This window comes from Erythrolamprus reginae, chromosome 2 (genome assembly GCF_031021105.1).
Source record: "Erythrolamprus reginae isolate rEryReg1 chromosome 2, rEryReg1.hap1, whole genome shotgun sequence".
In the NCBI taxonomy this organism is placed as follows: Eukaryota; Metazoa; Chordata; class Lepidosauria; order Squamata; family Dipsadidae; genus Erythrolamprus; species Erythrolamprus reginae.
This window is the reverse complement of record NC_091951.1, coordinates 253,420,003-253,564,181: the sequence shown is the minus strand read 5'-3', so window position 1 is coordinate 253,564,181 and position 144,179 is coordinate 253,420,003. Positions and strand designations below refer to the sequence as shown.

Here is a 144,179-nt window from a genome sequence, read left to right as displayed (position 1 = left end):
TTCATCAGGAAGGCAGGAACCGGGAGAGTCCCGGCAGACACGGTGAGCTATTTCATCCTCGCACTGGAGCGGACCCCGACCTCCGCAAACCGGTCACAAATAGCAGGCAGGCCAGTCACAGACAGCGGGTGAGCCGGATGCAGCCCACGGGCCACCCCTTGCCCAGGTCTGTCCTATCTTTGGGAAAGTTTCAATGCAAGGACTTCCACTGAAATTGAAGCCACGCTGGATTCAACCCGGCAAAGCAGAAACAAAGGAGAGCTTTTTTGTAAAATGTTTGTCTCCACACTCATTATTTTTAGAAAGAAACAAGTAACTAGGCCAGCACTGGAGATGATATAAAGCAAATGTTTGGCTGGAGGCTGCTTGGGAGCTTTTGATGCAGTTTATCCATAGTCCCTCTGCTCCATCCCTGGCTTAAAAAGAATTGCCCTTGGCAGTTTCTTGAGGAATCAGTAGATGTTCCTACTTATGCTGGATTTCCTTCCCCCGAAATTGCCACACGGGTGAGGGAGGGGGACTCTGAAAAATGCAATGGTCTCTGACACACCGTCTTGGGAACTATTTATTTTTCCTGGGAATAAATCACTGTTGCAAACCTCTATGTAAACAAACAGAGGAGGCTCCTTAAAACGGCAATCCCATATCACCTGTTAGGTAAGTCGTCTTCTCAGGGGCTATTGTGAAATAATGTGCACAAAATAGTGCTTATATGCATGCATGGGGCAGCACAATTCTCCGGGTGTGTTGTCAGAGTTGAGTATATATAGAAGCAGACACACCTCCAACTCAGACATACTGTAAATATATCTCTAAATCTATTAGCAACACAACATTATGTTTCTTTCCTTGGAAATAAGTTGCATTGTGTCCAGCAGGGCTGACGTGAAAGGAAGGATTGTCCCACATTGCACTCTATTATGCAATAAATCCCACTGAAATCAGAGAAATGCATTCCTGAATAAACCTGTCTATGACTATCCTGTAAATCGTTCGTTTTGTTTATTCAGTTGGGTTGGTTTTAGGGCAGAGAGAGGGTGGGAGAGGGAGGGGGAGAGAGAGAGATGGATGGCAAGGATGAGGCAGAACAGAAAGGGATGAAAATGACATATTTTCATACTCCTGCAATGAATTTGGGCTCATTTTGGCTTCTTCCTAGCCAGAGGTGTGTTCTACCTACCTTCACTACCAGTTTGCATCATGTCAGAAATGTCCATTGTTGAATACTCATTAACTTGATGTAAATAGTTGAGTCAGCAATGTTTGAATTTGATTGGTTCAGAAATGACCAGGAAAAATTAAGTGAGCATCAATTACGTTTGAGTAGGAAGAAACAAAGTATAAAAAGCTGTAAACCGACACTGTTGTTCATTCGCGTTTGGAGTAGAGTTCGTATAGCAACCTTGTACCTCATCTTACGAACGCCTCTTCTAGCAAACTTTTCAAGATACGAACCCGGTGTTTAAGATTTTTTTGCCTCTTCTTCCAAACTATTTTCACCTTACGAACCCAAGCAGCTGCTGCTGGGATGAAGGGGTTTCTTTTTTTCCCCTTTTTTGAAGAAAGAAAAGGGAGGGGCTGCTTGAAGTAGGAAAGATTTTGCAGAGAACAACGTGCTTGCAAAGGCACTGAAAGGGTGTCTTTTTAAGAAAGAAAAGGGAGGGGCAGCTTGGAGTAGGAAAGATTTTGCAGAGAACAACGTGCTTGCAAAGGCACTGAAACGGTGTCTTTTGAAGAAAGAAAAGGGAGGGGCTGCTTGGAGTAGGAAAGATTTTGCAGAGAACAACGTGCTTGCAAAGCCACTGAAACGGTGTCTTTTGAAGAAAGAAAAGGGAGGGGCGCCCCCCTTGCCTTTCTTCCTTCCCACTCACCCTTTAGCCTAGCCTTGCTTCTTCCACCCGCCCCCTTTAGCTGCTCCTCCCTGCCCTCTGTTCGCCTCCCTTCTAAAGTTTGGGATTTTCCTGAAGGATTTGCACGCATTATTTGCTTTTACATTGATTCCTATGGGAAACATTGTTTCATCTTACGAACTTTTCACCTTACGAACCTCCTCCTGGAACCAATTAAGTTCGTATGATGAGGTACCACTGTATATTGTGTCATGGAGGAATAAAGCCTTCAATGTTACCAAAGCCTCCGTTTATTTCGGATAAATGACCCAGAGGGTTCATTGCAACTTGCTTTCATGGAGCAGCAAATGGAGGACCAGTTCAGGGGTGTGGTCAGCCGGTCATCACTGCCAGTTCAGCAATCAGGGGCAAATTTCCACCACTGGTATGGACGAACAGGTCCGAATCGGCAGCAACCCACCACTGTGAATCCTAGCACACCGATAGGGTTATCCCCCATTTTGTAAATATTTCTGCCCCTGTATCTTAGGAAAGCTACTTATGTTTACTGTACAATGCTGCAAATATAAAGACAATAGAAAACAGATATTAAAACATAAAATCGGGGGAGCGAGGTCTCTCTCTCTCTCTCTCTCTCACACACACACACACACACACACACACACACATAAAACACAAACCATAATGAAAAATTTATAATAACAACAACAGAGTTCGAAGGAACCTTGGAGGTCTTTTAGTCCAACCCCCTGCTAGGAAACCCTACACTATTTCAGAGAAATGGTTATCCAACATCTTTAAAACTTCTAGTGTTGGAGTATTCTCAACTTCTGGAGGCAAGCTGTTCCACTGGTTAATTGTTCTAACCGTCAGGAATTTTTTTCTTTGTTTTGGTGATATATCCTTCATTCCATTTCCATTTTTATTTTCAACCAATAACTGCAACCTAGATATTCAGACTTTGCATCAAATATTGCATCAAATATTAACCATTATTGTTGGTTTCTATTTGAGTCCTGGTCTCTAACCTTGGCAACGTTAAGATTTGCTGGCTGAGGAGTTCTGGGAAGTGAAGTCCATAAGTCTTAAAGTTGCCAAGATTGGAGTACCCTGCTCTAAATCACTTAAATTATAGTAATTTGTATATAGATTTTTCTGTAGTATTTCCCATTATAATTGGAATTAACTCTTAGATTTTGCCTTCCTCTACTGGCATTCTGGATGATCCAGGAACCAGATGTTTGCCTTTCATTTCTTTCAGTGGGAGCTATAGGAATCTGTATTTTTGTGGGACAGTTGTGTTTAACTAGGACTTGCTGGTGAATCTTTAAACTTTAGATCAGTTGTGGACTTTTAACTCTCAGAATTCCCCAGCCAGTGTAGCCAACTGTGGAATTCTGGGAGTTGAAGTCTACAGATATCAAAGTTGCCACAGTTGGACACCCTTGCCTTAGATCTTGCGATGCTAACCATCCATGACTCTACTTAAGTGCTGCAGTCTTGCTTCCTGCTTCCTAGGCAGGAAGCATCTCAGAGGAGCCCCGCTCTGTAAGAATTAATAAGCCATGTCTAAGGCAGGTCTGGAAAAACCTGTTGCTTCCATAACCTCTTGTCCTACATTGGCATGAGTCCTACAGAGTTGGCCTTCTCCAATGCCAGTTGGCAGGGCCTAGGGGAAGAGCGTTCTCTGTGGGGGGCCCAGCCCTCTGGAATAAGCTCCTCCCAGAGATCCGTACTGCCCCCACCCCCCTCACCTTCCACAAGAGTCTCAAGACTCACTTATGTCGCCAAGCCTGGCACCATTAGATTCTTGTCCCCTGGCTGATGAATGGACTGAAAGAAACTGATTGAATGGGAATGACTGGTTTTTTAGGGTTTTTAGTTTTAGATTTTATATTTAATTAATTGGACCCAAAATGTTATGTATTGTTTTATTATATGTTGTGAGCTGCCCCAAGTCCTCGGAGAGGGGCGGCATAAAAGACCAATTAATAAATAAATAAAAATTGCATCGGCTTCTCTTCTATGGATCACACCATGGCTTCAATCACAATAGTGCCCTGATTATTGCCTGTCCGAAACAGAAAAACAGTACATGATCAGAACCAGTGGTGGTCTCCCATGTATCTCGCTGCCCGGACAGTCCTCGGCAGCCAGTGCAAGCGTGCACGCTCCCAAAACATGTGTGTGCATGCCCCACATGAGATTTGGCTTCTGCGCAGCGTCTGTGCGGCTATTTTTGCTGATAATTGTGCAGAAGCAAACAATGGCAAAAAATTGAGGAGTGCAAGCAAGATTTCAGCTATTTTCGGAGGTATTTTTGCTTCCGCACATGCTCAGAATGAAAAAAAACTGGTGATTTTCACCGGAAATCTGTTGGAAATCTGTGCCATTCCCTGGTCTAAATCTGTCAGTCATTATTATTATTATTATTATTATTATTATTAGTAGTAGTAGTAGTAGTAGTAGTAGTAGTAGTAGTAGTGTTGTGGTTAGTCTCTGGCCCAGCTCCTGCCCCAAGGACTGTGGATGTAGGGGAGACATCCACATGCTGCAGGCCTGTTTTGCTCCCGGTGGAATCTGCTGATGAAGGCTCCTCTGACCAAGAAGACATGAGTGACAGGGAGGAGGAGAGTGTGGCAGACAGCTCAGAAGGAGATCAATTATCTAGCTCCTCTTTGGATTCAGAACAAGAGTTAATGGTACAGCCACGCATGAGGAGAGCAATGCATAGGCAACAACAACTGAGAGATTATTATCAAAGAAAATGAGGCTACCTGTGGTTGGGTGGGGCTGTGGTAATTAGTGAGGCTGCTATAAATAGCAGCCTGTGGGTTTGGCCATTGTGGAGGATTATCTGATCGTTGCGTTTCGTGCCTACTTTGCTGACTTTGATCTTTTGTGTGCTGATTTTTCCCCCGCTTTGAAACTAAGCCAGAGCAAAGTATGTTTCACTTTGTGAAAGAAGGACTGTGAATTGTCTCACAGCTGCAAGCTAAGTATCTCAGAACTGATAAGGGACTTGTACAAATTACCAGTTTGTTTGGAGACGAGTGCTCTTTGCTATACAAAAAGAGGGCTTAGTTAAGTGAATTTTCATTATAAAGAACATTGTTTTGAATTTTCAAACGTGTGTGTGTCTGAAATTTGTACCTGTGAATTTTCGGGAGGATTCTACCAGAGAGCCTGACCGAACAATTAGTATTATTAGTATTACTACTACTAGTAGTAGTAGTAGTAGTAGTAGTAGTTATTATTATTATTATTATTATTATTATTATTATTATTATTATTATTATTATTATTATTTATTAGATTTGTATGCCGCCCCTCTCCGAAGACCCATTCCCTGGCCATTTCCACTACCCGGACGGCATCCCCCCTCGTGGGGGGAGGAGTCCATGACTGATGAGAATCTACTGGACAGTATCCAGATTATAAAGTAGATTGGGAACTAAAGAAGATTTAAGGAAGTCTTCTTTTTTTCTTGACCTTCTTGCTTTTTGGCAATGCTGTCTTGCATCAAAACGGAGCCTTTAAAAAAAAAGAGTTCCCACTGCTTCAAAACCTTTCATTGTGTGATGGATTCTCAGGGCTAACAGGCAACAAATCGACAAACTTCAGGCTACAAGTGCCTAGCCACCCACTCTTTTCCCTTTGGAGTGTAATCTGAGAGCCTGGCTTTTCTTCTGACAGTTTAGTGGGGAGATCTTTCTTTGCATCCACCAGGGCCGTGGGCATCACACAGAGACTAACATTTGAACAAACTGGCTTAAAATAGCTTTTGATGCCTGTTCTCAGCACCCGTCTCCTGCACCAGAGTAAATGATAGTGGCGTGACGCACCATGCTGAGCTTTTTACTCCCCATTTGAGGTTTATCTGCATGATGTTAGAAACACAGCAACTGGAGGGGGAACACGGATCATGTGTCAGCCTTTCTCTCCACCACCACCCTCTCTCTCTCTCTGAAAAAGAAGTAACACTGCTGTCAATACCCTTCAAATATGACTTGACTGCACAATCTAAATTGGCATCGCTTCATTCTGATTGATTGATTTGACCGTGTATTTTAACTTTTACATGGTTGTTTGTTTTAGTTTTAGTTTAATACTGCTCGCCGCCCAGAGTTACTTTTTGAGATTGACAGCATTACTAATTAATTAATTTTTAAAAAATAATTTTATTGATTATAAAGAAGAAAACAAACAAACATAGCACATAAGACATAACAGAACATTAAATGAGCATTTCCAAAATGTAAACTGTAGGTGGTACACATCACAAAAGTAAAAACTTAATTAATTAATTAATTGTCTCCCCAACACTGCCATTCTTCAAGTGAAGACTTGGGGGTTTTCTTCCCGAGGCATCCAGAATAAGAAGATGCTTTTTTTAGTTCCCTTGTGTTATCAAAAACCCCTATACATTTCAGAGGTGGGATTAAAAAAATTACTACCAGTTCTGTGGGCGTGGCTTGGTGGGCATGGCAGGGGGAGGATACTGTAAAATCTCCATTCCTTCCCAACTCCAGGGGAAGGTTACTGCAAAATCCCCATTTCCTCAGCTGGGACTCAGGAGGCAGAGAATAGATTGGGACGGAGCTAGTCAGAGGTAGTATTTACCAGTTCTCTGAACTGCTCAAAATTTCTGCTACCAGTTCTTCAGAACTGGTTAGAACCTGCTGAAACCAACCTCTGGTATGTGTGTAAATATGTGTGTGTGTGTGTGTGTGTGTGTGTGTGTGTGTGTATGCATGTATACGTATGTGTGTGTGTAATATATTTTTGCTAATAATGAAAAGGAAAGGAGATTACTATATATCTATTTTGGACTTATTTGCCTTCATCAGGTAGCCATACCCTTACTGGGATTTGAACCTGGGGCTCTGCCTTGTAAGGCAGTGGCCTTAGCCTCTAGGCTACAGGCTCATTTCCTGCATCAGCTTGTACTAGTGTATGTATGTATGTATGTATGTATGTATGTATGTGTGTATGTGTGTATGTATGTATGTATGTATGTATGTACTTACGTACGTACGTACCAGAGTTGTGTGTGTATATATATATATATGTGCTTGTGTGTAATATTTTTATCATATTGTGCCGTCTAATGGGTTTTTTTTAATGGGTTGTTTTTATTACAATATGCCCAGATTCATTTGAATTGGGCCTGAAGTTTCTCTTTCAGTAATTCATTGGAACAAATTGTTACTGAAATCTCCACAAAATGTGTGTAGAACAGTGCCCAAATAAAAACTACTTTGTTTGTTGCTAACAACCCCTTCCTATTTATTCCCAAGAAAATTTACATAACTAGCTATGGGTGAGCGTGCAGGTGCACACACACTGACTCGGGGAAAGAGGAAAGGGCCACCTGTATTTTCACCCTTGTTTGATAAATTTCATTGTTGAAAGACTCTATGTAATAACCTTGGGTGGGTTTTTTTTCATGTGTTATTTTTATTAGGAAGATCCATTTTTCCCTTCATAAAAATGTGTGTTTCCCATCTTGGCAATCAAAATTGGAATGGACTGATGTACCAATAGCGCCATCTAGGGACCAAAGAAGATATGGAGTCCCGGCATCTTTTCTTTTGCCTGAATTCAGAGTTTAATTTTGACAGACCCCCTCCTGAGTGGGTTTTTGACAAGATTTTGTTTTGCTTAGTTAAGCGAGTCATCTGCACAGCCAAGGTGCTTCCTTCAACACCTGCACGAGCCAGCAGTCAGCCCCAGGACTGCCATCTTTTGCCTGGGAACTAATCCTTCTGCCACTTGTTAGCATACGATTGTGCAATTAAACGGAGTATATTTAACATCGCATACTGCCTGACTTCAACACGCTTCTAAAAATAAGCCAAAGGATGCAGCCTAAAACAGAAATCAAATGGTTGCCATGGTTTAAAATCAGCCTTGCGCCGTATGATAGGCACGATATGAATTATGCGGCAATTAAGTCTTTTATAAACACTTTGATTTGAGGAGGAAATAATTCGGGAAAATAACGCTAACCTATTCATTGTTTCCAATTCTTCTTATTAAGGTAATATGGAGAGCAGGCCAAGCAATCAAGGCCTGTTGTTCAACTGAAGCAGCAGTAGCGGCAAATCTTTATTTGTAGAGCCCTCGTACACGTTACAAAAATAAAATCCAATTATATAAATAAACAGTTCTAAATAAAGACAAGACAGGGTTGCAAGCATATTCCTGCTTATCGAATTTAAGGTTCTCAATCAGGGATTCAAGAAAGCACTTCAGTAAGGATAAGAGTTGTTAAGGAGTGAGCAGAGTAACCCTTGAGCACCAAGGAAATGTGGAGGTGGCAGATATCCAGCTGATAGCCCATAGATACAAGTAGTAATTCAGATAACCAGCTACATCAAGTGTATAAACATTATTTGCGATTGGCAAATAACTTAGTCAGGAACAATCCTAGTCATACACAATTGAAGGCAAACAGCCCTCCCCCAGTGGGCCGACCTCTAGGGAGGCACAGGGTGCCATAATTGCCACATCAAAATGAAGCAACGGAGAAAATTTTCTCAATGAGACGACCTCTATTGTATTGAGATCGTTCCTTTTATTGTATTTTACTTTTCCTGACATGTGGTACAGAATAACCAATCCGCGAACGCCACATACATTAAGCCATCCCCCAACTACCATTCAATCATGCGCTGTATAAGGCAACCTCCTCGTGACTTCCCTATAGATAATTAACGGAAGCTCCATTCATTGCCTTTTCCTGGATTGTGTGTTTACTGGTGATTAGCAAAGGAATGAGAGTAAGGCATATATTTCCTTATATGGAAGTTAGCTATACGTTATCTTCATGCTGTATATCAAGTTAATTATTTTCCACGTGGTCATGGATTCTGCAGCTTGCGTACTCAGCCTGGACTTTGCTTCCTTTCAATAGAGGAAGAAATAAGGTTTATACAGCACCCATTAGGCTAAAACATCACCCTTCAGCAATATTCCATTCCAATGTTCAGTGCCTAAAAACCTATGATTACAACATCCAATTACATCAGTCAATACTCTCAATACATATACAGTAATACCTCATGATACGAACTTAATTGGTGCAAGGAGGAGGTTCGTAAGACAAAAGGTTCGTAAGACGAAACATTGTTTCCCATAGGAAACAATGTAAAGTCAATTAATCCGTGCAACAACAACAAAAACCGCAAAAAAAACGCTGCCGCCCGGCTGTCACCTTTTAAAACAGCCTGGGGGCTTCGGCGTTGGGAGGCTGCTGAGAAGCCCCCCGGCTGTTTTAAAAGGTGACAGCCGGGCGGCAGGGCTTCTCAGCGAAAGTTCAGGTTTGGGAGGCTGCTTTGAGGAGGCGGGGAAGCCTCTTGCAGCAGCTGCCACAGCCGCCGGCTTCCCCGCCGCTCGCCCGCCGAGGATGCTGACCTGCTGCCTCACGGGGAAGCCGGGCAAAAGCGATCTTCTGCCGGCCATGGGCGAGCGGTGGGGAGTCGCCCATGGCCGGCAGAAGATCGCTCTTGCCTGGCTTCCCCGCGAGGCTTCCCCCATCCTCGCCCGCCGCCCGCCCGTCCAGAATGCTGACCTGATGCCTCACGGGGAAGCCGGGCAACAGCGATCTTCTGCCGGCCATGGGCGAGCGGTGGGGAGTCGCCAATGGCCGGCAGAAGATCGCTCTTGCCCGGCTTCCCCACAAGGCAGCAGGTCAGCAAGAGCGATCTTCTGCCGGCCATGGGCGACTCCCCGCCGCTCGCCCATGGCCGGCAGAAGATCGCTCTTGCCCGGCTTCCCCACGAGGCTTCCCCCATCCTCGCCTGCCGCCTGCCCGTCCAGAATGCTGAGCTGATGCCTCGCGGGGAAGCCGGGCAAGAGCGATCTTCTGCCGGCCATGGGCGAGCGGTGGGGAGTCGCCCATGGCCGGCAGAAGATCGCTCTTGCCCGGCTTCCCCGCGAGGCAGCAGGTCAGCAAGAGCGATCTTCTGCCGGCCATGGGCGACTCCCCGCTGCTCGCCCATGGCCGGCAGAAGATCGCTCTTGCCCGGCTTCCCCGCGAGGCTTCCCCCATCCTCGCCCGCCGCCCGCCCCGTCCAGAATGCTGGCTTGATGCCTGGTGGTGAAGCCGGGCAAGAGCGATCTTCTGCCGGCCATGGGCGAGCGGCGGGGAGTCGCCCATGGCCGGCAGAAGATCGCTCTTGCCCGGTTTCACCGCGAGGCATCAGGTTAGCAAGAGCGATCTTCTGCCTGCCATGGGTGACTCCCCGCTGCTCGCATTGGGGTGGGGGGGCTGTCAGGACACCCTCCCACCCCAGCACTTTGCATCCCACCGGCTAAGAGCAATCGGGCAGCAGCTTCTGCCGGACACGGGTAATGAGCGGGACAGAGAAGCGGGGAGAATCAGGAGGCTCCTTTGGCGGCTGGAGGCGGTTTCAGCTTTCCATCCATCCACGTCACTTCACCGCTAAATCGTGTGGCAGCAAACATGCTTTGGGGGTTTGGCTGGGGGGGAGGGAGTTAGGAAGGTCCTACTTCTTCTCCCCCCCAGCCAAATCCCCAAAGCATATTTGCTGCCACACGATTTAGCGGCGAAGGGACGTGAAGGGATGGAAAGCTGAAACAGCCCGGTTTCAGCTTTCCATCCATCCACGTCACTTCGCCACTAAATCGTGTGGCAGCAAACATGCTTTGGGAGTTTGGCTGGGGGGGAGGGAGTTAGGAAGGTCCTAATTCTCCCCCCCAGCCAAAACTCCAAAGCATGTTTGCTGCCACACGATTTAGCGGCGAAGTGACGTGAAGGGATGGAAAGCTGAAACCGCCCGGTTTCAGCTCCCCATTCCTCCACGTCACTTCACTCCTGTCCTGGCTAAATCGTGTGGCAGCAAACAGGCTTTGGGGTTTCGGCTGGGGGGGAGAAGTAGGACTTTCCAGCAGCCTCCGAACGCCGAACGCGGAAGTTTGGGTTTGTTCGGCTTCGGGAGGCTGCTGGAAAGCCGCCCGGCTGTTTTAAAAGGTGACCACCGGGCTGGGGGGCTTCCCAGCAACCTCCCGAACCCCGAACCCGGGTTCGGGGGGGTGCTGGGAAGCCCCCCAGGCCGGCTGCGACCTTTTAAAACAGCCGTGCCGCTTCCCAGCTGTCTCCTGAAGCCGAACGCCAAAGCCGAACTTCCGCGTTCGGCTTCAGGAGACAGCTAGGAAGCCACGCGGCTGTTTTAAAAGGTCGCAGCCGGCCTGGGGGGCTTCCCAGCACCCCCCCGAACCCCGAACTTGTGCCGAACTTCCGGGTTCGGGGGGTGCTGGGAAGCCCCGCCGCCCGGCTGTCACCTTTTAAAACAGCCGCACGGCTTCCCAGCAGTCTCCGAACACCGGTTCGTAACTCGAAAAAAGTTCGTAAGAAGAGGCAAAAATTTTCTGAACCCCGGGTTCGTATCACGAGTTGTTCGTAAGACGAGGGGTTTGTATCTTGAGGTATCACTGTACAATATTGTAAGCCTCTCTTAATACATATACAATATTATAAGCCTTACTTACAAAATACATTAAATCATCATTTAGCACAAAGCAGTTCTGCAGCATACCCACACAGACAAACCAGCAATAGCAGAGAGTAATCAGATGGGGGGGCTTCTGTCTCCCTCTTATGGCTAACTGCAACACTAACTTTTAAAGTTATAATGTTATAATTCATTTAAACATAGATTGGCAGTTTGTTTATATATTGCCAAACCAAACCAGTTATGTACATAGTACTAACAAAAGCTTGTAAATCAGAGATTTGTGTCAAGTTCATTTTAAAAAGAATTTTATTTCAAATATTCCATTCAATTTCAATTCAATTTATCAGGTTTATTAGATTAAATATATACATTTAAAAGGACGTTTTCTCAATCATTGCATCTTTGCATTTTACATTCATCATCAAAACAGGCAAAAAAAGGTAAGCGAAAGAGAAAACCATAAAGGTAAGTGAAAGACAAAAACAGACTATACATAACCCACTCCACCCCTGCTGTCTCATTGACAGCTTAATTTAAACTCATTGGTTTATCATATGGTGAATACTACCAGCGGATATTATTGGGACATAAGCATAACCAGATTTCAAGTAACTTGTATTCTTCAATCCTTTTTTCCTATCTACTCTCACATATAGTCAGTTATTACAAAATTCTTAAATAAATCTAATATTTTTAAACTCTTTTAAATTTATCCACAAGTCTTTTATACAGCTTCCTTTTTCCCCTTTTTTCAAGCCATTCATAGAATTATTTCCATATTTTAGATACTTCGTATCTTCTTGGTCCTTGATTGGATTTGTGTCCAGTTCAAAGAAGAGAGTCCTTCTGTTAGATACAGAGTGAGTATTTTGCATAGCCACCACTGATATTCTAATCTAGTGGTGGGGAAATTAAAAGCCCCTAAAAGCAGCTTCCCTGCCATCTCCTGCCAGCAGTACTAACTACAGCCTAAGCTTAATAAAGATGAACTGTTCCTGTGCCTCATCTTCATTTACGTGCGAATCTAACACCTTCATTTTCTTTTTTTGAACAGAGTTACTATATAAATTAGGACTACATTGCTTTACCTCTGTGCAATCGAAAGAAGATACACATGGCAAATAAATGAAGAGCTGGAACAGTATAATCAACTGAAGTGGTGCAATCTAGACAAAATTGCCCCCAAAAATTGTTTCTCCCCAAATTTGGAATGAAAAAAGCACATTAGCAAAATGATGAGGGAAATGCTCCTATCACTTTGCCTATTTGGCTAGGAAATACATGCATCTATGTGAACAGTTAAACTTCAGAGCAGCCAAAGTTATTGTGCATCATGTTCCTAATTTGGGAGAGAAATGGTCCATTTGATTTCATTTTGGATCCTGTGAAGATAAATGATGAAAAGCCTCTCTGAAACAAATTTTGTCCCAGAAGGTCCTGAAATGTTATAGTGCTTGAGATCCACAAAAGCATATGGAATTCTAATAGAAGAGCTAATATTGCATGGATTGCTCAATGATAGGTAGCAGAGAAGCATGTTTCCTGATCAAAGAAACAGTGGTTGACTTTTTTCCATCTGTTTCCAAGCAATTTTTTTTCAAGTCCTTTAAGACAGTGGTCCCCAACGTTTTTTCCACCAGGGACCAGTTTCAGCAAGACAATTTTTCTATGGCCCAGTGGGGGCGGAAAGGGGCGTGGTTGGGGGTGGGATTAAGCATGGGGGTGCTGGTCCTCCCAGCCCCTCTTTCCCGCCATCGTCCTGTGGCTGGCAGAACCTGCCTCCCAAGCCCTCTTGCCCAGCGGGAGCTAAGCGCTGGAGAGAGGGGGTCAAGCTGGCCCTCCTGCCTCCCCCCAGCCAAAAACGCAAAAGCGCCCCGTGGCAGAAGCCAAAAGAGGCTTGAGCCTCTCGGTCCTTCCCGCCCCTCTGTTCCATCCATCGTCCTGTGGCCGGCAGAACCTGTCTCCCGAGGCCTCTTGCCCGGCAGGAGGCGAAGCGCTGGAGGGAGGGGGTGGCGGCATGAGGGCCGGCAGCTGCTGACTCCATGGACCGGTGCAACATGCCCCGGTGCCCGGTACTGGTTCGCGGCCCGGTGGTTGGGGACCCCTGCTTTAAGAGGTATAGGTAATCCCCAACTCACAAACCATTGTTAAATAAGCTTTGCCCCGTTTTATAACTTTTCCTGCTATAATTGTTAAGTGAGTCACTGCAGTTGTTAAACTGGTAACATGATTGCTAAATGAATTTGACAATTGCTAGAAGATCACAAAAGCTGATCATATGATCCCAGAACACTGCAACAGGAGTGGGTTCTAACTTAACTCACTGCTGGTTCGCTTCATCCCACGCCATGTGGTCGCACCTTGTGGCCATTAATGAGCAGTGCCATAAATCCCCCCCAAACTTTCTTTAAAGCTGAAAACAAGATGGTGATACATGCACAATGCCATTCTTAGGCTCCATTCTTCTAAGCACTTACTTAATGTTTTTGATGTTTGAGCCATGGAGGCACAGTCATTAGAGTGCAGTACTGCAGGCTACTTCTGCTGACTGACTGCTGACTGCAGTTTGGCAGTTTGAATCTCACCAGGCTCAAGGTTGATTCAGCCTTCCATCCTTCTGAGGTTGGTAAAATGCAGAGCCAGATTGTTGGAGGCGATATGCTGATTCTCTGTAAACTGCTTAGAGAAGGCTGGAAAGCACTGTGAAGAGTTATATAAGTCTAAATACTATTGCTATTGCTACAACTACAAGTGCTGTTCCTGTTGCTATTGCTACAACAGCTACAAGGGAGGTTTCATATTATTGGGTAAGCCTCGGTATTAACGGACATCAAGAAGTTTTCTTTTCTTTTTCTTCTTCTGCTTATAATCTTTAGTCCACCCCTTTTAGTCCCTTCTGCCTCAAAATGACATTATAGAGTAGGGGTAGGCAAAGTTGGCCTTTCTATGACTTGTGGACTTCAACTATTATAGCCAGGGAGTGCCTTTGCCTACGTGGACTCATTGCTCCAGAGATTGCGGGTTGTGAGTCTCTCTTGATGAAGTTGGACTTAGGGGTTCAGGTGGGCTTGTTTCTCACGTACCTGCCTCCCAGCTGCGTGTCAAAAGCCCTGCCTGTGCTGCTCGAGGAGGTAGCCGGGTTGGCGGTGGAGTTCCCCAGACTTATTGTCTTGGGGGACTTCAATCTGCCGTCACTCGGCGAAACCTCTGGACTGGCACAGGAGTTCATGGCCACCATGGCAACCATGGACCTGACTCAAGTAATACAGGGTCCGACTCACGAGGGAGGACATGCACCCGACATGGTATTCCTCTCTGAGCAATTGAGTAATGGTCTGAGACTAAGGGGCTTAGAAGTGTTGCCTTTGTCATGGTCAGACCATTTTCTACTACGGCTTGACTTCCTGGCTCCAATCCTTCCCCGCAGGGAGGCGGAACCAATCAAGATGTTCCGCCACAGACGCCTGATGGACCCAGAGGGCTTTCAGATGGCGCTTGGGGTTATTCCAGATGCACTCATCCACAGTTCGGCGGAGTCTCTCGCGGAAGCCTGGAACAAGGCTGCAGCGGAGGCTCTTGATCGGATTGTGCCTTTGCGACCTCTCCATGGCGCTAGACCCCGTAGAGCTCCATGGTTCAACGAGGAGCTCCGGGAGTTGAAACGCCAGAAGAGACGTCTAGAGAAGCGATGGAGGAAGAGTAAGTCTGAATCTGATCGAACACTTGTAAGAGCGTTTATTAAGACTTACAAAGTGGCACTCAAGGCGGCAAGATGCGCGTACCATGCCGCCTTGATTGCATCAGCGGAATCCCGCCCGGCCGCTCTGTTTAGAGTGACCCGCTCCCTTCTTAGTCAGGGGGGAGTTGGGGAGCCCTTGCAGAGTAGTGCCGAGGATTTTAACACGTTTTTCGCTGATAAAATCGCTCAGATCCGGGCGGACCTCGACTCCAATTGGAAAACAAAGTCGGCTGACAACGAGTCAGTTGAGGTGACTGGGGCCCGTACTTGTCCACCTGTCTGGGAAGAGTTTGATCTGGTGACACCTGATGAAGTGGACAAGGCCATTGGAGCTGTGAGTTCTGCCACCTGTCTACTGGATCCGTGTCCCTCCTGGCTGGTTTCGGCCAGCAGAGAGGTGACACGGAGCTGGGTCCAGGAGATTATCAACGCTTCCTTGGGGAGGGGATCCTTTCCATCATCCTATAAAGAGGCGCTCGTGCGCCCCCTCCTCAAGAAGCCTTCCCTGGACCCAGCCTTACTTAATAACTACCGGCCAGTCTCCAACCTTCCCTTTATGGGGAAGGTTGTCGAGAAGGTGGTGGCACTCCAGCTCCAGCAATCCTTGGAAGAAGCCGATTATCTAGGTTCCCAGCAGTCGGGTTTCAGGCCCGGTTACAGCACGGAAACTGCTTTGGTCGCGTTGATGGATGATCTCTGGCGGGCCCGGGACAGGGGTTTATCCTCTGTCCTGGTGCTTCTTGACCTCTCAGCGGCTTTCGATACCATCGACCATGGTATCCTTCTGCACTGGCTGGAGGGGTTGGGGGTGGGAGGCACTGTTCTTCAGTGGTTCTCCTCCTACCTCTCCGGTCGGTCGCAGTCGGTGTTAGTGGGGGGTCAGAGGTCAACTCCGAGGTCTCTCCCTTGTGGGGTGCCTCAGGGGTCGGTCCTCTCCCCCCTGCTATTCAATATCTACATGAAACCGCTGGGTGAGATCATCCAAGGGCATGGGGTGAGGTATCATCAGTACGCTGATGATACCCAGCTTTACATCTCCACCCCATGTCCAGTCAACGAAGCAGTGGAAGTGATGTGCCGGTGCCTGGAGGCTGTTGGGGCCTGGATGGGTGCCAACAGACTCAAACTCAACCTGGATAAGACGGAGTGGCTGTGGGTTTTGCCTCCCAAGGACAATTCCATCTGTCCTTCCATTACCCTGGGGGGGGAATTATTGACCCCCTCGGAGAGGGTCCGCAACTTGGGCGTCCTCCTCGATCCACAGCTCACATTAGAGAACCATCTTTCAGCTGTGGCGAGGGGGGCGTTTGCCCAGGTTCACCTGGTGCACCAGTTGTGACCCTATCTGGACCGGGACTCACTGCTCACAGTCACTCATGCCCTCATCACCTCGAGGTTCGACTACTGTAATGCTCTCTACATGGGGCTACCTTTGAAAAGTGTTCGGAAACTTCAGATCGTGCAGAATGCAGCTGCGAGAGCAGTCATGGGCCTACCTAGGTATGCCCATGTTTCACCAACACTCCGCAGTCTGCATTGGTTGCCAATCAACTTCCGGTCACAATTCAAAGTGTTGGTTATGACCTTTAAAGCCCTTCATGGTACTGGACCAGAATATCTCCGAGACCGCCTGCTGCCGCACGAATCCCAGCGACCGATTAGGTCCCACAGAGTGGGCCTTCTCCGGGTCCCGTCAACTAAACAATGTCGGTTGGCGGGCCCCAGGGGAAGAGCCTTCTCTGTGGCGGCCCCGACCCTCTGGAACCAACTCCCCCCGGAGATTAGAACTGCCCCTACTCTCCTTGCCTTTCGTAAGCTTCTTAAGACCCACCTGTGTCGTCAGGCATGGGGGAACTGAGACATCTCCCCCAGGCATATACAATTTATGAATGGTATGTGTGTATGTATGTGTGTTTAGAAAATGGGGTTTTTAAAATGTTTTTAGTAGAAATTTAGATTTGTCATAAATTGTTTTTCACTTTGTTGTGAGCCGCCCCGAGTCTGCGGAGAGGGGCGGCATACAAATCTAAATAAATAAATAAATAAAAACTCCCAGAATTCTTGAGCAAATCATGCTAGCTGATGAATTCTGGGAGTTGAAGTCCACATGTCATAGAAAAGCCAACTTTGCCTACCCCTGTTATAGAGCATTGCATGTCAGAACAACTAGACACAAAGATAGTTTTTCCCCACATGCCATCACTCTGCTAAACAATTAATTCCCACAACACTGCCAAACTATGTATAAAGGCAGTATTACCATCATTATCCTTATCTTCTCTATTACCTATCTCCTTATCTTCTTGTGACTATAACTTGTTGCTTGTATCTTACAATTTATATTATTTAATTAGTACCCTAGTATGATTTATGTTGATACTTATTTAGTATCCATGACTATCCAACCATGTTGTATCTAATGTTTTATGATGGATATATTTTATACAATGACTATGATAATAATCTATCACTATTGCTGAATGTACGTTGAGAGCTTATGCACCAGAGACAAATTCCTTGTGTTTCTAATGACACTTGGCCAATAAAGAGTTCTAATGTTATAATATTCAAGTGTCGAGTTTCTAAAGTCATTATTTTTGTTATCACCTACAGTACCCAAGGTAGCCAAAATAAGTCTGTTTCTATGGTGAAATGTAATCCAGAGTCACAGGAGAGAATGGGTCTTTTACAGAGAGCAAACAGACAATGTAGCCTGGAATCTTTGATTACACAGGAAGAGGTCAAAGGTGGATCAGCAGATCCCAAGCAATTCATAAGGATATGTCTAATAGTTATGCAGATACTGTAGTTGCTTAAATATGACAAGATTTCTCTTATTAGGTCAACATAAATAAAGTAGCCATTCTGAACTAATTCCTAGTGCAGTGATGGCTAACCTTTTTGGTGCCAAGTGCCAATAGAGTTTATGCGCGAAGGCGTTGCATTCACACACACACACATAATATAATGCAACCTCCTGTGTGCACCCTGACCCCATGCATGCACGAATGCTGCATAGGGCCCCTGTGCATACATGTATGATCTCCCATATGTTCCCTGCGCATGCACATACAATTCCATGCCTGCTCCCCACCTGTCCCATGCATGCATGGCATAGACTCAAAAACCAGCTGGCCAGAGGGAGGCATGCATGCATGCATGCATGGCAGAGATGAGGTAGGGCAACAGTTCATGTACCCCCAGAGAGGGCTCTGCATGCCACCTGTGCCATAGGTTTGCCATCTCGGTCCTAGTGTTTGAGTTTGATCCCTTGCATCTGGCACTTTCCCAGTTAAAGTTAATTCTGAAACCTTACAGAAAAAAGTCACTGTTCCAAATTTATCTGCACCCTTAATCTATTTATAACATTTGCCGATCCAAATCTTGTTTACCTTTTTGTTGTTTGCTTCAAATTCTCTAAGTTCTGTAATTAATCTTTCTTTGGAGATAAATTCATCCCATGAAGACTTTTCAATTTGTCCTTCCAAAAACCTCTAATAGCTCTAAGACAAATAGGCAATTTTGGAAATAGACAATTTCTAAAACTGATTAGAAAGTGAGGTTTGTGAACTTATGTGTGCTTTAAAAGTCTCTACTTGTGACTATGATCAAAATTACTCATCCCATCACCTCCCGGAGTTCCAACCTATAGAAAATCACTGCCCCATGGTCTCCTCATGACAAGCATGCGGGTTTTAACTGGGGTTATTATTTTAATTTGTACTTGACTTCTTTTTATTTTTAACTGTACTTTTTAATATTATTGTAAGCCACCCTGAGTTCTTCAGGATTGGGCGGCATAGAAGTCAAATAAATGAATGAATGAATGAATGAATGAATGAATGAATAAATAAATAAATAAATAAATAAATAAATAAATAAATAAATAAAAGGTATATGAGGCCATTTTCCATCTTACTGAACATTATTAATATTTCATTTCTTTTTATTGCATGGCAAGAAGATTCTTTTATTTATTTATTTATTTATTCATTTATTCATTCATTCATTCATTTATTTATTTGATTTTTATGTTGCCCTTCTCCTTAGACTCAGGGCGGCTTACATGTTAGCAATAGCACCCACCTCGGAAGAATGGAAGGCTGAGTCAACCTTGAGCCGGTGATGAGATTTGAACCGCTGACCTTCAGATCTACAGTCAGCTTCAGTGGCCTGCAGTACAGCACTCTACCTGCTGCGCCACCCCGACTCTTTTAAAACTTTTGGTATTATTTTATAATATTTATTTCTTGCTTGAGTAGAGCAGAGTAAGGTAGGATAAGGTAGGGTAGGGTAGAGTAGGGTACGGTAGAAAAGAATAGGAATTGGAATGGAATAGGAATAGGAAATAGGATGGGATAGAATAGAATAGAATAGAATAGAATAGAATAGTGATGGAGAACCTATGGCACGGGTGCCACAGGTGGCACACGGAGCCATATCTGCTGCCATGTGAGCCGTTGCCCTAGCTCAGCTCCAACGTGCATGTGTGTGCCGGCCAGAGAGCCTCCGGGGGGCTGGGGGAGGACGTTTTTACTCTACCCCAGCTCCAGGGAAGCCTTTGGAGCCTGGGGAGGGCGAAACACAAGCCTACTGGGTCCACCAGAAGTTGGGAAACAGGACATTTCAAACCTCCAGAGGACCTCCAGGGGGCAGGGAAACCTGTTTTCACCCTTCCCAAGGCATTGAATTATGGGTGTGGGCACCCGCTCATACACAATAGCGTACATGCACGCTCTTTCGACACCAGAGGAAAAACGGTTCACCATCACTAGAATAGAATATTCTTTATTGTCCAAGTGTGATTGGACATACAAAGAATTTGTCTCCGGTGCATCAGCTCTCCACATAAATAAAAACAACAAAATAATTCAAGTAATTCTGGGGTTTTTGTGAGTTTCATTGCATGTTCCATTTTCTACCTCTGCAGCAACAAAATTGCTTTTCACCCATTCTATAGTTGGAAGCAGATAGTTTAAATAGGACCGTTTATTATTGTTCTAGTCTTCTCTGTACATTGTTGTGTGATTGCTGTAGAAAACAAATTGTGCCTGTTACACTGTTGATAATCTTAGAAATTCCCCACTCTTTTCTAATTATGTCTTTCAAAAATGTAATTATTATACAAAATTAAGATTATCTAGGATTCCCAGATCGAGGTTACTAAAGGACCAATGTCAACAAAGAGTTGCAGAGAACTACAGGTAGTCCTCAATTTATAACCATTCATTTAGTGACCATTCAAAGTTATGACGGCACTGAAAAGTGACATGAGACTGTTTTTCACACTCACAATGATTACAACGTTTCTATGGTCATTTGATCAAAATTCAGATGCCTGGCAACCAATTCATATTTATAACATTCAAAGGGCCATGTGATTACCTTTTGCAAACTTCTGATAAACAAAATCAATGGGGAAGTCAGATACATTTCACTGGGTTACTAACTTAACAACTACAGTGATTCAATTAAAAACTGTGGCAATAAAGTTCAGGAAATGGGGTAAAAGTCATTTAACAGCCGTCTTTTAACCCTGCTAAGATTTTTCAAGATTAAACAAAGTCAGCTAGTTGCTCTCATTTATTCTGGAATAATGCAATTGATGGAGTAATAAATATGAAGAAGAATGTTGCTTTTATTTTTGTTAATTAAAAAACTTACCTGGATTTATAAAAACTTAATCAGGACAGTATTTGAGTTGTACATTAGTACGTATCCTTAGGTGTGTGGTTTTTTCACTGTACTTTCAGTACTTCACCATTAGATGGCAAACAATGTTTAAACATTTTGATCATCAGATAGCTATTTCATGTACAATCATATAGCTGTCTCTACCTTTTATTATTTGTTAAAACTTTTGTTTTAATTTATTTATTAATTCAATCATTTTCACCCTCCTCGGGCATTGAATTATGGGTGTAGGCACTCGTACATGTGCAATAGTGTGCCCACAGACTATTTTGGCACCCGAGGAAAAAAAGGATCGCCATCACTGATCTATACCACGACGGTGAACCTATGGCATGCGTGCCACAAGTGGCATCCGTGAGACAGCTAGTTGATTTTCAGCCTCCGGCAGGGATGGTAAAGGGACTACTTCAGCTTCAACCACAACAACACAAGAGCACAAAACAGATTCAAGCTTAATATTAACCGCTCCAAACTTGACGGTAAAAAATAAGACTTTAGTAATTGGGTTGTCGAAGCATGAAACTCATTACCGGACTCTGTAGTATCATCCCCTAACCCCCAACATTTTACCCTTAGACTATCCAGATTCCTAAGAGGTCAGTAAGGGGCGTACATAAGCGCACTAGAGTGCCTTCCGTCCCCTGTCCTATAGTCTCTCCTATATCTCGTATTTCTTCTCTACTATATCCTCTATAACCTTCATTGTATATTATTGTGTATTGGAATAAATAAGTAAGTAAATAAGTAAATGAATGAACAAACAAACAAACAAATAAATAAATAAATAAATAAATAAATAAATATAAATGGCTATCACTTGAAACAGGCAAGATAAGATATCAGCACCAGGAACATCAATTTTCCTTAAAAAAATTGGATTCTTACAAAGATGGGTGGAGGAGAGCATTACAACTCAGCATTGGAAAAGGCTGTATTATTTCTGCAATAAAGAGTAATTCCTAATGAGTCAGTTGAAGTGCTTTTATTGCTTCCTACAGACGCTATGTCTCAATGGTTTAATGACCCTGGAAATGGTTTCTGCTCCAGTGGTTTGAGTCCTAGCACTATGTGTTGGGCTCACTTCCCCACCACTCACCTCAGCTTCTGTACACCTTCCAGTTTGGCTAGCATGTTCTACAGCATTCGCTGGCTGGGGAATTCTGGGAGTTGAAGTCCAAATATCTTCAAGTTGCCAAGGTTGGGAAACACTGTTCTACAGTATTAGATAACCACTTTGGGGGGTGGGGGGGAGAGAAGCTGGTTCTCCATGCAGGCAATCAAATTCCTGTCCTCTGAACCTTCCTGATTGTGGCACCTGTTTGCAAGACAGCCCCAGAGAGGGAGGGGCCTTGGATGATGATGAAGAAAGAGCCACTTGTCTTTCTTTCTGGTGTAAGGCCAGTTTCACTCTCTTGTGGTACACCATGAAAAGTGTGTATTTCCTACAACAAAGCTGGTACTTTGGCAGCCTAACTATTATTCTGAAATTGCATTGTAGTCTCCTGGCTAGCATTAACAATGCCAAATAATAATAATAATCATAATAATAATAGTAATAGTAGTAGTAGTAGTAGTAATAGTAGTAGTAGTAGTAAGAGTAAGAGCAAAAGTACAAGTAAGAGTAATAATGAGTGGAAGAGGAAGAGGAAGAGGAAGAGGAAGAAGAAGAAGAAGAAGAAGAAGAAGAAGAAGAAGAAGAAGAAGAAGAAGAAGAAGAAGAATTGCTTACTGAAGTTACAAATTCCAGAAATATAACCAGTAATGGGCCCCACCCGGTACGAATGGGATCGGCGATCCTTTAGAACTTTTTAGTGGGCTCCGGAGTTCGGCGCAGGTGGTCATGCACCTGACATCTGTGTGTGTGCCCCCGCGTGAGAATTTGATTCTGCGCATGTGCCCAAAGTGAAATCTCACACGTGGACGTTTGCGCAGGTGAGATTTTGGCAATTTTTGCTCTTTTGGGGGGCGGGGGGGTTTCTGCACACAAAAAAGTGAAAATTGCTGAAATCCTGCTTGCGCAAGCATCCGAACACGAAATTTTGCTTCGGACACATGTGCAGAAGCAAAGTCTCGTGCAGGGACACACGCACACACACACTCGCCTCGGGATACTGATACCGATAGGAAAAGATAAGTGGAGCCCTTCACTGAATGTAACCAATATGAACCATTGTGGCTGGTTAGTGGATTAGGCATGGAGCAGAGACTCAGGAATTCCTGGTTTTATATGTATAATGGATGATATATGTAAACATGCAAATGCCATCACTCCTGTCCTCACTCAGATATTGGGATGCAAGCAGACAGTGACTTTCTTTCTCTTTCTTTCTTTCTTTCTTTCTTTCTTTCTTTCTTTCTTTCTTTCTTTCTTTCTTGATTTAGATTTTTATACTTTCTCCTTAGACTCAGGGCAGCCTACAACATGTTAGCAATAGCACTTTTTAAAAGATCTATCATGTTGCCCCACAATCCAGGTCCTCATTTTACCCACCTCGGAAGGATGGATATTTGTTGACAACATGTCCACACATCATAATGGTTTGCTCAGTAAACCAGGAAGATTTCCCCCTTTGGTTATTCATCTCCTGGATAATTTGGATCAGTGACACTCTCTTCCCCTGACCTATAAAACACAGCTTGCTTGGGGCATCAAATAAGAGTTCTTTTAAATCTGCCTTGACCCTTAGAAGGGGGAAAAAAGGATGCATGAATGAAAGATGAAGGAAACTTAACCTTTCTGGTATTGTGCATCCTTTCTCTTTTAAAATGGTTATTGATTAGGTTGACACATCACTTGAATAGGCTACTGAAGAAAATCCCAAGAACAAAGTAAAACTACCCCCAGGCCGAAAAGTAACCTTTGAAATAGAGTTAAACTGCCCGTGTTTCTTAAATAACTTTTGAATGCAGTTGAACAAACTCCTATTATGCCATTAGATTTGTTCACAGAATACAGAATACAGAATTTATTATTCATTATTCATTCTTTCATTCATTCATTCATTAGATTTCTATGCCGCCCTTCTCATAGTGTCTCAGGGCGTTTGGTGCTATGATGCTCAGAATTGTTGGTGCTGTGTTTGCCCCTTAGACACTTCATTACCCAACTACTTATCCAATTAATTATCTAGTTGGATAATGAAACACCTGCAAACAAACAACCAAGCTCTGGGAACACTAGAACAACCACACAATTTGGTCGTGAGTCACAGATCTTCTCTTCTATCGTCTGGAGATGTTTGAGGATTCACCGGGATTCAGGATTCACCATCAGTCCTGCTGATCTATTGTGCCAAGCCTAAATTTTAACATCTTGCCTATCAGCTTTTCTGGAAATCACAGAGGTTCAAATGAAATCAAATTCATTACAAAGGCCAGAGAGCAGAACAAATTTTTAAAAACCCTCAACAACTATCCAGTTTAAAATCCTCAAATAAAATAATAAAATAATAACGGAGAAATAATCAAGAACAGATAAAATAAAATAACTGTTACATTTTCAGACTGAAGCACATGGGCTTCAGTCAGGTCCTCCATTCTGGAGGTAAAATACTGACTGCTGATTGGCTAGACCAGGGGTAGGCAAAGTTGGCTCTTCTATGATATATGGACTTCAACTCCCAGAATTCCTGAGCTAGCATGATTGGCTTAGGAATTCTGGGTGTTGAAGTCCACAAGTCATAGAAGAGCCAACTTTACCTACCCTGGGGCTAGACTGTCTGGCAGCCCCCTATAGGAGGACTGGCTGTCAGACAGAGACTTTGCTGGATTGTAAATAGTTTTAGAATTAGAATTTATTTGTTTGTTAAACTTGTACAAGATAGCAGGTATTGGTATAAACATAAATATTAGCAAAGTCAATACAGGCAAATTTGGACAACAGGACAGGAATGTTTTTATGCTGTTTTTATGTATTTATTAATGGTTTTTATATATTGCTCTTATTATTGGAAACTGCCTGGAATCCTTTGGGAGTTAGGTGCCATACAAGTATAACGAATGAATGAATGAATGAATGAATGTGAATGAATGAATGAATGTTAGGCACAATGGTGCTCTTATGCATGCCCTTATAGACCTCTTAGGAATGGGGTGAACTTGACTGTGGACAGTCCAAGGACAAGGTTAAAGTTTTTGGGGTTTGGAGAAGAAACCACAGTCAGATAGTACATTCCAGGCATTGATCACTCTGTTGCTGAAGTCGTATTTTCTGCAGTCGAGTTTGGATCAGTTTACATTGAGTTTGAATCGATTGTATGCTTGTGTATTGTTGCGGTTGAAGCAAAAACTAAATAAAGAATATTTAAATAAAGAGCTGTTGTTCAAAGACACTTCTGTCCACTTCTTCCATTCACTGATATCTAACAATAACAGTTAAAACATGGAGTTGGTTTTTGTTGAATGTAGTTATTATTTTATTATTGTTGGAAGGGACCTTGTAGGTCATCTGATCCAACTCCCTGCTAATTTTCAGACAAATGGCAATCCAATCTTCAAAGTGTTGGTTATGACCTATAAAGCCCTACATGGCATCGAACCAGATTACTTGTGGGACAGCCTCCTGTCGCATGAATCCCAGCGTCCGGTTAGGTCTCATAGAGTCAGCCTTCTCCAGGTCCCATCAACTAGACAATGTCACATATTTATTTTATTTATTTATTTCGTCCAATACACAATACACATTGAAGAGAATAAACATGTAGTAATATATATATATCAAGGAAAGGATAGAAGAAAAGATATAAGAATAAAATACATCAATGACGAATAAAAGAAAAGATATATGAATGGAAGAAAAGATATATGAGTTATAGGAGAGACAATTGGACAAGGGATGGAAGGCACACTAGTGCACTTATGCACGCCCCTTATGCACTTGGCAGGGTCTAGGGGAAGAGCCTTCTCTGTGGGGGGCCCCAGCCATCTGGAATCAGCTCCCCCCAGAGTTTCATATTGCCCCCACCCTCCTTGCCTTCTGCAAGAATCTGAAAACCTATTTATGCCACCAGGTTTGGGGTCACTAGACTCTAGCCCAGTGATGGTGAACCTATGGCACAGGTGCCACAGGTAGCATGCGGAGCCATCTCCACTGGCACACAAGCCGTTGCCCTAGCTCAGCTCCAAAGTGCTTTTGTGTACTGGCAGGCTGATTTTTTGGCTCACACAGAGGCTCTGGAAGGGCATTTTCAGCTTCTAGAGAGCCTGGGGGGTGGCATTTGTAACCTCCCTGGTTCTAGGGAAGCCTTTGGAATCTGTGGAGGGCGAAACATGATCCTACTGGGCCCACCAACCAGAAGTTGGGAAACAGGCCATTTCTGGCCTCCAGGGGAGCTGTTTTTGCCCTCCCCAGGCATTGAATTATGGGTGTGGGCACTCGGGTATGCGCGATAGGGCACCTAAGGAAAAAAAGGTTCACCATCACTGCCTTAACCTGTGGCCAACGAGCGTGTGGCTATGTTTGTGGTGTGAATCTGAATGAATGATTTTTTAAAATGTTTTTGCCTTTTTGGAATGATTTTAGATGAATTATCCTCTATAACCTTCATTATGTATTTTACTATGTGTATACCCACTAAACCCCTCATTGTGTATTGGACAAAATAGATAGATGATAGATAGATGATAGATAGATGGGTGGGTGGGTAGGTAGGTAGGTAGATAGATAGATAGATAGATAGATAGATAGATAGATAGATAGATAGATAGATAGATAGATAGATAGATAGATAGATAGATAAAAATTTACATTCATTGGATTTCCGATGTGTTATTGTATATTGTTTTTTTTTTAATGTTGTGAGCCTCCCGGAGTCCACGGAGAAGGGCGGCATACAAATCCAATTAATAAATAAATAACAAATCATAAATCTCCCCTTGAAAGTCTCGGTTCACAGATTTGCACCTCAGCGCCCCAGCCACCCCGAATTTAGCTTCGGAACAAGTTCGCGATTCTGACGGTTTGAAGATAAAACGTTTTGGGAAGGCCGCCAGTGAAAATCCCCGGAGCAAGACTGAAGGAAAGGGCCGCAGCAATCAAGTCGGTTTCGCCGATTCAGACGTGCAAAGCTGCAAGACTCGTATCGGGAAGGCGGGTGGAGAAGCCAAGCGGGAGTTTTCCCTTCGGCCGGCGAGGGGAGGGAGGCAAAAAGGGGGAGGGTTTTTCTTTTTCCCCGAAAGGGAGGCGGAGCAGCTGCTTTTCTTCTGTCCGCCCCCTTGACCCGGGTGGGAGGAGCCTCCAGGAAGGCGGCAGCGGTGGCTAGCCCGGGGGTCGTTTTTTTGCCCGATCTCTCCCGGCGCCGCTGCTTCTCCAGCTGGGTAAGTCTCCGCGGCTTCTGGCGTCGGCGAGGACGCGCGTGCGCCGAGGGGAGCGCTTTCTTTGGGGGGTCCCGGTGGCTTCAAAGCTCCCGCTTGAATCTTCGGAACGGCCTTCTCCTTTGCTCCGATTGCTTTCCTCCCTTTGTTCTTGCTCGCGAGTAAATCCCGCTGGCGTTTAAAAGCGACAGGCGCCCGGATCGAGCTTATCAATCAGCCTCTGGCGGTGAAGGCCCGGTGGGGAGATTCGGCGGGCCACCCCTTGGCGGTTCCCCTCGGGGATCGTGGGAAGAGCGCATAGCTGACATTCGATCGGGGTTTTTAATGGATCGAAGAGAATTGGAAGGGACCCTTATGGGTCATCTAGTCCAACCCCAACCCCGCAAGCAGGAAGGGAGCGGGATTGAACTAGATCAGAGGTCTTCAATCCTGGCAACTTTAAGACTTCAACTGGAAAAGTCCACCATTCTTAAAGTTGCCAAGTTTGGAGACCACTGGACTAGATGACCTAAATTAATTTTTATTTTATTTTATTTGTCAAACATGTAGAGGGTAGTAAAAGGATAGTATTAGTTTGTATAAACATAAGTAAAAGGTAATGATAAAAGAGGACAGTAGGTCAGGGATGGTAGGCACAATGGTGTGCTTATGTACGCCCCTTAGAGAACTCTCGGAAATGGGGAAAGGGCTTGGTTAAAGTTTTTGGGGTTTGGGGAAGAAATCGCACAGTCAGGTAGTGCATTCCAGGCATTGCTGAAGTTGTATTTTCTGCATTTGAGTTTGGAGCAGTTTAGATTGAGTTTGAATCTATTACGTGCGTGAAATAGTCCATTTTAAATGGCCTTTTCTTTGGTTTTTCTTTGAAGACCTTTCACTTCTCAACCAAGAAGCTTCTTCAGCTTCTTCAGCTCTGGGACCTCTTGGATGAGAAGCAAAACACTTGCAAAAGAAAACCAGAAGGTCCAGTTGTCTCTTGGGGTGGTTGGTGGCAGTGGAAGCACTTTTGGGGGCCTTAAGATGTGAGTTGACAGAACCACCTTCAGATAATGTCAGGTGACAACTCATTGACCTAAAGGCAGATCAGAATTGCTGGCTTGTTCTACTGTTCTTACATGTTCTTAATCAGCTTTCCACACCCACACTAAATGATCCCAAGGAGCCTCTTGGATGAAAATTTCCAATTTGTGCTGGTCATCGGTTATGCTTCCTGGGAATTACGGAGGTATAGACAAATAGAATTGAAGAACCCGAGATCAAAACGAGACATTCCAAATTCATAGAAACATAGAAGACTGACGGCAGAAAAAGACCCCATGGTCCATCTAGTCTGCCCTTTTACTATTTCCTGTATTTTATCTTACAATGGATATATGTTTATCCCAGGCATGTTTAAATTCGGTTACTGTGGATTTACCAACCACGTCTGCTGGAAGTTTGTTCCAAGGATCTACTACTCTTTCAGTAAAATAATACTTTCTCATGTTGCCTTTGATCTTTCCCCCAACTAACTTCAGATTGTGTCCCCTTGTTCTTGTGTTCACTTTCCTGTTAAAAACACTTCCCTCCTGAACCCTATTTAACCCTTTAACATATTTAAATGTTTCGATCATGTCCCCCCTTTTCCTTCTGTCTTCCAGACTATACAGATTGAGTTCATTAAGTCTTTCCTGATACGTTTTATACTTCAGACCTTCCACCATTCTTGTAGCCCGTCTTTGGACCCGTTCAATTTTGTCAATATCTTTTTGTAGGTGAGGTCTCCAGAACTGAACACAGTACTCCAAATGTGGTCTCACCAGCGCTCTGTATAAGGGGATCACAATCTCCCTCTTCCTGCTTGTTATACCTCTAGCTATGCAGCCAAGCATCCTACTTGCCTTTCCTACTGCCCGACCACACTGCTCACCCATTTTGAGACTGTCAGAAATCACTACCCCTAAATCCTTCTCTTCTGAAGTTTTTGCTAACACAGAACTGCCAATGCAATACTCAGATTTAGGATTCCTTTTCCCCAAGTGCATTATTTTACATTTGGAAACATTAAACTGCAGTTTCCATTGCTTTGACCATTTATCTAGTAACGCTAAATCATTTACCATATTACAGACCCCTCCAGGAATATCAACCCTATTGCACACTTTAGAGTCATCGGCAAATAGGCAAACCTTCCCTACCAAACCTTCCCCTATGTCACTCACAAACATATTAAAAAGAATAGGACCCAGAACAGACCCTATTTAATTCTATTTCCTTTTATACTTTATTTATTTAATTAAGAGGGACTGCTGTTTTTGCCCTTTGCAATAGATTTATTAAACTTAGGCCAAAAAAGGGGGACATTATGGACCCCCTCCCATGTCTATTTATTTATCTTTGATTATATCATGTTTTCCTGAGGGGATTGCTTCTAACTGAACTCAGTTGCCGAAAAGAACCTCTGAAGATGAATTCTTACTTGGGTTCAGAACGTTTCTCAACAGTTCCTCCTATAATCTTGGATCACCAGAAAATATTGCAGAAAGTCTGATGTTTGGTTTGCTGTAAAGAAAACTTTTATACTTCTCTTGGGTTACTATTGACTCAGCAGTGTGAGGCTTTGCTTTCTTCTCATTTTCAGATTTCCTCCTTTTCTTTTCTTTATTTTTTCCCCTCCCTTACTTATTCTGTATGTCAGCAGGAGCAAAGTTCAGGGTCAGTTTCACAACACTTTTTTTTCCCTTTTATCCTAAGGCTGAGAAAAACTCCACCTAGAAATCTGTTTTGGGTGGCCTTTCTTCTTTCTGTCAAAGCAGATTAAGAGTGATACAGGCTTTGTCTGTTGCTAATACACTTTTGAAAGGCATCTCAAAAGGACAAGTATTAAAACTGAGCCCAGAAGTATCGGCAGAATTAACCTGCTAGACTTTAGGAGCTTTTCTTCTAAGAAATCTTTTTTTTCCTTCTGCTGATAAATTGTGAATATGAATGTTGAATTGTAAAATCATTGTCAAGATGACAATGTCTCATTCCTCTGTGCCTTAAACGGTTAAAATTATATGGAGTTACATTGTATAATATTTAAAGGAATTAAGGTATTAAATGGAATTTCCTTTTAAAAATGTGTTTTATATACACTGCTCAAAAAAATAAAGGGAACACTTTAACAACATAATATAACTCCAAGTAAATCAAACTTCTGTGAAATGAAACTGCCCACTTAGGAAGCAACACTGGTTGACAATCAATTTCAGATGCTGTTGTGCACATTCAACTTTGTACAGTACAGAACAAAGTATTCAATGAGAATATTTCATTCATTCAGATCTAGGATGTGTTCTTTGAGTGTTCCCTTTATTTTTTTGAGCAGTATATAGTCCTTCATGGTGCTCAGGCTACTCACACTTTGCCACACAGTCTTAAATTGTGGTCTCCACAGAGATACTCTTAAATTCTGCATGGAGCTTTACTAGGTTTGAGGTTACTCTTAACTCATCTTGATTGACTTTGGAAAAGTTAAGGAGACAGAAACTTGGAGAATGCCCTGCTAGCCCCTGAAATCCCAGGACTGCAAGATAGACAGCCTGAAGCAAGAACAAGTTCACAAGCAAGCAACAAAATTGATGTTTTTGTCAGGCAAACATGTTCAAGGGAGAATCTTTACTTTTTAATCTCAAAAGCCTTAGTTGTACACTGTAACCTACGCTATATCTCAATAAGACATCATTTGCATTGGCCGCTTTTGCTGAGTAAATTACATGTAGTTATACTATACATTATACTAAGCCATAAATGTTGGTTTGTAAGCTAGCTTATATTTTAAAATACAAGATAAACCTCACCCTGATATCTAATTACAGTACTTTATTAAAGCACAGGTGTTGCAATCATGAATAAATAAGTTGTGCTTTTGTAACTTCTGGGTTAGCATTACTGTGAACTCGATGATAGTTTACAAAGGATCACCAGGGTGGTTTGTGCATTATAAAACTGGTTTATCCAAATACCTTAATCTTTCAATTTGTGCATTTTTCCGTCTCTTCTGAAGTGTTCATTTCTGTTTTGGTTGACCACAACTTGCCATTCTCCCAACCTAAGAAATTAAAAATTCCTAACTCAGTTTTATGTGACGGCATCATGTTTAACCCATGGGTTGTGAAGGTAACCATGATTAACTAATGTTTTTATTAGTGTAAATAAACAGAAATAGGAAAATGTGATTTTTTGTTTTTTAAAAAAGCCTCCCTCTCTCTATATATATATATGTTTTTTCTGTTGGATGTGATATAGTATAATCAAAAGCATGTTATATATATATATATATATATAGTCCCAGTCAAGTTCAATCCCAGTGAGGGTATGGCTAGATGATGAGAGCAAAATAGCTTGAAATAGATCTATACTAGTCTCCCTTCCTTTTCATTATCAGCAAAAATACGTTACGTGTGCGTGTGTTTGTGTGTGTTTATATTTTTTGCTGATAAGAGAAAAGGAAGGGAGCCTGTTATAGATATATTTTGACCTTATTAGTCTCATCAGACAGACATACCCTTACCGGGATATATAACCTCTGAGCTACATACATACACACACACACATACACATACATAAAAATATATACTGTCGAAGTTTCCCTTCCTTTTCATTATCAGCAAAAATATGGTTTATACACACACACACACGTGTGTGTGTAATAATTAAAAATTCAGCAAAAACATGTGATAGATAGATAGATATATACACACATGCATACATACATAAATATATATATGTTTTTGTAGATTTTCACGGGTACAGGTTTGAAGGTCTTGGCATATTCGGGTTTCTTCCCGTGTAAGTTTCAGAGATTTCTGGTGATGTTTCGATGAGGTCCCACTCGTCATCTTCAGGCGTCATGTGTATATATAAAAATTTTACACTGAATGTATACATTATATACATTATGTACATATACATACAACATACATACATACATACATACATACATACATACATATATAAAATCAGTGTAAAATTTAATGTTCCTTCTAATCTGATCCAACTTCAGTACCTTCCTCTCAAAGGATGACCCAATGGGTTTCAGGCAGAGGTGGGTTCCTACTGGTTTGAACCAATTCTATAGAACCTGTAGCAATTTGGCGGCCTGGGTGGCTGGAACCAGCAACAACCCAGGCCTGCCACACCTCTAAGCCGGTTTTCTCGGCACTGTGGGCACTACCTTCTTGCTTTTTGCTTCTGTTCATGTGCAGAAGCATTTTTTTAGTACTATGCCTGTGTGACCTGAGCAAACCAGCAGTAGGAGAATCCAGAACCCACCAGGGTTGCCAGGTTTAAAATAAAAGCTTGTAGAAGACTTGTTCCTTGATTCATGGCAGGCAGGCTTCTTATTTATAATCAATTACTGGAAATCATACTAGGAGATTTTGGTACGTTTACTTTCAGCAAAGGGCTCCACTTACTTTTTCCTACCGATACGGGATCACGAGGCCGGTACGGGCATGCGGGCACCTGACGTGAGTGCGTGCGCCCTGCGGGAGATTTCGTTTCTGCGCATGCGCCCAAAGCAATACCTCGTGTTAGATTCTGCGCATGTGGGATTGGCAATCTGTTAGGACTTTTTAATGGGTTCCTTAGATTGGCCCAGCTGTGTGCCGCAACATGATTTTCTGTATGCAAGGAAGCAAAAAAAGGGCATCCCTACATGAGATTTCGCTTTGGGCGAAATTTCATGCAGGGAACACGCACATGTGTTGGGTGCATGCGTAGCCTGGCTACCTCTGGAACCCATTAAAAAGTCCTAATGGATCGCAGGTCCCATTCGTACTGGTTGGCCTGTCCATGTTTATTTTCCATGTAAGAACATGGATGATCATGCATTTCGAAGCTTAATATTTTTTATTCCCAGTTTATTCTATGAGATAAGCCATGTTGCAACAGCAGTGCAAATGCAGCATTTGAGCACCACGGGAGAGGATTTTAAAGGTTGTGTCACAAGATTGCAAAAGCTTTTTGGCATTTTCTGCAAATATGTGACACGTTTACTATGTTCGCATAAGTGTAAACCTTTCCTTGAAATTGCTGTAGACAAATACTGCTCCGGGCATCTTCTATTCCTTACAAAATGTTCTTATGATTATGTAATAAAGGGAGAATTTCACAACTCCACACTACTATATTAATGGGCCTCTAGGTCTTTTAATAAAAGAAATCAGACTATGATAGTACTCTGTAATGTGAATGAATCCCATTGTGATTTTTCCCTCTCTCTCATTCTTTGCTTGAGACCTCAAATATTTTCCTATATTGGATTTTTAAAACATATTATGTGGACAAAATAGTTATTTCCCCACAGGATGGTGTATACAGTATATGAATGAGGATCTGGATCTAAGGTCAACAATTTACACAAAAAACTAATATAGTTTGGCTTAGTATGTTGAATGTACCCAACAATTACAGTTTGTAATCATAAATGTGGCTTATTATTTGGAGTCATCTTATTTGACCTGTTCTTTACCATGGTTTTGTGCATTAGATAAATGGGCCTGTATATGTGTGCAAACTTAATTTTCTTTCAGGTATGCCCTTACACTTTTCATTGTTTTCTGTTTTCTGGATCAGTTCTTTTCTATCACGATCCTCGCGTACAATATTACTGTACAGTTAAGCTGAGATTGATATAAAGCAGGCAAATTATGTGTGCCATTCTGATGATAAAAGTGAGCATTTATGATGAAGTGTATTGATAACTTTCTTTGTATCAAAGTGTGTTCTTCACATGCCAGTAAATAGCAAACCACATTTTTAAATGAATCATTTTTAATTAAAAGATTTTCCAAGGATTTTAAAAACTGAACAGGTTTTTAACTACAGAAGAAGAGATAGGAAAAGAAAAAGGGTTATACAAGGATAAAATAAAAAATTGGAGAGTAAGGAAAAAAAAGAAGAAAAAAATATCTCAAGAAGGGATTTCTCTCTCTTGCAGCAGTAACAAATACAGTATAGCAATTTTTTGCTTCATTTTTGCTACATTGCAGCAAAATCTCTACCCTTCCATATTGCATATCATGGTGCATTTCTTTTTTATTTATATCCAGAAATCAGCAGTTCGTTCCTGGAAATATTTTTCCAAAGCACTGTAGAGAAAAATCAAATTTCAATTCAAGCTCAACTCCTGTGATTTTATGGTTACTACCGGTATCAATGTATATGTAATCATATATGTAGTTTTTTTTGGCACAGAGCAGGGGGGGGGAAGAATGATTCGGTGCAGAGGATAATTTTAACAGCAGCTAATAGAGGTACACTTTCAAATAAACCAGTGGTTCTCAACCTAGGGGTCGCGACCCCTTTGGGGGTCAAACAACCGTTTCACAGGGGTTGCCTAAGACCATGGGAAAAAACAAATTTCCCATGGTGTTAGGAACTAAAGCTTCTATTTTGATGCCTAGGAACATATTTTTACAATCTGACTAATCAGGCATTTACAATGGGGGTGTCCCTCTGACCTTCCTGCCAATCAGCTTAAAGCTCTGTTGAGAGAATTGGCACTAGACTTATGGTTGGGGGTCACCACAACATGAGGGACTGTATTAAGGAGTCGCAACATTAGAAAGGTTGAGAATCACTGATATAAACTAACTTAGTTTGGTCCTAATACCTTCCACTATGCCCCCTTCCACAAAAAGTGGTGTTTTCCTGATCTGGTGGGTAACAAAATAAAATGTGAATTATACTGAACACAAATACCATTTTAAACACTTAACAGTCCTATGAGTCAGTGGTGGGCTCCTACCAGCGCAGTCTGGTGCACTGCTCCAGTAGCAGCCTGCTGATTGCGCAATTTTGGCGTGACAGCTCCAGTCAGTCTTTGTCAGTCTGTGCATGCCGCCATCTTTTTTATAGAGTTTTCCACAATTTTTCTGAGTTTTCTGAGCATGCGCAGAAGGAAAATTGTTCTGGGATACACACACGTGAACATAGCATGCGTGCACAAGAAACGTCACAATGCACACACAGCACACTGTAGGAAAAGGTAAGCAACCGACCCCTCCTCTGAGTGAAATACTGTGGTACCTCTACTTACGAACTTAATTCGTTCCGTGACCAGGTTCTTAAGTAGAAAAGTTTGGAAGAAGAAGCATTTTTTCCAATAGGAATCAATGTAAAAGCAAATAATGCGTGTGATTGGGGAAACCACAGGGAGGATGGAGGCCCTGTTTCCTCCCTGGATATTCCTAGAGAGGCTCCATGGAGGCTTCTCCCCATCTTTTCTGGCCCTGTTTCCTTCCAGGAGATTCCTAGAGAGGCCCCACGGAGACTTCTCCCTGCCTTTTCTGGCCCTATTTCCTCCCAGGAGATTCCCAGAGAGGCCCCACGGAGGCTTCTACCCGCCTTTTCCAGCCCTGTTTCCTCCCAGGAGGTTCCTAGGGAGGCCCCATGGAGGCTTCTCCCTGCCTTTTCCGGTTACAGTTTCGGAGGCTTGGGTTTGTAAGTGGGAAATGGTTCTTCAGAAGAGGCTAAAAAATCTTGAACACCTGGTTCTTATCTAGAAAAGTTCGTAAGTAGAGGTGTTCTTAGATATAGGTACCACTGTAAATGGGAAAGGAAGTGTTCAAAGATACAACAGAATGAGACACCTAGGTAAAGTCCCCCTGCACCTTGTCATACATCCCAGCCTAAGTTATCTTCTTCCGGGCACACAGGCCTGCTTTTGATTTCAACATCAATTGGTGTAATTATTGCATAATTTGCATTGTGCCAAGATTTAAGATCAGGTGATTAGCACTGGTAAAAGGCATTCTGGTTCTGGCTTTCTTGTTTTCTGCATCTGAAAGAAAGCCAAGCACAGCTATTCAGGACAGGCTGTACCTAAGATCAGTGTGGACACATCCAGTGGGTGGAGTGTCTTTTGAGCTTGATCAGTATCAAATGGATTTCCAATCTATGGATTTTAATCATATCCCCTCCCCCCAACACACACACACCCATCTCCAGCTTGTAAAAATACTAGCTTCGCTGCTTTAACCACTACCTTAAAGAGGAGCACATGCTTGCACAATCTGTTTCTTTTTTAAGGGAATTCTATGCATTAAGTTGGGAAGTCAGTTGCTGTTTTTTCCATCTTCAACAGTTTGCTTGATTTAGACAACTAAACACAAGAACAGTTTTTTTCCTGAACGCCATCACTCTGCTAAACACATAATTCCCTCAACACTGTCAAACTATTTACTAAGTCTGCACTACTATTACTACTAGTTTTCTCCCGTCATTCCTATCACCCATTTCCTCCCACTTATGTGACTGTAACTTGTTGCCTGTACCCTTAATGTTTTTATTAATATTGATTGTTTCCTCATTGTTTTTATTTGACCCCATGACAGTCATTAAGTGTTGTACCTCATGATTCTTGAAAAATGTATATTTTCTTTTATGTACACTGAGAGCATATGCATCAAGACAAATTCCTTGTGTGTCCAATCACACTTGGCCAATAAAGAATTTCTCCTTGGCATAAAACATCTATGTATCTTTTCCCCAGGATCTCTTCATACAAAACCTAGGCAAACTTTCTCAGCCTCTCAGATGTCGGTTCCTGCCGGTTCTATAGAACTGGTAGTAAACTGGTGGTGACATTATGGAGCCGGTTCTTTCGGTTCGGTTCGGCCACTGCCATCTTTTTATTTTTGCTTCTGCACATGCTGAGTTTTTGGCACTTTGCAGCCACCGTCTCTGGGGTGTTTTGCTAGTTTTTGCTTCTGCACATGCAGAGAAGCTGAGTTTTCAACACTGTGCATGCCACATGATGCACAATGTGCATGTAGCCATGTAGCCTGGGAGGAAGCAAATAGGCAGCGAGATAAGTTGAACCTACCCCTGGGTCCTCTGTATGCAGAGATATTAACCCCCAGACATCTCAGGAACAGCCTTACCAATGGGAATGCTGGGTGTCTGCACATCTGGATAGTTCCAAGTCTGGGAATGCTGGCATAAGATTCATAATAGAGAAAATTGTACTAATCAATGTCTACTGAGATTGCAGCACTTTCATTCAGCTAATCAGAGGTTGTAAGTGGTTTCTGAAATAAATGAAAATAAACATACCTTATGTCTTCCCTTGGATGAAGCCGCTTTGACATTCGTTGCATTTAATTCTAAGTGGGCATGCACAGACTTGTGCTTTTAAGGTCCCTTCTTAGTTTCTTATGACTCTTTACTTGCTCAAAACAGAAGGATATGTGTGTATAGGATTTTTAATTTAGAGTCGGGTCATAGAAAACAGTTGTCGTGGTCCAGTTAAGTTAGGTGCTGTCAAATTTCTACATTCCTTTTTTTCTCTCTCTCAATGCTTTCTCTGAAAACCCATGAAGAAAATATTCCTTGCTTTTTAGATTAAATATATAACATTGCACGCTGGATTTTTAAAAAGCTGGACAGTTTGAAGGAAAAAATAATCCATTCCTGATAAAGTAAATAAAGCAAACCCCTTTCTAAGTTAAGAAAACTTTTTGAATCCAACACTCAAGAGTGTTTTTACCAGTTTCTAAATTCTGTGTTTGCTTTCTTCCTCCTAGAAATTGAAGCTTGGGAAGAAGTGCAGCGCAGAATAGAAGATGCATTTGCACATATCAATTGATTTTAGCTGATAAGGATTTCCATTGATTTGGATAGTTGAAAATCACAGTTAGTGCCTGCAAAAAAATATGGCAGTATGGGATCATTCCGTTTTCCAACACTCCGTCTCCATCATACTCTGTTCAATTCCCCTCTTCATTCATTTTTTCCCTACTTTTCCCTACCCCTGCTTGAACTATTACCTAAGTGTCTTGAAGTAATTGAGCAGATTCAGTCTTCATAGGATTAGCCTACCTTTGCTGGTTGCCTTTTATTTGTGAAGTTTGGTTTAAGATTTGATTTGCTTTTTGTACAAATCTTGGTTTCCCTTGTGGATTCCTTATACTGTACCTCTCTGGCATGTTGTTGGAGCTAATTGGGCCATACAAGTCAAGGAATTTTACTCCATATGAGAAGGTAATAAGAAAATGCTAAATAGCCACAAATGCAGGATTTGATCCATCTCATGGCAAATTGTTTTTTAAAACAAACAAACTTTGTTCTCCTTTCACTGTTTCTGTTACTATAGGCCAAAATGTACAATTGACTTGGGGCATATTTCTGTCCAATCAGCAGAAGATTCCTATGCTTCATTTGTTCACTCCTAATGTCAGAAAATATGAATTCCAATCTAAACTGTCTTGAAAATAAAAAAAGTAAGGAGCAATTGTTGCAAACTGAGGAACTAAATGGGGTTAATGCAGGGGTGAAATGCTACTGGTTCGGCCCAGTTCAGGTGTATCAGCAGTGACAGCTGCTGATGGTTCGGAAAACCAGTAGTGGTGGTAGCATGAGGCTCCGCCTACCCACCCGAATGTTGCTATTTTTTTTAAAAAAACTTGCATGTGCAATGCCTTCTGGGCATATGCAGGGTGAATAAATGTGCACTTCTGCTAGGTTAATAATTAGAAGTAAGCAGATACAGAATGAATAAATGAATCAAGGCGTAAACTCTTTTAAAGTCTTGGTTTTATATGTTAGCATCCCATTCTTTTGAAGCACCATCCCCCTCAAAAAAATTCAGGCCAATTAAGAGAAGTGTCCCTACTTGTGATTTAAGCTCAGTAGTCTTTAACATTGAGGCTTAGTTGCTAGTTTATATAGACTATGGATTACTTCAGATCTTGTGGTTTTGGCATTTCTGGAATGGTAAGTTTGCAAAATCTAATTCAAGCCAGTTCTAAACCTCCTGTGTGAATCATCATCATCCCACATGGGCACAAAAAATGATCAACCAGGAGGATATGTTCAACTGTGCCATAGACAAAAAGCAAAGGCAGCCATTTTTAGAAGTTCATGGAAAATTGGTAAATGGAAATAATGATACTACATATAGAGACCTCCAACCAAAAAATCTATGTAGTGCTTTTATGGACAGATGAGTACTGTTGAGAGGTGACAAACCAAAACTGGTTTAAATCTGAGGGTTCCAGTTATTTCCTTATTCAAACAAAAATAATATTCTAGGCGTAATGGAATCCTATGCTAAATTCTCCAGTACTGTTTAGAATTTCAGATTCTAAATGCCTAGATGAAAGATTCACAGTTCAAAGGGGGGAGAGGCAGGCACTCAGGATTACTTATTTTTCCCCTTTCTTGAATAAAAAGGTCCGAAATTTGTCCAGACATCCAGAAACCCATTATTTCTCCTCAATAGGCCCTGCATGTCCTTGTTAACATCTACAGGTAGATTTTGCTTAACATCTATTCATTCAACAATGGTGCATTCAACGATTGGTCCTTGAAGCTCCAGCTGCTGTGGCGTCTCTACAGTCATGTGAACATTTGTGTCTCCCTTTCAGTTGCCCTCCTAGCCATGACTATCAGCTGCCCCACTGCATGGAGATACTCACTACCATGACATCTGCAGACCATGTACTGTTACTGAGCCAGACGGGCCCTTCTTTAGCACGTCCGTCTTTTGCGCTGGTGCAACAGGGACTAGTTGAAAGAAGGTCAGCCTTCTTTCATGGACAAATGCTCTGGATGTTGTCCAAACTAAAAGCCCTGGCTGATTCATAAGTGGAGCCACCGGCCAGCACATGCAAGAAGTCCCAGCTGTACTAGTTCAAATGAAAGTGGTGCAAAAAAGGAAAAGAATCCCTGGCAGATTCATAGTGGCGCATGGTAGAGTGGGCACAGTGATGGTAGACAGGGCTGGGAGGAGAAAACAGGTGGCATCAACAGGTAGGCATTCTGCTGAATGGGCAGAGATGAGCAAGGGCGTCCAAAAGGAGGCAGTTCCTTACCTTAACAAGGCTCTGGGGTTGAAACAGGAAAGGGTTCCCCATCATGACTGCTGCTACTGCGCAGCTCCACGTGACTGGCAGGCAGTTGGGTGCATCCACATGAGACTTGGATTCTGCGCATGCGCAGGTACCAAATCCCATGCGAGGATGCTCATGCAGGTGAGATTTCGCCGATTTTCTGTGATTTGCTTGCTTCCGCACATGCATGGAAAAAAGTCACAGAAAATCAGTGGAATCTCTCATGCGCGAGTGTCCTCACACAAGATTTGGCTTCCTGCATATGCACAGAAGCCAAATCTTACATGGGCGCATCCACCTGCCAGTCATGCGGAGGTGTGCACAAAGCTTCATTTTTCCTACCCGAACGCTGTCCCCCACCGTCCCCCCAGGAACCCAATATTGGGTTGAGACAGACCAAGCTGGATCGGGTTATGGCTTGATCAATGGGATAACATTAACATTAACTGGCAGTGAGGAGCGCTGAGAATGCTATAATATCACTAAGCAATTTGGTCACATGAAGTCACTATATGACTCCATTGCTTCGCAACAGAAATCCCAGTCCCAATTACTGTAATTAGGGTTGTTAGACTACTGTACAGGTAGTCCTCAACTTACAACAGTTTGTTTAGTGACCGTTCAAAGTTATAACGGCTCTGGAATAAATTAACATGTGTTTCACACTTGGGACCACTGCAGCATCTCTGTGGTCATGTGATCAAAACTTGAATGCTTGGCAACTGACTCATATTTACAACAGTTGCAGTGCCCTGGAATCGTGTGGTCCCATTTTAGGACCTTAAGACAAGCAAAGACAATGGGGGAAGCCAGATTTACCTAACAATCGTGTTACTAACTTAACACCTGTAATGATTCACTTAACAAATGGGGCAAGAAAGGTTGCAAAATGAGGCAAAGCTCATTCAACAAATGCCTCGCTTAGCTACATAAATTTTGGGCTCAATTGTGGTCGAGGATTATCTGTATTGCTCCAGCTGTTGACGTAATTTTGCAATAAGCTTGTCAGGGTTCCAAGTAACATACCCATAGCAAGCAATTTCCTCAGAGAACAGGTTTATTGAATATGTTATGTTGACACAGGCAAGTGAAAACCGAATATTATTCTTCCCATGGTTTTCACCTAACTAAAAGTAAGCTTGTCACTTTCTCAAAATAATCAGTCACATGGTCCAATCAGGAAACTGTCCAGTTGCTAGTCACTCCAGTCTTCTTCTTCCAAACACCTGCAGGAATGTCCTTGATTCCCAAGAGAAAGTACAGTATATTGTTTTGACTACAATATCCCAACTATCTCCTTTCCTCACCCTTCCTATCCCTCTCCTTCAGTGTTTCAGCCCTGAAGTCTCAAACTGGCCTCACTCAGGCTACTTCAGGGTTGACAAAGCCTTGATGCTAAATGGTGTCCATTTATCCCAGTTTGGATAGCAGGCTTTCTCTAACGAAAATGGCCTGTTTTTTAGAATGTGGTCAGTATAATGAGAAGAATGTATGATCAAAAACATTCTATTTATTGATAGACTGTAGAACAGTCTTCATCCACGTAGCACGTTTAAAGTTCATATCCCTTTTGAGGCCAACTACAGCCTTTTCTATTGATTTCTGTAAGGTCAGGTTGCAGGTAGTGTACTGTAAAAAGCAAGGCAACAAATGGTGGCTATAGTATTGCAAGCCATGAACTTCAGTCCAGTCCAATCCTTATCTTTGGTGCTCTGATGTTTATTCTTTATGGAATATATCTGCCTCCTTTTGTGTGAAAGCCTGGAAGCAGAGAAGTAATTGCATCTATTTTTACGCCCAAAACCTGCTTTTTGCTTTTAGAAGAACAGGGGGTTAATTTTAAAAGGGTAAATTATTCTACAGTTTGTTTTTAAAAAACAATCCTTTTAAATTAGTATTCAAATTCTGTTTTCTCATTATTGTTTTTTTGAGCTGGATAAAAAGTACATCTTGTCTGTACCTTGGTTTCTCATTTACAAATGATATTCAGCCAGCAGTGATCTACTTCTGAATATTGATTGTCCTCCCTTTCATGTGATGTTTTAAATACTGATATGTCTGTTGTATTTAAACTTTATAGAATTAGAATGTTCCTTTATAACTAATGCAGCATAAATATAAAATATGCAGTCAAATCTAGTGATGATTCTTGCCTTTTCAAATAATTTGAAAAAGTCTGCTGTCATTATTTTACAAAAGTGCAGTAATTTATTAGAAGAAATAAAGCACGTGTTCTTCATTTTGCTATCATGCAAGAATAATAATTCTATAATAATAATTCTTCCACTTACATGATAATAAAATGAAGCACATGAATAACATGCTTTATTTTACTATCATGTAAGTGGAAAAACTGGCACAAAGCTAAGAGTCTGATTTATTGTAAAATGGGATTGCAAAATGCTTGGCTTAAATCTCATCTACGTCAAAAATGCAATGAGCTGTGTTAGTTAATATCAGGATAGATGGTGATCTAAAACATTGTTTCCCAACCTTGGCAACTTGAAGATATTTGGACTTCAATTCCCAGAATTCCCCAGCCAGTTGAAGTCCAGATATCTTCAAGTTGCCAAGGTTGGGAAACACTGATCTAAAATACTGATTTATCCTACAAGGGCTCTAGCTAGCTAAAGTATAAGAAGTGATTTAGATATGTAGAAAACTCTAATAGTAGTAATTAATTTAGTAGTGCGCATACAAATTAATAAGATAATGTAATCCTTTCTTATTTTTTAAAGAAATTACTCATACAAGCATACACATACATATGTCCAGAAAAATATTTGTTAAATCTTAAAGTTCCATATTTCTTGTTCTACCTAACGGTAGAACAAGAAGCAATAGGTGGAAATTAAACAAGGAGAGAAGTAACTTAGAACCAAGGAGAAATTTCCTGGCAATTAGAACAATTAATCAGTGGAACAGCTTGCCTCCAGAACTTGTGAATGCTCCAATACTGGAAGTTTTTAAGAAGATAACCATCTGTCTGACATAGTGTAGGATTTCTTGCTGAAGCAGGGAGTTGGACTAGAAGACCTCTAAGGTCCCTCCCAACTCTGTTGTTGTTGTTATAATTATTATTATTATTATTGTTGTTGTTGTTATTATTGTTATAATTATTATTGTTGTTGTTGTTGTTATTGTTGTTGCTGTTGTTGTTATTTATTTTATTTATTTATTTATTATTTAGATTTGTATGCCGCCCCTCTCCGAAGATGATGATGATGATGATGATTATTATTATTATTATTATTATTATTATTATTATTATGTCAGTACAACACAGCAAACAAGATCACTATGCTGGATTTCGTATTTCATCACCAGTCGGGCGCTTCCCAAGCACCTAGGACTGTGTGATGTAGCGGCGAATTATGTTTGCCGATCCCAGTAAAGCGGCCTTTTGCAATTGACAGATGGAGATTTTGTCAATTCCAATGGTTTTCAAATGTCTGCTGAGATCCTTTGGTACTGCACCCAGCGTGCCAAGTACCACTGGGACCACTTTCACAGGCTTATGCCAGAGTCGTTGCAGCTCGATTTTTAGATGATGATGATGATGATGATGATGATGATGATGATTATTATTATTATTATTATTATTATTATTAATGCAATAACAAATAATTTATATCAAGAGTCCCCAACCCAGTCCATGGATCACTACCACAAATACCTGCTGAGCATGAGAAGCTCCATTTGTACAAGCGGTGTGCATCCATGTGAAAACATTCACCTCCCCCCATCACCATCACCACCACTGTTAATCAATGGAGTTGGGAAGATCCAGAATCACTCGTTTATATGACACCACATTAATTTCAGATTTTTTTCCCAAGGGAATAAAGTGCAGATCTTAATTTAACAGTGGAGGGGGTGGCCGCCTGCCTGGGGAGGGGGGGCACATGGAATTATGGGTGTGGGCACGTATGCGCATGATCCCCCTATGCTCCCCCCCACCTTTTAGCACGTGAACCATAAAAGGTTCGCTTTCACTGTCTTAGAATTTTAAAATAGATTTCTTTTTTTTTTTAAAAAGCCTCATGAGCAAAAAAAAGCAGGAAATCTTTTCCCTCAATACTGAGATACAATACAATACTTCAGTTGTAATGAAAGAAAAGAAAAAAAAGAATAATATTTTTTTCCTAACTAGGGGAAAAAAATACTTGCCCCAAGCATATCCTAGACATATTTAAACTGATTGTTTTAAGAACTAAGTTTGGTCTACTAGTGGTTAAGGCACCAGGCTAGAAAACAGGAGATCATGAGCCCAGATCTTGTCTTAGCAATTTATTTATTCGATATTTTTTTTAATGCCGCAGTGTTAGCAATAGCACTTTTTAACAGAGCCAGCATATTGCCCCCACAATCCGGGCCCTTATTTTACCCACCACGGAAGGATGGGAGGCTGAGTCAACCTTGAGCCGGTGATAAGATTTGAACTGCTGGCCTGCAGATCTAGCAGTCAGCTTTAGTGGCCTGCAGTACTGCACTCTACTCACTGCGCCACTGAAAGCTCTTGTGCCAGTCACTCCTTCTCTGATCAACCCTACTCACGGGATTGTTGTTATGGAAAAAATAGGAGGAGGAAGTATGTTTGCCACGTGGAGTTCTTTGTAGAAATAATAATGCAAATAAATAAAAACTCATAAAATAAAAACCTGTGATATAAACCTGTTTTATCTTTCTCAGTAATAGCAAGACTTTACAACAATGAGCAACCCCTTTGAACATCTCATGGAGCCTCTGGACTTGGGCCAGTCAGCAAAGAAGTTCTTCAATCTGAATCATTTGAAAGACACCAGATATGGTATGTCGGCCTTGATCAAAAGGGCTTGTCTCATGCCTGAATTCACCTCTGCTTTCACAGTGCTTTTTTCTGTTGATGGTTCTTGATGGTCACTTTGGCTTTGTCCTTTAGAGACCCATAGCTCATTGGGAAACACAAGCAAAAAAGTGTCCGATTCTAGGACTTTTCATCTCCAGCCAGAAAGTGGAAGTATGGAAGAGTTGGTTTTTAATCATTACTGCCCTTCAGAATAAAACATACTGGATCTGAAATACTTTTTCTATTTTGGCTGAAAAGAAGTATGGATAAATATTTCTCCTAACCCTCCAAGTGGCTTTCATCAGGCAGCCCAATCCCTTGTGGCTTCACAGATATATTTGCTACCAATCTTCATGTGAATAGATGTCACTTTCTCCCTGTTTATTAGAGAAAGCTGTCTCTTTTTCTTTATATTGCAGCTTCCCTACCTGATATTCTCTCAGTGGGGTGGGTCTCCAAGTTCCAAAATTATTAGTTGTTGGTCTAAAAACAGGGGTTTCAAAGCCAAGGCCCATGGACCGGATCCAGCCCACAGGATACTTAGATCTGTCATGCAGGTAATAGTGAAGGACCGGCCCGCAGTGCCTCTGCTGGCCAAAATAGGCTCTGTTTTCAGCTGCGATAGCTTCCTGCAACCCACTGCCAGCAAAAACAGAGCTCAAATTCTTTATTAATGTGTGGTGATTATGGGAGTTAAATGAAAAGTGTTCTGTATTGTGTCTTTGGTTTTAACTCAAGAGAGATGCTTGATGTGAAACAAATGTTTGAAAATCTCAGCTGCTTTTTTGAGATTTCTTCTCATTTCATTCATTCCTCCCCCCTCCCTTTTCCTTTCTTCTCCAGAACATTTACCATTTTCCATCAGAATATTGCTCGAGGCTGCAGTTCGAAACTGTGACGAGTTTCTTGTAAAGAAAAATGACGTTGAAAATATCCTCAACTGGAAAGTGATGCAGCACAAAAATATCGAAGTGCCATTTAAGCCTGCTCGGGTTATTCTGCAAGACTTTACGTGAGTTGTTTGTTTGTTTGTGTGTGTGTGTGTGTGTGTGTGTGTGTGTGTGTGTGTGTGTATGTGTGTATGTATGTATGTATGTATGTATGTATGTATGTATGTATGTATGTATGTATAACGAGCTGCGTAATATTTTGGGTTAAATATAGGTAGACCTCAGATTATGACCACAATTGACCCCAACATTTCTGTTGCTAAGCAAGACTGTTGTTAAGTGAATCACTGCAGTTCTTAAGTTAGTGAATTGTTAAGTGAATCTGGCTTGCCGTTGACTTTATTTATTTATTTATTTATTTTATTTTTTATTTTATTTACTTTATTTTACTTTATTTTACTTTACTTTACTTTACTTTATTTTATTTTTATGCCACCCTTCTCCTTAGACTCAGGGTAGCTTACAACATGTTAGCAATAGCACTTTTCAACAGAGCCAGCATATTGCCCCCACAATCCGGGTCCTCATTTGACCCATCTCGGAAGGAGGAAGGCTGAGTCAACCTTGAGCCGGTGATAAGATTTGAACCGCTGACCTGAAGATCTACAGTCAGCTTCAGTGGCCTGCAGTACAGCACTCTACCTGCTGTGCCACCTCGGCTCTTGTCAGATGGCTGCAGAAGATGATCACATGACCCCGAGGCACGGCAACAGACATAAATACATGTCTGTTGCCAAGTATCCAGATTTTGATCATGTGACTAAGGGAATGCTGGAACAGTCCTGTGAAAAATGATTGTAGATTACTTTTTTTTAGTGGCATTGTAACTTTGAATGGTCACTAAATTGAATGGTTTTAAATTGAGGACTGCTTGTACTACAAATTGCACTGGGTTGAAAACTTGTAAACAATCAGCTTTAGCCTGTTTCTAGGAAACTACTAGAAGACCTATAAAGCCCTTCATGGCACCGGACCAGAATGTCTCCGGGACCGCCTTCTGCCGCACGAATCCCAGCGACCAGTTAGGTCCCACAGAGTTGGCCTTCTCCAGGTCCCGTCGACTAAACAATGTCGTTTGGCGGGACCCAGGGGAAGAGCCTCCTCTGTGGCGGCCCCGACCCTTTGGAACCAACTCCCCCCAGATATCAGAGTTGCCCCCACCGTCCTTGCCTTTCGTAAGCTCCTTAAAACCCACTTCTGTCATCAGGCATCGGGGAATTGAGACTTTCCCTCCCCCTAGACTTATAAAATTTATGCATGGTATGTTAGTATATATGATTGGTTTCTAAATTGGTATTTTAAATTAACTTAAATATTAGATTTGTTTACATTGTATTATTATTGCTGTGAGCCGCCCCGAGTCTGCGGAGAGGGGCGGCATACAAATCTGACAAATAAATAAATAAATAAATAAATAAAAACATTCCATTCACACTCATGAATATCTCAAGCAAAATTCACCAAAGACACTGCCTTTTTGACATTTTTGAAGACTATAAAACCAGATGTTGGGTTGTAGTTGTATATTAAGACAATGCAGCTAATTTATTTCCAGATTGAGAACCTCCTAAGATATATAAAATTCAACTTTTTTCAGAATGATTATCTTACTTAGGAATTACAAGATTTATTGAACCGTGGTGGCGCAGTGTTAGAATGCAGTACTGCAGGTTACTTCTGCTGACTGTCGGCTGCCTGCAGTTTAGCAGTTCGAGTCTCATCAGACTCAAGGCTGACTCAGCCTTCCATCCTTTCGAGGTTGATAAAATGAGGACCCAGTTTGTTGGGGACAATATGCTGACTCTGTAAACCACTTACAGCAGGCTGTAAAGCACTGTGAAGCAGTATACAATGGTACCTCAAGATACGAACCCCTCGTCTTACGAACAACTCATGATACGAACCCGGGGTTCAGAAAAATTTTGCCTCTTCTTACGAACTTTTTTCGAGTTACGAACCGGCATTCGGAGACAGCTGGGAAGCTGCGCGGCTGTTTTAAAAGGTGACAGCCGGGCGGCGGGGCTTCCCAGCAGCCTCCCGAACGCCGGTTCGTAACTCGAAAAAAGTTCGTAAGAAGAGACAAAATTTTTCTGAACCCCGGTTCGGTTCGGGAGGTTGCTGGGAAACCCCCCAGCCCGGCTGTGACCTTTTAAAACAGCCGTGCGGCTTCCCAGCTGTCTCCGAATGCCGAACGCGGAAGTTCGGCTTTGGCGTTCGGCTTCGGGAGACAGCTGGGAAGCCGCGCGGCTGTTTTAAAAGGTCACAGCCGCACTGGGGGGCTTCCCAGCACCCCCCCAACCCCGAACCCGGAAGTTCGGCAAAAGTTCGGGGTTCAGGGGGTGCTGGGAAGGCCCCCAGCGCGGCTGTGACCTTTTAAAACAGCCGCGCGGCTTCCCAGCTGTCTCCCAAAGCCGAACGCCAAAGCCGAACTTCCGCGTTCGGCGTTCGGAGACAGCTGGGAAGCCGCGTGGCTGTTTTAAAAGGTCACAGCCGCGCTGGGGGGCTTCCCAGCACCCCCCAAACCTGGAAGTTCGGCAAAAGTTCGGGGTTCAGGGGGGTGCTGGGAAGGCCCCCAGCGCGGCTGTGACTTTTTAAAACAGCCGCGCGGCTTCCCAGCTGTCTCCCGAAGCCGAACGCCAAAGCCGAACTTCTGCGTTCGGCGTTCGGAGACAGCTGGGAAGCCGCGCGGCTGTTTTAAAAGGTCACAGCCTCACTGGGGGGCTTCCCAGCACCCCCCCAACCCTGAACCCGGAAGTTCGGCAAAAGTTCAGGGTTCAAGGGGGTGCTGGGAAGCCCCCCAGCGCGGCTGTGACCTTTTAAAACAGCCGCGCGGCTTCCCAGCTGTCTCCCGAAGCCGAACACCAAAGCCAAACTTCCGCGTTCGGCGTTCGGAGACAGCTGGGAAGCCGCGCGGCTGTTTTAAAAGGTCACAGCCGCGCTGGAGGGCTTCCCAGCACCCCCCCGAACTCCGAACTTTTGCCGAACTTCCGGGTTCGGGGTTGGGGGGGTGCTGGGAAGCCCCCCAGCCCAGCTGTGATCTTTTAAAACAGCCGCGCGGCTTCCCAGCACCCCCCCCAACCCCGGACCCAGAAGTTCAGCAAAAGTTCGGGGTTGGGGGTGGGGGTGCTGGGAAGCCCCGCCGCCCGGCTGTCACCTTTTAAAACAAGGTGACAGCCGGGCGGCAGCGGTTTTTTGGCGGGGGTTTTTTTTGGTTGCACGGATTAATTGACTTTACATTGTTTCCTATGGGAAACAATGTTTCGTCTTACGAACCTTTCGTCTTACGAACCTCCCCCTGGAACCAATTAGGTTCGTAAGACGAGGTTTGACTGTATATGTCTAAGTGCTGTTGTATCATGTTTGCCTTCATGATACAGATAGATACAATTCAATACCAATTGACTAAGTTTTTTCTCCTCAATAGTTGCTGTTCTCTGCTAACACTGTCTCCTGATTTTAAGGAGTGTTCTGCCAAAAAAAAAACAGTTACAAAAAATAACTTTTGTGCCTTTGAACCAATACTTGGAATATAATTTTAAAATTAATCTACCTTGTATCATGGTGATATGACATACTCCCATTAAGATCTCATGTAGAGGTCACAGCCTGGAGACCAGTGACAAGTAAATGACAGAGTTCTGATGTCTTTAGTCTGGCTTGGTGACCAAGTTCAAAGTTTGAATTTGAGCAAACTTTACAAAAGCATCTTTACATTCAAGGCAACGTCAGTGATTGCACATGTCTGCCAATTATTAACGTCTGCTGTATTTTTTAACAACTCAATGATGTATGTGTGTGTATGTATATGTATATGCATATATGTATATGTATATGTATATGTATATGTATATGTATATGTATATGTATATGTATATGTATATGTATAGATAGATAGATAGATAGATAGATAGATAGATAGATAGATAGATAGATAGAGAAAGAGAGAGAGAGAGAGATACATACATACATACATACATACATACATACATACATACATACATACATACATACATACATACACCGGTATATATTTGTTTTCGTAGATTTTCACGGGTACAGGTCTTGGCATATTCGGGTTTCTTCCCGTTGAACCAATATGTGGAATATAATTTTAAAAATAAGGATTTAGAGGATTTCTGGTGACGTTTCGACAAGGTCCCATTCGTCATCTTCAGGCTGGTGCTTCTGTCCTTGTTCGCCCTAGAATAGGACAGAATATACATGGTTACATATTTTTGCTGATAAGTGAAAAGGAAGGGAGCCTAGTACAGATCTATTTCGAGCTTGTTATGCTCTTGTCAACTAGACATACCCTTACCGGGCTTTGAACCTGTAGGCTTACAGCCGCTAAGGATATGTCTAGCTGATGAGAGCATAACAAGCTTGAAATAGATCTATACTAGGCTTCTTTCCTTTTCACTTATCAGCAAAATTATGTAAAATACATATATATATATATATATATATATATATATATATTGAAAACATCTGGAATATCTTTAGTAAGATAAAAACAAACAAATCCCAGAAGATTTTTAAAAAGGGAGGGGAAGTAATGTATACAAAGGAATACAGTATTAATGTCATACCAAGTAAGGATATAGCCATTATACCTGGCATTTTCCATTTGTCTTACAATCAATCAGGATCATTTTATGTTTTCAGATCGAGTTATTGATTTTTTTTTAAAATTGCATTTGTTTCTTTATGGAAAAAAACAGTGTATCTTGTAGGTAGTTGATCATCTAAGAACTGGGAAAATATCTATTCTGTGCTGGGAAAAAGATGACTGATTCTGGAGGCATGATTTTAAAAAAGATACTGATAGGGTATGTTTGCGTCATGTTCGGGTGCAAGTAGGGAAAGTTTTTCTTTCTTTTATTTTCATAAGAATTGAGTTGGGTGCTCTCTGAGGTATTTTTTGCAAATTATTTTCTTGTCTTGACCCAATTTTAGTTTTTTCTGATCATAGAAACATAGACATAGAAACATAGAAGTCTGACGGCAGAAAAAGACCTCATGGTCCATCTAGTCTGCCCTTATACTATTTTCTGTATTTTATCTTAGGATGGATATATGTTTATCCCAGGCATGTTTAAATTCAGTTACTGTGGATTTATCTACCACATCTGCTGGAAGTTTGTTCCAAGGATCTACTACTCTTTCAGTAAAATAATATTTTCTCATGTTGCTTTTGATCTTTCCCCCAACTAACTTCAGATTGTGTCCCCTTGTTCTTGTGTTCACTTTCCTATTAAAAACACTTCCCTCCTGGACCTTATTTAACCCTTTAATATATTTAAATGTTTCGATCATGTCCCCCCTTTTCCTTCTGTCCTCCAGACTATACAGATTGAGTTCATTAAGTCTTTCCTGATACGTTTTATGCTTAAGACCTTCCACCATTCTTGTAGCCTGTCTTTGGACCCGTTCAATTTTGTCAATATCTTTTTGTAGGTGAGGTCTCCAGAACTGAACACAGTATTCCAAATGTGGTCTCACCAGCATTCTATCATTGTCTTGGTCTTCTTTCAGTCCTTTAACCTATTTAGTCCTGAATGAGAAAATGGTATGTGAAGCTTAAGCATATTAAATAGTTTGATAAGGCTCAGGAATCTTCCATTTTGACACTGGTGCTACTTGCTGGTATCTGTTCACATGCGGAGAGGCATTGTATCAGGAAGAAAGATTTGAACTAGTATTTTTTTTCCTGACAAGCTGCATGCTGTTTTTCTGAATGAAGAATATGTATTTGGAACAGGGTAACACAGCAATCCTTTCTAACGTTGTGGTGACTCAATACCTGCCTTGAGCCTTATACGGCAGTCTGTGAAATGCCATCTTATACCATGAACACAATGGGCATTTTTCTCAAAGCTATAACAGTAGCCATTGTTGTGAATCAAAATCCTTGATAAGAAGTCTGAGCTTTGTGCAAATGTGAATGAATGCTATGACACTTTGACCGAAGCACCGCTGTAAGATTAGAATATCTTAATTTTCTTAAACTTCAGTTAAGATATGCTTTTTTATTAAAAGTTACCGTGTTTCTCCAGAAATAAGACCCTGTCTTATATTTTTTTTAAATAAGCACTTGGCCTTATTGCCATGCACTCAGAAGCCTGATTGGGCTTATTATGAGGGGATGTCTTATTTTGGGGAAAACAGGGTAAGTACTACAACTGCATTAAGAGTTTGGACTCTAGATTCTGGCAGTGTGTTGTATACATTTTAATTCTTATGTATTCAAAGTTTGTAGGTTGCCACATATTCTTGAGCATTCATTCCATAGCAGGCTTATTATTTTCCAAAATAACTTTCATTTCCCCCCATTTACCTAGCTGAAAATACTGAGTTTCTAAAAACAAATTTAAGGTAGTGGGAATGGAATCGTTAAATTCTGTTCCAACCTTTGCTAAACCTATTGTGTGGTCTTAAGGAAACAACTAATACAATTTTTTTTAAAAAAGAATTCCAGATGAATTTGCTGGAGAAATGTACTTGCAAAGGATTTGTTCAGACATTGCTGTGTTATTACCCTAAATAATAGCAGTGTCTGAACAAATTCTTTGCAACTACATTTTTGGATAATCCACAGCATTATTAGTTGTAGATTTAATTATAGTTTTGAATAATTTTCGTATTTTTCATTGGAGGAATTGTAATTTGTGCAGACGCTTCAGGGGCGTTGAATTAGAATAATCTCTCCTAGTTCTTTTTTGGTGTATTATAAGATATATAAAATATAAATTTAGTGCCAGTCTCATTTATTGGATTTGAGCTGTGATGAAATACAAAGGATTCTGGGATAATGCTATAAGAATTCTAGCTTGTTTACTGTCTTTGACACATTGTGTTAAAACTTTTTTTCACATTCCTCTTTTCTTCTTCTCTCATTCCCTGGATCTATTTGTGATTTGAGTCTCAAACATTTGATTGCAGAAAATCTGCCTAATATTCAATGTTCAAAATAACTATAGGTAGTCAACTTATAACTGTTCTTTTAGTTACTGTTCCAGGTTACAACTGTTCATTTAGTTACTGTTCCAAGTGGGGGGGGGGGGAATTGTTTTGCACATTTATGATTGTTACAGCATCCCTATGGACACATGGTCAAAATTTTGATGCTTGGCAACTGGCATGTATTTATGACAGTTGCAGTGTCCCAGGGTCATGTGATCACCTTTTGTGACCTCCTGCCAAGCAAAATCAATGGAGAAGCCAGATTCACTTAACTACCATGTTACTAACTTAACAACTGCAGTGATTCACTTAAACAACTGTGGCAAGGAAGGTTGCAAAATGGGATAATTGTCACTTAATAACGGTCTTGCTTAGCAAGAGAAATTTGTGTTCATTTGTGGTTGTAAGACAAGGACTGCCTGCATATAATAATTCTAAGTGTGGGATTACATAGATTTAGACTAAAAAGAACTATTGATTGTAGTCTGAAAGTTAGACCATAGTATCAATACCTCTGCAAGGAAGAACAGTTTTAAGGGCGATTGATGTACCTGATTGCAGAATTTGGAGAATTAGAAATATTCTTTTTCTCTTGTTTTGCTGTTTGATTTTAGTTAGAGCTATCTACAAACCATACTTTCCACAACTAAACGAGTCAGCAATCTCTGGCATTTGCCTGTTAGCAGCACCCAGAGCTTGCCAGTTCAGATAACCACGGATAATTATAGTTAATGTTACAACACAAGTTGTAAAAGGACAGGAGAAGGGACAAGGAAAGAAAAACGTGAATCTAGAGCTTGCTTGTTTGGATAGTTCTTTCTGTTGAACCAGGGTGTTTGCTTTTATAACCCATTCAGGTGTATATTGAATATTTAACTTCTACCATTCTCCAAACGGCAGCTCCAACTTTGGACCTTACAAAAGGTGTTGTGCGTGTGTTTCAATTTCAAAATCTTCCTTGCACATTTTCGCAGCTCCCGGGCTATCAATTTTGCATCCCTGGGGTGGCTTCAAAATTTTAGCAAAGGATTCTCTGCCCAGTTGTTGGGTGGGCGTGACCATAGTGGGCGTGGCCTAGTCAGCCTCCTGCACCTTGGAGTGTTTTTGCCCTCCCCGGACTTTGAAGGTTTTCTTTGAGCCTCCATGTTGTGGTCAGCTCTGGCCCAGCTCCTGCCCCAAGGACTGTGGATGTGGTGGAGACATCCACATGCTGCAGGCCTGTTTTGCCCCCGGTGGAATCTGCTGATGAAGGCTCCTCTGACCAAGAAGACATGAGTGACAGGGAGGAGGAGAGTGTGGCAGACAGCTCAGAAGGAGATCAATTATCTAGCTCCTCCTTGGATTCAGAACAAGAGTTAATGATACAGCCACGCATGAGGAGAGCGATGCATAGGCAACAACAACTGAGAGATTATTATCAAAGAAAATGAGGCCACCTGTGGTTGGGTGGGGCTGTGGTAATTAGTGAGGCTGCTGTAAATAGCAGCCTGTGGGTTTGGCCATTGTGGAGGATTATCTGATCGTTGTGTTTCGTGCCTACTTTGCTGACTTTGACCTTTTGTGTGCTGATTTTCCCCCGCTTTGAAAGTAAACCAGAGCAAAGTGTGTTTCACTTTGTGAAAGAAGAAGGACTGTGAATTGCCTCACAGCTGCAAGCTAAGTATCACAGAACTGATAAGGGACTTGTACAAATTACCAGTTTGTTTGGAGATGAGTGCTCTTTGCTATAACAAAAGAGGGCTTAGTTTAAGTGAATTTTCATTATGAAGAACATTGTTTTGAATTTTCAAACATGTGTGTGCCTGAAATTTGTACCTGTGAATTTTTGGGAGGATTCTACCAGAGAGCCCGACAGAACACTCCGGGAGGGTGAAAATGGCCTTCCAAGGCTTCAGAGGCCTTATGGAGGCCGGAAACGGGCCCGTTTCCAGCCTCCCTGAACTTCTGATAGATCCGCTTTTCACCCTCCCTGAGCCTCCGTGCATGCCCTGCACTTATCTGCATCCAAAACGGGCCACATGTGGACTCCTGGAAGGGGAGGGCCAGGGTGGGCGGGGCCATCCAGGAGTGGGATTTGGGGGTTCTCTGAACTGCACAGAATCTTAGCTAGAGTTTCTCCCGAACCTCTGCGAACTCCCAGCAGCCCACCCCTGGTTTTGACAAATTTGCCTTGTATTTTTTTTAAAAAATTGTTTTTTTACTTTCCTGTTGCAGGGGTGTCCCCGCAGTTGTTGATTTTGCTGCTATGCGTGATGCTGTGAAGGCCCTGGAAGGTAACCCTGAGAAAATCAACCCTGTGTGTCCTGCTGATTTAGTCATTGATCATTCCATCCAGGTTGACTTTAATAAAAGGTAAGGAATTTACCTTAAGCGACATGCAAAGAAGGGGGAAAAAAGAAAGACCTAAACTCCTTCATTGAAGAGCAAGGATTCATTACAATCAGAGACTGAGAACCTCTAGGAAGGTAACCATGTTAGTTCTTTAAAAAATGTTTATTATATACATGTAAAACATTGTTGTTGTTGTTATTATTATTATTATTATTATTATTTATTACATTTGTATGCTGCCCCTCTCCGTAGACTCGGGGCGGCTCACAACACAATAAAACAGTTCATAACAAATCTAATAATTTACAATTTAAAATATTTTAAAAACCCCATTATTAAACAGACATACGTACAAACATACCATACATAAATTGTATAGGCCTGGGGAGATATCTCAGTTCCCCCATGCCTGATGACAAAGTTGGGTTTTGAGGAGTTTACGAAAGGCAAGGAGGGTGGGGGCAGTTCTAATCTCTGGGGGGAGCTGGTTCCAGAGAGTCGGGGCCACCACAGAGAAGGCTCTGGGATTCGTGCAGCAGAAGGCGGTCTCGGAGATATTCTGGTCCGATGCCATGAACATAAACAAGACAGGGAAACATATATGAGTGCAATTCTCCCATGTTTACAGTAAGCATCTCGGTTTGTATCCACTAATATTTATTTATTTATTTATTTATTAGATTTGTCTGCCGCCCTTCTCCGAAAACTCAGGGTGGCTCACAGGATAATGCTTTCCCTTTAGAAATATATTTACATTTTGATAAATTACTTGTTCCTTCTCTCTTATTTCTTCTTCTACATTATTCTATGCAATGATCCAGAAAGATTTGATGTTATTCTTTCAACGTTAGTCCTTAAGGTACAAAAACAAGATACAAATAATCCTCAGCTTATGTCCATAATTGACCTCAAAATTTCCATTGCTAAACTAGACAGTTATTAAGTGAATGTTTGCTTCATTTTGTGACTTTTTTTTTTGCACACTTGTTAAGGGAATCACTGCAGTTAATAAATTCATAACATGATTATTAAGTGAATCTGGCTTTCTCAAATGACTTTTCCTCTCAGAAAGTCGCAAAAGGTTATCACATAACCCCAGGACATTGCAACCGTCATAAGTACATGCCAGTTGCCAAGCGTTCAAATTTTGATCACCTGTCTACTGGGATACTGCAGTGGTCATAAAAATGTGAAAAAACGGTCCCCTTAAGTCACTTTTTTCAGAGCCATTAAAATTTGAAACGGTCACTAAAAAAATGGTCCTAAGTCGAGAACTGCCAGTAACGAATGGTGAAAATCCAGTGCAATGAGCTTCTTCCCCTTTTCAACTTAAATTGCTATCTCCACCTAAAACTATTCTTAACCATAATTCTTCCCCAAAATTACACCTTTGCATGTGTCCATGCAAGCATATTTGTAGAAAATCCATAGTTTAAATGGGGGAGGGGACACTGGACCTGAATGAACTGTGACTGATAATTAAAAGTAATTGCTTGAAAAACAAACCGTCCTAACAATATATTTATAAAAATGAATCAATCCTGTGCTAATTCTCTTTCCTTTTGTATCTTATAAACAAGCTTTTTTATATGTCCACCAAGGATAATAAAATGTTTCTTCATGCTGTTCATATTAACAACATACAGTACATCCCCCCCCCCTTTGCCTTTGTAGCTGTATGTATGATATGTTTGTGTGTATGCTTTTTTATATACTGGGGTTTTTAGGCTTTTTAATGTCAAATTGTTATTTTAAACGTTAATATTAGATTTGTTACTGTATATTGTTTTTATCATTGCTGTGAGCCGCCCCGAGCCTGCGGAGAGGGGCGGCATACAAATCTAATAAATAATTAAAAAATGATAATAATAATTTGAAGGGCCTTTATAAGTTTTGGATTACTTCTCCTGTGTCATGCACCAACAATGCTTCATATGTTGTTTGACTTCCAGATGAGGTTAGACATCTTTGTGAATGTCTCCACAAGTTGAAATAGCACAACAGTGGAATTGCCACTCAGGAGAGAGTTGTGGTGGGCCTCAATTTCTCCTGAGTCCCCACATCTTAGTGTAACCAAGTTTGAAAGCTCTGCGCTAGATGGCCCTTTCCCCCAATTAACAGGGAAGGGTGTTCACATGTGAATGTTGGGAATGATTAGCTCGAAGTTTGCATTCGTTGAAATGTAATCTTTAGCATAAAGGCATTCCAGGTAACTTGCTAGATGAGACCAAAGTCTAGTCTTTCTCCAACAATAGTTTGGCTACTGAAACTTTTCTTTCTTCTCTTATTTATATATGAAGCCCGGCATTCCAAGTCTTGCCTCTGAACACTGTGTTTTCATTTATTTCAAGCTGGAAAATAGTACAAATGGAAATGGTTAGGAGAATGAAAGAGTTCAGGAGGCCTGATTAAAGAAAGCCTTTCAGACTATTTTGCTTAAAAATAAAACTCAAGTAAGAGAAGATGTGATAGAGACATATACAATTATTCCTTCCGGGTTCAGCATTCGGGAGAACGCCGAGAAGCCCCCCGGCTGTTTCAAAAGGCGACAGCCAGGCGGCGGGGCTTCTCAGCGGCCTCCCAAACCCGAACTTTTGCCGAACTTCCAGGTTTGGCATTCGGGCGGCGGGTTCATAAGGTGAAAAAAGTTCGTAAGAAGAGGCAAAAATTTTCCAAACCCCAGGTTCGTATCTCGGAAAGTTCGTATGACGAGGGGTTCGTATCTTCTGTACTGAGAAGAGAGAATTTGCCCTTGTATCCTGCTTGCATGTTTCCCATAGGATTAGCTGGATCTTTTGATTTGAGTCAGAACAAAATCTGTTTTGGTCCTAGACTTTTTGGTCTAATTCAGCCTGGTTCTCAAGTCATATGGACAGTATTCCAGTTCCGCATTATATGGTGCTTTTCAAAGCCTTGAATATGTTTTTGTCAGCTGTACTTTCTAATCTTGTTCTCACTTGCTAGCACTCTTGTTCTTGTATAATAAATGTTTTAGAAATCTTTCCTTCACTGTTATATTCGGAATACCCTTTGTCAAAGTGTCTAGGTGGAATTAAACATTGTAGGAGACAGTAGGAATTATTATAAAAGCTTTGCGAGTCGTCTTTTCTCCTAACTCTCTAGTTTGGTGTGTGCCAATTAAAGAGCTCCATGAATGATGCTGAGCTAAATAAATACCAATTTGCTCCCCACTTTCTTTTTCAAGTTACAGACATTGAATCCTGTCTATAGTCTTACTGAAGTTTTCTTACTGTATTAACCCCTTACCTTTCACTGCAGGCCAGACAGTTTACAGAAGAATCAAGATTTGGAATTTGAGAGAAATAAAGAAAGATTTGAGTTCTTGAAGGTAAAATCATACTTGTTCCGTGTCTGCAAAGCTAACCATGGAAGAGTCTATTAAGGTAGAAGGGAGTCTACACAATCACAGTTCCTAATGTACAACATGGGCCTTTTTTGTCCTGGAAGAATAGCTAAGAAGAGAAGTTGGCAAAGTTTTTTTCCCCATAAAAGAAGGGAAAGAATTAAACTTAATAAATGCTCTCCAAAATTTAAATATTTTTAAATTTGAGCTTGGTTATTCATCGGTATCACATATTTCAAGCCAGACAGTTAATTTTGTGATTTCTGTCTAGGTCATGCATCTGACTTAGTGGGTAGCCAATCAAACTGGGACTGTTTGCTTGATTATGGTATCTTTATTTACATTTTGTCACATTTTAAGATTAAAAAAAATACAAGGGACTAGGCTGAAACCCTTCATTGGTGAAACCACAAAGGTCTGAATAGAACTTGGTCGTAGGTCCACATGGGCAGAACATTCTAAAAACCAAATCTTCATCATCCCAATATTTATAAATTGATGACTAGACTAGAAAAATACTCAATTTTGCTGCTACTTAAGACATTTCCTTCTTTTCCATTTGTGTTTTAGTGGGGCTCTCAAGCCTTCCAGAACATGAGAATTATTCCTCCAGGTTCAGGAATTGTCCATCAGGTGAATTTAGAATATCTGGCAAGAGTTGTCTTTGATCAGAATGGATTCCATTATCCAGACAGCGTGGTGGGTACCGATTCACATACCACAATGATTAACGGCTTAGGTGTGCTTGGCTGGGGTAAGTGCTTTTAAAACCGAGCTGTCTGTTCATTAGGAATTTAAGTGGTGTTTAGCAAAATTTAAGAATGAGAAGGTATTACTCTGAATTTCTTCTTGCTGTTTTCCCCCGTTCCTAGTAAATAATAGACTGGGGTAACATTTGTAATTTATGTATTTATATTTTTGGAAAAAAATATTGGTTGAGTTTTCAGTTGCTGAATTTATGTTCAAATACTTTGTATGTATATTTATTATTTTTTTATTCCCACCTTTTATTATTTTTTATAAATAATTCAAGGGGGGCAAGATAATACCTAATATTCTTTCCTCCTATTTTCCCCATAATAACCATCCTGTGAGAAAAACTGGCCTAGAGTCACCCAGCTGCTTTTCATGCCTAAAGTGTGACTCGAACTCACCATAATCAAACTTCTAGCCTGATCCGTAACCATTACACCAAATCAGTTCTATATCTTCGGGGGGGGGGGGATCCATAGACCATGCAATGGAGCTTGGAGTCCTGATCTTGTTGAAGTACAGCTTCCAAAACCTCTAGCAAAAGTTCAAAATGTATGTAAAATATACTGCTCAAAAAAATAAAGGGAACACTCAAATAACACATCCTAGATCTGAATGAATGAAATATTCTTATTGAATATTTCATTTGCATAACTATTCCATTTGCACAACAGCATGTGAAATTGATTGTCAATCAGTGTTGCTTCCTAAGTGGACAGTTTGATTTCACAGAAGTTTGATTTATTTGGAGTTATATTGTGTTGTTTAAGTGTTCCCTTTATTTTTTTGAGCAGTGTAATATATTCCCTGTACAGGTAATCCTCCGATTTATGAACACAATTGAGCCCAAAATTTATGTTGTTAAATGAGACATTTGTTAAGTGAGTTTTGCCCATTTTTCTTGCCACAGTTGTTATAACAGAAGTTTTAAAGTTAGTAACATGGGTTTGTTTGTTTTTTAAGTGAATCTGGCTTTCCCATTGATTTTGCTTGTCAGAAGGTTGAAAAAGGGAATCACATGACCCCCCCAGGACATTGCAACCATCATAAATACGAGTCAGTTGGCAAGCATCTGAATTTTGATCATGTGACCATGGGAATGCTCCAACGTTTATGTGTGAAAATAGTCATAAGTTACTTTTTCCAGTGGCATTGTAACTTTGAATGGTCACTAAATGAACTGTTGTAAGGACTACCCGTACTTGGTAAATGGTTTAAAAAAATAGTCTAATTCAGGCCAGGAGCTTCATATCACAGAGCCTGTTCACAAACAGTGGCAGAAGAAGACCTTATCCTGGGAATTTAAATAGGAGAAGCAATCAATCAGTGGAACAGCTTGCCTCCAGAAGTTGTGAATGCTCCAACACTGGAAGTTTTTAAGAAGATGTTGGCTAACCATTTGTCTGAAGTAGTGTAGGATTTTCTGCTTAAGCAGGGAGTTGGACTAGAAGACCTCCAAGGTCCCTTCCAACTCTGTTGTTGTTGTTGTTGTTGTTGTTAACCCTAGTACAAAAACAGGCAAGGAATCAAATTCATAAGTGGAATCCCTATTTAATCATAATTAGGCATGGCCTGTGACCACCAAAATGTTTTTCACACAATTAGTCATGCCTGGTTCAAGGAAATTCAGGTGTAAGCATCACCAAGTCTATATTTCCCTGGAAAGTTAGAAGGGCAAGAAGATACCAATTAGTTATTTTATGACGAATTAATACCACTATCGAAATGGTAAAAGGAAACAAATCAGAGATTTTCCCAGTGACTGAAGTATGACAAAAGGCTCACAAGATAGAAGACATGCCTTTAATTTCTCTAATTTCAGTCTTCTCCATAAATCAATGAGTCAGATGAAGGTTATTTTTATCTCTTCCGTGGGAAGAGAAGTTTACCTTGAATAATATCAGTCATTATCAGTGCCCAGAAAAAATGTTCCCACAAAAGATATTGACAAAATTGAAAGGGTCCAAAGACAGGCTGCAAGAATGGTGGAAGGTCTTAAGCATAAAACGTATCAGGAAAGACTTAATGAACTCAATCTGTATAATCTGGAAGACAGAAGGAAAAGGGGGAACATGATCGAGACATTTAAATACGTTAAAGGGTTAAATAAGGTTCAGGAGGGAAGTGTTTTAAATAGGAAAGTGAACACAAGAACAAGGGGACACAATCTGAGGTTAGTTGGGGGAAAGATCAAAAGCAACATGAGAAAATATTATTTTACTGAAGTAGTAGGACATCCTTGGAACAAACTTCCAGCAGACGTGGTTGGTAAATCCACAGTAACTGAATTTAAACATGCCTGGGATAAACATATATCCATTGTAAGATAAAATACAGGAAATAGTATAAGGGCAGACTAGATAGACCATGAGGTCTTTTTCTGCCATCAGTCTTCTATGTTTCTATGCCAAATCTAAGGTGTATATACTTAGCTTGCATTCTTATTCAACTTTATTTTGAGGGCAAAATCTTCCCGATTCTAGATTACATCAATTAATTATTGCAGGTTGAAGGTGATAAAAGTGGAGATTCTTAACAGGTTGAGAGCTGCACTGTTCTGTGAAGAGAGAAATAAACTTGATAAAGAAAAGTAAAATTAAGATAGGCATGGGTTAAAAGAAAGCAAAATCACACAGTGAGATCTTAAAGTAAAATACTGTTGTTGATTTCTTGCTTCTCAGAATGTCTAGCTATTCTGGAAATAATTTAAAATTGGGATTCAAAAATATATATATCTCCCCCTCCTTCCCCACCCCTCTCTCTCTCTTACACACACACACACACACACATTAGAACCCGTTCCTAAATATTAAATCCCTGAAATACCCCTTTTAATCCCATTTAAAAAAACCCACCAAATTTAAACCTAATAATCCTCTTTAAAATAAGCTCAAGGCAGTACTGCATTTAATCTTTCCAAAGAAATGCTTTGACTCAGCACCAGGAAACCACAAGATTTTTTCCCCCAATCTTAGTTATGGTTTGTTTGGTTTAACACAACACACACACACATGCACACATTTGCTTGATCAGCTAACATAAAAATGCAAACAGGGCAAAGAAAAACATTTAAAGATTTTAACGTGTTTTTTTTTAAAAAAAGCTACTAGTTTTTTGCTCACCATTCCTATCACCTGTCTCCTCCACTTATGACTGTATGACTGTAACTTGTTGTTTGTATCCTTAAGATATTTTACTGATATTGATAGTTTCTTCATTGCTTATTTGACCCCTATGACAATCATTAAGTGTTGTCCCTCATGATTCTTGACAAGTGTATCTTTTCTTTTATGTACACTGAGAGCATATGCACCAAAGACAAATTCCTTGTGTGTACAATCACACTTGGCCAATAAAGAATTCTATTCTACTCTATTCTATTTTATTCTGTTCTAATTTAGTTAACACAACTACAAGCCTTTCCTCACTGCTTGGTTGAAGTGTTCTCTACTCATTTTGGAGTTGGCTGAAACAATAATGGTATCAAATTTGTTCCCCCAGTTGTGAGCCTTGCCTATTATTCTTTTGAAATCACCATATCTACCTTATATCAATTCAAGATCAACACAACCCTAGCAGATTTCAGACACTTTCAGAGACTACCCTTGAATGTGGTCACACTAAGGAGGAGAATACTACTTTAATTCCAATTTAGCTGATTTAATAATGTGTCACTTACTATCTCAAACCAATGTGTTGGGGGCAGGGGGGGATATGCAGCCAAGATATATGCGGTGGCTTGATACAAGTGGGGGAAACCGTATATATCTAGAAATGTGTTGGTGCATCCCTTTAAAATTGAGAAAACACTGTAATAAAGATACTCTTATTTTACTTTGGGAATAGCCAAGGAAAACTAGATCCAGAGTTGATCTAAAGTTGATGAATAGACACGTGCATGGTTTTCCACTGCTGAGTAAAACAAATGTGTTTCTTGATATCATAATGTTTTGGGATTCTGTTTCCTTCTAATTCATTGGCAAGCATTTGTTTGTGAGAGTGTTGGGGGTTATGAATATAAGAAGATATATGATCTAACCAGGAAAGGAAGCATTAAATACAGGGTTAGTATTCTCTTATGATAGTCATGTGCTTACAGTCCTTTCATTTCCTGTTCTTAAGCTCCTTGAATGCTTTACATTTAAAATACCTTGTTCTATTGTTTTTAGGTTGTGTTTTAAATGCCTGTGCAAAGGGAGGGAAATGATTTTTGCATGCATGGTAATTTGCAAAATGCAAGAGAATAGATTCACACATTAAAAGAATTTATCTGTTTGATCCTTACAGCAGAGTTTTTATTGCAAAATTAGACCATATGTTTAGCATGTACCTGTTTCTTAAACAAGGTGTGAGACACTCCGCTTAATTTCATCTGTAGGTAGATAAACCCTGCTTTGAAATTTATTGCCTTGCAACTTCTCAGTCCAGTTTGAGTTCCTTGAGAAAATGAGGCAGGGAATATGATAATGCACAACTATTCTTAAAAATATATATATTGAGAAAACACACATAACAAACCACCACCACCACCAAAGAAACAATTAACAAATATGTGACAAATCTTCTAATTCTAGTATATACACTTAAATACCCTAAATTATTACATCAATGTTCACCTTAAAACTGTACTGTTCACAAATGATATATATATATATACCGTATATACTCGAGTATAAGCCGACCCGAGTATAAGCCGAGGCACCAATTTTTGCCACAAAAACTGGGAAAACTTATTGACCCGAGTATAAGCCGAGGTTAGAAAATGCAGTGGCTACTGGTAACTTATAAAAATGGAAACCAATAAAATTACATTAATTGAGACATGTTTTAGAATATTTATTTTAAAGAAAACCAGTAAACTAGCTCTGTAAATTTAAAAGAGGGTAAACAAATTAACAATATTAACAATAAATTAAAAAGTAAAAAAAGTAGCTCAATCAGCAACAAAGCTAAAACCTAAGAGTTAGAATCCTTCAAAACTGGATTCCTTCTCATCATTAATTGGATTTACATTATTGTTCTGTTTTTATATATGCTGTCAGCCACCCTGAGTCCTTGGAGAGGGATGGCATACAAATCCAATTAGATAGATATAGATAGATAGATAGATAGATAGATAGATAGATAGATAGATAGATAGATAGATAGATAGATAGATAAATCTGTATCCAAAGAAGAGCTTCAGCATTAGCTGCTGTGAGGTTATCAGCATGACCTCCAACTCTGTTATTGTTGTTTGTTGATTTTGTTGTTGTTTTTGTTGTTGTTGTTGCTGCTATATTTTGTCCATGTCAGCCACATGGTCTACTAATGAGTCTACAGAGAGGGGCTGCATACAAATCTAATAAATAATAATAAAAATAAATAATAATAATGACAAGAAGCTAAGTTCACCAGTTTCTTCCAAAGCCAGGCTGAGCCTCCAAGATTGTAAACGTTGAAGCCAAGTGATTGTAATTCTCACCGGCCCAGAGTTTCCAATGAAGCAACCACATTTAGCTGGAGAAAAATATGCAGACTCATCTATTATGCCTTAATGATCCCTTAAGCCCTTTGCTCAAACGGGGAACTGGAATAATTGCTAAAGGAGAGAACAGGAGCCAAACTGCACCTGGTGAACCACAAACACGTGCGGTGCGGTTTTGGCAAGGTGGATTTTTTCCGACAGGCTGGTCTCCTGGATGTACGGCTTCGACGGGCTATTTTAAATGACGAAATGACAGAGAACTTGTCTTTCGAAACACCGTGAAGCGGCTGTAGGAAGGGTGAGTTGCCTCCTTTCCCCGGCACCAGCAAAGTTGCCAGCCAACTGCTCCGACGGCATGCGAGAGGGGAAAAGCCGGTGAGGTCGGGGGGGGGATTCCTGCTTCATGAGTCCCCCCCCCCCGACCTCACCAGCTTCGCATCGTCTTTTCCCCTCTCGCACGCCGTCGGAGCAGTTGGCTGGCAACTTTGCTGGACCCGGGGAAGGGAAGGTAGCTGCCCTACCCTTCCCACAGCTGCGTCACTTGGAGCCCCCTTTTACTTCCCTCTTGGAGCTCCTGTCGGCATCTTGCAGCTGCCTTCCCTTCTCCGGGTCCAGCAAAGTTGCCAGCCAACTGCTCCGACGGCGTGCGAGAGAGGAACAAACGATGCGAAGCTGGTGAGGTCGGGGGGGGGGGTACTCATGAAGCAGGAATCCCCTCCCCCCTGACTTCCCATCGTCTGTTCCTCTCTCGCACGCCGTCGGAGCAGTTGGCTGGCAACTTTGCTGGACCCGGAGAAGGGAAGGCAGCTGCAAGATGCCGACAGGAGCTCCAAGAGGGAAGTAAAAGGGGGCTCCAAGTGACGTGGCTGTGGGAAGGGTAGGGCAGCTGCGTGCGAGGAGAAAAAGGCGAGGGGAAGCCGGCGAGGTGGAGGGGGGGAGAGAGAAAGGGCGCATGCAGGCACCCTCTCTCTCGACTGCCCCGATGGCGTGCAAGGGGGAAAAGGCGAGGGGAAGCCGGCAAGGAGGGGGGGAGAGAGAAAGGGCGCATGCAGGCACCCTCTCTCTCTTCTTCCCCGCGACTGCCCCGATGGCGTGCAAGGGGGAAAAGGCGAGGGGAAGCCGGCAAGGAGGGGGGGGAGAGAGAGAAAGGGCGCATGCAGGCACCCTCTCTCTCTTCTTCCCTGCGACAGCCCCGATGGCGTGCGAGGGGAAAAAGGCGAGGGGAAGCCGGCAAGGTGGAGGGGGGAGAGAGAAAAGGCGCATGCAGGCATCCTCTCTCTCTTCTTCCCCGCGACTGCCCCGATGGCGTGCGAGGGGAAAAAGGCGAGGAGAAGCCGGCAAGGTGGAGGGGGGAGAGAGAAAGGGCACATGCAGGCACCCTCTCTCTCTTCTTCCCCGCGACTGCCCCGATGGCGTGCGAGGGGAAAAAGGTGAGGGGAAGCCGGCAAGGTGGGGGGGGACTCGTGAAGCAGGAATCCACCCCCCGACCTCACCATCGCCTTTTCCCCCTCTCGCACGCCATCGGAGCAGTTGGCTGGCGCCTTTGCTGGAGCCAGGGAAGGGAAGGCACCTGCAAGAAGACAGAAGCTCCAGCTCTAACAGCAAAGGCAAAGGGCTGGCGTCTTTGCTAGAGCTGGGTAGGAGGCAACTGCCCCACTCTTGCCACAGCCGCTTCGGTTGGAGCGCCCTTTGCCGCCGCACTTTGCCCTTTCCCACACCCGCCCAAGCCAGCAATGTCTGACAGGCTCCCGCGGTGCGCCCTCTTGTGGTGATCCGGCGCCCTCTTGTGGTGACCCGAGTATAAGCCGAGGTCGGGTTTTTCAGCCCATTTTTGGGGCTGAAAAACTCGGCTTATACTCGAGTATATACGGTACATGTATTTTACTTCTTCATACAATTCCCTTAATTTGAAATCTTGGTTCTCCTTTCTTCCCACCAGTAATATAATTTATTCTAAGTTTCATAATATTCAGTCTCATTTTTTTTTCATTCAAGTGTTAGTTTGTCCATCTCCGTGCACATTAATATTTTACATAAAACTTCTGTGGGTATACAGTATTCTTATTCTTCCAATGCTGAACATAGGCAAGTCTTAATGCATAACTATTCTTGTTGGCCATTGTTTTGATCTAGCAATACACTTTTGATGTTTTTTACCCTATGAGATAATTTGCATTCCTGAAATATGTAAAGTATCAAGTATATGGAAAAGCTTCATTTTAGATGAATAACAACCGTTTTTATCTCCCTGTCAGTAATATTGTTGATCCACTGTTATTTGCCTTAATAGATATTGCTGCATAAATTAGCAGTTATATTTAATCTTTCTCTCTCTCTCTCTCTCTCTCTCTCTCTCCTTCCCCTTTAATCAGGTGTGGGCGGTATTGAAGCTGAAGCAGTAATGCTGGGCCAACCAATCAGTATGGTTCTTCCTGAAGTGATTGGCTACAAATTGAGCGGTATTCCTCAGTCATTGGTCACATCCACAGACATCGTGCTCACGGTTACCAAGGTAATCACTTGCTTGGCCAACCACTATTGATCATAATACAAGGCTATTGCTTAATTAATCTCAGAAATCTGCATGCTAATAAGTTAGGAGTTCAAGAACAGCAAATGACATTCAGTAAGTGTTTGAGCTCTATTTCTGGGACTTTTTATTCCAATTTAATACAATCAACAAAGCCACTTTGTGATCGCTATTCTAAGCACTGATGTGTGTCAGAAGTGTTGAATTAATAGAATACTGTAGTTCCATAATTCCACCTTTTAGAGATAAAGTCCTCTCTTAACGCAGAGATATCAAGGACCACAAAGTATGTTCCTCTATGTTAGACTTGTGCAGGATTTTTAATCGTGATATATTTAATTTGATGACAGTGTTATACTTTTATTTGTTTCCTAATTCAAAATTGCCGGAAAATGTATTATCAGTTTTCAACAAACTTTAAAGGAGTTCCAAGAGGCATAAAAAACAGAACTCAGCCAACATGAAGCTGACTGAGGCCGTCAATGCAAACTGGAGTCAAATTTGTGGGGGATACCATTTGGTATTGTTGGTGTGCCATATTTTAAAACTCAATGCAGTTGTACTTTATCTAGAATTATAGAAATCAATGGAATCTATTTTATTTGTTTATTATATTTGAATGTTAGTGTTGCATTATAAGTTTAAATTTGGCAGCAGAGTTTGATAACTTGGAGCCTCAGATTCTCGTTTATAAAATCTCTGGATTCAGTTAAATATACTATAGAATATACTATGAAAATGGAACTGAATGCAAACTTAAATGTGTTGCAGCATTTACGCCAAGTAGGGGTTGTGGGCAAATTTGTCGAGTTCTTTGGACCTGGAGTTGCTCAGTTATCCATTGCTGATCGAGCCACAATTGCCAATATGTGTCCAGAATATGGCGCAACGGCAGCCTTCTTCCCAGTTGATGAAGTTAGCATCAAATATTTAGTTCAAACCGGTGAGTAGACGGAAGACAATATGTAAAATGTAAATTTCTGAATCAGAGAGTATTCATTTCAAATGGAGGTAGATTGCCTGCTTTAATATTAACACAAATAGATATCTCCAAGTTGCCAAGGTTGGGAAACACTGGATTAGACAATTCAAAATCACAATTTTAGCAAAATATAAAATATAGGTCCAATCTCAGGTGCTGATTGTTCAAGTTGTTATACTTAGTGTAATTATTTAGTAAATCGAAGGATTCAGCTAGTTTCCAATCTAATCTAATTTCACAAACAAAACACCCTGAAAATTAAAATTAGTAAAGGACAAATTTATTAATTCAAGAAATTGATTCAGGGATACTACATGCACATTTATATATAGATAGTATGCGTTTATTTAATTTGCACATATAAATACAGACAATATGTCTTTCATATACTAACATATAAACAGTAAATCCTTCACCACGTTTTACTTATTACATATACACTATGCTTCAAATCACACCCAAACCATCTTCTCATTACATGAAAAATTAGCTGTGTAAGTATACATTGGGTGTGTCAATGTGATGATTCAGACAAGTTTACATTCTTCGTTTTTAAAGATGAGTTAGAACTTTACCATTAGGCTATAAGTGTGTACACTAAATAGACTGGTAGTACCCAGTATTGTATATTTGAGGGGATACTAAAGGTTTTCTGAAATTCTATACAGCATCTTAAATTTGGTGTTCCTTTAAAAATGGTCTTTCTACACTCTTTGCACATTCAAAGAGAGTTTCTGTTCTTGTCTATCATAGGCCGTGACCAAGAAAAGATTAATTATATAAGAAAGTACCTCAAGGCTACAGGAATGTTTAGAGATTTCAATAACTCATCGCAGGATCCAGATTTTACTCAGGTACCTTTTCTTAAATTTGTATTTTCCTCTGAGAAACATTCAAGCCCTAGACTTCTAGACATCTCAGTTAATTATTCTCCATCTTCCACTAACTGAAAACATAGAAGCCGGTCACAAAACTATTTAGAAGAGCCAGAAAGCCTCTAATGAGTACAGTGATTAAATTAAAGATGTCTAAAAAGAGGTAATGTTTTTAAAATTACTAGAATTACTGGATGGTCATAGAGTTGGCCCAATAGGCAGAGCCTTGTGGCTATCTCGGGCATCTCATTACATTTTCATTAATGTGAGAGAAGCCTTTGATGGATTTTCTACCAAAATCTGTTGACTGGCCTTAACTACTTATGCACCTTGACTTGGTGAAAGCAAAATGTGGATAACCTCAAGGTTTCTTGTCTAGTTCTTTACTTTAAAATCATGCTGAAGCCCTTGAAACAAGCTAGCACAGGCCTAACGGAGGATCTGCCAAATCAAATTAAGCCCACCACCTACCCATGGTAGACCACCAAAGAAGGACTTTAGAAACCCTCTATTAACGTTTCAGAACCAGAAAGGATTAGGAAAAGCCTGGGCAGCCACACAGTGAAGCTGCTGGGTTAGGTTCAAGTTGCTACAGGCCTGTCTTGAAACCATCCCCCCCAAGACTATACTATGTGTGAATCCTGAAGATTTGGCTCAAATTTTCCAAGTTTCCAAGTTTTTTGTTGCTTGTTTGACTCCCTTTAACTTTGGCAGTGCGCCTTTTCCTAAAAAAATTTAAACCTTTTCTCTGTTCTTCAGGCTGCCGGTCAGTCTTAAAGGTCAACAACTTCTAGATTTTGTCACCCTCCTTCCAAGTAAATTTAGCAAATTAACTGGTTATAGGGAGTCAAGATTTCAGGGCAGAGGGGGAGAATTTAGCTTCAGCACTTGAGTGGGGGAAAGAAAGATCCATGAGTCATAAGCATGGACATATAGCCAAGTGCCCACATTTTGAACATATGACCATGGTGGCATGAGTCGAGCATCCCTTTTGTTCTGTGCCATTGTAATTTTGTAAGTCATTTTTTGTGAGTGGTTGTCAGTTGAGGTCTACTGATACAAATATATAAAGGGAACAATTTCAAGAAAGCTAGCACCTCTCTGTTTCTCTTCTGTCCTGCTTCCTTTCTTTTCAGTAGATTGTGGAACTGGATCTACAAACTGTTGTGCCGTGTTGCAGTGGTCCTAAAAGACCGCAGGACAAAGTAGCTGTCTCTGACATGAAGAAGGATTTTGAGACCTGCTTGGGAGCAAAGGTGATGCTATTTTCTATTTAAAATATACCCCTTTTGTATGGTATGTGATCTTCCTTCTGATATGTTTATTAATGTATAATTAATGTACAGACGATATATTGCTTTTGTGAGGCTAACAGAAGGATACAATCAAGATCAAGTGAGGTACTAAAACCACTCTATAAAGCCTTAATAAGACCACACCTGGAATACTGCGTCCAGTTTTGGTCACCACACTATAAAAAAAGATGTTGAGACTCTAGAAAGAGTGCAGAGAAGAGCAACCAAGGTGATTAGGGGGGGTGTATGTATGTATTTATATATGCAACTTATTTTTTGCTGATAAGTGAAAATAAAGGGAGACTATTATATATGTACAGTATATGTATGTATGCATGTGTGTATGTATGTACATATATATATATATATACATGACGGTCTTGATATATTCGGGTTTCTTCCCGTGTATACCAAATCCTACATGGGAAGAAACCCGAATATACCAAGACCGTCATACCTGTACCCATGAAAATCTACGAAAACACACACACACACACACACACACACATATATATACATACATACATACATACATACATACATACATACATACATACATGTTCTGTCGGGCTCTCTGGTAGACTCCTCCCAAAAATTCACAGGTACAAATTTCAGACACACACGTTTGAAAATTCAAAATAATGTTCTTTATAATGAATATTCATTTAACCTAAGCCCTCTTTTGGTATAGCAAAGAGCACTCGTCTCCAAACAAACTGGTAATTTGTACAAGTCCCTTATCAGTTCTGTGATACTTAGCTTGCAGCTGTGAGACAATTCACAGTCCTTCTTCTTTCACAAAGTGAAACACACTTTGCTCTGGTTTAGTTTCAAAGTGGGGGAAAATCAGCACACAAAAGGTCAAAGTCAGTAAAGCAGTCAGGAAACACAACGATCAGATAATCCTCCACAATGGCCAAACCCACAGGCTGCTCTTTATAGTAGCCTCACTAATTACCACAGCCTCACCCAACCACAGGTGGCCTCATTTTCTTTGATAATAATCTCTCAGTTGTTGTTGCCTATGCATCGCTCTCCACATGCGTGGCTGTATCATTAACTCTTGTTCTGAATCCAAGGAGGAGCTAGATAATTGATCTCCTTCTGAGCTGTCTGCCACACTCTCCCTCATGTCTTCTTGGTCAGAGGAGCCTTCATTAGCAGATTCCACTGGGGGCAAAACAGGGCTGCAGCATGTGGATGTCTCCCACACATCCACAGTCCTTGGGGCAGGAGCTGGGCCAGAGCTAACCACAACACATACACACACACACACAATGGGACCTCATTGAAACATCGCCAGGAGTCTCTGAAACTTACACGGGAAGAAACCCGAATATGCTAAGACCTTGATATATATATACTGCTCAAAAAAAATAAAGGGACCACTTAGATAACACATCCTAAATCTAAATGAATGAAATATTCTCATTGAATACTTTGTTCTGTACAAAGTTGAATGTACTGACAACAAAATAAAATAGATTGTCAATCAGTCTTGCTTCATAAGTGGACAGTTTCAATTTCACAGAAGTTTAATTTACTTGGAGTTATATTGTGTTGTTTAAGTGTTCCCTTTATTTTTTTGAGCAGTGTATATATGTATGTATATGTATATACATATATGTATAGGTTTTTGTTTTTGTTTATTTCTGTTTGCAGCAAGGATTTAAAGGTTTTCAAATTGCCCCCGAATATCACAGCCACCATGTCAAGTTTGCCTACAATGACAAGGAGTTCGAACTAACACACGGGTCAGTTGTGATTGCTGCCATTACTAGCTGTACCAACACTAGCAATCCTTCTGTAATGCTTGGAGCTGGTAAGTTGTCATTTAGAACACCCATTAAATCAATAGAAGAGGCAGGGGGTATTTGACTTATGACCACAATTGAGCCCAACATTTCTGTTGTTAAACAAGGCAATTCTTATGTGAGTTTAGCCCCATTTTACGATTATTTTGCCAGTTTTTAAGTGAATCACTCAGTTGTTAAATGAATCGTGCAGATGTTAAGCACATCTGGCTTCCCCATTGGCTCTACTTGTGGGGATGCCAGCTGGGAAGGTTACACATGGTGATCACATGACCTTGGGAGAGTGCAAATACCATAAAATGCATGCTGATTGCCAAGTGCCCAAATTTTGATCATGTAATCATGCAGACACAGCTATGGTTGTGTCAAAAGGGGTCACTTTTTTCCCTTTGCTGTTGTAACTTCAAACAATCGCCTTCTGCCGCACGAATCCCAGCGACCAGTTAGGTCCCACAGAGTGGGCCTTCTCTGGGTCCCGTCAACTAAACAATGCCGTTTGGCGGGACCCAGGGGAAGAGCCTTCTCTGGCAGCCCCGGCCCTCTGGAACCAACTCCCCCCAGAGATTAGAATAGCCCCCACCCTCCTTGCCTTTCGTAAGCTCCTTAAAACCCACCTCTGCCGTCAGGCATGGGGGAACTGAGATATTCTTTCCCCCTAGGCTTCTACAATTTATGCATGGTATGTTTGTATGTATGGTTGGTTTTATAACAAGGGTTTTTAGCTGTTTTTAGTATTGGATTGTCACATGTTGTTTTTACCACTGTTGTTAGCCGCCCCGAGTTCACGGAGAGGGACGGCATACAAATCCAATAAATGAATGAATGAATGAATAAATAAATAAATAAATAAATCATTGAATGGTTGTAAGTTGAGGGATATCTACGCATTTAACGGCGGTGCCCCACAAGCCTCTTAAAATTTAATTTAATTTAATTTAGCTGATGGCCAACTGTTTTAAAGGTTCTTAGATTGCCTCCCACAGAAGTTGAATTCCAGAATTCTCTTGGAAATAGGGAGTAGCTATTGAAATTGGCTGAAAAGCGATGGGGAAGAGGCTGTTTCTTGCCCTTTTCACTTCTTCCTGATTTTGCATTTCATTTCATTATACTTGAATGCAGTACAGATTCCATGCAACTGAATCCTTACGTTTCTCCAAGATTTCTTGAGGGTGTGTAAAATCACTTCATTCATTCCTAACTGTAACACAGAGTCTTGAGATATAAGTCAGTCATGTTTTCCATTAGCTTGGGCCATAAATCAGAGAGCACATTGTTGCAGTGACATTCAATTATCTTGAGTGCCGTGGAGTTTGCTGGGCTTATAAGTCAGAGGTCTTCAAACTTGGCAACTTTAAGATTTGTGGACTTCAACTCCCAGAATTTTCCCGCCATCATAGCTGGCTGGAGAATTCTGGGAATTGAAGTCCATAAGTCCTAAAATTGCCAGGTTTGGGGACTCCTGTTCTAAGTGTTTGCAAGAAGGCAGCAGGAACAAGGCTTGCTGTTACTATGTGAAATAGAGGCTTCACATTTTGGATTTCTCTCTATTTCCAAGGCAGGAGAGAAGGTATCAGATTTTATTTTATTTTTTGAGCCAGATTGAGTAGCAGTGTGCCAGCTATGTAAATATTTAGAATATTTTTTGTATAAAAAGTCTAACAAACTCATATATATAACTCCTTATGCAGGTTTGCTTGCAAAGAAAGCTGTAGAAGCCGGGTTGACAGTGAAACCATACATTAAAACTAGCTTATCTCCAGGAAGTGGAGTAGTCACATACTATTTAAGAGAGAGTGGAGTGATGCCTTATCTTGCTCAACTAGGGTAAGACATTCCTTCTTTCTTTTTTGTCCATTTATACTTTTGATCTCAAAGATACATTCCTGATTGCAAAAAACAAAGAAACATATGTTTAATCAAGTTGCTATAACCAAAAGGTAAGGAAAACACTGTCTTAAAGAACCTAACAAAAACATAGTAATTGCAACTCAATGTGCTGTAAAATTGTTACATTTTGGTCACTATAATGTAAAAAAGATGTTGAGATTCTGGAAAGAATGCAGAGAAAATCAACATGATGATTAAGGGGATGGAGGTTAAAACATATAGAGAACAGTTGCAAGAATTGAGTACATCTAATCTAGTGAAAAGAAGGACTAGGACTGACATGATAGCAGTACATGTCAGTACATGTTCCAATATTTGAGGGGCTGCCACAAAAGAGATGAAGGCAGGAGACGAAGCAATCAAGGAGAGAAACAACCTAGAACTACAGAGAAATTTCTTGACAGTGAGAACAATTAACCAGTGGAACCGCTGGTGCTCCATCACGGGGGTGGGGGAAGGAAGAGTTAAGAAAGGGGTCTTCAACTTTAAACACTCAGAGCCATTTGGACCAGTTTCCCACAGAAAACAAAACACCGGGAGCAGTGTTCCCTCTAATTGTTTGGGGAGGGGTGGAAAAGTATAGTGTCTGAGCGGGTGGCACAGAAATAATAAATAATAAATAAATAAATAAACAAACAAACAAAAAACCCATCCTGTTTTGCCTCAGAGAATTACTTCCGTAAACTTCTTAAAACCCACCTCTGTCGTCAGGCATGGGGGAACTGAAACACCTCCCCCGGGCATGCACATTTTATGTATGGGATGTTTGAGTGTATGCTTGTTAACAAAATGGGGTTCTTTTAAATGTTTTAAATTATATTTGGATTTGTTACAAACTGTTGTGTTGTGCTGTGAGCCGCCCCGAGTCTGCGGAGAGGGGCGGCATACAAATCTAAATAAATAAATAAATAAACAAATAAATAAATAAATAAATAAAATAAAATACTGTACTGTGTGTCTATAACAGTGAGCTCATAATAGGGCAACTCTATCAATATCAAAATGCCACTTAAATAGTTGAGCTAGTTTCAAACTAGATTTTGATTTTCTTTCTCTCTTCCTTACTCCCATTCTTTTTCTTTCTCTTTTCCTTCCTCTCTTTTTTCTATCTGTTTCTCTCTCTTCCTCTCTTCCTCTCTCTCTCCTTCCCTCTCACTCTTTCCCTCTCGGCTTCTGGGCAGGTTTGGAAAACTCTGAGTTGATGATGATTTTTAAGTGAGCGATTGCTCACTGCTCAGCTTAGAGGGAACTATGACCCGGAGTCACAAAACCTGGGTGGGCGTGGCCAACTCCCACCAAGTCACATGAACACTCCTAGCCATTCCTACTCTGGTTTTGTGGCTCTCCGTGTCTTCTATGGGAAACAGGTATGTCTCTATCTCTCTCTCTCCCTCTCCCCATCTCTCTCTTGCATCCCCTCTTCCTCTCTCTCTCTACCTCCCTCTCCCATCTGTTTTTCTTTGTCCCCCTCCTTCTTGCATCTATTTCTCCCTCACTCTCTCCTTCATCTTTCGTTCTCCCTCTCCCCCCCCAATCTCTTTCATTCTCCCTCTTTCTTCCTCTCCCACTCCTTCCCTCCCACACTCATCTCTGTTTCTCTCTCCCCCCCCCTCTGCTCTTTTTCTTTCACCTCATAGTCACTCATTCCTCAAGTAGTAACTGTCATTTCCAGTCATAGTAATTAAAAATCATAGAAGCTGTATTTTATCCTTTACAGAAAGCATCATGGAGTTTAGGAGAAAGTATTCTAACATAAAATGCCAAATAAAGAATAAATAGCAAGACATGGATTGTTGTGTTACAGATTTTATAAATCCCTGTCCCTCCCTCCCCCCCATGCTTTCTTTCCACCTCTCTCATTCTGTGTCTCATTCTGTTTCTCTTTCATTTCCCCCCTCGCTCATTCTCTGTCTCTCTCATTCTGTCTATTTGTCTGCCTCTCTCTCAATCTTCTCTCTGTCTCTGGAAAGATACAGCTGCCCACAGCTAACATGGGAATATTGTATATGCCAGCATCATTCACTGGATTACAGATTACCTGGGAAGTGGAAGAAATTTCACACCACTTTAATTCCTTAAGAAAAGTGGGAGGAGGTGTTAAATCCTTGGCAGTGATTCAAGTTAGGGAGATTCACTTACTTTCCAACTCAATTGGTATCAAAGAGCGCCATGTTTACCGTATGCCATATTGGGATGCATGTATGGCAAAGCCCAGCTCAATTGAAAGGGGATGAAGTGTTTCATTATGTGTGGGGATTATGAAATTAATCTTTACTAAACTACAATCTGAATACTGATCCCCCCTGCTCATAAATTGATGTATCAGAAAGAAAGTTAAGATAGAAAATTCCTTTTATGCTCAGTCAACCTTTTTTCCCGTGTCCTCAGTTTGAATTAGCTGGTCTACAAGCAGTTTTTACAAAGGCCCTAGGCTGAGAGTAATTGCAAGAAGCAGTTATGATTTCACTATTTGAAACATGTGGAACAATATATCTAAACTGTTAACCATCTTCTTGCTGTCCCCTTCATAGGGATCAGATTATGCAAAGCTTCCTTGCCCAGTTATAAAAATGTACCATCGTCATCACCAACACTATTGTTGTTATTCTGGATGTATTAAATTATCTGGCAAATGGGAGAAATGCAATTGTTTGATTTTTCCTTTTCTACTAGATGTCCATTGATAATCTATTGACTTTTATGCTCTCCGCAGGTTTGATGTGGTTGGCTATGGGTGCATGACATGCATTGGTAATAGTGGGCCTTTGCCGGAATCTGTAGTTGAAGCCATTACTCAGGTATTGTTGAGAGGGTTTTTGTCCTGTGTTGTTGCAATTTTGCATACAAATTATCAGAACCAAGTTTAAAAAATGGGATTGGTAGTGGACGGATTTGTGGATAGGCAATGTTCATACAGTATATGAACACTTTAGATACACAGAATAGAAGGCTTATTGTCCTTACAGGTACCTATTCATTTAATAATGGTTCATGATTACAATGGCCTTGACTCATCTTTGAAATTGCAAGTGTCACACCACTACCACAGTCACATGTTTGGCAACCAACTTCATTGTTGCAGCATCTTGTGGTCACATGATATGCAACCTTCCCAGCTGGCTTCCAACAAACCAAGTGAATTGGGGAAGCCAATTTTGCTTAATAACCATGTGATTCGCTTATACCCCATAAAAATGGCAATAAAATCAGGTCTGATGATGATTTGTTTAATGACCACATTGCTTAGTGACCAAAATTCTGGATCAATTATAGTTGCAAGTCGGAGACTATTTGTAGAAGGGAAATGCTAATTTATTTCACATCGATCTGAACATTGTCAGTGTAATGTTTAATGATAGTTATCATACGATTTCACTGCACAGTTTAAGAGCTGTTGAGATTATAAGACTGTGTCCCTTTAAAACAGGGGTGGGGAAACATGGCCCCTTTATGATTTGTGGACTTCAACTCCAAGAATTCCTAAGACCTGCAGGGCTGGCTCAGGAATTCTGGGAATTGAAGTTCACAAGTGATAAAAGGGCCATGTTCCCCACCCCTGCTTTAAAAACAATGCTTTTCAAACTTGACTATATGTGAATTTCAACTCGTAAGCTATCTGGGAATGCTGGGAATTGAAGAGGACACATTTTAAAGTTGCTAAGGTTGAAAAATGTTGCTTTAAAAGAATTCCTAATACAGAAAAGTAACTTCGATCTTTAATTGGAAATGGATAGCCAACTTCCCATTTTTATTTGAAATTAATAAGTAGTTGTTTAGCATAGTCTTTAAGGGGGGGAGAATGAGATTTCATGTGACTTTAATGCACATTGTATATGGACGTTGGGGATGTGAACAAATAGAAACTATTTTCTTTTTCAATATGGATGGTATTTTTGCAGGGAGACTTAGTCGCTGCAGGGGTGCTGTCTGGAAACAGGAACTTTGAAGGCCGTGTCCATCCAAACACGCGTGCTAATTATCTGGCCTCCCCTCCCCTCGTAATCGCCTATGCTATTGCAGGGACAGTAAGGATTGACTTTGAAAAGGATCCTCTAGGTAAGGCATAATTTGCAAACTGTTTGAATTTTTGAAGAGGATGACTTTAAATAAGTCAGAAAAAACCATGCCAAATCTCCGGGTTTCTTCACGTATACAGATGGAGTGTGTAAATGGATTGGGATCATAAAAGACTATTTTCCATATTTCTCTGTATTCCTTAAGCATCATACATATATCGGGTTTATGTTCATGGAGAAGGGATCAACCTGGTTATAGAAAATGAGATCTTCTTCCAGTCATCACCTCTATGGAAGACAAGCTAGTAGCCTATGTTAAGAATTCAAACTCTCAATATAAAAGTTAAAAGAAACAGTTTTTAATCAAAGGCAAACCCATAAAATACACAACATTTTTGGTTCAATACCAAAGTAACTGTGCAAAAAAAAGGATTCCTTTCCTAACGATAAAAACATTATAAACATGTGGGCACCTAATGCGCCATCAGGTGTGTGCAGTAAGAAAGAGAAGAGAGGATAAAGAACAAGGAAGTGAAAACAGCAAACTCAATTTAAATACAGTGATCAGAGGTGAGAGGAATGTAGCTAGAAAAGGCAACCATTTAAACAGACATAACACCTTTTCCCAAAGTCCAGACAAAGTGCCTCCTGAAAACCAGTGTTCCATTAATTGCAGGTGTCAATGCAGACGGCAAGAAGATCTTTCTGAAGGACATTTGGCCTCTGAGAGATGAGATCCAAGCCATTGAATGTCAGTATGTGATTCCAGGAATGTTTAAAGAGGTCTACCAGAAAATAGAGGTAATACTTACTGTTACATTGTGATTCCTGCGATTTGCTCAGATGTTATATTTGCTTCTTCTTAGCTGTCAATTAAAACTTCAGTCGAAATCAGAAGGGTTCCCCCAAAACAAAAAACAGTTCCCTTATGATCTGGGCAGTGGTGAAATATACTTACCTTCCTTACTGCTTCGGAAGTACCACCATCGCATATGATTTTCCACCCTATGTGCATGTGCAGAAGGCTTTGCACAAGTGCAGAGGATTAAAAACAAGAAAATGGAGATGTCCGGGCGGGTAGGGGTAGCTTTGCGCTACTGCCACTACCTGTTCTCCGAACCACTGGTGGACACTACTACCAGTATGCCCAAATCAAGGTGTACCAGTAGGATTTCACCACTAGGGCTGGGTAGGATAATTATATTCTAACAAAAAATCACTATGAAGACAAGGAAAGGGTCAATGCAGGATTGATCAAACTTCGATGCACTTTTTAAACCTTGTTGGAAGCAATGACATTTGGGGGGAAACCTTTCAGAGAAGGAACCTTCTAAGCAGGCACACTACTTGATTCTCCTTCTCTCAGACTTAATCAGGTCAGACTGAGACTGAGGAGGAAAAATAGGCATGGTTAGATGGATGTGCAAAAGAATGAAGCCTTTAGTTCAGAAATCGAACAATACGCCTGCATTTGTTTTTCACGTGTTTCTGAATGAAAAAGAACATTTTTATGACATTACTTTATCTCCAGAAGCTGGATTTAGAATATTTATATTTGCTATGTTTGTATCCTAATTATATATTTTTTTTAATTTTCCAGACGGTAAACAAATCCTGGAATGACTTAGATGTCTCATTAGACAAACTATATGCTTGGAATCCAAAATCCACATATATTAAGTCTCCTCCATTTTTTGAAAACCTGGTAATTCTCTTTTCATGGCCTTTTGATGAATTTGCTGACAAACATGCTTTGTCTGTTGTGGTTTGTTTAAATTATTTAAGTTTTTTTTAACGTTTCTCTAAACATTTTGTAAAGTGTAAACAAAAGTACCCTGTCTACTTACAAAGTGTGAAGTATAGTAAGTCGAGGGAGAGAAGGAAGGAAGGAAGGAAGGAAGGAAGGAAGGAAGGAAGGAAGGATCATTAAAATAAGTATTCAGTAATAGGAAATAAAACTTTTACATTTGTAAAAGTATTTGAAGTAACTAGATTACCTTCTAATTAGGTCAATGCTCTGACTGAATAACCCATTCAGTTTGTAATCTTCAGATTATTTGGATGCAGGAGGAAAGGTGGATATACAAATAAAAGGGTGGGAATGTGAACCTCTGACCTCCACCCCCCCCCCCCCACTCCAAATTCGTAACTCTGGTTAGGGAATTACCTACATGAATTGTTTCCTATTTGCTTTTGGGAATAGCAAGTTTACTGATTATTTTAAAATACTGGTCTTCCTAGAATTTGAGGTTTCTCCCAAATTCTAGGCCAAACAGCACAAAGAGAGAATAAAGAAAGGTTATGTCCATTTAGATTTTTTCCCAATATGATTAAGAATGTCCAGTTCTTAGATACTTTGGAGGAATGGCAGCTTAGTACAGTAGTACCTCATCTTACGAACCTAATTGGTTCCAGGGGGAGGTTCGTAAGACGAAAAGTTCGTAAGACGAAACATTGTTTCCCATAAGAAACAATGTAAAATCCATTAATCCGTGCAACGGGGAAAAAAACGCAAAAAAAACGCCGCTGCCCGGCTGTCACCTTTTAAAACAGCCGGGGGGCTTCCCAGCAGCCTCCTGAACCTGAACGCCAAACCCGAACTTCCGGGTTCAGCGTTCGGGAGGCCGCCGAGAAGCCCCCCGGCTGTTTTAAAAGGTGACAGCCGGGCGGCAGGGCTTCTCGGCGGCAGCGGGTTCGTAAGAAAAAAGTTCGTAAGAAGAGGCAAAAATTTTCTGAACCCCGGGTTCGTATCTCGCGTTGTTCGTAAGACGAGGGGTTCGTATCATGAGGTACCACTGTATATTTCTGTTCTCATAAACCAGTCTTCATTTCTATGTCTGACAGACAAACATGACCCTTTTTGGTGATCTTTTTTTTTTCCCCCAGACCCTGGAGCTTCATCCCCCTAAATCCATATTGGATGCCTACGTCCTGCTGAATCTCGGTGATTCTGTGACAACTGACCATATATCTCCTGCAGGGAATATAGCAAGGAACAGTCCAGCTGCCCGTTACTTGACTAGCAGAGGGTGAGTCCAATCGACACCCTGAGGGAGAGGAATTCCTTTGGGAGAGAGGAATTTTACCTAGTCTCTTCGCCATCATTTACCGTGTTTTTCTTCGGAGCTTTTAAATATTAAGACTTGCCTCTTTTGCATCTTGATAGTCTCACTCCTCGAGATTTTAACTCGTATGGCTCGCGCCGGGGTAATGATGCGGTCATGGCAAGAGGAACATTTGCAAACATACGCCTATTGAACAAGTTCCTTAAGAAGCAGGCCCCGCAAACCATTCACTTCCCATCTGAGGAAACTGTGAGTATTTTTCCTCCCAGCATTAGGTTTTGCCCCCTTCAGCAAGTAGCTTTGGCTTTCCTGCATTACCCAAACTGGCAATATCTACAGTGCAACAGGGAGAGAGGCAGGGGTGAAATTCAGCAAGTTCTGACAGATTCTGGAGGACCAGTAGTGAAAATTTTGAGTACCGTATTTTTCGGAGTACAGTGTTCCCTCGACTTTCGCGGGGGATGCATTCCGAGACTGCCTGTGAAAGTCAAATTTCCGCGAACTAGAGATGCGGAAGTAAATACACTATTTTTGGCTATGAACAGTATCACAAGCCTTCCCTTAACACTTTAAACCCCTAAATTGCAATTTCCCATTCCCTTAGCAACCATTTAGATTATTACTCACCATGTTTATTTATTAAAGTTTATTTTAAAAAATATTTATTAAAGGCAGACGAAAGTTTGGCGGTGGCATATGACGTCATCGGGCGGGAAAAACCGTGGTATAGGGGGGGAAACCGCGAAGTATTTTTTAATTAATATTTTTGAAAAACCGTGGTATAGACTTTTTGTGAAGTTCGAACCCGCGAAAATCGAGGGAACGCTGTATGCACCTTTTTTCCTCCCTAAACGAGACTGATAATTTGGGTGTGTCTTATACTCAAAATGTAGCTTTTTTTTAGGCTTAACTAGCTGCTAATGATCTTCCCAGCTCTTACCTTGCAGGCTCTTTCGTTGTTTCTCTCTGCAAAGAATGTTTTCCAAGCCCTAAGTCCTTGCAGGGTTTTTTTTGTTCATTGCTCTAACTCGCTCAGAGTAAGTTTCTTTCCAGCCCCAACCAGGTGCTAACGATGTTCCCAGCTCTTACCGGCTTGCAAGCTCTTTCATTGTTATTCTCTGCGAAGAATGTTTTCCAAGCCCTAAATTTTGCACGGTTTTTTTCATTACTCTACTTGCTCCAAGTGTTTCTTTCCAGGTGCTAATGATGTTCCCAGCTCTTACTGGCTTGCAAGCTCTTTCATTGTTACTCACTCCGAATAAAGGGTTTATTTAAGCCCTAGCCAAGAAATAAAATAATGTGCTGATGCTGACCAGACTAGATGAATATCTGGAAGGCAGATTCTTTTCCCTATTTTCCTCCCCAAAAACTAAGGTGCATCTTATACTCCGGTGCATCTTATACTCTGAAAAATACCGTAGTTTGGAGAACCGGCAAATGCCACCTCTGGCTTGCCCCAGAGTGGGGTGGGAATGGTTATTTTGCAGTACCCTTCCCCTGGAGTGAGGTGGGAATGGAGATTTTGCAGTAACCTTCCCCTGCCATGCCTACCACGCCATGCCCATACAACTGGTAGAGGAAATTTTTGAATTTCACCCCTGGAGTGGGGTTTGTTCTCAACCAGTGTTGGTGGGGATAGGTCTTAGAGGGTCTTTGGTTGGCCTGTTTACTGTTAGCTGCTTTGGCAGTTTCTGGACTGGGACTGCCGAACACCAGCAATCAATACGTAGATAAGCATAGATTAACTCAAAGATTAACATCAAACAAACAAAACTCAGTCAAGCTACTGCCAAACAAGTAACAGTTAGCAGCTCAATAAAGAACCACCAAAACTAACACAGACAGGGCAAGCCACTAGAATATAAACTGAGAGAAAACCCCACTCCCTGCCGGCAGTGATGATGTTGCCTAGTTTGGGTAATGAAATGCCTGCAAGAAAACAGCCAAGGACCCTTCATGAGTAATGTGTTGGACAAAAAAAGGGGAAATGCCATTTTTATCTCTACAGCATTAATTGTAGAGATACAGGGATCATTAGTTTCATTTGGCAAATGAATGAGTTACAGGGAAGGGCCAATTATGCTTTCAAAGTTCATTATTTTTTATAGTCACATCTTAGTGTAAAACGTGTTACACACTACAATAATTAATGAGTTAATCTACAACAGGCATAGAAGGAAAGAAATCTCTGATTGGAGACATCGCTTCTCTAATTGAGCTTCAATTGCATTCTGTGCCTCTAGCTGGACGTATTTGATGCTTCTGAGAGATACCAACAAGCCGGCCACCCACTCATTATATTGGCCGGTAAGGAATATGGCTCAGGAAGTTCCAGGGACTGGGCTGCCAAGGGGCCTTTCCTGCTGGTGAGTAGGCTAGTTTAAAAAGAGGAAGATTGAGAGCATCATAAGTTTGGATGAACCAATGGAGTCCATGTCTTGTAGGTTGATTATCAATATTTGCCAAGAATAATTAATTTAATAATAATAATTTATTAGACTTGTATGCCGCCCCTCTCCGAAGACTCCGAAGAATGTGGAATGCCTGTCAGGTTGATATTGAACTAAGCAACCCACATTTAATCTGTTTAAGGAAATGATTACTTACTCAGCTTGTTTATTTAAGTTAATTAAAATTCTTCTGTTCGTCTAGGATAAAATTTGATTAGACTCTCTTCTGTTTAGTTAGCAATCACACCTTGGCATGATCTGTCTGTATACTATATGTGTAATACATTAACCCTTTAGCATTGTTGCTAGAATAGTAATCTTTTATACTTGTACACACAAGAAATTTGTTATAAAAAAACTAAATTGCAAGTCCAAGAAAGGCAGAGTGTTTCTGTTCAGAGGCTGCTCAGCTCAGAGATTTCTTCCTAACTCGGACAAGAAATCATGTTTCTTTGTGATTCCTACAATCTCTTACTCTTTATTTTTTTTGTTACCTATTCATTCTCTGTGTCAAAATACTTTTTTTTGCTAGGATTTTTTTCCGGATATATCCTTGTAGGTTGACATTATTCTATGTCGTAGTCCTCGACCTGTAACTGTTCATTTAGTGACAGAATTTACAACGGCACTGAGAAACGTGACTTAACGATAATTTTTCACACAGATGTATTTAGAGAGCAACGAGTTCCTACAAGTTATAGCTGTCAACTGTCATTAACTGCCAAGTCTTCAATGTAATCTAGCTGCCAGTGGTTGCTAGTCATTTGGTTCACATTTGGTTAGAAATGAAATTTACAAAGCAGAGTTCTGCTGGCAATATTCCCGGTCAAGTTGAGCTGATAGATAACTGGGGCGGGGAGCCCAGTCTAATTAAAACATTGTACAGTGATTACATGCCTTTTTAAAACATACTCTTATAAATCTTCAGAATTTCTCAAACAGCTACATCTTTGTGCGATGATGTTAAAGGGAAAGCAACCGTTTACCAGCAAAGCGTTTATGGAACTCCAGATCCAGCACTGCCACCATTATGACGCATTGTCACACCGCACCTCTTTTACCCAGAAATCCTCCTTTTATACTGTCTTGGTGTGGTCACTGTTCCCTAGAGATATGACTATGTAGACTTTCTTTCATTGACTCACTTTCTGAACCTTTTCCCATAAACATATTCCTGTCTGCTTCTTGACAGGCATCTAACAGGGGTTCCTGGTCTCCCATGCCCCACTGCTCCTCTGACTCAGACATTACTATCATTGGGGTTTCTACAGTCTCTGGAAGTTCCTCAGGTTCCAACTCTCCCTCACTCTCACTATCTGACTCAGTTGTCAAGAACACTGATCTAGGGTACCAAGATGGGCCTGGTTAATCCTCTTCAGAATCTGTCACTAACTGACCCGGTTGTGGACCACTCACAACAGCACCAAGGCAGAAAAGGTTCACCATCACTGTTGTAGCCACGTCTTTTCTACACCTTAATTTTTTATTTGACTATTAATGCCCTTGTGTGTTCCTCAGGGCATCAAAGCAGTCCTTGCAGAGAGCTATGAGAGGATTCACCGTAGTAATCTGGTGGGTATGGGAGTCATCCCTCTACAGTATCTCCCCGGCCAGGATGCTGAGAGTCTAGGATTGACAGGGCAGGAACGTTACACAATCATTATTCCCGAGAACCTGATGCCTGGAATGAATATCCAAATCAAGGTAAGCCTTTCCAGGGGTTGCATTATTTTATCAACACTCTGTGCTGGTGTGTGTCTCCAGTCACCTAACCATCTTTGTTGCTCTTCTCTGCACTCTTTGAATTCAGTCCAATTTGCTTCAATAGAAACAAAAGCATCCATACGTGGCAATCCCGATTTCTCACATTTTAACAATAACAATAGTACTTAAGACTTATATACTGCTTCACAGTGTTTTTCAGCCCTCTGTAAGCAGTTTACAAGTCAGCCTATTGACCCCAACAATCTGGGTCCTCATGTTACCGACTTTGGAAGGATGGAAGGCAGAGTCAAATGTATACACACATGAAGGATGTACAGTTACATGGAGTGGCTGTGCATAGGGTTTAAGGAACAAAATTTGGAGTCTCAACAAGCCCTTGAAATCCTTTATGATTTGGTGATCTTGTAAGTTTTCAATATTTGAAAATATTAGTCTTTGGGTATAGAAATAATCTAGGGTTTTAAGTCACATTCCCTTAGAGTCATATTGCCCTTTTTATAGATGAGCCATAGTGGCATGGTGGTTAGACTGCAGTATTGCAGGCTAACTCATTGCCACAAATTCAATCCTGACCAGTTCAAGTTTGACTCTGCCTTCCATCCTTCCAAAGTCGGTAACATGAGGACCCAGATTGTTGGGGGCAATAGGCTGACTTGTAAACTGCTTACAGATGGCTGAACTCCACCGCCAACCTGGCCACCTCTTCAAGCAGCACAGGCAGAGCTGTTGACACACAGCTGGGAGGCAGGTACGTGAGTAACAAGCCCACCTGAACCCCTAAGTCCAACTTCACAAGGAGTGACTCACAACCCGCGATCTCAGGAGCAACGAGTCTATGCAGATGGAGGCTCTCCCTGGCTACAATAGCCACTCCTCCCCTTCTTCCCTGGGGTCGAGGCTGGTGCCATATCTGAAACCCGGCTGGGCATATTTCCGAGAGGCACCCCTCCCTCTGGGCCCAGCCAGGTTTCAGTAACACATGCCAGATCGGCCTCCTCATCCAAAATCAAATCCCGGATGAGGAGAGCTTTATTCACGACCGACCTGGCATCGAGTAGCAGCAGCTTGAGCCCAGGGCCCGGATTACACTCGTCACCAGGGCTCCGGTTTGAGCTCACGGGACCGGAACAAGGGATTGCTATTAAGCAGCGATCTATTTTTCCTCCAGAACGGCTAGCCCTGTGGAGTTAAGTAATGTGTATAATCCTGAGCCCCTCACAGTTGTTGAAATGTTGGGTGTGCACATTTGAACATTGTTTTCATGACCTCCACCTCTCAGACCACTCATTTAAGTTAGTAGTTTTCTGGAAATGGAATGCCTAAAAAATGTATCCAAGAAAGAATGTGTGGATGATATAGTGTTACAGTGTTCCCTCGATTTCCGCAGGGGATGCGTTCCGAGACTGCCCGCGAAAGTCGAATTTCCGCGAAGTAGAGATGCGGAAGTAAATACACCATTTTTGGCTATGGACAGTATCACAAGCCTTCCCTTAACACTTTAAACCCCTAAATTACCATTTCCCATTCCCTTAACAACCATTTACTCACCATTATTACTGTTACTCACCATTAAAAAAGACACTTAGTGATCCTGATATTTATAAACATAATTTTTTTTTTTTGCGATAATAACGCCAATTGGCCGACATTTTGGCCAATCAACAATGGCAGACGAAAGCTTGGCGATGACATATGATGTCATCGGGCGGGAAAAACCATGGTATAGAAAAAAAACCAGCAAAGTGTTTTTTTAATTAATATTTTTTTGAAAAGCCGTGGTATAGGTTATTCACGAAGTTTGAACCCGCGAAAATTGAGGGAACACTGTATTTCCAAGGAGAACCTATTCCTTTGCAGCTTTGGCATCATTTATTTTTTTAAAGTGTGATTGGACTTCTTAAGCCACTGTACCTTTCCTCAATTCTCCCTGTCCTCTAATGTTCTCTCCACAGTTGGACACAGGAAAAACTTTTCAAGCCATCATGAGGTTTGACACAGATGTGGAGCTCACCTATTTTCATAATGGCGGCATCTTGAACTATATGATTCGCAAAATGGCGTCTTAACCCCCAAATGAAGCACTTCTCGTATCCAGAAACCCACCTTTTTCAGAGGACAAAAGTTCAGTAATTATAAACGCTGTAATTATGAAAAAAAGAAAATATACAGTACCAAGGGAATTATGTGCAGTTTTCCCCAGGCCTAGTGCCTTCCAAGTGTATAAGGACTACAAGGTCCAGACTTTTAGGTCTGGCTGGGGCTCCTGGGGGATGTGGTTGTTTTAAGCAGAATTGAAGGGAAAGGCTTGTAAAGGGCATGTTTTTACACTGTCAACCCTAATCTTTTGGCCACTAGCCTGATTTATGTATATATTTGACTCATCCTTTCTACAGTACTGTATTTCATCCATCTATTTTGTACTTGTAGGTGGGACAAAAACTTTTATCATCTATGTATGTAGAGGCTAGATCCTTTTCAACATTTTATACAGCAATTAACAATACCAGTTTCTTTTCCTGCCTGCCTCAAAAGTTACTAACCCTGCACTATTGCATTAAAAGCGCTTATCAAAAATCCCTCCTTGAAATTTTAATACTGCTAAAATGATTAAATGACTCGGCTCTTTATTCTTCGGCATATGTGCATTCATTTTTGTGCGCCTTCATTCATAGATTAAAGGAGGATTAAAAGGCTTTTGTAACAAACCTGCTTTCAAAACTCAGTAGAATCTTTTGTGGGTTTTACTTTGTTTGCATTCGGTCCCATGTGAATTCTCAGTCAGAGGTTCAAGATAAAGAATAAATTCTCCTTTATCGGAAAGGAACATGCTTTGGAGTTCTGAGCAATAATGTTGCAACAGCAATGGGATCCTAACAACAGATATAATACTATAGAAATATAACTATCGTGTTTCTCGAAAATAAGACCGAGATTTAGATTTAAAAATAAGCAATTGGGCTTATTCTCGAGGGTGGGGGGGTGTTTCTTACTTTTTTTGAGGTGCAGCAGGCCGTGGACGCACCGTCGCCTCCATTCCAAACCTTCAACATTCGGAATGTTTTTTAACAGGAAGAAAATGGAGAGGAGGATTTTCCTGTCTGCCATCCTTCCCTCAGTCTGTGCTGAGCTTGGCAAATGGAGGGCAGGCAAGGAAATTCCCCTCCCCATTTTTCTCCTGAGCCAAATCCTGTCCCAAACCTCAGAGGGAAAACGCAAAGCAGCTGGCTGCAGAACTGCCAGCTTTGGGGAAGCGGCCCAACAAAGCGCTGTACCCAGAAAGGGGGAAAAGGTTCCACAGAGTTGGCCTTCTCCGGGTCCCGTCGACAAAACAATGCCGTCTGGCGGGACCCATGGGAAAAGCCTTCTCTGTGGTGCCCCCGGCTCTCTGGAATCAACTCCCCCCGGAGATTAGGACGGCCCCCACCCTCCTTGCCTTTCGCAAACTCCTAAAAACCCACCTTTTGTCACCAGGCATGGGGAAATTGATTCCCCTCGGCCGCTTCGTTTTATGTATGGTTTGTTTGGGTTGTATGAGTGTTTTTAATTAAGGGTTTTTAACTATTTTGTTTTTAATCATTGGATTTGTATTTTATATTCCTGTTGTGAGCTCCAAGTCTCCAGAGAGGGGCGGCATACAAATCTAAAGTAGATAGATTAGATAGATAGATAGATAGATAGATAGATAGATAGATAGATAGATAGATAGATAGATAGATAGATAGATAGATAGATAGATAGATTAGAGAGAGAGAGAGAGAGAGATGAGATTTCTGTTGCCCCAAGGGGCCAGTGGGCTGCAGCTGCAACCAGATGGTTGCCCCGCGCCTGCGCCGCCACTTGTGCTGGCCACGTCCATCACCCTGGGTTTTATTTTCAGCATGGGGGAATATTAGGTCCACACACCCCAAAAAAATTATAGTTGGGCTTATTATTGGGATTGGTTGTATTTTTGGAAAAACACGGTTGTTGATAATACCTTTAGTCTTAACATATGGATGAAAAGTACCGTTGACATACCTGAAAGGTCTTCTTGATGCGCTGGACCTAGTCTTGATTGCTTATGCCCCATCCAAATAATAGAGGTACAATTAGGGAAGGATGCTGCTGAAGCCACCGGTAGTGCCCACACAGCCATTTGATGAGATTTACAAATAAAGTTCTCTGCTTTACGGTTATCTGGCTTAAGGCCACCCGCCATATCGGAAGGAACCAAGGTGTTGGATACCAAGCTAGCCACCGGTTGGTCTACTGGCGGGAGTTGAAGATCTTCAATCTCCGGACTGAAGCCATAGAACTTGCACTCAGTAGCAGATGGTCCAGGAGCTGTGGCTGGGTGATCCCAGTGTCGTTTGATGTTATCAATGAAGATCTTAGAGGACAGGTTATACTCTGATTTTCGCTCAGGTTCGGTGAAGGGACTGACGGTTAAATCAATACCCACCGATAATTCGTCCGGACAGTGAAGCAGTGGAAGTGATGTGCCGTTGTCTGGAGGCTGTTGGGGTCTGGATGGGTGTCAACAGACTCAAACTCAACCCCGATAAGACAGAGTGGCTGTGGGTTTTGCCTCCCAAGGACAACTCCATCTGTCCATCCATTACCCAGGGAGGGGGGAATCATTAACCCCCTCGGAGAGGGTCCACAACTTGGGTGTCCTCCTCAATCCACAGTTCACATTAGAGAAACATCTTTCAGCTGTGGCGAGGGGGGCGTTTGCCCAGGTCTGCCTGGTGCACCAGTTGCGGCCCTATTTAGACTGGGACTCACTGCTCAGTCACTCATGCCCTCATCACCTCGAGGCTCAACTACTGTAACACTCTCTACGTGGGGCTACCTTTGAAAAGTGTTCGGAAACTTCAGATCGTTCAGAATGCAGCTGCGAAAGCAATCATGGGCCTTCCTAAATATGCCCATGTCACACCAACGCTCCGCAGTCTGCACTGGTTGCCGATCGGTTTCCAGTCACATTTGAAAGTGTTGGTTATGACCTATAAAGCCCTTCATGGCATCGGACCAGAATATCTCCGGGACCGTCTTCTGCTGCACGAATCCCAGCGACCAGTTAGGTCCCAGAGTTGGCCTTCTTCGGGTCCCGTCAACTAAATAATGTTGTTTGGTGGGACCCAGGGGAAGAGCCTCCTCTGTGGCGGTCCCGACCCTCTGGAACCAACTCCCCCCCCCCCCAGATATCAGAGTTGCCCCCACCCTCCTTGCCTTTCGTAAGCTCCTTAAAACCCACCTCTGTCGTCAGGCATGGGGGAATTGAGATATTCCTTCCCCCTAGGCTTATAAAATTTATGCATGGTATGTGTGTATGTATGATTGGTTTCTTAAATTGAGGTTTTTTACATTACTTTTAATATTAGATTTGTTCATATTGTCTTTTTACTGTTGTTAGCCGCCCCGAGTCTACAGAGAGGTGCGCCATACAAATCTATTAAATAAATAAATAAATAATTCTGATGGTTTTGTGGAACTTCCCAATTTGGCTATCATCTTTGCCTTGTTTAAGAGTGTCTTCAACAAAGCTGGTTTAAAGAGTCCTGTGAAGACTGGTTGGCCAGTGATGACTTCCTCATCTTCAGAAAAATCATCCTGTAGCATCCTCCTATCCTCTCGTGCCACCGGTTCCGCAGCCAATTCATCCTGGGAATTATAAGGAGCTTCCTCGGTGGACCACAATCCTGGAGGCATCGCTCTAGCAGGGGTGACGGAAGGGCGCTGCTGCATGTCTGTGGCAATGCCCTGGGAATAAGCGTTCGCAATCATGTCTTGCACAGAGTGTGAAAGTTGGTGCCATGTGTCCACCCCTTGGCATAGGCCAGCTGCAGTGGGAGTAAATGTGGCCGCTGGTTTGCAATGCCTGCTGTTTTGGCCAATGGGGATTAAGTGAGCTTGAGGCAAAGTAGACGAGAGCATCTCTCGTGGTCTGATCACCAATCTCTACCTGTAGTTGTCCCCGAAGGTTCTGGGTGAGGCAGGGCTGGAGGTTGAAGGGACAGCATCATTTGATGAGGAAGTAAGGCCCAAGGTAACTGCAATTGAGGATAAGGTGGAACCAAGATTTGTTTTTGTGCTTCTCAAGGGCTTTTATTCTTCTCTCAGCCTTTTTCAAAGTAACTGCAGACTGAGAGGCCTTAAGTCTTGGATTTTGATGGTTGGCCCTTGTCTTTTGACGTCATTGGGGCTGTGGCCATTGCAGGGTCTTCCCCCAATTGTTGTTGCTCTTTATTGTCAGACATGGATGAGAGCTAATTAATTGAGCAGGACAGATGATAATCTGTGCTAAACTGCAGTTGCAGCAAGCAGGGAGAACTCACAATGCCAAAGAGATCACTAGGAAGCAAAGCACAACTCACGCTAGTGAAATAGACCAATTCTCTGCACTAAAATGGTTCCCGGAAGCTCATTAGAGGCTGGAGTGGAAGAGAAGGCAAGAATCAGGCTTGGCTATAACTGCGCAGCATGAATTGTGATTGGGGATGCGCTAAGCAGTCTGCCGAAAGTCCCTTAGCAACTGGTGTCAGGGCTGAACAATGGCGGCCGCTAGTCAGAAGCTGCTGTCGGCCGCTGTTTCTTGATTGAATTAATAGAGCTGAAGGAGAGTCCAACCTATGTTAGCTAGAAGGCTCATGCCTCTTACCTGTGTTAGGAAGGAGAGTCCAACCTGTCATGTAGCTAGGAGAGAACCTTTAAAATGTCCCTACACTATGACTGAGTTTTAAAAACTGACCTTCTAGGCAGCTAGGGGGTGTTAACTAAATGAATATTTAAATTTTCAAAACTCAGTCCCTAGCAACAGACTACAGCCGAACCCATGTTTAACTCTCCTGAGCAGTGCATTGGAGAACTTTGCTATTAGTGATAGTTCTAGTTCAACGTTACCTTAAAATTGTTAGCATATCCTCAGCGATATGTCCCTAACTTTTTAAAACAGCCAAGCATAAAACAAACCCTTATTCCCAGCCTCCACAAACAATCAAGAACCCTTTAAAGTTTTAAATATGTACATTTATTATTAGATTGCATAATGAAAAGACAGCAGTGGAAACAGATCAGCTTTTTTGAAGAATGGAAGCGTACTAAGAATCAGACGGATGTCACAGCTACCTTGGAGTTTGAGTTTACACTGAAGTAAGTGGAAAGTTAATAGTTCCTCAGTTACCCATTTGACTTTAAAACAGAATTAACTAGGTCATGCAAGATTATAAATGTTTGAACAGACCGTACTTTACTAAGGCATTTCTTCAACATCGAAGTCTTTCATTGCAAAATCAACATCCTTCCATTTTCGGAAATAAAACTGCCGGTTGCTAACAACATCCTGTACAGAAAAGCTCTCAATTTTAATGATGGGCATGTCCTCAAAGTTCTTGTACTTCACAACGATTCCCCAGTCGTAATGGCAATTGAGGCAATGCATCTTGAATTTTTTGTCAAAATTCCCATAGCTGTGTGCTTTCTTATGAGGTTCTGTGGTATACCGTGTTTTAAATTTCTCATCTAAAACAGTGTGGTGCGACTCCTAGAATGAACACAGCACAGAATATAGCATTATCTTTATCACTTTATAAATGGGTTGGTCAGAAATCTAAGAGTGCATGCTTTCAGGTCAGCCTATAGCCACTTGGTAAATTCAAATGTCAATTTCCTCAGCCACATCAGTCTAGAGTTCCACTTCCAACACTTAATTCTGAAATGGCAAAACCAAATTTCTCTTAACAAAATTTAAGGGCTTTTTCATGATGGATGCATACAGCTAACTCAGGTTTTGTTTTCGACTGGATAAATTCTAAATTTCACCTTGTAGTAGGAAATCAGAAATGTATCTTTATGTGAAATTGACACAGGAAAACAATCTCTTTAGGACTCCTTGGAGTTCATTTGGTTTGCCTTTTTAAAAATAAAGACAAGGTTTTTTTTAAAAAAAGAGTTTACCCTTAGCCAATGTTCCCTCTAATTTTTTTTTCGGTGTGGGCGGAAAAGTATAGTGTCTGAGCGACAGTCCCTTTGGGACTGGGCGGCATAGAAAAATAAATAAATAAATAAATAAGAAAAAAATCCCTTTTTTATTAAAAGAAATTAATAATAAAACAAAACCAAAATCTATTACTATTATTATCTTCACTTTTTCCATCCCTGTCTCCTCCCCTCTTGTGTGTGTGTGTGTGTGAACTCTTGAACCATTTCCAATTAGAGGTGAGCTATTGGAAATGGTTCAAGAGTTCACACACACAAACAGCTGGGGGGTTTTTTCTCTGTTATTATTTGGGTGCTTTTTACCATATGCTTTAAATCAAGTCATTTCTCTCTCTCCCCCCCCCTTGCTCTCTCTCTCTCTCTATTGCTTTCTTTCTCTCTCACTCTTTCTTTCTATCTCTCTTTCTTTCTTTCTCTTCTCTCTTGCTAGCTCTCTCCCCCCCTTTCATCACTTTCTCTCTTGTTTTCTCTCTCTATTGCTTCCTTTCTCTTCTCTATCTTACTATCTCTCTCTCCCCCCCCCTTTCTCTCTCTCTCTTAGCAGCGGCATTGGGCAGTAGCCGTGGGGCGGCGGCAGGGTGATCAGCTGTGAGGCGGAGCTCCAGAACGGAGGCACCAACGGCAAGGGGGCTGCGAGAGCGCTTTCTCGCAGTGCTTTGGGAACGCCTGCCCTGCCTCTACTGCAGCCCCCTTGCTAGAAGTCTGGGATGAAAGCGCTCCCAGCGAAGGGGCTGCGAGAGGGGCGGGGAGGGCATTCCCGAAGCCCACGGAGAAAGCCCTCTCTCGCAGCCCCCTGGCTGGCAGCGCTTTCGTCCCGCAGCCGCCACCGCCGTGAGAGAAGTCACACCCCAAGGCAGGAGGCGGAGGAGGATAGGGGGCGGATCGGGCGGGCGGGGGAGCAGGGCCGAGAAGCCAGGGGCGCGTTTGGCCGGAGGCACCGTGGGGAGGCAGGGGCAGCCGCGGCTCCCTTTTCTCCTACTGCTGCACCTCCCCGCCCCCGCCCATGGGCTGGCAGGGGGATGGGGAGCGCGCACCCATGGAAAAGGGCGCGTGGGGGGGTATTTTGGGGTGCACGTGCACGCACACAGCTTACGGGGAACGGTGCCCTTAGCCCATATAGTTTGTAGCCCTCCTCACTGAAATAGCTTGGGAGAAGGATAAGGCTTTCCAGAAATCTGCAATGCAATTTATCTATGTGGGAAGATGTCAACACAGGACTATTGTTTCTGATCTTTGTGGAATTCGTTGGATTATGAACTTACATGGAGATTACATGGCTTTTGAGACCTTAAAAATGAACCCTTTGAAGACCCTTCCTGTTTACTGCCTATATACCACGAAAGCCACAATATTTATTTATTTTCATTTATTTATTGGATTTATATGCTGCCCCTCAGAGCGGCTTACAACGTATAAAAGAAGCCCCAGTTATATTAAAATCAATGACACCCATTAGCACAACAATCATACAATCATTCCAATATGTGGAATGAATGTCTGAAACATTTAAAATTTGGGGTTCTTTGAGGAGACTGGCTTACTTTTTTGGTGGAAATTTGGACCCCTTCAAAATATATTTTTATTGTGCAAACGTTCAAAACCCAATTGTGAATACGCTTGTCTATATGCATTTAATGTAGGAACGATTGCCCTTGATTTTATCATCAATCTGACTATTTCAAAGGGGACTAGAGGTTTCATTTACCAAGAGATGCCACTCCACCTATATGTGTAACCCAAAGGCTGGGCCTCTCATTGAATATTCTTACAATTACCAGATTTACCCTTATAATTTGACAGGTCAATGCTAATATTTATTTTCTTCACTCCTTTTTAGTGTATACTCATGACCACTGTTCACTCTAAGCTGTGCGCATGCGCGCACATGCACGTCAAAACACACACACGTGCATCCTTTTCCAAGGGCATGCAAGGAGCCGCGGCCGCCTCCTTCCAGCGCCTCTGGACCCCTGCCCGCCCACCCGATCCGCCTCTCTTTCTCCTCCTCCGCTTCCTGCCTTGGGACGCGGCTCCTCCTGCAGCGGCGGTGGCAGCTGCTCGTCCTCCCCATCCGGCTGCTTGCCACTTCGAGCGCTTTGGAATGCCCGCCCCACCCCTCTCGCAGTCCCTTCGCTGAGAGCGCTTTTGTCCCGGGCTGTCAGCGAGGGGGCTGCAGGAGAGGCGGGGCAGGCGTTCTTCTCACAGCGGAGGCAGGCGAAGGTGATTTTCAATGTCAGGCGCGCACAGTCCCCATCCCCCTGCCAGCCCACCTGGAACATTCAAAATAAGAAAAACCTTATTTTTTAAACCTTTTTTAACCTTTAAAGAGTTAAAACCATCAAGTACTGCATTCCTAGAAAGGGGAGAGAACCCTTTCTCTCTTCAGAGAGTCGCAGCAGAAGCTGGTGGGTGAGTTGAGGATGGGTCAGAGGAGAGGCTGGGAGCAAGAAAGGCTGCTTGATTTCCTCCGCAGCAAGGAAGCAGAGAAGCAACCAGAATATAGAAAAATACATTGGCAGTACTGTAGTTCAGCCCCCTCCTCGAGCATGAGAACTTAGAGCCGGCGAAGGTTTTTCTTATTTTGAATGTTCGGGGCGGGCTGGGGAGCACGCGTGTCCAACATTGAAAATCACCTTCGCCGGCCTCCGCTGTAAGAAGAATGGAGAGAGAATGAGGGAGAGGGAGAGCAACAGACAGAGCAAGATAGAGAGAAAGTGAGAAAGAGAGAGAGAGAGAAAGAGGGGGGAGAGAGATAGAACAAGAGAGGGAAAGAGTGAGAGACCACTCATGTCTCCTTGGTCAGAGGAGCCTTCATCAGCAGATTCCACCGGGGGCAAAACAGGCCTGTAGCATGTGGATGTCTCCCCCACATCCACAGTCCTTGGGGCAGGAGCTGGGCCAGAGCTAACCATAACAGGAGGGAAGTGTTTTTAATAGGAAAGTGAACGCAATAACAAGGGACAAAATCTGAAGTTAGTTGGGGGAAAGATCAGAAGCAACGTGAGAAAATATTATTTTACTGAAAGAGTAGTAGATCCTTGGAACAAACTTCCAGCAGACGTGGTTGGTAAATCCACAGTAACTGAATTTAAACATGCCTGGGATAAACATATCTATCCTAAGATAAAATACAGGAAATAGTATAAGGGCAGACTAGATGGACCATGAGGTCTTTTTCTGCCGTCAGTCTTCTATGTTTCTATGTTTCTAAAACGATAAAGAGAGAAAAAGCAAGAGAGAGAGAAAGGAAACAAGAGAAAGTGAGAAAAGGAGAGACAGCAAGAGGGGGAGAGAGAAAGAGAAGAGAAGGGAGAGAGAGAGAGAGAGAAAACAAGAAAGAGAGAGATGAGAGAGGAAGGAAGAGAGTGAGAGGAAGAAAGCAAGAGAGAGAGAGAGAGAGAAGAGTGGAAGGAAGAAAGAGATAGAGAAATGATAGAAAAAAGGGGAGAAAAAAAAAGAAATGAGAAAATGATTGAGGATGACAGGAAAGAGAGAGAAACAGAGAGAGAAGTGACTCTTGATTTAAAGCATATGGTAAAAGCACTTAAATAATAACAGAGGGAAAAAACCCCAGCCCTCACCTGTTTTTATTAATAGTTATGTTTTTGGTTTTGCTGGTTGTTTTAGTTTCAATAGTAATGGATTTTGTGGTTTTTTAAAATTATTAATTTCTTTTAATAAAAAAGAAGGGATTTTTTTCTTATTTATTTATTTATTTATACTTCTATGCTACCCAGTCCCAAGGGGACTGCCGCTCAGACACTATACTTTTCCGCCCACACCGAAAAAAAATTAGAGGGAACATTGCTCATGACACTGTGTACTCAGCTGCGCTAAGGTTTAAAGGAATTATTCAACTAAAATGTTTGATTTAATAACCATTTTTTTAAAAAAAATAACCTTGGTTAGATTTGAAGTTTAAAACTCAAATAGATACCTTTTATTTGCTGTGTTTCCTATATTTTAGTCCTGACACCTCTATTATAAAAATGCAAAGAAACAATTAAAAATACAGTAGTCCCTCGCTATACTGCGCTTCACCTACTGCGGCTTCACTTCATCGCGGGTTTCTGAGGAAGTCGATCGGCAGATTTAAAAAGCCCGCCGAACTCGATCGGCAGGTTTTTCCCCCAAAAAATATATATCTAAAATTGTAAATACTGTATTTAAATACTGTATTTAAAATAAATACTGTGTGGGAAGGGTTTATAAACACTTAAAACAATGAAAACTTACCAAACAATTACAATATAAATACTTAAATAAGTACTATCAGTTGATAAATTCCCCATCGCGGATTTCACCTATCGCGGCCAGGTCTGGAACGTAACACCAGCGATAGATGAGGGACTACTGTACTCTATATATAGCAATGACAGCCTTAAAACTTTCCAGCTGAAACTTTGCATCAATATCCTCTGAAGCTGTATTTTCTTTCTCAGGGATCTGCAAAATTAAAATGATTTGCCAAACTACTGAAAAATAATGTAATACCAAAATCCCATCAAGCAATTGTGGGAAATGAACGTGGCAGGAAATGAATAAATTTTAATTTTAAAGCAGAAAGGAGTCCAGAGAGAAATGTTTTGGGGAAAACTTCTCTAAAGCCTCTATCATTGTGATGTTCATTTTATTCTGCCAAAAAATTAAACAGATGCAGGCATATATTTTCCTGATTTATAGCCTATGGATAAAGCTTTTATTGATTCAAATCTTGAAATTCAAATCAGAGATTTGGACTGAATCAGGTCTCTCACTGATGCGTATTCTCCAACACTTATCCTACTACCAAAAAAGGCACTGGGAAGCGAAGGCAGCAACAGCAGTTTACCTCTATCACCCGGAGGTCCTCTGTGCTGCAGGCCTTTATCTTGCATTTGCTACACAAAAGGACTCGGTTGCTTTTCCAGGGTTTTCGTTCTGTCGGTTTTTTCTTGGAATCTAGCATTTTTATTTGCCTCCTTTGCAAGTCATTTATCTGGGGTGAAGAGAGAAAGACGGAATTCAAGTCACCAGGCACCAACTACTCTCAAGAGCCCAGGAATGTTGTCCTGAATGAACCTTCTCCCATACACAACCTTACCCGGTTACAGGCCACACTGCACACTAGTAATAAGATGGGAGCTGCGCATACACCTTCAGGCATCCGCCATGCATCCCAGTGATATTTTGCTTCTGCGCATGCTCAGGAAGCAAAATCTCGTGAGGGGACATGCGCGTGCGTAAGATTTTGGTGATTGTTTGGTTCCGCGCATCCGCAGAAGCAGAACAACCACCGAAATCTCGCACACGCCCATGTCCCCTCATGAGATTTTGCTTCCTGAGCATGCGCAGAAGCAAAACAACCACCGAAATCTCGCACACGCGCATGTCCCCTCACGAGATTTTGCTTCCTGAGCATGCGCAGAAGCAAACCACCATTTTGCTTCCTGAGCATGCGCAGAAGCAAACCACCGAAATATCGCACACGTGCATGTCCCCTCACGATATTTTGCTTCCTGAGCATGCGCAGAAGCAAACCACCGAAATCTCGCACATGCGCCTGTCCCCTCACGATATTTTGCTTCCTGAGCATGCGCAGAAGCAAACCACCGAAATCTCGCACACACGCATGTCCCCTCACGAGATTTTGCTTCCTGAGCATGCGCAGAAGCAAACCACCGAAATCTCGCACACGCCCATGTCCCCTCACGAGATTTTGCTTCCTGAGCATGCGCAGAAGCAAACCACCGAAATCTCGCACACGCCCATGTCCCCTCACGAGATTTTGCTTCCTGAGCATGCGCAGAAGCAAACCACCGAAATCTCGCACACGCCCATGTCCCCTCATGACATTTTGCTTCCTGAGCATGCGCAGAAGCAAAACAACCACCGAAATCTCGCACACGCCCATGTCCCCTCATGACATTTTGCTTCCTGAGCATGCGCAGAAGCAAAACAACCACCAAAATTTCGCACACGCGCATGTCCCCTCATGACATTTTGCTTCCTAAGCATGCGCAGAAGCAAAATCTCATTGAGATTCACACGCACGCTGGATGCGGGAAGCTGCACGCGCACCACACTGGGAGCAGATACCCCTGCCTGCATATATCCATCCTGAAAATAAAGTAACGACAACTAAGCAAAGCTAGAAAGCAGCAGGTTCAGCCATTTTGTGTTTGAACAGAACTGGCTCGTTTTAAAGTACAGAATTTTCCTCTTCGGCTGAATGGGACATTAAGGAAGCCTTCGTTTTAAAAAAACTGCTCACCTTCTGTGCGAAGATCTTTTCATCCCAGTGCTGTACCGCTTCAATAGCTCTGTTCATCATTTCCTCCTTTTGTAAATTGTATCTCTCCTTCTCTTCCTGTTCTTTTTTGCTTGTCACAAGAATGCACCTGCTGTCTTTTGCTCTTCCACGACCTGGAGAAGGCACATTATAGGGAGTTCTTTTTTAGTAACCACATAGGTGCTAGCAGTTCCACCGCTAAAGGAAGTGGTCGAAAGGGGCTTTCTGGCTTGTAACTGCAAACACTTGTTTAGTTTCACACCTTCACCTTTTTACTTGCCTCCTACCATTTTACTTCGGCTTTCCCTTTTCCCCACTCCCCTGCCCTTTTAAGTACTCACCTCAGTCTGGGATGATTACCAAGAAAGGAACTAGTACAGTGATACCTCGACTTACAAACCCCTCGTCATACAAACGTTTTGAGATACAAACCCGGGGTTTAAGATTTTTTTGCCTCTTCTTCCAAACTATTTTCACCTTACAAACCCAAGCCACCGCCACTGGGATGCCCCGCCTCCGGACTTCTGTTGCCAGCGAAGCGCCCGTTTTGGCGCTGCTGGGACTACCCTTGAGGCTCCCCTCCATGGGAAACACCACCTCCGGACTTCCGTGTTTTTGTGATGCTGCAGGGGAATCCCAGCAGCGCAAAAATGGGTGCTTCACTGGCAACGGAAGTCCAAAGATGGGGTTTACCAGCGAGGGGAGCCTCAGCGAAATCGCAGCATCAGAAAAATACAGAAGTCCAGAGGTGGGGTTTCTCATGAAGCCTCAGGGGAATCCCAGCAGCACAAAAACGGGCGCTTCGGCTGGCAAAAGGGGTGAGTTTTGGGCTTGCACGCATTAATCGCTTTTCCATTTATTCCTATGGGAAACATTGTTTCGTTTTACAAACTTTTCACCTTACAAACCTTGTCCCGGAACAAATTAAGTTCGTAAGACGAGGTATCGCTGTATTTGTATTTAACATTCACTGAAGAGGAAGATTACAAGAATAAGCATAATGGAGAGTACATATTGAAAGAAAGGTGCCAGTTTTAGCAACAATAAGCATGCTTAACAAACAGTCCAGTATATTCTCCTTTGTGGGCCCAAATTACTCTCTTATAATTCCTTCCTCTCCATGATAAAGTGATGGATAATTGTTGCCAAGGCCACCCTCTTTGAATGAAGCCATAACTGGCATTAAAAGAGACTCCTCTAGTCATGGCCTCTTTCCATTTACCAATGATTACAGTATCCAAGAGGATTCTTGGGTTACAGATTTGCTCTATCAGAGGAGAATTACAACCAAAGGAGATAAGAGACAAATAGGTTTTAGACTTCTATCTTAAATGTGATTCAATTTAATTATTCCCATTGAACCCATTGACTTTATAGCAAGTTTAGCTCAGCCCAGGATGGAGATACAGTGGAACCTCAAGATACGAACCTAATTGGTTCCAGGGGGAGGTTCGTAACACGAAAGGTTCGTAAGACGAAACATTGTTTCCCATAGGAAACAATGTAAAGTCAATTAATCAGTGCAAAAAAAAAAAAAAAGAAAAAAACCGTTGCCGCCCGGCTGTGACCTTTTAAAACAGCCGCACGGCTTCTCAGCAACCCCCCCAGCCTGGCTGTGACCTTTTAAAACAGCCGCGCGGCTTCCCAGCCGTCTCCCGAAGCCGAACGCCAAACCCAAACCTCCGCGTTTGGCGTTCGAAGGCTGCTGGAAAGCCGCGTGGCTGTTTTAAAAGGTGACAGCCGGGCTGGGGGGCTTTCCAGCAGCCTCCAAACGCCAAACACGGAAGTTTGGGTTTGCCGTTTGGCTTCGGGAGACGGCTGGGAAGCCGTGCGGCTGTTTTAAAAGGTCACAGCCGGGCTGGGGGGCTTCCCAGCAACCCCCCCAGCCCGGCTGTGACCTTTTAAAATGGCCGCGCGGCTTCCCAGCCGTCTCCCGAAGCCAAACGCCAAACCCAAACTTCCGCGTTTGGCGTTCGGAGGCTGCTGGAAAGCCCCGCCGCCCGGCTGTCACCTTTTAAAACAGCCGCGCGGCTTCCCAGCAGCCTCCGAACGGTTCAGAAAAAATTTGCCTCTTCTTACGAACTTTTTTCGTGATACGAACGCCAAACCCAAACTTCCGGGTTTGGCGTTCGGAGGCTGCTGGAAAGCCGCGCGGCTGCTTTAAAAGGTGACAGCCGGGCTGGGGGGCTTCCCAGCAGCCTCCGAACGCCAAACCCGGAAGTTCGGGTTTGGCGTTCGTATCACGAAAAAAGTTCGTAAGAAGAGGCAAATTTTTTCTGAACCCCGGGTTCGTATCTTGAGTTGTTCGTAAGACGAGGGGTTCGTATCTTGAAGTACCACTGTATACGCCTAAGTCTTATTCGTTTCATGAAGCTATTGAAAAGTGGGAGTTGGGATAGAGAGAAAACAAACCTTACAGCACACCCACTCATGAAAGAACAGATAGCTATTTAAACATCCATTCCCCAACTCCTGTAGTAAGTACAGAAGGATTCTGTGGTTGATAGCACTGAAAATTGCTGAAAGGATTTTTAAAAAGCAAAAGGTGCACACTTACTACTGCAAATCCTTATGAAGGTTATCAACCAAATTGGCCAAAATGGCTAATATTTCCAGACCTAGGCCTGAACACTGACTGAATATTGAGCAGGAATTTTTTAATGTTGTCCCCTCAGTCAAGGAATACAGGTAAGTGCTTGGTTAGCAATTACACATTCAATGACTTTCAAAGGTACAACAATGCTGGGAGATTTACAAGGTGTGCTCAAAGTTGCAACCACTGAATCTCAATGGTCATGTACCATATTTTTGAAGTATAAGATGCACTGGAACAGTGGTCCCCAACCTTTTTTCCACCAGGGACCAGTTTCAGCAAGACAATTTTTCTATGGCCTGATGGGGGTGGAAAGGGGTGTGCTTGGGGGCAGGATTAAGCATGGGGGTGCCGGTTTTCCCCGCCCCTCTGTCCCGCCCATTGTCCTGTGACCGGCAGAACCTGCCTCCTGAACCCTTTTGCCCGGCGGGAGGCGAAGCGCTGGAGGGAGGGGGTCAGGCCAGCCCTCCTGCCTCCCCCCACCAGCCAAAAATGCAAAGCCGCACCGCAGCAGAAGCCGAAAGAGGCTTGAGCCTCCCGGCAATTTTCCCTCTAATTTTTTTTTGGTGTGGGCGGAAAAGTATAATGTCTGAGCAGCACATTTTCATGCCTGGGCATGAAAGGAGTCAAGTGACCCCAGGACACACAGCAACGATCATAAATATGAAACGGCAGCAAAGTTTTGATCCTGCGATCATCGGGCTGCTGCGAAGGTCCTAAGCGTGAAAAGGGTGCATAAGTCACTTTTTTCAGGGCCGTCTGACCAGTGCACTCTTTTAGAAGCAGATCAGCAGATCAGGAGTCCATTTTGAAGGTCCACAGAAAACATCTAGGGGGGAAGGCAGGCTGTCCTCGACTTACTATGGTTCAGTCAGTAAATGAACCATAGTAAGTCGAGGACAGCCTGCCTTCCCCCTTAGATGTTTTCTGTGGACCTTCAAAATGAACTCCTGATCTGCTTCTAAAAGAGTGCACTGGTCAGACAGATAATCCTCGACTTTTGTTCTGACCCCAATGGAGGCCAATGTTTCTATCTCCTGAGTAAGACGGTTTATTGAGTTCTGCCTCACTTTACCACCTTTCTTGCCACAGTCGTTAAGTGAACCCCTGCAGTTGCTTATCAGAAGATCCCAAAAGATGCTCACATAACCCTGGGACATTGCCACCATCATAACTACGTTGTCAAGTGTCCAAAGTTTGATCCAATAACCCCTTTATTTTTCTAACAAAGTCCCTCCTTCCTAGAAGGAAGAATAGAAAGAATAAAATGGAAAAGGGGATTAAAAGGGGATACAAAAAAATAAAGAAAAGGGTTCGGTTCAAAGTTCTGCTCAGATTAAACAAATTGGAGTTTGAGAAGGGTTGATTAAGCTTGGAGTATTGTTTTGTTTGCTCTTTTTTAACTTTAATTATTTTTTCTATTTAGATATATGAACTTAGGAATTGCTGATCTGTTTTAATAAAGTTAGAAGTATTGATTATAACAAGATATGTAGTAGGTGATACTAATTTGGATTAATGCATAAATGGAATTGAATTTAGAATTCTTGGGAAGATTAATTATATTAATGATTTTTAATTGATTGAATATTTAGAATATTTAGAATTTCCCACTTTTTTCTTTTCTCAAATTGACTGAAATTTAAAATTAATGATTAAGTAAGAAATGTAGATAAGTATTAATTGGCTAAATGTAAGATGGGCTGAAATAATTTTTAAATTTGGGATTAGGTAAATGTACTATTTAGAGGGGGAAGAAGTCTGAAATTTGTATATGTTTATGTTTTGTTTTGAATTTTCTTTTGTTAACATCTGATGTATAAAGAAAGAATGAAGCACTTTGGTATAATGGTTAATAAGGTAGAAATATAATTGGTGTACTTTTTGAACGAACATTAAGGAGGGAATTTAATTTAATTAAAAGAAAATGTATGTAACTGGATGACAAAATTAGAAAAAAACTTTTGCAACTTTTTGATGATTGGTATTAGTTACTAACAAAATACTGCATTTTATTCATGGCAAATTAGATGGTACACTCTATTGTTTGAATGTATGTTGAGAGGGGAAAAAATTACCGCTCCCCCCCAAAAAGTCTTTTTTTCCTGTCCCTTCATTCATTTCATTCTTCCCCCTTCCTTCCTTGTTCTCTCCATTTCTCCTTCCTCTCCACTTCTTTCCCTCCCTTTTTCGCTTTACTTTCTTTCTCTCCACTTCTCTCTCTCTTTTCCCTCTCTTTTTCTTTCCCCCCAGGTCTCTCATTTCTGTGTACTTCTCCCTCCCCCCCTTCTCTCTCTCATTTGTTTCTCCTCCCTTTTTGCTCTCATTTCTTATTTTTTATTATTTCTCTCACCTTCCTTTCTGTTTTTCTCTCGCTTTGATCTCCCTTTTGCAGGATTGGGGTGGGGGCTGATGGAACGAGCCCCCTCACACCGATCAAGGCTGGCCCGCAGGGGGCATGCTGCTGCACAGCCTGTGCTGGCTGAGGATGATGGGCGTCGTGGTCCTCCTCCTCGTGGATGCCCCCCTCATGCTTTTCCCCTGGGGAAAGGGGTGCCAGGCTCAGAGGGGCAGGCAGGGTGGGGACTGATGGAGCAAGGCCGCCCCGCGGGCTTTTTCGAGCACCGAGGGACGTCCTTCCGCTTTCCCTCAGTTGCCGCCATGCGCACCATGTCACTTGCCCGGTGGCGGGCGTTTCTCACAGGGTCCCTGTCGGCAGCGCCCCTATTTCGGAGGCCCGTGGCGACTAGCTGCCCCCATCCAAACTGGGGGGGGTGCCAGCCTCCTTTAGGGGCGAAAAAGATGTGTCATACTCTGAAAAATATGGTAATTGTGACTTGGGTACTTGGCAACCAGCATGCCTTGCTGGCAGCCGCAGCATCCTCCAGTCATATAATCGCCATTTGCAATTTTTGCTGCCAATTATCAACAAGCAAAGTCAATAGGGGCATTGCGAAGAAATCATTGATGACAGTATTATTATTAACAATGTACGGCCAGGAGACCACAGTGCTATTGCAGAGTAATAGTTTGGCTGCCTGTGTAACAGCTTTATTGTGGAAGATGCTCGCGTGCTTCCTAAGGGGTGGTGCACTGAGCTGGCTTCGCACCCCAAATCATAATTAGATGACATCACTCTTAATGACAGAAACCAGAATTGTTCAAACTGCTGCAGAAAGTTAGCAGTCATGATTTTTTTGCTTTATGACACTGCTTAATGATGAAGTGGCTGCTCCCAATTATGGTCATTAACTGAGGACTACCTGAAATTGGATTGGAGAAGTCCAACAATGGTTCCAAGCATTATATGAGGCCTCCAATATCAAAAGCAGTTTTTGTGATGATAATAACAATAACAACAACAACAGAGTTGGAAGGAACTATGGAGGTCTTCTAGTCCAACCCCCTGCTTAGGCAAGAAACCCTACGCTACTTCAGACAAATGGGTTATCCAACATTTTATTAAAAACTCCCAGTGTTGGAGCAATCACAACTTCTGGAGGCAAGCTGTTCCATGGAATAATTGTTCTGTCAGGAAATTTCTCCTTAGTTCCAAGTTGCTTTTCTCCTTATTTAGTTTCCACCCATTGCTTCTTGTTCTAACCTCAAGTGCTTTTGGAGAATAGCCTGACTCCCTCTTCTTTGTGGCAACCTCTGAGATATTGGAACACTACTATTATGTATCCCCTAATTCTTCTTTTTATTAAACTAGACATACCCAGTTCCTTTAACTATTATTCATAGGTTTTAGCCTCCAATCCCCTAAGCATCCTTTTTTGCTCTTCTCTGCACTCTTTCTAGAGTCTTACCATCATTTTTGCATCGTGGCAACCAAAACTGAATGCAGTATTCCAAGTGTGGCCTTACCAAGTGGTATTAATACTTCAGGTGATCTTGATTCTATCCCTCTGTAAATGCAGCCTAGAACTGTGTTGGCTTTTTTGGCAGCTGCTGCACACTGGTGGCTCACTATTTAAATATAAATATTATGACTATTATGTGTTAGCATAATAGGCCCAAATAAAGTATTGTTTGCTGAATCACTATGTATCTGATAGTATCTCATTCAAGGGTGGATATGCATGACCTTCAGTTAATATGCAGGTATTCTTTGACTTATAACAGTTCATTTAGTGATGGTTCAAAATTACAACGGCAAATTGAATAAAGTGACTTATGACCGTTTTCCAGTTACCACCTTTGCAACATCCCCATGGTCATGTGATCACTTCTTGCAATCATCTGACCAACCAAGCCAATGGGGAAGCCAGATTCACTTAACAACTTGGTTACTAGCTTAACATCTTCAGGGATTCACTAAGCAACTGTGGCAAGTAAGGTTGTAAAATGGGGCAAAACTCTCTTAACATAGGTCTCACTTAACAACAGAAACCTTGGGCTCAGTTATGGTCAGACGTCGAGGGCTACCTGTAATTAAAACATTTACATTCAGAATAATTTCATGAACCTACCTCTGACTTGTATCATTTTGATGACATTGCCTACGTATTCATATAACAGGACCAGGTTGCACTGAGCAATATCGATTCCTTCATCAGCAACTGAAGTTGCTATTAGCAGTTTGCTGTCCACATTGGTTCTGAAGGCATCTAAAGCCCCTTTCTGATTTGGGAGGGACATGCCTGAAAGAGAGATGATAAAGGAGAAACCAGAGTATTAATCATACAAATATTCCTCTGATCACAAGTTTGCAGAGGGTGCTCAAGAAAAAGTACAGAGCGATAAAAACAACCTAGCCTTGGTAAGAATCTCTGCTTCATAAAATGCAACACATGGACAGGTTTCAAGTTCTTTAATAAAGTTGTGGGGCGATGCTTGAAAGTGTGGTGTAGGATAGGGGTCTCCAACCTTGGCAATTTTAAGACTTGTGGACTTCAACTCCCGGAATTCCTCAGCCAGCAAAGCTCAGCCAGCAAAGCAAAGCTGGCTGAGGAATTCTGGAAATTGAAGTAGGAGAAAGAATGACAGAACGTGAGGGGGATCGGCCTAGAATCCTTGAATCAGGGGTGTCAAATTCAAAGATCCGACCCACAGGGTGGTGAGATCTGGCCCGCAAAGCTGCCTGGAAACAGTGAAGAACCAGCCCACGATGCCTCTGCCAGCGAAAACAGGCTCCCAATCTCTATTTTTGGCTGCAACGGCCTCCTGAACCCTTGGCCCTCCCAAGCTGTTTTCGCTAGCAGAGGGTTGCACGAGGCTGTCGCAGTCAAAAACAGAGCTCAGAAGCCCATTTTTGCTAGCAGAGGCACTGTGGGTCGGTCCTTCGCGGTTTCCAGGGCCCTATGGGCAAGATCTAAGCATCCTGGTTGGGCCGGATCCATCCAATGGGCCTTGAGTTTGACACCCTTGCCATATGTTAAGGACTACCTATACACCACCCATGCCTAACTATAGAGTCCATCCAAGTTGGCTCACCTGTACAATGGTTTCTTTTCCCACGTCCTATCAGTGCCTGTGGTTTCAGATGCTGAAGTTCAGGTGTTTCTTCTATCCAATTCTTCAATGCCTGTAAAATTCATTTGTGATAATAGGGATCTCAGTTTCGATTGGCAGATTTGGCTGTCATGATATGTGCGTAGCCCTTTGTACATAATCCCAGAACCTTTGGAAAGATCTTTACAGAGATCGTGCTGTTTAGCTTAGTCTAAGGTACCGTAGCTTCCCAAAGCTTTTGATGAGCAGGGAGGAAGATGAATTACTTAGAACAGTGATGGCGAACCTGTTTTTTCCTCAGGTGCTGAAAAAGTGTGGGCGTGCGCTATCGTGCATGCGCGAGTGCCCACATTCATAATTCAAAAACGCCCTCCCCCCCATCCCCCAGAGGGTCTCTGGAAGCCAAAAATGCCCTCCCACCCGTGCCATAGGTTCGCCATCACTGATTTAGAACATCTAAAAAAATAAGTGTCTAATCCACCATAGCTAATTTATACAACAAATGTGGATAAACCCTGCTTATTCCTTTTCCTTTTAGTATTAAACTGACTACAGTCCTCACAGTTTATGAATAATAATATCAGCATTGTAGACCATTGACAGGCTGGATTTTATCATAGATTTTATGTTATTTATTATTTTATTTTATAGCTTTTAATTGTATACTTGCTGGGTGTTTTTGTTTGTTCTGGTCTCTGGTTTATGACTGTAATAAATTGGACTGAATGATCTTTACACTATTACGTCCATCATCATCATCATCATCATCATCATCATTATTATCATCATCCTCATCATCACATTCCTTAACATTGGAAATTCCACTCTGTTTCCGTCCTAACCTGAGGACCAACTTATAATATATAGAGCCTCGGTGGTGCAGTGGTTAAGAGTGCAGTACTACAGGCTACTTCTGCTGATCACCGGCTGCCAGCAGTTTGGCAGATTGAATCTCAGTAGGCTCAAGGTTGACTCCATCCTCCAAGGTCAGTAAAATGAGGACCTAGATTGTTGGGGACAATATGCTTACTCTCTGTAAACTGCTCAGAGAGGGCTCTAATGCACTGTGAAGCTGTAAATAAATCTAAATGCTAATGCTATTGCTATAATTTTGTTTTCATCACGAATATAATAGCAAAAACAAGAGGAAGGGGATGTCAAAATTGACCCTACCCATTCTTACGATGCTACCAGATGACCAGAAGGCCTTCAGAAGCGAGTGAATTGTTATCCCATTCCAGAGGAAATCCTCCCAATCTCAAAACACAGGTAAACTGATCTTAAATGCTAGAAGAAAAGATGTAGGGGAAGGGGGGGAATCCCACTTCCTCCATATTGGAAGAGTTTCTTACTGCCAGCAGTGCTCTTGTCTTCACGAAGAGAATAGTACGCGTCTCAGGGTTCACATGATACACCTCTCCCAAAATCTCTGTAATATCTTCCAATTTTGGGTTTTCACTCGATTCATCAGCGGCGGCAGCAGTCAGTTCCTGCAAATTAACTTGTGAAGGGGGAAAATGCAATTATCTAAGGATGGATAATAAAAGGGACACCTTCCCTACAAAACTATAACCTAACATCATACAGATAAATAATTACACATTTTATTGTACTTGTTTGGATAGGTAGTAAGCTGTATTTCTAAAATGGGGGGCCCCAACTTGGTAACTTTGAGACTAGTGGACTTCAACTCCCAGAATTCTCCAACTGGCTATGCTGGGAGCTATTCTGGGAGTTGAAGTCCACAAGTCTTAAAGTTACCAAGTTGAAAGACCTCTATTCTATAGGATTCAAAAATCATCTACAGTACAATAATTTGGCATTTCACCTTTCATCCAGGACACTATGGATCAGGGTTTTTTTTTAAAAATCTTGGAACTGAATTATGATAAAATTTTATCAGTTCCTTCCCCAACTCTCCCTCTCTCTCTCTCTGTCTGTCTCTCGCTCTCCCTCCCTCCCTATCTTCCTTAGTACTGATCTGTTCTATATTTTGACTAATTCTCAGCAAGGCTTAAGTAGTACCCACTTAAAAATACAACTAAAAATCTTGTTATTACTGCAAAACTACAGTAGGCTTTCCCATGCAGTTCTAGTTTTCTATGATACAAGGAACTAACTGATAATATATCAGCAATCAAACATATGTACCTGCACTTGAAAATGATAAAATTAGGAAGCCAACACAACTTCCTTTTTTTTTTTAAAAAACAGCCCCTTATTTTCAAAACGCATGACTGCATTTCATTGGGATCTGCCAATACCTTAAACCAGTGATGGCGAACCTTTTTTTCCTCACATGCCGAAAGCACGTGCATGCTCGCTATCGTACTCACGTGAGTGCCCACACCCATAGTTCAATGTCTGGGGAGGGTAAAAACAGCTTACACTGCCCCCCAGGCCCTCTGGAGGCCAGAAATGGCCCATTTCCTGATTTCCGGTGGGCCCCAGTAGGGCTATTTTTCACCCTTCCCAGGTTCCAGAGGCTTCCTTAGATCCTGGGAAGAGCAAAAATGCCCTTCCTCGCCCACCTGGAGGCCCTCTGGAAGCTGAAAACATGCTCCCAGAGCCTCTGCATAAGGCGAAAACCAGCTGGCCTGAGCGCATATGCGTGCTGAGCTAATTTAGGGCAACGGCTAACATGCCAGCAGATATACTTCTGCGTGTCCCCTTGTGGCACACATGCCATAGGTTCGCCATCACTGCCTTAAACCATTCTTGCATATACCTTCCACAGAAATAATAATAAATTTAAATTCACTTTACAGATCTATGAAGTATACTACTACAAGATTTAAATCTCTGGTTTGCTCTTTTGTTTACTTAAGGAGAGAGCGATGATAGGCAGATATATAGCTAGAAAGAGAGATGGTGGGTCTGTGGATGGATGGATGGATAGAGAGAGATATATATAGAGAGATGATAAATATTTTTTGAGGATTGAAGTGCTACTAGAAGACAAGACAGTTATATTCTTTATTGCTTCTAATATATTTCAAAAGTCAGGTTTCTCTGCTGGAGTAGAGAGATGTGCAACCTATCAAAGCAACATGAATACAGGGCCTTTAATATATATATATCTAAAAGAACCTTCAAAATTTGAAGCCAGCTGACGTTCAATATCACAAAAGTCGCAATTTTTGATATCCTCAAAATAATCCTTCAGATAAATCAAAGCATCTTTGGTTCGAGCATCTTCGTTGATGATTAAGGCATCATTGTATTTCTGTGATTAAAAAAAATATTATTTACATTATTTTTATACAACAAAAAGTTGTTCTGAAAGCATGGCAGCAAACACTCAGGAGAGGAAGCGGAAGGGAAGCCCTTACAATCACACATGGTCTTCATTTAATGACGACCACAGGGACTGCTGGAAGTAGCTAAGCCACACAGTCCTCTGTGCGACCTAGTCCCAAATGCCATCGTAACCTGAGGACTACCTGTGGCGATGTGACCAGGGCTGGATTGCAGGTGATTCAGACCGGTTCTTTAGAACTGGTAGCTCGGACAGCTAGCAAACCGCTTCTCTGCGTTCTTGTTAAGGTGGCCTGCCCGCCACTGGTTTATACTGACTTTTATTTCTGCTTCCAAACCTCAGCTGATCAGCTCCGCAGCTGCTTTCGTACTCCTTTCCTTCTTTGCAAGTTGGAAGGGTTTTTTTTAAAAAAAGTAATGAGCATGTGCAAGCAGCTAATTTTCACAAAGCAGGCACACGCATGCAAAACATGCGCCTCCATTGTGATGCGAGCGGGTAGGAAAGGTAAGTAGCACCCATCCATGGATGTGACGTATTTCAAACTGGAATCATTCCGGATTCAAAGGACTCGCCTTAATCCTCTTTCTCATTTGAGACACATCCTGAAAGATCATAGCAGCCTCATTCAAACCTAAAGCCACCAATTTGAACTTCAAACGCAGCATTTCAAAGGAGAGACCCTTCTAATTCACAAGATTGGAACGGTCCGTTTTCGACAAAGGGATTTTTTTTTTAAAGCATTTTGAGGTGCAACTGAAAAAAGCTACAGGTATAGTCTTTGATTTACAAGAGTTTGCTTGGTGACCATTTGAAGTTACAACAGGCGCTGAAAAAAGGCACTTGGAACAATTTTTCACACTTCTGACCGCTGGAACATCTCCATGGTCACATGGCTTACATTTGGAGGCTTGACAAATGACTCACATTTATGACGGGTTGCAGTGCCATGTGGGGGGAAGAGTCCTCTTGCGGCCTTCTGAACAAGAAGTCCACGGGTAAGCCAGGTTCACTTAACAACCATGTTACTGATTTAACAACTACAGTCATTCACTTAACAAACGTGGCAAGGAAAGTCGTAAAATGAGGGAAACTTCACTTGACAAATTTCTCACTTAGCGACATAAAATTTTGGGCTCAGTTGTGTTGTGGTCATAAGCTGAGGACTATCCCTACCTGACAGTAAGCAAAAACAACCCAGAATGCAACGCAATCATTTTGAACGGGATACGCTATATGTACTAGTGCTTGGTGTAGTCATCTGACATTTTTTCAGCTGTGCCAAGGGAGGGATTACAGTGGTCCCTTGACTTTTGCGGGTCCGACTTTTGCAGAAAGTCTATACCACGGGTATTCGAAAAATAAATAAATAAATCAAAATTTTGAAAATCCGTGGTATACCCCTGGTACTTTTTTAAAAAAAAGAAAATTATTTAAAGAAGCTGTCTTTAAATAAAAGGTCCACTTCCGCCCCAGCCTCCCGATTTCACCGCCACCAGGCCATCTCAGCTGTTTGGCAGCCGTGACCCCTGCCACCGCCGCCACCGCCGATCTCGCCGCTGCAGGGCCCCTCAGCTGTTTGGCGGCTCACAGGATCCCTGCCATTGCCACTGCCACAGATCTTGACACCGCCAGGCCTCTCAGCTGTCTGGCAGCCCACGTCTTCTGTCGGCCGCCCCTGCCCAGATTGCGCCTCCTGCACCAAGGCCTCCACTCCAGCCTCTGCCGCCGCCACCTGCACCCTAGAGCGCAGCAAAGCCCCCAGCTTGCCATCCCATTGCCCATGCAACTGGGGTTCTAAGAGTAAGTAAAACCAGGAATGGAGGGGGGAGTGGGAGGAAGAAAGGGAGTTTCTGCTTCGCGGAAATTTGACTTTCGCCGGCGGTCTTGGAACGCATCCCCCACAAAAGTCAAGGGACCGCTGTAAGTGTTTTTCCAGGGAATACAGCCTGGTAAAGCCAACAAAGCAAGGAGAGCCTGTGACTTAGAGGTTTACATCTGCCTAACATGCTGGCAGCCTAAGTTTGAATCCCAGGTGTTGCTAGCTGTTGAGAGCTAAAGAAGCTTGAAATAGCTATAGTCATAAATTTAACACAAAATAGTTTGTTGTGGAAGCTTATAAAGCCTGCGAAGGCTCCTGGATTGGGGCTAAAAGTAGTATTTTCCATCTCATATTTGGGTAGACCAGGTTTCCCTGACAGGCACTTAAACCAAGATAGTCTTAATACACCGTTGACTAAAGTAATTAGGAAACGGGACAAGAGATGCACAGCTCAAAGGCAATAAAGCAGGGATGTCGAACTCATGTTGTTACGTCGTCACGTGACGTATCACAACTTTTTACCCCTTTGCTAAACCGGGGGTGGCCATGGCCAGGTGACATATCCAGCCCACAAGTTTGACACCCCTGCAACAGAGCAACAAGGTAAGAGAAATGGTTGCTTCCCAAGAAGGAAGTTACCCACCCGGAGGTGCTGTGTGCATATAAAAAGAGATCTGCAGACTTGGCTCTCTTCTTCCTTACTTGGAAACTGTAACACCACACCTTTCTTCTGTACGTCGACAATCCACTGCTCGTACTTCTGGGTCCCATAAGATTGGTTCTTAATCACAGACAAGTTATCTAACGGAGAAGGAATTTTTTAAAAAAAACATACTGAAAGGCCTTCAATGAAGAGAGATCTCTTTATTCACATTTTGATTCAAGATGTATTGTAACCTACAGTACTATATATTGTATTGTTCTATGCCAGGCTAGAACATGTGGTCTCTTTCACTGAATGCTGGCCTTTGACAAGGTGGTGAAGACACCAATTTAATGGCACTATGCAGAGGTGGGTTCCTTCGGGTTGCACCTGTGCTGGTCCATAGACGGTCCAGTCTATGCCAGTCCATGGACGCTGCCTTCTTTAAAAATATATATACATTGCTCAAAAAAATAAAGGGGACACTCAAATAACAAATCTTAGATCTGAATGAATGAAATATTTCATTGAATATTTCATTTGCACAACTGTTCCATTTGTACAACAGCAGGTGAAATTGATTGTCAATCAGTGTTGCTTCCTAATTGGACAGTTTGATTTACTTGGAGTTATATTCTGTTGTTTAAGTGTTCCCTTTATTTTTTTGAGCAGTGTATATATATATAGTCTAAATTGGACGGAAACATAAAATGATAGATTAAGAGATAGAATAGGCAGTGAAATAATAGATGATGGATGGATTGATAATGGTAGAGAGATAAGAGATAGATGTGTGAGAGGATAGAGAAATAATATGTGTTTTGAGTTCTCTTTAGGATTACAGAAAACACATATTATTTCTCTATCCTCTCACACATCTATCTCTTATCTCTCTACCATTATCATTATTTGTCTTGTGTTAGGAAAGTTTGTATTGCTTTGTATTGTGTATTTTATGTATATTTACTGAGCAGTGATGTGAATTGTACAGCATAATAACACTTTAACTTATATATGACTTCATTGCACTTTACAGCCTCTCTCTCTAAGTGGTTTACAGAGCCAGCATATTGCCCCAGAAATCTGGGTCCTCATTCTAGCAACCTTGGAAGAATGGAAGGCTGAGTCAACCTTGAGCTGGTCCGATTCAACCTGCTGGCAGTTGGCAAAATTTACCCTGCAATACTGCATTCTAACCATTGCAACACTACAGCTCTTAATGTGCATTGTATAACGTAATGCACTGTACCCTCTAAGCTGCGCACCTGCACGCTCGCGCCCCCCAAACACACCCCCGTGCACCCTTTTCCAAGGGTGCGCAAGGAGCCATGGCCGCCCCGCCCCCCAGCGCCTCCAGCCCCCTCGCGCCCCTGGCTTCTCGCCGCTGCCCCCCGCCCGCCCGATCCGCCTCTTTCTCCTCCTCCACTTCCTGCCTTGGGGCGCGGCTCCTCCCGCAGCGGGAACGCCCGCCCTGCCCCTCTCGCAGTCCCTTCGCCGAGAGTGCTTTCGTCCCAGGCTGTCAGCAAGGGGGCTGCAGGTGCCTAACATTGAAAATCACCTTTGCCGGTCTCCGCTGTGAGAAGAACGGAGAGAGAACGAGAGTGAGAGCAACAGACAGAGCAAGATACAGAGAAAGTGAGAAAGGGAGAGTGAAAGAGGGGGGAGAGAAAGAGATAACAAGAGAGAGAAAGAGTGAGAGAGAGAAAGAAAACAAGAGAGAGAGAGAAAGCAAGGGAGAGAGAAAGAAAACAAGAGAAAGTGAGAAAAAGAGAGAGAGCAAGAGGGGGAGAAAGAAAGCAAGAGAGAGAGAGCAAGAGAGAGAGATGAGAGGAAGAAAGCAAGAGAGAGAAAGCAAGAAAGAGAAGAGTGGAAGGGAGAAAGAGAGAGAGAAATGATAGAAAAGGGGGCGAAAAAAAGAGAAATGAGAAAATGATTGAGGCAGAGAATGACAGGAAAAAGAGAGAAACAGAGAGAAAAGTGACTCTTGATTTAAAGTATATGGTAAAAGCACTTAAATAATAACAGAGAGAAAAAACCTAGCCCTCACCTGTTTTTATTAATAGTTATGTTTTTGGTTTTGCTGGTTGTTCTCGTTTTAATAGTAATGGATTTTGGTTTTTTAAATTATTAATTTCTTTTAATAAAAAAGAGATTTTCTTTCTTATTTATTTATTTTATTTATTTATTTATTTGTTTGTTTATTTATACTTCTATGCCACCCAGTCCCAAGGGGACTGCCGCTCAGACACTATACTTTTCCGCCCACACCGAAAAAAAATTAGAGGGAACATTGACATAATGTACTTTAATATGCTGTTTATACTATTTTGAAATGTATATTATGCACAGCTGTATTATGCACTGTGGAATACATTATGTATACAAAATCTATTTTATTACAGAGCTATATAGATCTATTTCAGCCTTATTATGGCCACATCATCTAGAAATATCCTTAATTGTAGTCTTTTGCATGCAAGGCAGGATATTTAACCTCTAAGCTACAAGCTCAGTACAGTGAACTGAATTATAATTTTGGGGGTGAATGGTGTTAACTGTATTATGTAATGATTAATGTATCTATATAATGTATGTGTGTATTTCTATACGTTCATGTGTATATATCATATCTTATTTAAAAAATAATGCTCTTAGAAAGAGAAGCTTTTAATCAGGGAAAATGCAGATTTTACAAAACTATGTTACATCAATGGAGCATATAACCGACATCATCAAGCAATCTCAATTGTCTTACCAATAGGATAACATTGTCTTGCTAGATCCTCTGCTTTCGACATCATCTGAGATACAATATCCATAAAGCGATTTTTTGGTCGACTCCCAACAAACCTAATAACTGCAGTAAAAATAAAAAAGAAACTGACATTCTTAGGGTGTTATTAGCTGCACATTTAATTATTCTAAAATTATTACAGGTCTTTTGTTCAAGAAAAGATTAAAGATTTCTTAGAATGTGTGGGAACTGATTTACTATGCTACCTTTTTAAATACTTTTGTCCTTCAGAAATACAGTGTTCCCTCGATTTTCGCAGGTTCGAACTTCGCAGAAAGTCTATACAGTACCACGGTTGTTCAAAAATATTAATAAAAAAATACTTTTCCCCTATAATACGTTTTTTCCCGCCCGATGACATCGTATGCCATCGCCAAACTTTCATCCGCCTTTAATAAATATTTTTTTTAAATAAACTTTAATAAATAAACATGGTGAGTAATAATCTAAATGGTTGCTAAGGGAATTGGAAATTGTAAATTAAGGGTTTAAACTGTTAAGGGAAGGCTTGTGATACTGTTCATAGCCAAAAATAGTGTATTTACTTCCGCATCTCTACTTTGCGGAAATTCGACTTTCGCGGGCGGTCTCGGAACGCATCCCCCGCGAAAATCAAGGAAACACTGTACAGTTATAATCCCAATATACTAGTCATCAAGTATATTGCAGCAGTTGTTACCTGAAATAACAACACGAGTGAGTAAAGTGGCTTGAAATGTGTGCTTTTTCAAAAGGCAGATGCTCTAGCAGTGTAGTTTGCCTAGTTCTGCTGAACAAATAAAACTGAATGAAATTTGAAGCACCTTAAATTATAACTGGCAACCTCTTCATACTTATGACCAGTTGCTAAGCACCTTGCAATCACAGGATTGCCATTTGCAAATCTTCTCTGCTGGCTTCCCCAGAAAGTCAGTGGGGAAACTGGCAGGGAAGATTGCAAGCTGAGGAGACTCCCCCTCATCTCTGAGAGCTGCCTGCCTGCTGGGGGATGATTTCAATGCCTGGGGACGGTGAGAACAACTTCCCCCACCCCCTGGAGGCTCTCTGGAGGCAGGAAATGGCCTTTTTCCCAACTTCTGGTAAGCCCAGTAGGCTCGTGTTTTGCTTTATCCAGGCTCAAAACGTTTCTCCAGAGCAATGATTTTCAACCTTTTTTGAGCAGCGGCACATTTTTTACATTTACAAAATCCTGGGGGACACCACCAACCAAAATCATTTTCTCATTTCTTTTTTTCTCTCCTCTTTTTGCTCTCATTTCTCTCTCTCTCCCCTCCTCTCCTTTTCTCTCTCTCTTGCTTTCTTTCTCTCTCTTGCTTTTTTCTCTCACTCTTTCTCTCTCTCTTGCTTTCTTTCTCTTTCTCTATTGCTTTCTTTCTCTCTCTCATTCACTTTTTCTCTCTCTCTGCTTTATTTCTCTCTTTCTCTTTCTCTCCCCCTCTCTCACTCTCCCCTCCATTTTCTCTCTGTCTCGCTCTTGCTCTCTCTTTCTCTCTCTTGCTATCTCTCTCTCTTTCTCGTACACCACACGGCAAGTGGCATCGGGCAGTAGCAATGGGGCAGCGACAGGGTGGTTGGCTGCAAGCGGGAGCTCCAGGGCAGAGGCACTGACAGCTGGACGTGTTGCTGGATGCCGTACATGCTGGTGCTGCACTGGACATGGGCGCGGGGCTGGCACCTCCATCCCGGCCCAGCCAGCGGGCCAGTGCCAGCCCTGCAACCATGCCCAGTGCACCGCCAGCATGTACGGCATTCAGTAACACATCCAACCGCCACCGTCGGTGCCTCCACCCTGGAGTTCCTGCTCACAGCTGCCGCCCCGCAGGTACTGTCCGGTGCCACTGCTGCCGGCACCCTTCTGCTCCCACCGCCGCCACCCACCCACCAGGCCCCAAAGTTCACCTGCCGCTACCACCAGGGAAGCTCCAGCCAGGCGGGCTGCTGCAGCTGCCAGAAAAACTTGGAAGGCGCAAAGAAGGAAGCTCAGCTTCCGGTCTCACAACTTTTTGCTCTTCAAACCCTCAGCAAAAAATTGTGAGACCGGAAGCTGAGCTTCCTTCTTCGTGGCACATCTATGTCACTGGTTGAAAAACACTGCTCTAGAGCTAGGGGAGGGTAAAAACACCCTCCCCATCCCCCTGGAGGCTCGCTGGAGGCCTAAAACACCCTCCCAGAGCCTCTGTGTGAGCCAAGAATCATCTGGCCGGCACACACATGCACATTGGTGCTGATCTAGGGCAACAGTCTGCGTGCCAGCAGACATGGCTCCGCTTGCCACCTGTGGCACCCATGCCATAGGTTTGCCATCACTGGTATAGTCTATCCTTGGAGACATAATTCTCGAATTTCCTTATGTATATTATATGTATATGTATATGTACATATTTATATATACATATTTATATACATATATATATATATACATATACATATTAATCACAGGTAAGAGTCTTATCAAACAGGAAAACAAACTCAGCTCTTGTCTACTTTATTAGGCACATAGAAAGTGTGCTTAATAAAGTAGGTGACGAAGATGCTGGGACATGTAGTTTAATAGAAAGATTAGAATTGCCCCCACCCTCCTTGCCTTTCGTAAGCTGCTTAAAACCCACCTCTGCCGTCAGGCATGGGGGAATTGAGACCCTCTTCCCCCTAGGCCTTTACAATTCTATGCATGGTATGTATGTATGTATGTATGTATGTTTGGGTTTTTTTATATTAAAGGGCTTTTAATTATTTCTAACATCAGACTACTATTGTACACTGCTTTATTGTTGCTGTTAGCCGCCCCGAGTCTCCGGAGAGGGGCGGCATACAAATCCAATAAATAAATAAATAACAAACGGGAAAGCATCAGGTTGGGGGAAGCAAGTAGATGGATCAGGGATGAAATTAAAAAATAAGATATATCAATTATTATACACAAAACAAAAAAAGAGGTACACAAATACTTACATAAGAGCAATAAGAGTTTTGAATTTCACCCCTGCTCCTTCTGCTTAATAACCTAGGATATCACTTAATGACTGCAACAGTGTGTGTGTGCATGTGTGCGCGTGCTAGTGTATGTGTGCTGCAATTATAGTCCCTGACTAAAGTAGTCATGTGGTTGTCTCACTTAATGACCCTTTTGCTTAACAACTGGAATTCTAGTCCCAATCATGGTCATTAAACTGAAGAACTATGTGTACTCTTTTTTTTAAAAAAATGATTACTACTATTCCATAAAAGAGAATTAGAATGTAGGCTCACGTTTTTCAGGTTTATGAACAATTTCTTCTAGGTCCTTTATGTTCTTTCTGACTGTTGAGATCACTTCAATATTGAGTGAAGCACAAATCTTGCAAATGTATTCTATGGCCTCAGCTACGCTTTTGGCATTGCCAATGCCAGGGGAAGCGGTCAATCCTACAATCTGAATAATTAAAATAAATTCACATTCACTTCAAGGCAGAAGTATCACACATCAACTAGGACAGTAAAAAGTGAAAAGAACGAACAAGAAGGAAAAAAAGAGGCAATGTTATTTCATTATTTTCTATTTTCATTCGCCACTTAAGCTTTTTCTGGCAGAGATCAATTGAAATCAAAAGAGAAATGACCTCTTACCTTTCTTTATTCAAAGAAATACCAGTATTAAATAATTCAAAGAAATACCAGTATTAAATAATTGCAATTTAAACTAAAATACTCCATCGTATTATTTAGAAATTAAGTTTTAGAAGATTTTTGTTATTTTCCATCTTGTTTCTCATTAAAAACAATTCCAAAACAATCTTTGCCTCAAAACATTGTGGATGTTCCATTACTGGAGGCTTTCTAAGACAACCATTTATCTGATATGGGCAGGGATGTCAAACTCACATCCTCACATGACATATCGGGACCCTTTGTTAAACCAAGCGTGAGCATGGCCATCTCATGACTCATTTGCCCCATGGGCTGGGAGTTTGATAGTCCTTGTGTAGGGTCTCATGCTCAAGCAGGGGGTTGGACTAGAAGACCTCTGAGGTCCCTTCCAACTCTATCATTCTATGATCTGAATCTTACTGTCAAGTCGTTTGAAATAAGCCAGGTGAATAAAGAGGAATTGTTGGAATTTCAAGAATGCTTTTTTATCAGGGGTCTACAAACTTGGCAACTTTAAGACTTGGGGACTTCAATTCCCATGCTATGCTTGGCTGGAGAATTCTGGGAGTTGAAGTCCACAAATCTTCAAGTTGCAAAGTTTGAGGACCTCTGCTGTTTATTGTTGTTGAGGTATTAGAACAGAATCTTGAAAGCCCGCCAGATGTTCTCTAAAAATCAAGGTGGATTGTTTTGAGTTTCTTTCTCACACTTTCTCCTTTCGTGGGAATATTTTTTTCTGAAACTCTTCCTCTTCTTGTCATTCTCAGCATCCAGCCTACAAAACATACCATTGCATTTATTTTCATTTATTTAAAAGGGGAATACATTTCTAGGATAAATTGCAAAACACTGCTAGATGCTAGTGGCGGAGGAGGCTGTTTCAGTTTCAGCGAGGAGGCTGAGAAGGAACATGGGCCAGGCCTGGAGTCTGGAGAAGGCTCAGTGATAGAGGCAGAGATCTAGCCTGGGCCATCTGGGCGGTCTGTGCTGCCCCCAGAGCCTGACATGAATGAGGCAGAAGAACAGGGAGAGCCTGTTCCCAATGTGCAGAGCTGCCAGTAGGTAAAAGGACTACTCAGAAGTAAGGATTGTAGATAATTGGTCCCTTCCATAGGCTATAAAAGTGGAGCAAATGGATGGGCTCATTGCAGGAAGCAACTTGGTCTACTTTGGACTCAGCATTTCTGATTCCTGTTTCTGCTTGGCCTTGTGAAGCTCTTTGCCAATTAGATCTTTGGCAGCATGTCAAGAGAGATAAAGGTATTAGCCTTCTGCTGAAAATACTTATGTCAGACTACTTATCATTGTTTGGGACTTCTTATGGCTGGGAATGAACATAATTCACAGCTGTTACAAATAAAAAGAGAGGGTTTTTTATTGATTTCCTCCTGTAAATTTATGCATGTCTTGTAGTCTGAAAAATATGGTATGTTATTTAAGAATAGAGTGGGAAACAAAGTGGATCTCTGCCTTAATATTGTCAGGCTAAGTGTCTCCTGGAGTACAGGTGTACATGCTATCTTCTTGAGAGGTTCAACATTTTCCATATTGTCTTCATATATTAGAAGAGGATACATAACTTACTAACAATGACATATTTATTTTACCAACATGAGAAATTTCCAGTAAAAGCTTACCTGAGGCAATGAGCTTACACCCTGCTTCAGTTTAAGGTCCAAGTACTTGAACATTAACATATTATATGGGTTATTCCCCGTAGTGTTGTGGCACTCATCGAATATCATCAACGTGAATATTGAAAGAGAAGGAATTGTCCGATTATTCAGAGAGTTCAAAAGAGTCTGGGGAGTCATGACAATAATATCATTCTGTTCAATAACTATGTCTGCAGGAGTCGAGGAAGAATTTTCCCCACAGATGCCTGCAATGTTGTACCTGCAAGAAAAGAGACAAATACTTCTTAGAACACCATCAACCCTGTTTAAGCTTTCAATCTAAAACTGCAAATTTTGAAAATATGTATGTATGTATGTATGTTCTGAGTTGCTTTGAGAAGGATGGCATAGAATAATAATAAATAAATAATATACACACACATATATACATAGAAGTCACCCAATTACCTATAACCTCATACAGACAAATACATATAAATATTCAGGAATTGGTCATATCTGAGATATTTTTTTTAAAAAAATTGCAACATAGGTGTTTATCACATATACACACTTTATACATTAAGAACTGCACACTTTACACATTACGAAGCAAACTGCTGTTCCAGACACTGATTTCAAAGCAGAGTACATTTGATTTAAAACATGATTTTAATCACTAGTAGAAAGGCTTGATTTAAATCAACTCGATTTAAATCGTAATTTTTAAAGGGGAACTGTCATCTCTGTCCTGCAGTGGCTCATCCTCTGACCTGCTGTTGACTCAAGGACAGTCCCATTATTGCAGAATATACAGCCTGTTACTACACACATCAGCTTCATATCATGTTGAATGAATTAAATTATTAATGAACCTTAAATAGAAAACTATTTTAGATAAGATTTTTACTCCAGAAGAATTTTATTAAAATACATTTAATAAAAATGTTAAAAAACTGATTTAAAACTAAAAATCATCCATTTTTATCCACCGTATTTCAAAGTAAGCAAGAGTACTAAATTTCATCCTTGAGTTATGGCAGACCACCTTTCTACAGAGCAGAGGTCCCCAACCCCTGGCCCACTACTGGGCCTTGGACCTTTCTGAACTGGGCCATGGAAGTTGTGGACAAGCGCCTGGGTGCACTGGGTGTGTCTGCTGCTTGCACAAATGGAGCTGTGCACATAGGCATGGTTTCCTGCTGCATGGGAAGGACCATCTCCTCCCCCCCCCCTCCCCCACTGATCTGCAAAGCGGAAAAGGTTGGAGAACTTTGCTGTAGAGCAACAATCTAAAAGACACTACAGTGTTCCCTCAATTTTCGCGGGGGATGCGTTCCAAGACTGCCCGTGAAAGTCGAATTTCCGCAAAGTAGAGATGCGGAAGTAAATACACTATTTTTGGCTATGAACAGTATCACAAGCCTTCCCTTAACACTTTAAACCCCTAAAGTGCAATTATTATTAGCAAACATTTAGATCATTACTCACCATGTTTATTTATTAAAGTTTATTAAAAATTATTTATTAAAATCGGATGAAAGTTTGGCGATGACATATGATGTCATCAGATGGGAAAAACCGTGGTATAGGGAAAAAACCCTCAAAGTATTTTTTAATTAATATTTTTGAAAAACCGTGGTATAGACTTTTCACGAAGTTCGAACCCGCGAAAATCGAGGGAACACTGTATTGCTATTATTTTAAAACTAGGAAGCAACAGGACAGACTAAGATCATACTCATTTTTGAAGTATTCCTGGAAGACTTTCTTCTGTTGTTCATAAACTGGAACTTTTGTAGTGAGGAAGACTATTTTCCTTGTCTGCTCAGCAGACCTGTTGCGAAGATGATGCTCACATATCATAACAGACACAAACGTCTTCCCAGATCCTGTAAAAATAAATAAAGGCTGGTTGGGCGCATTCGGAAGCAATGGCCTAAAAATTAAAACTACAAGCTGGCAGGTCCATATAGAGAGCCCTCTCACGTATGAGATCACAACTGAGACTGGAAACTCCAACATGGAAAATCTCCTACCATCACAGGTTTATTTCCCCTACAGTTATTGAAGCATTGCAGTTGTTAAGCAAAACCTCATATTAGGACATATGATTTTATTTGCTGATTGCAAGCCAGTTGAAAATTACACCATTAGTGATCGCATGTCTGAGGGTTACTGTGATGGTTTCAAATGGTCACAAAGGTTTTTTAAAATGCCATTTTACCTCTAATGTTTGCTAAACAAGGCAGTTGGTAAGTGAGGACTACTCATGCGCCTTAGTCATTAACTTACGTGGCAGTATTAACTATTCCTTTCTATTCTGTTCTCTCAGCCGTAATAGAATACCATCTTTAAAGACTGTGTATGAAGATGTATATTAGGCACCATTTAAGTATTATTTACTATTTAATATTATTGTATATAGGAATCCTTTTTGCATATTTTCCAAAGACATTTTCACTAAAACCATGTTCTGTTCTTTAATACAACGTAATTCTTCAGTATAGAAAAAGGGATGCTCAAGCCCAGAAGGTATGGAAGAGTAAAACTTAGAATCTATTTAAGCTTGACAACAAAAAATGAGCTATATGTCATTTGTCTCAGTGTTCTTCAACCTCAGCAATTCTAAGATAACGTGGACTTCTAGTATGCTGGTTAGGGAATTCAGGGAGTTGGACCCCATGCATATGAAAGTTGCTAAGATTGAAAAACACTAGTCCATCTGAATGAGTAGCAAAAGGGACATATGGAAATACATGTTTTAAAAATATGAAGAACATAAGCAACAATTTCAGGTGATAAAAATGGGTTTAAAGAAACATGAAGGTATGATAGAATTTCAATAATTTTCCTTCACTGTCACGTCCATTAGCTTAAGAAGCATTGATACTGTAAATAGTACAAAAAAGCCCCAGCAAGTATATGAAGTTTTCTTATATAAAATGAACCCCCTGATCTCCCTTGTCGACAGTATTTGATCTGACTGACTCATCACATCAAGCCACAACTAAGCAGAGATCCCCTGATTTATTATTGTTCCAATACTTGCAAATTATTCTGCATTGTACACTCTTTTCTGAGCTAAGGGCTACAGTTTCTGAGCTAAGGGCTACAGTTGATCCGTGAGCAATTGAGCCCAACATTTCTGTTGTTGAGACATTTGTTAAGTGAATTTTGCCCCATTTTACAATCTTTTTGCCTCAGATGTTAAGTAAATCACTGCAGTTGATTAAGTTAGTAACCCAGTTGTTAAGTAAATCTGGCTTCCCCATTTTTGATTGTCAGGTGGTCACAAAAGGGGACCAAGCGACCCAGCAATGGTCATAAATATGAGCCAATTGCAAAACATCTGAATTTTGATCAGATGATCATGGGGATACTGGAAAGATTGTAACTGTGAAAACGGTCATAAGTCACTTTTTTCAGTGCCATTGTAGCTTTGAACAGTCACTAAACGAACTGTTGTGAGTTGAGGACTACCTGTATCAGAGACCATACCATGAATGTATATCTGTCTGGTTCAGACATTTGGGGGAAAGTCTTTCACTTCGAGCTGCTTGGGGAAATTGGACAAGATATATTATGGAACTTGTCATTTCTGAAAGAGAAGGTTCTTTGTCCTCTTACATTAAGAAAGGCTACTGCAACAAGCTTTTAACTACAATGATTGGTTTCTCCACACAGATATTTTTATTGTTTTTAAATTGATTATTATACTATTCTTCATATCTTTCATTTTTATTCTATGCTTCCTAAGTGGACAGTTTGATTTCACAGAAGTTTGATTTACTTGGAGTTATATTGCGTTGTTGAGGTGTTCCCTTTATTTTTTTATATTAGGGTTTCTTCCCGTGTAAGTTTCAGAGATTTCTGGCGACGTTTCAACGAGGTCTCACTCGTCATCTTCTGGCTGGTGCTTTTGTCTTTGTGCTAGGGCATATACATGCATACATACATAGATACATACATACATAGGTATATATGTGTATATATGTGTGTGTGTATATATATATATACATATATACATACACATATGCATTAATTAAATGTACTACAAATTTATTCTTTCTTCTTTCTTACATTAAAGATACAAGTTGGTAGATGCTTTCTAACAGCTTCCCGCAAGCAACATCAATAGAGAAGTCAGCTGGAAGTCAGAAACCACTCATTCCCCCATTTCTTTTTTTGCCATGGTCATGTTTATTTATTTAGCTAATTAAATATTGACATATTATTGAAGTTTCTTTTGCCATTAGTTATTTTTCCATTTATAAATATATACTCTTATTAGATGATTACAGAATGATAGATGATATATACTCTTATTTATTTTATTTATTTATTTGTTTAGATTTGTATGCCGCTCCTCTCCGCAGACTCGGGGCGGCTCACAACAAAGTGAAAAACAATTTATAACAAATCTAAATTTCTACTAAAAACATTTTAAAAACCCCATTTTCTAAACACACACACATACACACATGCCATTCATAAATTGTATATGCCTGGGGGAGATGTCTCAGTTCCCCCATGCCTGACGACACAGGTGGGTCTTAAGGAGCTTACGAAAGGCAAGGAGAGTAGGGGCAGTTCTAATCTCCGGGGGCAGTTGGTTCCAGAGGGTCGGGGCCGCCACAGAGAAGGCTCTTCCCCTGGGGCCCGCCAACCGACATTGTTTAGTTGACGGGACCCGGAGAAGGCCCACTCTGTGGGACCTAATCGGTCGCTGGGATTCGTGCGGCAGCAGGCGGTCTCGGTCTCATCTTATTAGATGATCACAGAACTATCCACCAATAATGTTCATTTCTTTCACCTAAGACTGCATTTTCTTCTTCTTAAAAGATGACTTTAAGAAGATAATGTAGAGTTGTCTAGTATTCCCATAAAGGGATAATCAAGGTTTGATGATGGCACGAGCAAACCATTCAAATCTCCATCATACCAGGAAAAGAGGGTGGAGGGGGGAGAAAAATGTAAGTATTCTTTTCCCCCCCTTAAATTTTTTTTCTTATGGCCTTTCTTTAAAAAAAAAAGAGGTCTAAAATAACTTTCCATTCCTACCAGCCAAGAAACTTACTTCTAAGTGTTACTGTAGTTCAGAGAAATATAATCTTACCAGTAGGGGCACAAATCATGGTATGCTTGCCATTAAGAGCAGGTTCTGCAAGTTCTATCTGATAGCTCCTTGGCTTCCTTGGAACATATCTGGTCTGCTGGAAAGTATCTAGAAGAACAAGTGAACAAAAGCACATTGAAAAAACTGTAACATACCTTATCTTTCAGAGTATAAGATGCACCTTAGTTTTGGGGTAAGAAAAAGGGGGAGGGATCTGCCTCTACCTCCCAGCAGACAGCACAAATGACTCAGGTTGACTCAGCCTTCCATCCTTCCGAGGTGGGTAAAATGAAGACCCGGATTGTGGGGGCAATAGGCTGGTTCTGTTAAAAAGTGCTGTTGCTAACATGTTGCAAGCCGCCCTGAGTCTAAGGAGAAGGGCGGCATAAAAATCTAATAAATAAATAATAAATAAATAAATAAATAAATACTGTTTGCTGTGTATTTCTGTGCATGTGTGCCTGACCCAAAAGAAATAGCAAAGAATTTGATAAATATACATTATGGCAGTATATTAATGCCAAAAAGTTGTCTTAAGTGTAGTCAGACTAACCCCTCCCAATTATTTAAATAGATCTACTTGTACAGATACTGTTAAACTTTGAAGTATAAATTATTCTCTGCTATTTAAAAGAAGATACAATAGCAATGGGCCTCTTCAGATCGAGCATTTATTTAAAAAAGCTTCTTCATTTTGTTAAGGTGTCTAGAACAATAATAAAGCAGTCTTTAAAAAATAGGCTTAATAATTTGAACATTCTATAGACATTTATAGTTATTGACTTGCCTCCTTGCATCCAGTTTCACCAACTGATTAGTACAAGAAAATAAAATTCTGCCTCCCAGCAATTTGCCTCCTTGCAGCTAGCTTCACTTTCAGTTTTTATCATGTGGGCCTGCTTACAGCCTCAATCAGCTGCTGGTCAGGCCACCAATAATCAGTTGCTTGTGATACTCAGGCTCTGCGCGGCTTGCTGCAAGGGGGTAAATTGCTGGGAGGCAGAGGCCAAAGGGTGGGAGTGGCTGGGCGGGGCTACATGCAGTGTATAAGACACACCCAAGTTTCCACCCTCTTTTGCGGGGTTAAAATGGTGCGTCTTATACTCTGAAAATATAGTATAAAGAATATAACATATGTATGGCATGTAAAATGAAGTATCTACTACAACAACAGCACTTACATATTGCTTCATAGTATTTTACAGCCTTTTCTAAGCAGTTTACAGTTACAACAGCGCTGAAAAAAGTGACTTATGACTATTTTTCACACTTAGGATGCTTGCAGCCTCCCTATGGTCACATGATCAAAATTTGGAAGCTTGGTAATCAGTTCATGTTTATGACGGTTACAGCATCCCGTAGTCATGTGGGAATCACCTTTTGCAACCTTCTGACTAGCAATGCCAGTGGGGAAGCCAGATTCACTTTACAACCGTTAACAAGTTAACAATTGCAGTGATTTACTTAACAACTGTGGCTTAAAAAAAATCATAAAGTTTACTTAACAAAATTTACTTAACAACTCTCTCCTCATCAAGGCCATTGAAAGTAATTTCCCTGTGAGGAAGAACCATAAGATCACTTGCTCTTGCAGAGATGGTGTCAGTTGGTAATTTCTGAAGAACCCTCTTCTATCATAGCTTGCCATTATAAAAAATAACAATTAAGGGTAGGTGTCCAAATTTATCTTGGTTTTCTTTTTTTTCTATGTCTTTTTTCTTTTTTATTAATTTAGACTAGCACAAAGCTGATTAAAAGCAAATAACCACACGTACAAATTTGAAAGCTTTCGCGTGCCTATGTCATTTTGTAGAAGGATGTGTGAAAATGCTTACAGGCTGGATGACTTGGTTTAAACATGGTGGAGCCTGAAGCAATTCTAAATAAAAGTCTGAAGGCCTATTTGTCTGATTCAAGGGACAGAAGTTGTGCTTATGTTCCATGTTCAATTGTCAAAAAGTAACATTTTTCAAAGCAAGAAAATACCTTGCAAGTTTTCTAATATAGATCTGTAACAGACACCTCCCAGAGAAAACAAACAAGAGGCTTCATTGGCCTGTAGCTGATACTTCAAACTACACTAAAGGTAAATATAATTCATTTTAAAATAAATGAGTATTATTTTGGTAATGCACCATTTCTACATTTAATCACATTAGAAAACGCCAAAATATTGATCCACAAGGGGCTGTAGGGACAGCATTGAAATTTTTCAAGAAATATAAGTACCGAAGTCACCTAGTCATACTCCTCTGCCCAAAATAAGTGACATGATTACTTTTGGTAATACAGATCCTTTCCTTGAGAAGCTACTAAACATTTCCTAGGAGAATGCAGATAAATTGAGCCCAAGGCAGTTTTCCAACTGTCTTACCTGAAGCTGAAGATGAACTCCCACAAAGATTATCAGATTCTGCTTCTTCGGAAATCTGTATTTGAAAAACAGAGCTGCTTTCGTCTTCACTGTCTATTTCAGCATCTGCATTTTTCATTTCAACATCTGCATTATCATCTGAATGTGACATAGAGAAATCCGTTCAATTATTGCATTTTCGTAACTATTTGGCCTGACACATCTATTGTAAAAGCACTCCTCAGGAAAATATGAGTAGGAAAAAATATATTAAAAAAACAATGCCGTCTGGCGGGACCCAGGGGAAGAGCCTTTTCTGTGGCGGCCCTGACCCTCTGCAACCTACTCCCCCCAAAGATCAGTTGCCCCCACCCTCCTTGCCTTTCGTAAGCTCCTTAAAACCCACCTCTGTCGTCAGGCATGGGGGAATTGAGATATTCCCTTCCCCCTAGGCTTATAAAATTTATGCTTGGTATGTCTGTATGTATGATTGGTTTCTCAAATTAGGGTTTCTTAATTTAACTTAAACTTAAATATTAGATTTGTTTATACTGTCTTATTATTGTTGTTAGCCGCCCCGAGTCTACGGAGAGGGGTGGCAAACAAATCTAATAAATAAATAAATATTGTTATACTAGAGTGTATTAAGCATCAACTCAATGATTGTATAAGAAATTTATATTCTGCATACTGTTGGGAAACAGAATATGATGTTCTCATGAATGCAGAAACACTGCAAATCTCCAATCGTAAACAACGTGGAGGACCTATTTGAATAGTCTTGCTCAAATGACAAAGTTTCTACGTAATTTTTTGTTTATATATTCACTACATTTCTACCCCACCCATTTCACTAAGTGACACTAGTTGAAAGATTGGAGTGGGAGGGATTTAAAGAGTAAGCTGCTTTTTTTTCTACGTATCAAAAGCAATGTGATTGTACAGGCAATGGGAAAAGGTCAGGAAGGGAGCGACTGCTTACAGAAATTGCTTGCTTTTTTTTCTAGCCCCTCCCCCCCATCTGCCTCCTACTTGTATAGTGAAGAGATCAGAGAGGAAGGGATTTCAAGAGAATATCGAAAGCTATTTTTTGCAATGCACCTGTGTTTTCCAACATGAATGCATTGCTTTCTGTGTATATAAGACAGCAAACAAATACCCAGAGCATTCCAAAGGGCAGGGGAGTAGTTAGAAAGCAAACAAAGCCAAAGGTGTGAAACTGAGTCTATGTGATTTGCCACTCAGTGACTGCACCACTTAGTGGGTAAATTGCAGGTCCCAATTTGACTTTTTAAGTGAGGACTACCTGTAACAGCATGGCAATGGATGCCTTTCCAATTTTAAGGCACATACAAGCTAAAACTGAAGGGTTTCAATCAGAAGTGGATTCCTACTAGATGCTCCAACAGTGGCCCACCGATATTGCAATTTCGATGTGATGGCTCTGGTACTGTCTTTGCGGGTCCGTGCGTACCATCATATTTTTTAATTAAAAAGTTGCAGGTTTTCGACACTGAGCATGCATGGAAGTAAAATTGTCCCTCTAAGCATACGCAGAAGTAAAATCACACCAGGGGACACAAGTGTATGTGTGCGATTGCAGCAATCACACATGCCCAAAATATTGCGGTGCACACTGGTAGGAAAAGGTAAGAAGAACCCAGCCCTGGGTTCGACCACCTGATTATGACCATCACTGCATACACCCCAATGACATTCTAATTGGTGGCTCTGCCTCTTGTAACTTTCTCTATTCTGGAAGTCTTCCAAAAGAAAGAGACTGAATGGAAAGTAAAACAACCATATGACAATACCTCCTTTCAAATTCCAGTATTCGCTTTGGGTTTTGTATCCAGACTCATACAGTGCGATAGGGAAAGTTTTAGGCCAATGTTCTTTGTCTGATCTAAGCAGACATTCTACCAGTTTCTTTGCGCTGGCGCTTCTCCCTTTGTTGTCACTAATCTGCCAATCAGAAAGAGGAGGTAGAGAGGAGCATTATTTATTGTATTTCAAAACTCAAAAGATTCACTTCCACTCTTTATGGACTCTTCACATAAAACAGAAAAAATGCAGAATTTGTGGTCTTTGAAGATTAGGGGGAAAACTGAATAGAAATGTCAATCTTCTTTTTTAATCATAAGGCAGGAGTTGATTTTGTAATTGCACTTATATTTGTTACAAAGGAAATTGGAAGCTTCTTTTTATTTCATTTTATCCTTTCTTTCCACACCTTTGCTTTTTACTTTCTTCGTCCTTGCTTTCGCTCTTTATTACAGCCTTTGTGGCGAAGTGGTTAGAATGCGGTATTGCAGGCTGACTCTGTCAACTGCCAGTAGTTCAGTCTTGACAAGCTCCAGGTTGACTCAACCTTCCATCCTTCCGAGATAAAATAAAGACCCAGATTGTTGGGGACAATATGTTGACTCTGTAAACTGCTGAGAGAGGGCTGTAAAGCACTATGAAGCAGTATATAAGTCTAGCTGCTATTGCTATTAATTTGAGTTAATTCTTATATTATTTGTAAAGCTTTCAATAAAATTTTATGAAAATAATATCGGAAGATTCATGCCAAACTATCTGTGTTTCCCCAAAAATAAGATCCTGTCTTATATTTTTTTGAACCCTGAAATAAGCACTTGGCCTTACAGCCATGAACTCAAAAGCCCAATTGGGCTTATTATTATGATAAGACGGAGTGGCTGTGGGTTTTGCCTCCCAAGGACAATCCCACCTGTCCGTCCATCACCCTAGGGGGGGGAATTATTGACCCCCTCGGAGAGGGTCCGCAACTTGGGCGTTCTCCTCGATCCACAGCTCACATTAGAGAACCATCTTTCAGCTGTGGCGAGGGGGGCGTTTGCCCAGGTTCGCCTGGTGCACCAGTTACGGCCCTATTTGGACTGGGACTCACTACTCACAGTCACTCATGCCCTCATTCACCTCGAGGTTCGACTACTGTAATGCTCTCTACCTGGAGCTACCTTTGAAAAGTGTTCGGAAACTTCAGATCGTGCAGAATGCATCTGCGAGAGCAGTCATGGGCTTCCCTAGGCATAGTTCCCTCTAAGCTGAGCAGTGAGCAATCGCTCACTTAAAAATCATCATCAACTCAGAGTTTTCCAAACCTGCCCAGAAGCCGAGAGGGAAAGAGTGAGAGGGAAGGAGAGAGGAAGAGAGAGAAACAGATAGAAAAAAGAGAGGAAGGAAAAGAAAAAGAAAAAGAATGGGAGTAAGGAAGAGAGAAAGAAAATCAAAATCTAGTTTGAAACTAGCTCAACTATTTAAGTGGCATTTTGATATTGATACAGTTGCCCTATTATGAGCTCACTGTTATAGACACACAGTACAGTATTTTATTTTGAAATTCTCTGAGGCAAAACAGGGTGGGGTTTTTATTTATTAATTTGTTTGTTTGTTTATTTATTTATTTATTATTTCTGTGCCGCCCAGTCCCAAAGGGACTGCCGCTCAGACACTATACTTTTCCGCCCACCCCCCAAAAAAATTAGAGGGAAAACTGTCCCTAGGTATGCCCATGTTACACCAACACTCAGCAGTCTGCATTGTTTGCCGATCAATTTCCGGTCACAATTCAAAGTGTTGGTTATGACCTTTAAAGCCCTTCATGGCATTGGACCAGAATATCTCCGAGACTGCCTTCTGCCGCACGAATCCAAGCGATCGATTAGGTCCCACAGAGTGGGCTTTCTCCAGGTCCCGTCAACTAAACAATGTCGGTTGGCGGGCCCCAGGGGAAGAGCCTTCTCTGTGGCGGCCCCGACTCTCTGGAACCAGCTCCCCCCAGAGATTATTACTGCCCCTACCATAGTTCCCTCTAAGCTGAGCAGTGAGCAATTGCTCACTTAAAAATCATCATCAACTCAGAGTTTTCCAAACCTGCCCAGAAGCCGAGAGGGAAAGAGTGAGAGGGAAGGAGAGAGAGAGGAAGAGAGGAAGAGAGAGAAACAGATAGAAAAAAGAGAGGAAGGAAAAGAGAAAGAAAAAGAATGGGAGTAAGGAAGAGAGAAAGAAAATCAAAATCTAGTTTGAAACTAGCTCAACTATTTAAGTGGCATTTTGATATTGATAGAGTTGCTGTATTATGAGCTCACTGTTATAGACACACAGTACAGTATTTTATTTTGAAATTCTCTGAGGCAAAACAGGGTGGGTTTTTTGTTTGTTTGTTTGTTTGTTTGTTTGTTTATTTATTTATTTATTATTTCTGTGCCACCCAATCCCGAAGGGACTGCCGCTCAGACACTATACTTTTCCGCCCACCCCCCAAAAAATTAGAGGGGACACTGGCCCCTACCCTCCTCACCTTTCGCAAACTCCTTTAAACCCACCTTTGTCGTCAGGCATGGGAGAACTGAGATATCTCCCCCGGGCCTATACAATTTATGTATGGTATGCTTGTGTGTATTTTTGTTTAATAATGGGGTTTTTTAATATTTTAAATTGTAAATTATTAGATTTGTTATAAACTGTTTTTGTTGTGTTGTGAGCCGCCCCGAGTCTACGGAGAGGGGCGGCATACAAATCTAATAAATAATAATAATAAGGAAAACAAAGTACAAGCAACTAAACTTGAAAAAAAAAACGATCAGAGCAAAATTCACAAATCTTTTCTCTCAGAGTAACAATAAGACAATGTAAAATAAGCAAAACCAATTTTAAAATTCACTATTTATTCCTCCCTTCCTTGCATACCAGCCTATAACCTGGACCACATCAGCATATTCTCAAATATTTATAGAAATTAAATTGGTAATAATTGATATAGCTTTTATTTTTGCTCTCCGATCATGCAGAATTAGTACCCTGTATAAAATGAAAGTCAGGGCTGTCTCCTAAAATAATGTGAGACTCTTGTTAACAGTGGGATAGCATAGAGCGGATGGGCTGAGTGTTATTGATTAAGCAGTTTAAATAAATAATACCTGATAAATTTCTTCCCATTCCTGAGGTAGGAGGCAGTTACCCATGCCGCCATGAATTTCTTTGACATCAATATCCAGCATAGCGGGTTCAATTCGTTTCAGAAGTTCCCTATAAGGTTCCAAAGTTTCAATTATCTGGAAATCCCAATTTCCAATTGCTTGGGAAAGGCCAGTATACCCTTAAGAAGCAGAATAGAAGGTGCAAATTGAAATTAAAGTGGCAATTGACTAAGGTTAACCATAAGCAACAGGTGGTTTATCTGTTGCCTTTCTAAGTTAGCTTCAGCACACACACACCCAAAAAGTGTGGAAAGTGATTGTGTTGAGAAGCCCTACCAATCAAGTTTGGTAAGAAACTCCAGCTCCTCTCTGAGACTTGGAGAGCTTTTAAAGAACCTCCCCCACCCACCCCAAAAAATCCCCTTGGCACTTATTACTGTAAATATTTTCTTATTATCAGGATGCCGATTCTGTTGGTTGTGCTGACTGACTTCTTTAAGCTATTTAATGTCAGTTAAACAGGAACTGCATTGAGCTCAAAGTAATTTTTCACCCATTTTTTGCAAAAAAATTGGGTGTGCAGAAAGTTTGGGAGGCATACAGAATGCTCCTGGGGGCTGAGGAATTTTTTTTGCAAAAAAGGTCTTTTTGTTTCACAAAAATGGGACGTGGAGACATGGCTTTGGGAGGCTAAAAATGGCTATACAGTGGTACCTCGTGATACAAACACCTTGTCATATGAAATTTTTGAGATACGAACCCAGGGTTTGGAACTTTTTTGGCTATTCTTACGAACTTTTTTCGCCTTACGAACCCGCCGCCGCCACTGGGATGCCCCGTCTCCGGACTTGTGTGGCAAGCGAAGCACCCGATCCTGGGATTCCCCTGAGGCTCCCCTCCATGGGAAATCCCACCTCCTGACTTCTGCGTTTTTGCAATGCTGTGAAATTGCACCATCGCAAAAACACGGAAGTCCTCAAAACCCCACCTCCAGACTTCTGTGTTTTTGCGATAGTGTGATTTCGCTGAGGCTTCCCTTGCTGGGAAACCCCATCTCTGGCCTTCCCTTGTCAGCGGAGCGCCCGTTTTTGCGGTGGTGAGATTCCCCTGAAGCTCCCCTCCATGGGAAACCTCACCTCCTGACTTCCGCGTTTTTGCGATGCTGTAGGGAAATCCCAGGAGGGGAATCCCAGGATCGCAAAAACGGGCGCTCCGCTGGCAACGGAAGTCCGGAGGTGGGGTTTCAAGGACTTCCGTGTTTTTGCGATGGTGCAATTTCACTCACTGGGAAACCCCACCTCCGGACTTCCGTTCCCAGCGGAGCGCCCGTTTTTGCTATCCTGGGATTCCCCTCCTGGGATTTCCCTACAGCATCGCAAAAACACGGAAGTCAGGAGGTGGGGTTTCCCATGGAGGGGAGCTTCAGGGGAATCCCACCACCGCAAAAACGGGCGCTTTGGCTTGAAAAAGGGTTAAATTTTGGGTTTGCATGCATTAATCGGTTTTCCATTGATTCCTATGGGAAACATTGTTTCGTCTTACAAACTTTTCACCTTACGAACCTCCTCCCGTAAGGCAAGGTATCACTGTATTTGGTGTGTAAGACGCACCAACACTTTCAACCACTTTTAGGGAGGGAAAGATGTGCCTTATACTCCAAAATATATGGTAATTTCACTTCGCATTGAAAACCCCAGCTCTAATTCCAGCTTTCATTTCCAACAAACTTACTGGATTCATAGACTGTCAGATCTGAGGCTGAAGGAATCCATCAGCTCATTTGCAGAGGCTTTTGGAAGAAGCCGTCTTTCAAAAAGGACACTTACATGCCAACTAAGAATGTGTTTCCTGTCTTGTAACTGAATATCATTTTGTGTGTGTGTGTGTGTGTGTGTGTACGTATGTGTGTACGTGTCTGTTTTCAATGACTAATATGCTGAACTCTTTGAATAATTATTTTATGTGGAACCCACTCAAAGAAATTGCAATTGTTTACATAAAACCACCAGCCGTACTTAATAACTATCGTCCAGTCTCCAACCTTCCCTTTATGGGGAAGGTTGTCGAGAAGGTGGTGGCACTCCAGCTCCAACGGTCCTTGGAAGAAGCCGATTATCTAGGTCCCCGACAGTCGGGTTTCAGGCCCGGTTACAGCACGGAAACCGCTTTGGTCGCGTTGATGGATGATCTCTGGCGGGCCCGGGACAGGGGTTTATCCTCTGTCCTGGTGCTCCTCGATCTCTCAGCGGCTTTCGATACCATCGACCATGGTATCCTTCTGCACCGGTTGGAGGGGCTGGGGGGCACTGTTCTCCTCCTACCTCTCTGGCCGGTCGCAATCGGTGTTAGTGGGGGGTCAGAGGTCGGCTCCGAGGTCTCTCCCTTGTGGGGTGCCTCAGGGGTCGGTCCTCTCCCCCTTGCTATTTAACATCTACATGAAACTGCTGGGTGAGATCATCCAAGGACATGGGGTGAGGTATCATCAATATGCCGATGATACCCAGCTTTACATCTCCACCCCATGCCCAGTCAACGAAGCGGTGGAAGTGATGTGCCGGTGCCTGGAGGCTGTTGGGGCCTGGATGGGTGTCAACAGACTCAAACTCAACCCGGATAAGACGGAGTGGCTGTGGGTTCTGCCTCCCAAGGACAATCCCATCTGTCCGTCCATCACCCTGGGGGGGGGATTATTGACCCCCTCAGAGAGGGTCCGCAACTTGGGCGTCCTCCTCGATCCACAGCTCACATTAGAAAACCATCTCTCAGCTGTGGCGAGGGGGGCGTTTGCCCAGGTTCGCCTGGTGCACCAGTTGCGGCCCTATCTGGACCGGGACTCATTGCTCATGCCCTCATCACCTCGAGGTTCGACTACTGTAATGCTCTCTACATGGGGCTACCTTTGAAAAGTGTTCGGAAACTTCAGATCGTGCAGAACGCAGCTGCGAGAGCAGTCATGGGCTTACCTAGGTATGCCCATATTTCACCATCACTCCGCAGTCTGCATTGGCTGCCGATCAATTTCCGGTCACAATTCAAAGTGTTGGTTATGACCTTTAAAGCCCTTCATGGCATCGGACCAGAAAATCTCCGAGACCGCCTCCTGCCGCACGAATCCCAGCGACCGCTTAGGTCCCACAGAGTGGGCCTTCTCCGGGTCCCGTCAACTAAACAATGTCGGTTGGCGGGCCCCAGGAGAAGAGCCTTCTCTGTGGCGGCACCGGCTCTCTGGAACCAACGCCCCCTGGAGATTAGAACTGCCCCTACTCTTCCTGCCTTCCGTAAACTCCTTAAGACCCACCTTTGCCGTCAGGCATGGGGAAATTAAACATCTCCCCTGGGCACATTTAATTTATACATGGTATGCTTGTGTGTGTGTCTGTTAGTATATGGGGTTTTTCTTAAATCTATAAATATTTTAATTAATTGGATTATCATGATTGTTTCACTTGTTGTAAGCCGCCCCGAGTCTTCGGAGAGGGGCGGCATACAAATCCAAATAATTAATTAATTAATTAATTAATTAATAAATAAATAAATAAATTAGAGGTTTTATTAGTTTTAGAGGGAGAAAGATTGAAGTTTAGTAAACATTTCTGATATAATAAAGCAGTCATACCTGATTCTCGCAGTGCATCCAGAAAACCACGGAACCATCCATCTTCTTTGAGCTCTAGAATAGACTGAAGAAAGAGTTCTGCTGCCAATGTTGGCCGGTTCCTTTGCTCTTCAATTTTCTCAATGGTCTCTAGAATGAAATCAGATTGTAGACAAAACTGTTGATGTAAATTTCTCACCTTAAGGTTCAAAGCAAAGCATCTTTCAAAGTAAAGCATCTTTTCCATTTTAGCTTTCCAGGGGTCTATGATTCCATTTTCCGCATACCCAGAGGCAATAATTCATTCTGCTGCTGTTTAGAAACTTTGTGTGTATGTGCTTGCTTAATGAAAACACATTACAAGTGGTTCTTACTTACTACTTGCCTCCCTCAGCATCCATTGAAAATTGCAACAATGCTGTCCCCTCAATAATGTGGTTACCAATACAATCAATATTAATGTTATTTTTCTTTTCCCATCCCTTTGCAGAGTAGAGAATTGGAAAGGAAATGATTGTAAGTTTATATCAAAAGCAGCGTGATGACATTGGTAGCCTCTAGCACAGTGATGGCAAATCTATAGCACTAGCTCAGCTCCAACATGTATGTGTCAACCAGCTGATTTTTGGCTTGGGCAGAGGCTCTGGGAGGGCATTTTTCGCTTCCAGAGAGCCTCCAAGGGGATGGGGAACAGCGTTTTTAATTCCCCCGCTCCAGGGAAGACTTTGGAGCCTGGGGAGGGAGAAACACGAGCCCGCTGGGCCCACCAGAAGTTGGGAAACAGGCCATTTCCAGGCTCCACAGGGCCTCTGGGGAATGGGGGAAGCTATAATTTATATGTAATGAAATATATAGTGAAATTAATCACAGTGATAAATGTATTCTGAATTCTTGTTGGTTCTAGTATTTTAAGTCTTCATTAACATAAGCAATAATTATACAGTTGTCAAAGTTGACTCTGGGCCAATGAAATTTCTCAGCCTAGATATTTCAAGGGGTTGTTTTTATCAGAAAAAAATTGGAAGAATTCTATGTCCATACACCTTTGCTTTCCTGGAGGATAAACTAGATGAACTAAACTAAAAAATCTTTGCATGCAGACTAGGATAAACATTCATGAAGTAAAACTGGGATAAGGTGCTTGTCTATGGAATCATCTGATGAGGTCTACAGCAAAGGAATGACTGGGACATAAAAGGGATGAGAGGGAGAGAGAGAGAAAGTATCTCCTCATACAGTACTTTGACACAAAGGATATGTCATTAAACATAATTATATTAAATTAGAAAAAAATTACAGTGAAACTGAATCACTTTTCACTTTTGCTTGTTGGAACCTAACCATTTGGGTTCTGAATGTGGATTGTATTTAAAAATGAGTTAAGAGTTACAAAAAGGATATAGAATAAGAATTAGATTATAATTACAATGTTGTATGTAAAACACTATATAAGTAGAAGTGAATAAGAATATTAATGTAAACAATAAGTACATAGGAAATACAAAGATATAGCACCAATAAGCTGTAAAACATAAGTATCAACAAGATAGTTGACCTCCATGTTTAACCTTACATATGAAATGCATACTGTTATATGTAAAAACATTTATTTATTTATTTATTTATTTATTTATTTATTTATTAGATTTGTATGCCGCCCCACTCCGGCTGCTCACAACAATAACAAGAACAATGTAAAAAACAAATCTAATAATTTAAAAAACACTAAAAAACCCATTATTAAAAGCAAACACACACACAAACATTCCATGTATAAACTGTATAGGGGGGGGAGATGTGTCACCCCAGACATGGGTCTTAAGAACTTTAGGAAAGGCAAGGAGGGTGGGGGCAGTTCTAATCTCGGGGAGCTGGTTCCAGAGGGTCGGGGCCGCCACAGAGAAGGCTCTTCTCCTGTGTCCCGCTAAACGACATGTTTGTATGTTTGTCAATTTTTTAAACAAAACTACTAAAGATTGTTTTTTTAAAAAAGAATTAAGTTTATAAAAATATGAAAAGAAAGCAAATGTAACAAAAGGAAACCAAGTATATATATCATAAGAAATATAAAACCATGTCACTATTCTTTTTTTAATGTTATTGTTTTGTCCTACTTGTATGTAAAATTTAAAAAAATGGAAACCCAAGGACATCAGATGGAAATTAGATGGAAGCCTTGTGCAGAGGTAGAGTAAAAGGTAAATGCATTTAGAAGCATTTGGATCATACAAATGGAATGAATGAATGAATGTGAAATTAAAAGACAGTTGGCATGAGATACTTTGTTTCTGAGCTCTTGATCAAGATTGTGCAGTTCGTAAAGACTTTGTGTATGAAATGTCTCAAATCTCTTTGTTTCAAATAAGGAAATCTGTTTTGGATTTTCCAGGCAGTCATTGCTTATTTCACTTCCAATGGGAATGAAATGAAGAATGAAGAGACTGACAGCTCTGAGGAACATTGGATGCTTTAATCAACACGTTCAGAACACAACTCTGACAGGAGGCAACTTCTGACAGGAACAGTGCAATTTATACGAACGGCTAAAAGCTTAACAGTCAATTCGGATCCTGGAGCTTCCCGCTCCTACATTGCCCTCTAGTGGCTCAGCCGGACATAACACGGAACACGAAAAATTCTGCCGTTTTCAGGGAGGGAGGGAAAAAAAGCTGTTAGAAGTAGGCAGGGCACGAGCGCGCTTGGAGGGTTTTTAGCGCCATCTGTTCGCAGGACTCTTGCCCCGCCTCAACTGCTTTCAGCCGACAGCGCCTTGCTTCCGCCTCCCGGTTACCAACAGTAATTCCGAAAAAGAGCCTACACTGGGCGCAGTCACAATGCAGGGAAAACACACACACACTCCCCATCTCCACGCAGTTCAACCAAGCCGCTTTACGGAAACTGGCCTTGGCAACCCCATCGTGAGCGCCTACACATAGCAAAGGCGGGTCTACCAACTCAAAAAACCACTGCCTGCAACACCCCCCACCCCCCGCAAAACGCGTTGCAAGAGCGCTCAAACGCAACCTGTCTGAAATGCTTAGCCTGACTTCTTCTCTGCAATCAATCAATTAATCAATCAAGGAAGGAGGGAAGCAAGGAAGGAAGTATAAGAACCGCGGTGGGCGAAATAGTCGCCTCTCGGGTTCCTTACTGAATAGTAGCTACGCAAAACCATTTTTTTCCCCTTTCAACGTCTTTCTGCCCAACCTCTTCTGAAAAGTCACAGCCAATGCCTGAAGTGAAGTCAAATACTGTATTCCATTCATTCAGATCTAGAATGTGTTAGTGTTCCCTTTATTATTAATTTTTGAGCAGTATATATAGATCCGCGGTCTTAAAATTGTTATATTCCGCCTTGAGTCCTTCGGCATTGGGCGGCATAGAAGTCGAATTAATTAATCAATCAATTAATTAAATGTATGTTGCTTTAATCAACATCAGAGCACATGTGGGAATGACGCTGTTTTTTAAAAAGCGGGAGGATTCCTTTAAAAGGATGTCTTCAAGCTGAAGTTTTAACTCATTCATTCCGTTTTGGAAACATCGGTAGGAAAATTTCTTGTTGGGCAGGGAAACACCTCCATGCAACCGCAATAGAATAGAATACCGGGGGCGACTGTTGACGTTAGAAAAGGAGTTGAACGATCTTCGGATGTTTTGGAGAATATTTATTTATTCATCAATTTGTATGCAGCCCATCTCCCTAGGGACTGTAGGCGGTGCAGATTTTTGGAATGGGGGGAAAAAGATACAGTACCCAAATTAAAAGCAGATGCGTTGAAAAACGTCTCCCCCGACGTGAATTATGTTATGACCGTCGATGAATTGACTTAAGAATCAAATGGCTTCTTATATATTTTGTATACAGTGTATCTTGTCTTTTATGTACACTTAGAGCATCTGCACCAAAGACAAATTTCCTTGTGTGTCCAATCACACTTGGCCAATAAAGAATTCAATCTATTCTATCTATTCTATTTCTCCTTGGGACAAAACATCTATGTATCTTTTCAGCAAAGCCCTCGTCCTGAGTGTAAATAAAATGCATCTTAGTACAGTAAACCACTTCTCCCAGTCTGATGCCTTCCCATATGTTGCATTACAATTCTCACGATCATCTGGGTTTTTAAAAAAATAATGCTACAGTTGCTAAAAGAGCATCCAGTTGGGGACATCAGAACAAAAACATGACATAGCTTAGGGAGTTGGGAGGGCATATAAATCGAACCAAAAATCAATAAATCAATAAATCAAGTCAATAACTCAATAAATAAATGAATCACCCAATACATAAATTAATAAATCAATCACTCATTCAATCAATAAATAAATAATCCATCAATACCGTCAGACAGCCAGGTTTTCATGTAGCTCAATATGTAAGCAGGGTTTAAAGTTTTCTCTATGTAATTCTTGCAGCGACGCAAATTCTCTCGATCATCCTCGCTCATTTTTCCTCTTTCTCCTTAAATAAACCTCTGGATTTGCAACTTGCCTCGCAGTCCGGGTTTTTTTTTCCCCCAACCCTGCCCCCCCCCTCACAAAAAAAATGCCACCCAAAAAGAAAAATACAATCCAAATCCGACTCGCCGGGTAGCCTGCTCGCAGTTCTTCCAACTAAAAGCGTCGGGAAGCAGCTTAAAATTTACCCTTCCAGTGGACGGGGCCCCAAACGGTCCAATGAAAACACTCCGTTTCCTCCCCTCCCCCCACTCGATTCCTCGGAATCCAGCCGGGCAGAAGAAGCGAGAAACGAAAGCGAAGGAGGTTCCCCCCGCCCTCCCCCAAAAATCAGGAAACACCAGCCGAGAAACGAAGGAAAAGGAAACCGAAACCGCGTCTCGAGGGAGAGCGCCATTGCAAGAACGGGGCGGGCCTCCGTTTGGAGCAGAGGGACGAAGCGGAGCCTTTTTTCCTGTTTGGATTGGTCTCGGAATTCGGCTTGCGACAGATTGAGGCGACGGGGCCGAATCAGAAATTAAACATTGCAGCTGTCGTGCCAAACGAGGGGGAGGAGGGGAGGAGCCGTAGTCGTCACTATGATGGCGAGGTGCGAGTTCTCCCCCCCCCCCCAGCCGAGGACGCTGTAGAATTACACTGCTCAAAAAAATAAAGGGAACACTTAAATAACACAATATAACTCCAAGTAAATCAAACTTCTGTGAAATCGAACTGCCCGCTTAGAAAGCAACACTGATTGACAATCAATTTCACCTGCTGTTGTGTCCATTCAACTTTGTACAGAACAAAGCATCCAATTAGAATATTTAATTCAGTCAGATCTAGGATGTGTTATTTGAGTGTTCCTTTTAATTTTTTGAGCAGTAGATATAACCATAATTCACAAAATTATATACAAAAATGTCCTTCCTGTTAATGACTACTTCACCTTCAACCACAACAACACACGAGCACCTAACAGATTTCAGCAATGGAGTGATCAACGCCTGGAATGCACTACTTGACTGTTGTCTCTTTCCCCCAACCCAAAATCTACAGTTGACCTCTCCCCTTTTCTAAGAGGTCTGTAAGGGGCGTGCATAAGAGCACCATTCTCCTATTGTCTTTTTTAAAAATCATTTCTTTCTGTTATGTTTATATAAATGAGTATCCTATACTCGATTGACAAAAAAATTAACAGACAAGTAGGCAGACAAAGAGGAGGCCTCCCTGCCGTTTTTTCCCGCCCTGCTCTAAGAGGTCTTAATTGTCTGCGCCCCAATGTTTTGGACCCCAGCTCTCTGCTCAGGATGAACAGCGGTTATCAGCCTGTAATTTGGGGTGTTAATGCCTCCCAAAAGCTGAAATGTCAGCGTCCCAATTGAAATAAATCAAAGTCCAAACTTTGGTCTTCCAAGTTCCAATTTATTAACAGAGCCAGATTGGATACGAACTGTGGTCAACTGGATAATAACTTTTCCTACAGTTCTCCACCCAGGTTAAGGTTCAACCCTCCTCCCCACACCCACAAGTTCGTCATGTGGACCACTCCTCTCAATGTCCACAATCCTCCATTATACTTCCGGCTGGTGCTGAACAAAAGATGATCTTGAATCTCTGGAAGGAATGTGTTGTGGCTAATATTTTTCCTTCTAATCCAACCACCTCTCCTGATTCCCACAGTACTATTCTGCTTGCAGCAGGCCAAAGTTTTCAGTTCAAAGCAATGGCTTCGGCTTGACATGAAGGTTGAGTGATTCAACTGCCCCCCTCCCGTTCCCTCCCAAAAACTGAAAAAGAAGGGGGAGAAGTGGTTCTTCAACAGATAAGGGGAGCTATATCTATATATAGGGTGGCCCAGATTACAGACACTTCTCAATTTAAAGACCACAACTGGAGCCCAACATTTCTGCTGCTAAGTGAGACATTGGTGAAGTGAGTTTTGCCCCCAATTTACGATCTATCTATCTGCAATTAAGTTAGTAATTTGGTTTCCTTCCCCTTTTGCTTGTGAAGAAATGAGCACCCACGCCCTCCTCAGTGGTTCTGAACCTTTCTAATGCCGTGACCCCTTAATACAGTTCCTCATGTTGTGGTGACCCCCAACCATAAGTCTAGCGCCAATTCTCCCAACAGAGCTTTAAGCTGATTGGCAGGAAGATCAGAGAGACACCCCCACTATAAACACCTGATTGGTCGGATTGTAAAAATATGTTCCAAGGTGCCAGAATAGAGGCTTTCGTTCCTAACCACCATGGGAAATTTGTCTTTTCCCATGGTCTTAGGCAACCCCTGTGAAACGGTAATTCAAGCAGTTTTCCTGGCAGTTGTGGCTGAAAGTTTAGTTGTTCTACCTGACCTTGGTATAGTTTCAACAAAATCCCTCATTTTCCACTTCTTGATTAGAGTTTGAACACTGCTGACCCGCATTCTCGATTCCT

At 41.9% G+C, this 144,179-nt stretch overlaps 2 protein-coding genes across 4 annotated transcripts; one reads left to right on the top strand and one right to left on the bottom strand.

The window, feature by feature from the left end:
- Window positions 1-26,980: 26,980 nt before the first annotated feature.
- Window positions 26,981-87,856, top strand: ACO1 (aconitase 1). Its single transcript, XM_070742462.1, has 21 exons — window positions 26,981-27,080; window positions 44,627-44,744; window positions 45,606-45,774; window positions 54,890-55,027; window positions 58,286-58,355; window positions 58,941-59,124; window positions 66,963-67,102; window positions 67,892-68,063; window positions 68,856-68,956; window positions 70,117-70,233; window positions 71,935-72,094; window positions 73,775-73,910; window positions 76,687-76,771; window positions 77,873-78,029; window positions 78,666-78,790; window positions 79,590-79,694; window positions 80,876-81,018; window positions 81,156-81,303; window positions 83,298-83,420; window positions 85,023-85,208; window positions 87,182-87,856. The coding sequence occupies exons 2-21, from the start codon at window positions 44,648-44,650 to the stop codon at window positions 87,293-87,295; spliced, it is 2,670 nt and encodes an 889-aa protein (XP_070598563.1). The 5' UTR covers window positions 26,981-27,080; window positions 44,627-44,647; the 3' UTR covers window positions 87,296-87,856.
- A 4,362-nt stretch (window positions 87,857-92,218) lies between these two features.
- RIGI (RNA sensor RIG-I) lies at window positions 92,219-142,175 on the bottom strand. Of its 3 annotated transcripts, XM_070742459.1 has the most exons (18): window positions 141,644-142,175; window positions 137,320-137,448; window positions 133,704-133,882; window positions 130,572-130,722; window positions 128,779-128,916; window positions 126,405-126,512; window positions 123,027-123,177; window positions 121,307-121,565; window positions 119,292-119,454; window positions 116,004-116,105; window positions 113,249-113,406; window positions 110,618-110,753; window positions 108,880-109,028; window positions 107,510-107,600; window positions 106,546-106,716; window positions 99,463-99,614; window positions 98,041-98,187; window positions 92,219-92,754 (listed from the first exon to the last, which is right to left on the bottom strand). In XM_070742459.1, the coding sequence occupies exons 1-18, from the start codon at window positions 141,747-141,749 to the stop codon at window positions 92,464-92,466; spliced, it is 2,781 nt and encodes a 926-aa protein (XP_070598560.1). In that variant the 5' UTR covers window positions 141,750-142,175; the 3' UTR covers window positions 92,219-92,463. The 3 variants fall into 3 exon arrangements, with proteins under 3 accessions (XP_070598560.1, XP_070598562.1, XP_070598561.1); XM_070742461.1 differs by lacking the exon at window positions 133,704-133,882 and having other exon boundaries at window positions 141,644-141,913; XM_070742460.1 differs by lacking the exon at window positions 141,644-142,175 and having other exon boundaries at window positions 133,704-133,812.
- Window positions 142,176-144,179: the final 2,004 nt, after the last annotated feature.

What these genes read in the sequence shown, in the direction of transcription:
- ACO1 (XM_070742462.1), top strand. Translation starts at nt 44,648, where the DNA reads ATGAGCAACCCCTTTGAACATCTCATGGAGCCTCTGGACTTGGGCCAG. An exon ending in CTTTGAAAAGGATCCTCTAG is followed by an intron (nt 78,030 to 78,665) that starts GTAAGGCATAAT and finishes CATTAATTGCAG; the next exon opens with GTGTCAATGCAGACGGCAAG. An exon ending in CCAAGGGGCCTTTCCTGCTG is followed by an intron (nt 83,421 to 85,022) that starts GTGAGTAGGCTA and finishes TGTGTTCCTCAG; the next exon opens with GGCATCAAAGCAGTCCTTGC.
- RIGI (XM_070742459.1), bottom strand. Translation starts at nt 141,749, where the DNA reads ATGAGCGAGGATGATCGAGAGAATTTGCGTCGCTGCAAGAATTACATA. An exon ending in AATGGGAAGAAATTTATCAG is followed by an intron (nt 130,723 to 133,703) that starts GTATTATTTATT and finishes TCTGATTGGCAG; the next exon opens with ATTAGTGACAACAAAGGGAG. An exon ending in GTGTAAGCTCATTGCCTCAG is followed by an intron (nt 119,455 to 121,306) that starts GTAAGCTTTTAC and finishes TTAATTATTCAG; the next exon opens with ATTGTAGGATTGACCGCTTC.